The sequence below is a fragment of the Staurois parvus genome, unplaced genomic scaffold (assembly GCF_062004578.1).
Source record: "Staurois parvus isolate SC_StPar_1 unplaced genomic scaffold, SC_StPar_1.0 ptg000387l, whole genome shotgun sequence".
NCBI lineage: Eukaryota > Metazoa > Chordata > Amphibia > Anura > Ranidae > Staurois > Staurois parvus.
Window position 1 is genome coordinate 8554779 of NW_028318183.1, and position 144179 is coordinate 8698957.

At 41.3% G+C, this 144179-nt stretch overlaps 1 protein-coding gene across 1 annotated transcript; it reads right to left on the reverse strand.

Moving 5' to 3' along the window:
• Positions 1 to 8040: 8040 nt before the first annotated feature.
• Positions 8041 to 93513, reverse strand: FLT1 (fms related receptor tyrosine kinase 1). Its single transcript, XM_089685842.1, has 13 exons — positions 93160 to 93513; positions 55654 to 55747; positions 53718 to 53938; positions 46555 to 46679; positions 44309 to 44474; positions 44086 to 44222; positions 42590 to 42764; positions 42274 to 42391; positions 33176 to 33345; positions 32927 to 33083; positions 23555 to 23672; positions 18924 to 19032; positions 8041 to 8570 (listed from the first exon to the last, which is right to left on the reverse strand). The coding sequence occupies exons 1-13, from the start codon at positions 93218 to 93220 to the stop codon at positions 8173 to 8175; spliced, it is 2049 nt and encodes a 682-aa protein (XP_089541968.1). The 5' UTR covers positions 93221 to 93513; the 3' UTR covers positions 8041 to 8172.
• Positions 93514 to 144179: the final 50666 nt, after the last annotated feature.

Genomic DNA, 144179 nt, shown 5'->3' on the forward strand with positions numbered 1-144179 from the left:
AGGGAGCATGCAGGACTGCATGACAACAGTAAACCAGGCATTACGTTGAGGTTTTTGTTGTCATACCTGTACAGACAGAGCAGGCTTCTGGCACGATCAACAGGTATCTTAGTGTTGCTGTTGAAAATAAGAAATAAATAAAGGGCTTGTAGGGATAACTTATTAGTACGAGGGACCATCATAATACTATTAAATGTTTGGGTTTAGAAACACTTTAAGTTTCCTACCAGTGCCTTCAATGCTCAAACTGTTACCTTTCCTTGGAAGATTTGGGACATACCATACTTAGTCCATAGAAAAGACCTGTTTCTGATTAGCCCCAGCAGAAAGAAAAGAAGTCCACAAGAGGAACTTCACAATATTGGATGTTGCCAGTGTTTTTAAAAAATTAAGTAAAATCTTACAAAATGCCTGTCCATTTTACCCTTCAATGGAAGGAGAATTAGTAGTTTTGGGTTGAATTTTAATTGTTTGCGTAGGCCTATGTAAATATGACAAAAAAAAAAATCACAGCATTTTGTTTTTGAAATTACCCTTGTGAACAGTTTCTTTTCCAAAACATTTGCACCAGCATTTCAAAGTATTCTTAGTGTCAATGAAAAGTTTTAATTACCTAGGCATTATAACAGTAGAGGAAATTTATCAAACCTAGTGCAAAGAACAAAAAAAGGCCATTAAAAGCATACAAATAAAAAACTTTTCATGTTTATAATAAAATCAGTTTAAGACACACAAACATCAAATGGGTAGCTAAGAGCAACAATTTATTTTTCCCTTGCAGGGAACTGGAAGTGTTGCCCATATTGACCAATTAGATTCCAGTTTTCAGTAGTACAAATTAGAAAGGAAGGGAATGATCCTATTGGATGTTAATTGCAACTTCCCTGTTGTTCCTCTGCACTAGCTTTAGTAAGTAACCTTTGCTGCCTAACATTCTATAGCACCCATATCAGAAAGTCACCATGCCGAAATCCTTCACATTTCCCTAACTATTTTGGCAATAGGTAACACAGTATGTATGACTAGGCACTTCAAATCTTAACGAGACACATTCAACTAGCAGAATCCTTCCACGATTTCACATAGTATGTAATCACATAAGCTTTCTTTTAAGTTTTACAAGAGTAATAAAAAAAAAATCAGGTTTGCAATCACTTTCTTTTTGGACACAGCAAGCTATTGGTATAATATTCCAGTACCCACACATTGGTATGAAAGACTGATATAAATGAGTGCAATTGTTTGGATAACAGTGACAGTGCCTGTGTGTGCAACTGATTAACACACAATGGCCACTGAATGAACTGACTACTTTTAGAGGTTAATGCCTAGTACACATGATCAGAAAATCAGGAGAATAATCAGATCGTTAATACACAGCTTTCAAGAGCCAATCACGACAGTTCATGCAAAATTATCCGAAGGGATAAACACAAAAAAGTTTGTCATACGATACCAGAACAAACGATTTTCATTTATTCAGTACAGTATTTGTCTTTAAAGAATTCGGAAGACCAAAACTACACATGCTTAGAAACCAAAGAATTCATTACAATACAATGCAATACATTACATAACTGTATTCTGTCGTGCAAGAATTTTCGTAACTTTAGTAACCTCTTCATTTTCAATATAAGACTAGAATGCAAAAAAAACAAAACAAAAAAAAAAAACTGATATTCTTATCATGTGTACGAGGCTTAACTTGCTCATTGTCAGACTCAGTGTCCAAACATGCCTGTCAACAATGTCCAATTGTTCATGTTAAAAGTGAAGTTGGAAGAAGCATTATGATAATACCAGGCTGTTTTGTGTGTTTGCCTAATGATTAAAGTGGCCAGTTGTTGAGCTCCAGTATATGTGTCTGACATATTACTGTACATCTGTTAGCCTGGCTTTTAAAGAAACAATTTCCCTGTGCATGGATACTGTAGAGAAAATATATTTTACCATACAAAGAAAATACATACGTGCGCCAATTCATACTTTCACCCTTGCTACATATTTTGTTCATAAATTCTGGATGACAAACTAGTTTATTTTAATAAACTGGGAAAACATTAAGTCATGCCCCATGTCTGCAGTTTTCTGTAGAATTCCATCTTGTATGTCTATGCTGTTTCTGTTTTCTGTCAATCCTATTCTTCCTGTCCCCTTTCCACAAATATTCTATTTAAGGACTTGTTTATTTTGGATCACTGCCTTAACTAAATCAATCTAAAAACAAAGCTATATATGGGATATTTATAGATTCCCAAATGATTTAGACTGAAGAAGCCTAAATGTTGTAGTGCTACATCATTTTGACAATCAACTGCCTAGTTTTCTATCTCAGTAACACTATAGAGGAAAAGTCAGATAGAGGTATGGCTGTGGAGATATATATATATATATATATATATATATATATATATATATATATATATATATAGATAGATATACTGTATATATATATATATATATATGTATTTACACACATGAAAATTCCAGCTCTTTGATTAACTACAATGATGGTTTAGGAATGTAGATGCTTTAGAGCTCTGATTGGGTATCATATGCTTGGGTTAGAAATGTTTTGAATGCACTGATCAGCAGTCTATGTTTGCAGTGACTGTCAACATTTTGGATAAGACCTGTCATTGTTTGTGGAATAGCTTTTTAGATGGCCAAGCCATCTAATTAGCTAGTCTGATTTTTGATTGTCTACCTGCCAAACTATTAGTGACTTACTGCTGCCTGGCAACTGTTTTATCTCTGTAAACATTCTTACAGTATTGTTGAGTTGAACATTGAGAACAATGCCAACCAAAATCTTCACCACATGCTCTAGCCATATAAATGTCACTTTTGTTACTGCTTGTGTTTGTATGAGCAACCTATCCATGGTAAGACCCCATTCACACCAATGTGATCTGTCATGCAATTTGAAAGTTCAAAATTGCATGACCAGTCGCACCCTATTTGTGTTTTATGAATCGTTAAAAAGAAAAAGGATTGAAAAAGGTCCCTGCACTATTTTTGGCAATTTCATGTGTGACTTGCATTGACATCTTTGAAAGAAGTCACACAGATGTCAGCAAGCCACACATGGAATCACACTGCCCGGAGGCTTTGAAATTGCACTACTTCATCTGAAGTAGCACAATTTCAAAGCCACATTCAGTGTGAACCTGGGCTAATACTGTAATGTTCTGTACAGTAAAGGTAGGACAAATTTTTAAATATTCAGTTTGACTCCTCTCCCTATAGGCTGTGGAATCACAGTGTTCATTCCTACAATTTGATTTTCCAATCTGGATAACCAAGCTTGCTGAATCATTTGAATATTACAGGTCTCAAAGATGAATATTCCACTGAAACATGTCTAAAGCCTAATACAAGTTGTTTTTTTTTCCGTTCAACCCAACAGACTGAATGAAAAAAAAATGGAGAAATCACCATACTAACACAAGTGGTGTTAGTGCAGTGATATCCCCCGCTGTGCCTTTGTGTTCTGATAGGGGGACTGCCCCCCTCCCGCCAGATTACACTGTTCAGCACTGGCAGCGATTGGCTTCTCGGATGCTGGGTTTCCAGCATGCCTGTTCAACAGAAGCCAGGTTTAAGACTGGTTCTAAGACAACTTTATACATAGGCCGAAAATCCTGAAGAATTGACCGATGATTTTTGGCCCAAGTATCAAGCTGAAATGGCTGTTTGAAAGAAACAAACCCAAGACCATTAATTCTTGTCAGCCATTACTACTAGTATTGACTGACATCCCAAGCTAGTATGTACTAATTACCTCCACAGCCTACATATGCAAATAAAAATAGTAAAAATCAATGCACATAGCGTACAGTGATTGTGGCCTTACATGAAAGGATATTTGCAAATGGTCAAATTAATTTCAATATGCCCTATGGCAACTGTTAAGATGTATTTGTGCATAGTCTATTGATACTGGACAAATAATTTAAACATATCTCATGGAAAATGGGCAGATAGATTTCAGTACAGCTTTTAGAAAATGATGCCTGAGAAATAATGAATGAACATAGCATCTCTTGTGGAGAATCTCCAACTTGTTGCAAAATCTCTGCAAACGTTTAGTGGTAGAGGGAAAGAGTCCCTTTTCTGCTTGTAAGCTGCATCTGAACATTGGCCAAGCTGAATAATAACTCATGGTAAATCTTTGCAGTGAGGTAATCCAAATAAGTACAAGCAAATCCCTAACCGCCCAGTATTCTCAGTGAGAGATTGGCTTATGTATGCCTGGCCTTACCCATAGCAACCACAGCAATAATTTCCTATCACTGTAACAAGATGATTAAAGGGGAAATCTGGAATTACTACACTTTGCACATGAGAGTTGCCTTTTCAGTTCATTAAAGTGTGAAAAGTACGGAGGCTGCCATTGCTTCCCCTGAAAGTGCTAGTTACCTGTCTATGCCTGGCTTTAATACTTTTGAGTTACATATTCAGAACAAACATGCTTTAAAAGAGTGTTTGAAAAGTGCTGGAATTTCTAGTCTTTATACTAGTTCCAGGTCATAGACGCGGGAAAAATTAGAGCCTAAGCATCAGCAGGACAGCCAGCAAACTTTTCTCAAAGGAGAGGTCAGTAGTGGCAGCCGCCATACCTTTCTCATGAGAGAGTCACTTTAAAAAAAAAAAAAAAAAAAGCACAGAGGAAATACAGACAATATCTACAGAGGCAGTATCCAGTAATTACACTAATGTGACTAAATGAGACAGGAATGCCTCTAAAGCCCTCTTGGTGAACAATAAACAGCATGCATAGTTTTAAGCCTATACATCAGTGCATTCCTTACAATTATTTAATCTTTAATTAAACTTTATATTAACATATTAAAACAAAAACTATGTACAGTTTGTTCAACACATACAAAAGTATAGGTTATTATTTTATTAAATATCTGTTGTCTTTTTTACAGTACAATAATAATAATCATGCAGAGTCTAAATGAACGCTGCACAAAACCAGTTTATGTACATTATAGACAAACTTACCTACCTAGGTATAGCTATAGACACTAATCAAACGTTCTCAAATTCTCAATCTGCAGGTGTGTATGGGAAGAGCATGGTTACTGTTATCTGGCTACTGTGACAAGAGTTAGGGAGGTGATTATAAAACTCAAGCAAAAAAGCTTGGTGTTGCTCTTTGCAAACAATGCCATTCCACCTGTCAAGGCAGGTTAGGAACGTGCTAAAATATACTTTGTTGCTAAGGGCATCTTCTTATATTTTGCTTTGTGTTTTAATGATGAGCCTGTTTCAGCTTTGGCTATAGCTGTACAATGTTAGCACCACTGTTTCAAGGCTAGTTTAATCTGATAATTGGTATCCAGAGTCAGAAACCATTTATTGGCTTTGAAAACTGGAAAGAACTGCAAGAAGTTAGTAAAATGAAATACATATTCAGCTGTTTTTTTATAAGGAAAAACAATTATCCATTGCCTAGTTTTCAGTTGAAAGCTAAGCCTACACCAATGGTTTTCCAGGTTACAGAGGATGTCAGAGCAATATCTGACCCTCAAGCTTTGTATATGTCGCAGGAATTTCAGATGTGGAAAGTCTTCCCGAGTTTCTCTTTTTACTAGTCGACAAAGGACACTATGAAGGAAAGTTACCATTGCTATGAAATCCTACGTGTTTTTAGCTCCACTTATTTTAGAGAAACAATAAAAGGAGCACATCAGCCTTGTTTGGCCTCGATGGAGCATCAGAAGCCAAATGATGAAAAACTTGATAGGCAACAGATTCTGCCAGTGTACAATCAGAACGGAAATTCCATGTAGGGGTGGGCTTGCCCTGTATGTGTACCTGTAGACACCACAAAACTGAGGCACCCATATTGTGATATTTTAACTATTTGATAGCTTGAAGAGGTTTTCCAGTTTCACACCTGATTATGAGTGACACCATCTGTACTTTCAATGAAAGGACTGAAAGAAGCCAATCCCCCCCAGTTAACTACCTCTGTTTATTATTCAGGTCTACTTGTCAGTGGGAAGGTATCTATTTGAAAAACATTTTCCAAGTATTTTTAGGACTCTTGCTGTCTGAAATGTACAAAATATATTACAATTTTATATACATAGTGATATGGTATTATGGTAAGATTTGAAAGCATGACCACTGTATTACGATTGTTGCTTTACGATACGACTATTTAGATGGTCATGAGAGGATAAAATTGAAATCTACAACAAGGTTATTCAACTAGTGTATATTTTAAACAAATATGTAGAGAACATGTAGGGGTCAGGTTGGGTAAAGGGGGGATCTAACACACATACAGGACACAGCCGTGTTATAACCAGGGATGGTTATAGCAAACACCTCTGACATTGCAGATAAGGAGGAAGTTAATTTAAAGTATATTTATTCTAGGCATAGAATCACATCTATAAATAGTTATCTGAACCTGGAAAACCCCTTTAAATACTGATACAACTCTCTATATTGTTGCCTCCCCTGTGTCCAGATAGCAGGCACAACTCTGTAATGAATTTGATCAATCTTTTTAAAAGATATACTGAAGAACCTTCCAAATGATGTGCGTATACATAATTATTAAAATAAAAAAAGTTTTAAACACTTGCGATAAAAATATATAGGGTGAATAAGGCTTAAATAAAATGGAACTGCTACAGAAGATGATGACTGATATGGTAGCTACATAGTATTTCAGTGAGTAAGGCGGCAAGAAAAATGTGTTGCCTATGCATTTAAGAAGGTTCCCGTGCTCACACAACTAAAGGCCTCTGATAAATAGATATCCTACCCCAAACCACTAATAGATATATAACAAAAATTTATGTTTCATAGACTTGACAGTGCAACTACTTTTATGATACTTCAAGAGAAATTTTAAATTTTAGAAATAAAAGCAATACCCATTGTTATTAGAATTTTCTTTAAGCCATTTAACACATAGAAAATACTGCTTCTGCTAAGGATGGATGCAGATGTATTTTACTTTACTTGTATGTTAATGGTTTTCTGGGAACCTAATTGATAATTATTTTCTGGTGCAATTTCATAAACATTTAAACTAAAAAAACATCTTCTATGTCTTCGTCTTAATGAATTCTCTGGCAGATATTTGCCTGACACACTCACTTGCATGATATATATTTTTGCACTGACATATATATATATATATAGCAGCTCAGTCAATAAGGTGCATTATAGCTACCAAGCAAAATAGTGAATGTTAATTTTCTGGACACCAAAATGTTTCTTTTTAAAGAATAATATTTCATAAAAATTAAAGTGAACCTGTGCCTAGATTGTGCTCACTAAATTATTTACATATTCTGAATAAGCCATAAACTCATTCTCATCCAGCTCAAGCCCTCATCCATCTCTGTATCTATAAGTATTTTGGAGAAATTAATTTTCAAAGTTCACAACACAGGAACTGAAATATCTTCTTTTTTTCTATGAAAGCAGATTTTGGCAGCCTGTCTGTCCTCTAATGAAAACACACAGCAAGTGTTAAAAACAAACTAAAACAGGAATCTATTTTTGTTGTGTTCTTTGAGGGTATTTAAGAAGAAATGACTTCACTGTACAAGCAGCTAGAGAGGTCACTAAGGAATTGTATATATATGCAAATAATGTAATGTCCATAGCCTGGGCACAGGTGCACTTTCAGCTACGTTTGCTTCATTCATTTCGTGCTTTTGCACAATTTTGATCATTACTGAATTATATACTGTGTCTTACAGGTCTCCAAAGTTTTTAAATATGACTTAACCTTTCATTCATCCTTTTTTTTAGTATAGATTGTGTATGTCTGCAGCGTTGGCCATTTTTCTGTGTCCAGTGGACCTGGTTCCCTTAAATCTAGATGCACAGTATACAACTAGATTTAAAAAATAGCATCTTCCTTAGTAGTATACTCAGATACAATATATTCAGATATAGGCCAAAAATATTCGCAGAATCCTGAGTGCACTTATAGCTTGAAGAATTTGAAGATTAGTCTTTGGAGACATTATCCTTCAACTGTGTATCTCAGGAAGATTGATAGCTTCCTATACAATAGAGTTAGTATGAGAATGTAGATGAGCAAGACATCTGAAATCCTTTCTGGAAGCATATTCAGTACCTTCATTTTTAACATCACAATCTTTCATAATAATGATTAGAGTCATCTTAGTGGGCTGCTCTGCTTTCTGTTGCATAATGTTTTCTTCTTTGTTTTGAGGTCCGTGAAAAATGTGTTCTTCTAGCCAGATGCTCTCCTGTGATAAAAATCTCTTTGCTTTGTGAAACTGTGTCTCCACTGTATGTGTTTGTGGCTCTGCACTCATATACCCCTGAGTCAGCCTGGGTGGCATTATGGACAGTCACTGTTAGAATGGTTGAGTATTCTGTTGTGGTAGCACTTCTTTGTTTGCTGATGCTGTGGTCAATTGTACGATTCCCAACTCGCCTGCGCAGAACCCAGCTTATGTTGGTGTACAAGTATTTGTTAACTGAGCAAGTTAATGTCATGTTGTCGCCTTCTTTTGGTACCTTGTCCAGGGTTATGTGAAATCCATTTGCAACATCTGGAGAAATCATAAACAGCTTAATTTAGGTAAAAAAATAAGCTAAGATCATATTTATCACAAATGGTTTAGTGGAAAACTGCAACTTAGTAACTGCCTATTGATGTTGGCTTCTATTCCTGGCTTTTACTGGCAGCTCCAGATTCCACTGATGATTGGGAACTAATCACACCAACTCCTGATCATGTGATCACAATGTCAGCTGTGACAAAGTGATGGCATGCAAGCTGGAGGCTCCATACATAATAAGCCTTTAGACATCAAATGAACACTAACACCTTCAGACTGCCATGGCATCTACTATTGTAGGACTGTATGTGTCTGACACAATTAATTAAAAAAATACAAAGTTAATGAATTAAAATAGAATTTAGCACATTTGGATACCTTTGGCATGGCTTTTGCCAAAACAGTGTTCTAAATAAATCCATCCTCAGTGCCATACATTTAAGAATATCAGATACAATGACAGCTTTAAAACAGTACTAATAAATACATTTAAAAATGAGAGGAAAACATTTTTTTAAAACATATAAAAAAACAGTGTTTTTTTTTAAGTCTACCAAATAAAAACTTTCTAAAGAAAATACCATTTATTTAGGTATACAAATTAATCATAGACTCATTATCAAGTTTGCTAGGAATCAGGTTTATATTAATATATGAACAATTCAATGAAGTTACCCTCTTTTGATGATGAACAAAATGAACAAGAATTACAACTAAAATTTGTTTCCTAATTTTCTCTTTAGCAATAATGAATAAAGTATTCTTAGAAGAAAACAGACTGTATGTGACATACCACGATTTTAAATAATATAAATATAATAAATATATATATACTGAATAAATATATAAATATAATACTGAACAAAATGTTCTTTTATGTGGGATTTCAGGTTCTTACAACATTTCCTTGATGTCATAAGTAAGTCACACTTCGTTCTGAACAGTTGCTGAAACAGAGTGGGAACATTTTTGGATCGAAGAAGGTAAAAAAAAAAAAAAGGAAAGAAAGAACGCTCTGGCTTATTACACCTAAACCCGGAGATCAATGTGATGCTTAGCTGCACGGCTGCAATAATGTAAAATGGTTGTATTTACTTAAGTGATTTGAGACTTCCTGTGGAAATAGCTCCCAGGTTTCCTGATGGAAGATGCTGTTTATCTTTGCCAAGCACCACCAGGAATCTCAAAATAAAACGCTGTTTAGTGACATTGGGAAGCCAAGGAGATAAGCTTGTGCTGTTCCTGTTTCACCCTAGGCAATTGCAAACACACCCTCAGTCATGCTGTGTGCCAGCAAATGCACAAGAATGGACAGCTTACAGGTTATTCGGTCCCATGGACTTGACTGTCATCCTAGCTGAAATGTTTCTGAAGGTGAACAATTCAGGCATGTTTGGAATACCTATCCCATTGTGAATGTCCACTTCTACTACAGTTAGACAGCAACTATAAACAGGCAGTTGCATGGCCACCTACAAGGCTATGTCCTGGAGCACACACAGGGGTAAAGCAAGGCAGTCAAAACATCAATATCCAGCGGAAAGCAGCAATTTTGACTCAAAGGAGAGACCTTCAACTAGAAGTGTTCACTAGAAAAACATGACAATGTGAGAGACGTGACCCTTGCTTTATTCTATCACTTTTTTTTTTTTTAGAAAAAAATAAAAAAGCTTAGTACTTGAGTTGGGCAGAAACTGAAAATAGCCTGAACAACATGTTATCTACTATAGGCATACCTCTTAAAGAAATCCCTCCTTGTCATCTCAGAAATGTAACTAAAACATGTAGGCAAATGATGCACTCCTGCAACTCCCTCCATGATTATAAAGAATGAATACATAAAATTTTATCCAGAAATGCTTTTGTCACCACTATTTTCTTTACATTGGCTTCCCAGAACAACATATTCTATCATTTGGAGGTTGATAAAAGGTTTAGTGCTGTGTACCACTTTCAATTGTTAAATAGTGAAATTAGACATAGAAGTTTATTTATCAAACCAAAAAGAGGAACGATTGAGGAATTATAAATAGTGTAAACAAAAAACATTTTTGCAAAGAATACCCAATCATGTGTAAGAATAAAAAGCACCATTTTTACTTGCACATGATTGGATGATGGAAGTCAGCAGAGCTTCACCTTATTCACTAAGCTCTGGGGAAAATCCCTTGCAAAGTGAAAAGTCTAATCCCTTAAAACTATCAATTATTGCTTTGAAAAAAAACATCATTGTGAAAATGTGAACACAAATATATAAACACTGCAACTCAAAACATTTCAGAATGTCCATATAAAACTTTTGATTGCCCTTTCAAAATATTGGCAATCCAACCATGCACCCAAAACCTGTGTCCAATGCGATAATAAAATGAAATGGTAAAATGAAAGACTTACCAGATCCTATCACAATCCGCACTTATCATATGATCAGATCAAGTAATGAAGGATGCAGACATCACCAGAATCTCCAGATATAATTCATATCATGTAAATGTTATAAAGGAGGCAAATCTCACCAGGATCTCCTTCCCAGACTCATAGACTCAAGTGCCACTCCAGGCACTGGATATTCACAGCTTCCTGATGATGCGATTCTGCGAAATGCATTGAGGCCTGGCCGTTGTTGTCACTTCTGGACCCCACTGAGCATCACTTCCGGTGTTCTGGAGTCCGTTCGTGGAACGCAGGCCGGCCCTGTCAGTCAGAGTGTCAGTGCTGCGGTTCTTTGTATTGTGCCAATATCCAGTGCCTGGAGTGGCACTTGTTAAGCTATGAGTCTGAGAAGGATATCCTGGTGAGGTTTACCTCCTTTATAACATTGCCTGGTTTACATGATATGCCTGAATTGGAACTAGATCTGGAGATCCTGGTGATGTCTTCTTCCTTCATTACTTGCTCTGATCATATGACAAGCGCGGATTGTGATTGGATCTGGTAAGCCTTTCATTTTACAGCACGTTGCTGGTGAAAAATGATTCTTTATCGCATTGAACACAGGTTTTGGGTGCATGGTTGATTGCTGATATTTTGAAAGGACAATCAAAAGTTTTATATGGACATTCTGAAATGTTTTGAGTTGCAGCGTTTATATATTTGTGTTCACATTTCACAATGATGTTTTTTTTACAATGCACTCATTGATAGTTTTAAGGGATTAGACTTTTCACTTTGCAAGGGATTTTCCCCAGAGCTTAGTGAATAAGGTGAAGCTCTGCTGACTTCCATCATCCAATCATGTGCAAGTAAAAATGGTGCTTTTTATTCTTACATGATTGGGTATTCTGTGCAAAAATGTTTTTTTGTTTACACTATTTGTAATTCCTCAATCGTTCCTCTTTTTGGTTTGCTAAATAAACTTCTATGGCTTTTATTTAATTATTGATATGCAAAGAGTATTCATACTCTGTTAAGAGCTGCTTCCCTACTCTATATATTTTTTGCACATACATACATTTTATTCCCAAAAATTTTTTTCACATGACTTTGTAGGTGTAGATGGCGCCACCTGGTGTACTTATTAAAGTGAAAAGACTGTTTACCGTTAATAAATCATTTCCTATAGGTACACAAAAAAGGGAGATCTGCGAGCTGACCTCTTTTTTTTTTATACCCATAGCGGGACAACTGAGGAAAACAGTGAACAAAGACATTCAGTTCCAAAAGAGGAATGGTTGCTCTAAATGAAGGACATTTGGGAGCTATAAGCAAAGAAGGTCTGCTTGAAAGATCAGACCACGCAGAACTGATATTTCAGTTTCTGGTAGATGCTGGAACTGACCACATATCGCACGGGATGCTGAAAATGTGAATTCGTTATTGCTTGTATGCGGTATTTACCGCAAACAGCAAAAACGCTTGGTAAATACCACATAGAAAGTTGTTAAAGTCAATTCACAGACGGAGATACATAAATAAATAAATAAATAAATAAATAAATGCCTGTGGTAATTAAGTAGTGTTCCAGGCTTACAACAAGTATGTGATAAGTATGGGAACAGTCAGACCCGGTTTAGGGGGTCAGGGGTTGGTTTATAAAAAAAAAAGGGGGGGGAATGCAAGCTGGGTCAGGTGGCAGCTAGATTTCAGCATTGTCTCTGGAGGCTGGGAGACTACATATCACAGTCAATGGAGCCCTTTGAATCCAATCTTCTGGAATTTAAAGCAATGCAGAAAAGGAGGAGGAAAAGATCAAGAGTGGCCCTTTTAAAGCTGATCTCCACCTTTTGATATACTTTACACTAACCCTCACTAACCTGTGAGGCCGCTGGATGTGCGGTATAAACTGTATGTAAGCTGCGGCTACATACAGCATACTGCACTGTGTTCCAGGAGCGAGCTGAGACTTCCAGTCTCATATCTGGAACACAGTAGAGTCATCACAGTGGTGCTCAGCCATTTAGAGAAAGCAATGTAGTCTACCAATGTATACAAAGCTTCCTTTGAGTGCGAGGTTGTGACATCATCAGCCCACCTTTCTGACTCAGCCAATCAGAGCAAGCTTCATATTCATTGATAGAATACATTGATTACTCTGAATGGCTGAGCGCCACTGTGATAGACTCTTGTGTGTTCCGGGAATAAGACTGGAAGTCTTGGCTTGCTCCCGGTACACAGTGCGGTATGCTGTATGTAGCCACAGCTACATACCATTTATACAGCACATCCAGCGGCCTCACATGTTAGTGAGGGACATAGTTCGATTGGGCAAGCTGGCCCAAAATGAACTATTATTTTATCATATACTCGGATACGGTAAAATATTGCTTAGTCAATTGTCCCTGCTGTATGTAAACCCTAAAATCTATATATAATGTGTTTTACTGTATGCAGTTTTCCTAAACAATTTATTTTTGTGAATCTATTTAGATACCTGGAGATGTCAAGCACCACTGCTCTGCAATTAGCAGCAATTCTAGCCTGCCGTGCAACCTCCTTTGGTTGGCCATTGGGTTGCCTAACAAGTCTGTAAGAAACATATGCAAACCTGATAGGCAGCCCAGTGGCCAGATGAAGGAACATACATAGCAGGTTGACAACTCCGCTGCTAATTGCATGGCAATGCCTTAACCACTTCCCGACCGTCCGTTGCATATAAACGGCCGGACGGTGGCAGTGCAGGGTCAGGTTGCCGTTTATAAATGGCCTCCCCGCACCCTGTTTGTGCGCGCTCCCTGGGAGCGTGCAGCACCGCGATACGGTGCCCGCTGTGTCCTCCGGACACAGTGAAACACCGATCGTCGGACGGGACCTCTGTACGAGGTCCCGATCATGTGATCACTGATTGGCCAATCAGTGATCACATGCAAAGTAGTAAGCAAGATGTAACTTGTGACATCATTGCTTACTGCGTGTGAAATCTGTGAATGATCACAGAGGTCACATGGTACAAGCCTATTCACAACAGGCTTGTATCATGTGACAAGCTGTGACCAATCACAGCTCACTCAGTACTTCTCAATGAGTACAAGAATGCACACAGAGAGAAAGAGAAATGATTGCTTTTACATCCTATATGGGTGTAAAAGCAATGTGTAAAAAAAAAAAAAAAAATCTTCATCACCCCCCCCAAGTAGTACAGTGTCACCATGGTGACACTGTACTGCTAGGGTGACAGTATGTAAAAAAAATAAATAAATAAAAAATAATAATATAAAAAAATAAAATACAAATGTAAAAAAAAATGTTTAAAAATTATAATTTTTGGTTATAAATAGAGATGAGCGAATTATTCAAAAATTCGATTCGGCTGATTCGCCGAATTTGAGGAAGAAATTTGATTCGATGCGAATTAATTCGCTACGAATTTAACTTATTAAAAGGGTTTCTAGGCTTCAGAGAGCCTTTAAATTAGTGCAGAACACTGTACCTTTAATTTAAATGCCCTTGGAGATGAGGAAGGACAAGGAGAAGGAGAAGGATGAGAAGAAGGAGAAGGATGAGAAGAAGGAGAAGGAGAAGGATGAGAAGAAGGAGAAGGATGAGAAGAAGGAGAAGGAGAAGGATGAGAAGAAGGAGAAGGATGAGAAGAAGGAGAAGGAGAAGGATGAGAAGAAGGAGAAGGATGAGAAGATGGAGAAGGAGAAGGATGAGAAGAAGGAGAAGGATGAGAAGAAGGAGAAGGAGAAGGATGAGAAGAAGGAGAAGGATGAGAAGAAGGAGAAGGAGAAGGATGAGAAGAAGGAGAAGGATGAGAAGAAGGAGAAGGAGAAGGATGAGAAGAAGGAGAAGGAGAAGGATGAGAAGATGGAGAAGGAGAAGGATGAGAAGAAGGAGAAGGATGAGAAGAAGGAGAAGGATGAGAATAAGGAGAAGGATGAGAAGAAGGAGAAGGATGAGAAGAAGGATGAGAAGAAGGATGAGAAGAAGGAGAAGGATGAGAAGAAGGATGAGAAGAAGGAGAAGGATGAGAAGAAGGATGAGAAGAAGAAGAAGGATGAGAAGAAGGAGAAGAATAAGAAGAAGGAGAAGGATGAGAAGAAGGATGAGAAGGATGAGAAGAAGGATGAGAAGAAGGAGAAGGATGAGAAGAAGGAGAAGGAGAAGGAGAAGGAGAAGATAGGCTATTTCTGACAGTTCTGTGACATTCCCTCCATACAGCGGTTGAAACCGCTGTATGGAGTGAATGTCACAGAACTGTCAGAAATAGGCTATTTCTGACAGTTCTGTGACATTCCCTCCATACAGCGGTTGAAACATTGTATCTATTTGTTTCCATAAATGGAAACAAATAGATACAATGTTTCAACCGCTGTATGGAGGGAATGTCACAGAACTGTCAGAAATAGCGGAGCTCTGCAGATACACTTAGCGGAGCTCTGCAGATACACTTTTTGCCGGCTTGGAATTCTACTTATTTTCATCCTACTTCTTCTTCTTCTTCATCCTCATCCTTATCCTCTTCTTCTTCTTCTGAGGATGAGGATGAAGAAGAAGAAGAAGAAGTAGGATGAAAATAAGAAGAATTCCAAGCCGGCAAAAAGTGTATCTGCAGAGCTCCTCTAAGTGTATCTGCAGAATAGAGGAGCTCAGCAGATACACTTTTTGCCGGCTTGGAATTCTTCTTATTTTCATCCTACTTCTTCTTCTTCTTCATCCTCATCCTCAGAAGAAGAAGAAGAGGATGAGGATGAAGAGGAAGAAGAAGAAGAAGAAGAAGTAGGATGAAAATAAGAAGAATTCCAAGCCGGCAAAAAGTGTATCTGCAGAGCTCCTCTATTCTGCAGATACACTTAGAGGAGCTCTGCAGATACACTTTTTGCCGGCTTGGAATTCTTCTTATTTTCATCCTACTTCTTCTTCTTCTTCATCCTCATCCTCAGAAGAAGAAGAGGATGAGGATGAAGAGGAAGAAGAAGAAGTAGGATGAAAATAAGAAGAATTCCAAGCCGGCAAAAAGTGTATCTGCAGAGCTCCTCTAAGTGTATCTGCAGAATAGAGGAGCTCTGCAGATACACTTTTTGCCGGCTTGGAATTCTTCTTATTTTCATCCTACTTCTTCTTCTTCTTCTTCTTCATCCTCATCCTCAGAAGAAGAAGAAGAGGATGAGGATGAGGATGAAGAGGAAGAAGAAGAAGAAGTAGGATGAAAATAAGAAGAATTCCAAGCCGGCAAAAAGTGTATCTGCAGAGCTCCTCTATTCTGCAGATACACTTAGAGGAGCTCTGCAGATACACTTTTTGCCGGCTTGGAATTCTTCTTATTTTCATCCTACTTCTTCTTCTTCTTATTCATCCTCATCCTCTTCTTCTTCTTCTGAGTATGAGGATGAAGAAGAAGAAGTAGGATGAAAATAAGAATAATTCCAAACCGGCAAAAAGTGTATCTGCAGAGTTCCTCTATTTCTGACAGTTCTCTGACTTTCACATTTACAGCGGTTGAAACATTGTATCTGTTTCCGAATAAAAACATCTGTATCCTAAATGGAAACAAATAGATACAATGTTTCAACCGCTGTACATGTGAAGGAACTGTCAGAGAACTGTCAGAAATAGCGGAGCTCTCTGCAGGGACACTTTTGCCGGCTGATCGGGAAAAATCCGATTCGCGCACCCAAAGTAGGCTAATATTCGGATTCGACGCGAATCAAATTTTTCCTGAAATCGAATTCCACTTCGCCTGGTTCGATTCGCTCATCTCTAGTTATAAACTAATTTGGATTTTTTTTTTTTACTAAAAAGATAACGGAATAAATCTTGGCAAAGATTTATGATGAAATATTATTTATTTGCAAAATTTTATAAAAAAAACACTTTTCAAAATTTTTGGACTTTTTAATTTACACAGCAAATAATACCACCAAAATAAAGCTTTATCTGTCTCAAAAAATGGTAAAAAATTCATTTGGGTACAGTGTTGCATGACCGCGCAATTGTCATTCAAAGTGTGATAGCGCTGAAAGCTGAAAATTGCCCTGGTCAGGAAGGGGGTAAAAGTGTCCGGTCTGGAAGTGGTTAACGTTGCCAGCTTGCAAGAGGAAGTGCTGTTACTGGCAGAATCTCAAAGTAAGAAACTTTGCAGCAGATTCACAAAAAAGTATTTACATAGATTTGGAGTTTACCAACACTTTAACAACTTCCCGCCTGGCCTATAGCAGATTGACGGCTGGGCAGAACACTCGCTATTGTGACTGGACGTGATGTTCTGTCAAAATGAGCCGCTCAGGGCCGTGCAGCAGCGCGATCTATCACCGGCTGTGTCTACGGGACACAGCCGATCACATATCACTACACCGGCCCGTTGCAAGTGTCAGGTGACCGCTGTGACCAACCACAGCAGATCACATGTCAATTGTATACAATGGATGGCTTCCTGTCATGCCATCCATTGTATACAATTATGTTGTTAGCTGTGACTGGTCAAGGTAGTCACATGATACAGACAGGGCCAATCAAAGCCCATCTGTATCATGTGATCAGCTTTGCCCAATCACAGCTAATCACAACAAAAGACTGAATGAATCTGTTTCATTCAGTAACAATGATTGCAAATATCAATGAAATACATTGGTATTAGCAATCATAATGTGTTAAAAAAAAAAATCCTGATAACTTGCCCAGATTAGTTCAATGTTACTATGGTAACATTGTATTGCTTTGGTCACAGTGTGCTGAAAAATAAAAAAAAATAAAAAATGTAATAAAAAATAAAAAAAATAGAATCATTTGAAAAAAAAAATACAAATTCAATTATTATTATTATTTTCACCAAAAAACTTGCCCAGAGTAGTTCAATGTTACTATGGTAACATTGTATTGCTTTGGTCACAGTGTGCTGAAAAAACAAAATTTAATAAAAAATAAAAAAAATAGAATCATTTGAAAAAAAAAATACAAATTAAATTATTATTATTATTTTCACCAAAAAAATGTAGCAGAATATATTTTGACCTAAATTTATGATGAAATGTTATTTATTTGCAAAATTGTAGAACAGAAATGAAGAAAAGTGCGGTTTTTTCACAAGTTTCAGGTGTTTTTTGTTTTATTTAGCAAAAAAAAAAAAACCTCAACCTTACCAAAAGAAAGCTCTATTTGTGCGAAAAAAAAAATTATAAAAATGTCATATGGGTACAGTGTTGCATGATCGCGCAATTGTCATTCAAAATGCAACAGCGCTGAAAGCTGCAATTGGCCTGGGCAGGAAGGGGGTATAAGTGCCCGGTATTGAAGTGGTTAAACACCCTGGCCAACTTGTACATTTTTTGAAAGGTAAAACTGGTATTTTTAAAAAAGGATACAAAGGCGTCCCTACAAAGAAAACATTTCATAATTACCTTTCCTTTCTGCTCTCTCTGAACTGCGAATCGCTGAAAAGGAAAGTTTGCTGAAGAATGTTGAGGCTTTAAAACACTGTAAGTGTTGGACGCAGACATCTCCTACTATGCTCTGGAGTTTTAGGAATAAATATGTAGGGGCCAGTGGAAGGAACCACAGAGGGCAGTGGGGAAGTAGGGCGGGGGAGTGGGCAGGCATTTTACACACCTGGAAGTTATGGAACTTTTAGCAAACTTTCCTTCACAACACAGAGGGGGGGGGGGCACTGGAAGTAGGACAGGTAGGTATTAAAAGGCTTATTTGCAGAGATTACTTTGTTTCTCTTTAACTGTGTAGTTAGCTGTTTTATAGACTTCTGTTTTAACCCACTGATACGTTTCTGCTTTATTTTGCATATATAATGTCATCTATGTACAGCTATAGGAAGAAGAAGGGCAATGGAATTAACATTTTAATAAACAGGGAAGGTAAAAGAATAGTTTTGTTAAATATATTTAGTATGGTATGAAATCATGAATGAGAGTTGCCTGATTTTGTTTTTATCAGATCATTTTCAAGATCAGCACATACCTGAAACCAAAAAACTTATATCTCTTCTCTCTGTTCCTATTTTATTGGATGCAATGCAGCTGTAAACACCAGATGTTGTAGCATCTTCTATAATAAGAGTGCCTGCAGTCTGGAAAAAAAAGAAAAAGATACAATAAAGTATTTTAGCTATAAATAATAGGCTAATGAACTTAACTGTTCAATTTTGACTTTTTTTAAAGACATAAAGGCCATATTTATAAAGCAGTTAATTCGACATTAACAAATTATTCACTGTTTGTGTATCTTTCTGTTGCATGTGTTTTCAATTGCAGTGATTGATTCATTTGCAGTGAATGTTTAGTGAATGTCACTTTCACAGCTTTGTAAGAATGTAAGTATAAACGAGACCCTTCCTCTGGATTACCTGTAAGTATAGGATTGTGTATGTGGAGGTTTTCTATTGGCTTGTATTATTCTATTGGCTGAGCTAGATGGGCTTTTACTTTTTTGTCAGCATGATTAACTATTTAACTATATATGTTGTCATAATGATTTCTTTGTTGAATGTTACCAGTACTGAAGGCAACATATAGTATATGAACAACATTCAGTTCTAAGAGAAAATGTCTCAAGAACACTCAATCAGAAAAAAGTACCTTAGGAAAATTTGCCCCAAAAGCAACAGCTTTATACACAAAACACATGCATGAATGCTGACTTTTTAGTTATGCTATTTTTTTTATATCAAGTCCCTCAAAAATATATTTTTTCTATGTGTTTTAAAGGCAAAAAGAAGTAGGAACACATTTTATGCTTTTATGAAAAGTCACCACATTTTTATATCAGATAGTATTATATATATAAAATGTACATATTTTTTCGGATATGTGCTCAATTTTTTATGACCTTTAAAATGATGCTACAGTCAGTGACACAAGATATTACAGCAACCACTGAAGCAGAATCCTTTCGCAGAAGCACGTGCTTGCACATAAAAATTTCCTGAAGGATTTTGAGTATCCACAAGCAGTTGAATTACCTATATTTTTGTGATGCTGCTTCATCAGCACCATTCTGATTACTGAATAATTACTGACAGTGCCCTGAAATCTGAAAGGATTGGGTAGGGGGGTTGAGAATGAAATGGAATGAAGATATGTACAACAGTGTATACTGTCAGCTATTTGAAAGCACTGGTATAATTGTTAAAGACAGCACAGGTTTGTTTTAATTAAGTAAAAAAATTGATGGATATCTGGAAGCTACCACCTTCAGCATTGTACACATGGAGTATGCTGATGATGCCCATGGCTTCAGAAATTGTGCAGTGTATTCAGAACTGTACTTTGTAAAGTGCTGTGTAAATTGACAGTGCTATATAAGTACCTGTAATAATTAAATAAATATACTTTCTTTTATTTGATAATTTATTAGGTTTTTTTTTTTTACAAAATATTAAATTAAATAAATAAATATACTTAGGCAGTCCATACATAGATCATTTTTTTTTCATTTAATCAGCAGGTTGAATGAAAAAACAATGATGAGATTCACCCATCCACACAATCGATGTGGATTAGGGAATACTTCTGGCTGTTGTATTGTATTATGACGGCGGCGAGACTTCCCCTCTATCACAATACACTGATCAGTGTTGCATACTATAGCTGGCGGCACTGATTATTCGGAAAAAAAAACAAAAGGCTGGCTGTACACAAGGTGATCAATAGATAGCCTTGTGTACAACGAGCCTGCCCATACATGGATTGGGGCAGCACAGTGGCTAAATGGTTAGCACTTTCATCTGGCAGTACTAGGGTCGTTGGTCCGTATCCCAACCATGACACCACCTGCCTGGAGTTTGCATGTTCTCCCTGTGCCTGCGTGGGTTTCCTCCGGGTACTCTGGTTTCCTCCCACACTCCAAAGACATGCTGGTAGGTTAATTGGATCCTGTCTAAATTGGCCCTAGTATGTGTATGTATGAATGTAAGTTAGGGACCTTAGATTGTACACCACTTGAGGGTTAGGGACTGATGTGAATGTGCTATATACAGGGTGCAGCAACATAACTTCTTTTTTTCAAAACGCAATAAAACCCATTTTATGGATCAGAATTGTTTTTATTGTCTTTAATAATGTAGGTACATATCTAAAGTTCTGTTTTACACAGTTTTGAAAATCATATCAGGTAGGTGACGCCCCCCATTGTCCATACACTGAATAAGCCGATTTCTGGCGTTTTTCATGACCCTTACCAGCATAGCAGCGGGTATGTTGGCAATTTCTGCGCAGATGTTGGCCTTCAGGTCTTGTAGGGTCCTTGGACGGTTTACATAAACGCGGGATTTAAAAACACCCCCCAAAAAAAAGTCGCAAGGGGCCAAATCGGGGGAGCGGGCTGGCCACTCCAAATCGCCCCTTATTGAGATGAGGCGCTCCAGGAAGTGTTCCCTTAAAACAGCCATTGATGCTCTTGAAGTGTGAGCTGTTGCTCCGTCCTGTTGGAACCAAATGTCCCCTAAGTCCAATTCATCAAGTCGTGGAAAAACAAATTCCTCCAACATGTTCACATACTGGTCTGAATTCACTTATTCAGTGTATGGACAATGGGGGGCGTCACCTACCTGATATGATTTTCAAAACTGTTTAAAACAGAACTTTAGATATCTACCTACATTATTAAAGACAATAAAAACAATTCTGATTCATAAAATGGGTTTTATTGCATTTTGAAAAAAGAAAGTTATGTTGCTGCACCCTGTATATGTAAAGCCCTGCGTAAACTGACGGCACTGTAAAAGTACTGTAATAAATAAATACAATAATAATAAATAAATAAATTTGTCCGGTGCTTGCTGAAGAAGCCACATTTTGATCCATGTATGGCTAGCATTATAGTACCCACATGTGGGCATAAACGATTGTACAGAATGGGGATTCCAAACATTTAACATTATCTGACTGTCCTTATGTGTGCAAAAGGAAAAGGAAGAGCAGAGGCAGGTAATTAGTAAGTCATCCACATAGCTACAAAGTACAGTAGATCTATGTACAGTGTACATCCATTGATGGGCTATGATTACACTGTAACCCACAGGACCCTATAGTTTCCACAGATGCGGAAAAGAAAAAGGGAAATACATATGTCCATTCATTACAGACAATGCACTTCTCGTCACGTATTCACCGTATGCTATAATTAGCGGGGTTTAGAAGAGTGAGAAGATTAATCCTGATCTGCGACGTGAGAATAAAAATGTTTTAGGTATGGGAAATGAGTCATTAAAGAAAAGTGGAAGTTGATATTTTATTAGTGTGTATCAACACTTGACTCAATGATAGCACTTTGTTTCTCAATGTCCTTTTGCAAAGTGCTTGGAGGAAATATTGCTAGAACATTACAGCTGTCATAAACTGATTGACTTAGTCATAATAGGGCAAGCTTCCTGCACTCCGGCTTACACCAATACAAGGCTTTTTTTGATACTTACATGGTAAACACTAAAAAGGTCATGTATTCAAAGAGCATAACCATATCTAAAGTAGTTACGTCCAATATCCACATCAATAACACTTTACACCAGAGGATATTACAGTTGAATGATAATTGATGTGGACATAAGAACCTTCTTCAGTTTAGACTAAAGGCCAATTAAAGTGGACTTGTCACTTTGTTTTTTACATGTTCCCCATAACACAGCATAACTTACAAAATTTTTCTCACAGGTTGCAGGAAAGAAATTCACACAATTCCCCCTTCAACACAGACAATGCTGACAGAGGAATTCCTCCTGTCGATCAAATGTCTTCTCCTGGTGGGTAAAGCCGTCCCTGCCGGGAGAAGACAGTGATTATTGCTAGCAGCTATAGTAGCCGCTAGCGATAATCACAAGTTAATCTGGCAGGCTGGTTGTACCCAAGTTGATCAATTGATCAACTTGGTACATTCAGCCTTCCCACACATGGGTCGAATCTTGGTCGGTTCCTGCTGGCCGGCCTTAGTCTGTGTGGGGACAATGACACCGTGCAACTGTCCTGAAATTCTTTGAATCAGCCATGACACCTACTCCTTAGAAAAAGTTAAATGGTAATAAATATATATTTTTTAATTATTTAGTTATGCTATGTGAATGGGAACACATACCAAACATATAGTGGGGTTTTCTCAAATTTAACTGCAGAAGTGGAAATAAGCTTGAAGCATATCATACTACAATTTCAGTGCAGCAGGACTACTTCTGTGCTTATCTATTGACTATATTATTATTATTATCATTATTATACAGGATTTATATAGCGCCAACAGTTTGCGCAGTGCTTTACAAAATGAAGGTAGACATTACAGTTACAATACAATTTAGTACAAGAGAAAACAGAGGGCCCTGCTTGTTAGGAGTTTACTGTATGTAAGTTTGTTAGCAGATAAAGCAGAAGAAATTCAGTTATTCTCCTACACCAAGGGTTGTCATCACTACAACCTCCTTGGTTCTCATGGAATTTTGTGTCCAGCAACATACGTGTTTAATTTTTGTTGGTGAGCATGTTTTACTTCTTTACTATTGATTGGCCTAACAACATATATCTTACAGACATGGAATTAGGCCCCACTCTCAGTGGAAACCACTCTTTGCATGTTGACTGACAAAGCAATGAAATTTAAAATGTTACCTTGTTTATTCTTTGAATTGTATGGGTCCGTTCTGTGATACTGTAAACCTTATTGTCCGTACTACTGTTATATTTCCCTACAATTACAGGGACAGCATTTTCCGGTTGGAAATCACACCTGTACATGGGAAAACAATACACATATTTTCATTACACTGAAACAATTGTATAACAATGTAAGACATATATTATTCACTGTAGTCTCTTATCTAATACATTTCACATTTATAAAATGTATAACAAGAATTCATAATATTTTCTGTATTTTCTATATATTGTATGGTAATGTAGCATTGTCGGCTCATCATCTTCACTATTTATAGCTAGGTTTGCACTGCTGTTTTCTGTTAGAATCTTCTTGGCCTCATTTACCAAAATTTTAATGGAATAAGACTCACCTGTTATCTCTTAACATTAAAATAGTTCTAAAGGTACAAGTTTTTTTTAACCTAATGCATTCTATGCATTAAAGGTAAAAACCTTCCGCATGCAGCCCCAACCACCCTAAACACTTACCTGAGTCTGAACTCGATCCAGTGCTTTGCACAAGAGCAGACCCCAGAAGAAGAGGATTGGGACTGCTCTGTGCAAAACCAATAAATAATAAATAAAAATTTGCCTTTAGAATCACTTTAAGATTAAAATCAGCACTGCAATAAAAATACAGAAAGAAAGAAAAAACTCTGACTGGTGACAACGTAGTAACACAATACATAACAAAATCTGCTGCTCATATTACTACTGAATAATTAAAGTATGCTAACACTGAACAGATTGCACTAGGCACATGCAAACTATACTAAATAGCCAACACTAAACTTTATTAAATGTAAAGAAATTATATGCAGTCCAGAGTAGGACTATTGGTAGACTAGAAGCAATAATACACATTGGTATTTGGCAGCCTACTCTTTTACAAGGAGTCATATATAATAAAAGGAAAAGAACACTGTCTCTATAGATCCTAAATACACAAAAACCTCACAAGGAAGTAATGGACTTGGTGAAACCTATATGATAATTCCCTGAACGATCCCATGGGGAATCAGGTGGAAACACACTGACCAGGAAGGGCTGAATCGAGTCTGGATTTACGTATGCATGGAGCGGGCTGTCCTTTCCAGCACTGACACATCAAATCATTAGTCAGCATCTAAACACAGTCCATTTCAGAACACGTCAGAGAGTGTCAGACACTGCTAACAAGTTTTCAGCAGTAGGCATTTTTAGATTGGACTTCATACTTGAACTCAGGATTTTTGTCATCTACTTGAATATTTGTGCATTTATTTGTTTATTCATAAAATCTAGAGACTAAAAGGATATTTATGAAAGACTCATTGGAGTTGACCTTATAAAGGTTTATATGTTTATTTAGTTAATATATTACAGGTATTTATATAGCACTGACAATTTATGTAGCACTTAACATATATATTGTACATTCACATCAGTTCCCACCCTCAAAGAGCTTACATTCTAAGATCCCTAACTCACATTCATGCACATACTAGGGCAATTAACCTAACAGCGTGTCTTTAGAGCATAGGAAAATACTGGAGTACTCAGAGAAAACCCATGCAGGCACAAGGAGAACATGCAAACTCCATGCGGGTAGTACCATGGTTGAGATTCAAACTGACAACCCTAGTGCTGTTTGGTGGAAGTGTGGAATGAAAAATTCAGTACTTTATGCCAACCACAGCTTAAGCTATTTGATTTTTTTTAGTCCTCACCATATTAAAGAAAAAAATATATGTACAAAACTACTTCATATTCCCTTTAACATCATTACACTCAAATCTTTAAAAGATGAGTTACCAGTTACTACAAATCCCTATTACACTGCACCCTGGCATATTGCACTGAGCAGTCTAAGTTCTTGGATTCTATCCCTGTGGAAAGTTCTTTCTGGGTTAAGAGCACTTTGAAGGAGCAGGGGGGAGTAATGCGTCTTGGGATTATTTATTCTTGATTTTCCGACAGCCTGTCCTTGACCATACTTCTGTGTTTTTCTTTCTGTTTTGCTATGAATAAGGAGGAATAGACTTTAACAGAAGTCATCATTTCTATTTTAATATTATAAACCAAAAAGGAGGTGAGGAGGAGGAAGACAGCCATAAATCTGGCAGTGCACAGAAGCAGGAAGCTGAGAACCCCTGCAATTATGTTTTCAAAGATCTTAAAGCAATTCCACGCTTCCACCAGGAATTCCATTGTTAACCATTTGTGGCCAAAAACATCTTAAATGCCCCCTTCTAGTATATCTCCTATCCAGAATATTCCAACATGCTTACTTATTTAACTAATGGCACTTCACTGTATACTTCACACTATACACCACTGGCTGCATACAAAGGGGTCTTATTTATTTGCTGAGGGTGATCTGAATTAGAACACCCCCCCCCCCCACTCCAGAAACAGAAATATGTGTTTACTTGTTTACTTCAAAATTCCAAGAACAAAGAAAATGAGGTGCAGTATGATGTTAGCCTAAAAACCTAGTTCTCCATATTTTAGAATTTAAGGAGGAAATGAGAACCAGCACAGACAAACACAAGGTCTTTTGTCTAGTCTGTTCAAATTAGGTATATTTTGATTTTCCCACAACAACCACACATTGACCTTTAACTTCAAAGTGGAGACTTTCCTCTTTAAAACAGTAAAACATTTCCTGGCTACTTTAAGCCCTAGAGTCTTTTCAAGTCTTATTGATCCAGCTCAGTTGCTTGAACATCTACTTATGGGCCACCACCATGGTGGGCTTGGGGTAAATTACCCTTTTCCCACATTATTAAAGTCTTTCTGCCTGTTAAGGAACATATGAAGCTCTCAGCATGTGACTGCTGTAAAAGGTTGGACTACTGATTGAACAATTTGCACAAGGACACATGGGGGTCATCTGAAGCCTCCTGGTTCAGTAAAGGAAATTGTTTGGGCAGTCAAAGTAATGTTTTTCAGGTTTAGAAAAAAAGAAAATTTCCCAAGGGACTTTGCAAGACACACAAATTTGTAAAACAATTTGATGTAGACGGGAGCTTATGGGATACAAAATACTCTCTAGCTACATCTCTACACTTGGTTGATTTCTCTTAGGTTTCTGACACACCTGATCTACAGTATATACCTGTTCTGGGACAGTGACTCATAACCTATTGAATCCAGAATCATGTATCTCTCATTTTCAAAAGGAAAGATGTTTTAGTGCATTGAGCAACTTTTTCACAGAAGTCCCCTCCAGGTAATGAAAACATATACTTCCAAATTATTGCATGCAGCATTTGAATGTGTCGCATCGTCTCCATAGTGTATGGAGCCACATGTTCCATCTCCTACATGCTTGAAGGGGTTAATGCTGCATTGTAGGAGATGGGGGGTATAGCTGGACCCTTAAGAATACATAAAGCTTTTAAGGAAGTAAATTGTGCCATGATGCAAAGATAACAGCAGTGCTGGGAACAGTCTTGTATAGGGGAGGAAGCCAAACAAGAAGAGGAAAGCAGCGTACGCTCCTGATTTCGCACAGGAAACTCGGAACACCTCCTGCCAAAGGGAGATAAGACGGCTCCCATGGCCTATTCTGGACCAGGCCACTGTTATCAACCTTTTGCTGTTAGACTGTCCTCGATCTCCTTTCTCCGCTCACTCCCCGTGTTCTTAGCCATTTTTAAAAAGCTTCTGCTGCCATTGCTGAACGGTGTGCCAAACACAATAGAGCGGTATAATTATAACTGCTGAATGAAACAAAGTTTCCGGGGCAAGTGTGTACTTCATGTCACTCATATTCAGTACCCATGGGCTGTTATAAATGAGCCTTCTGCTGGAGCAGTGGTGAATAGTAAACAGCGGCACAGTACTGAACACACTCCATCATTTCCTTTCATAGAACAGCCTCAGTGATGAGCCAAAGATGTATTCATTTAAAGAGAACCTGACATGAATACTAATGCTTTCCATTTATTACTTTATAGGCAATGCACAAATATGCTAAGATATCCTATTTTGTGATAGTTTTATTGAGTTCCAGGATAATTGGTAGTCTACTGTATTGTGATATCACTTTAAAACAAACCCATGAAAAAAAAATGGGATCTGTGATTCCTGACTTATTTTATTATTTATGCTTCATTTACTACTTGGAAAGCTTTTAAAAAGTAGGGAATGCTAACTTTGCATTGTTCGCCACAATCACCAGTCAAGACATTTTTTTTGCACATAATTGGATATTCCAAGTGATTTAAGCATATTCACTAAGCTAGGTGGACATTCACATTGCAAAGTGAATGTTTTCTGTTCCTATAGTAAATTACGTCAGTGGTTTGGAACACACATGCAAGATACAAGTTCAGACGGTTCCTTCCTACTCCTTCCTTTGCAGAGGTTCCAACAAGACTTTAGTTTACTAAGGTCAGGATCACATAAATATAAATTAAAGCTATCTAAAAAGTGTTACTGCATTGCACAAGTTGTCATTCTAAATAAGCCACATAGTAGCAGTGCAAACTCATAGCAAGCAGCTATATTGTATAAAACGGTTATTTGGTTATTAAACAACCAGATTTTACCTTACTGCAGTTAGATCAGTTAAAAGTAAACTGGAGAATTACAACAACTGTAGTTCACTCTCCTCTGCAATTCACCATTATTTCTTTACAGTGAACTCCTTATGCAAAGTAACAGGGTCTCAAAAACTTCCGTCCTCAGCAGTTTTGCTTGGTCAGTAGGACCATAGAGAGCACAGTGAAAGCTCCAGACCGATTGTCAAAGCCCACACAGCACTATGGACTTCTATCCCGTCCTCTTATGACTGCACTGGGCCAATAATTAGGCATCAGTGCTGTCACATGGGAGAAGGGGAGTTAGTCACAAACTTCATTGCACTGTCACAGATAAATGGGGTGACAGTGGAGGAAATGAAAGATAATTAATTGCTGCCAGGAGGGGGGGAGGGGAATTAAAGTGTATGTGTAGCCTACACTTTTTTAAAGTATTGGATAGAGTACTGAAGGGTTAAAACCCCTGCCAGGGAATTTTTGTTGTCTATAAACCATTAGGATAAAATCTCTGCACTTTATGCCCCAGAGATGCAACAGGATGTTGGAAGAAGTGTTTCAGAGTGAGGGGACGATTCTAAAATGTTACATTTCCCCTCACTTTCTTTGTCATTGACAATGGTCACCAATAGAGATAGAGGGGTGAATAGCCCTAATGGAGACACAGACAGCAATAAGAACTTGACACAGGGTCTAACCCTCCCCTACTCTACCCAAAAGATTAAAAAAAAAAAAGGTTGTGCCTATAGATAAAGTTTAGTTTTCCTGACCTTTCAGAGGAAATGGTCACATTAAGCCATTTGTCAAGATTTCCACATTATATGTGTAATTTAGTACATTATACATTGAAATGTAAGATTTATTTTTTGTATTGTATATTTTTGCTTTATACAGGTTCTTTCCAGCCATTTTTTTATGTGATGATACATCACATGAGTGCATATTCAATGAACATAACAGGATAACTGAAGACTAATTAACCAAAGGCTAAAAAGGTTTTAAGCTCAGCTAAAAGTTCTCATATAAGAAATGCAATACCTTTTATGCTGACTCTTAAAGCATCCAATGTAACCAAACGCAATGGTCAAACTTCACTTGTTCTTATAAAGAATCATTATGCTTCACTCACATTAGTCTCCTCTGTAGTAATGACCTAAGGTTCCAGCTGAACTGGCAGGAAGCTGTCACATGAGAGCAGGCCCAATCAGTTGTGGCCAGGGAATTCCCCACTTCGCAATCTCATGTAAAAAAGGGATGGGATGCGGGTGATATCTTTGGCCTAATATGGCCACATGGTCATGTTTGGCTATTGGCACTGTCCAACTATCAAAGAACCAGCAAACACAAATGCTCCTGCGCTTGGGGATGGACTCGATGCAGGCTACAACCACATTAAGAATGTCCTGGAACATGCACACCTTGCTGCCCTCAAATGGACCGGGGAAATCCAAATATACTGAATGAGGAAAGATAAAACAGAGGGCGCACAGGCCTAGTGCATTACCATAAAAAATGTGGTAATATTAGGTCAACAAACTTTATTCTTTTTAGATCAAATTGTCATGTGTCTAAATGTTTACACACATTTATGGGCATTTATATGTGTTTAGAGGTATTCAGAGTATCTAATCTGCTCCTGTACGTACAGATTTCCATTTCAAAATGCAGCTAAACGGAATACACATAAACGCAAGTAAATGCACAATGTGAATTAAGCAATTTAAATCATTACAAGCATTTATATGCATTTAGAAACATCCTATGAATACATGTATGTCATTGTCAGGGTGAATGAGACCTTAGGCCAAACTAAAGCTGTACGCATGACCAGGGGCGGACTGACAACTCATGGGGCCCCCGGGCAATAGGGGATCATGGGGCCCCTGTGTCCTTGCCCAAACTCAAAAAAGCCTATGAAAAAGGTACCAGGGGCATCTCATGGGGCCCCCTACTGACCCCAGGCACTCGGCAGTGCCTGAGTTTCCAAATGGTCAGTCTGCCCCTGCACATGACAGCATTCCATAGACTTTTCTGCCATCTACCAGTGATTAGTTACTATAGGAAATACAGGCAGTTCTTACTTCAGGCCTTTCTTGGTGAGCAAATCAGTTTGCAAACCAGGCAGATAAGAAAGTTGCCAATTTTTTTGAAAGTTTGTTCACAGATTTATACATTCCACATAGAAAAATAGAATTCAAGAAACATAACTGCCTTGATTGTTGAATTGCTTGTTAGGATTTTTTGATCACCAGACATGAAAGACATAAAGTCCCTTTAAATAGTTCAAAAGTCTGCTCAGTCAATACAGAACAGAAGATGCTTAATGCAATGGAGTTCATTTACTAAAGAAGTAGAGGCTGCTCACTTAGCAAAGTTTATATTAAAACATTTTTAAGGAAAATGTTCTTTTTTTCCTTTTAATTTATTTTATTTAATTTATTTAATTTTATGAATGTACTAAACTTATTAGAGAATACTGATTTTGCAAATTAAACCTACACTTTACCGCATGAACATGCTCTATTCTTTTAGTAAATAAATCCCAACATTTTACGCCTCTGTCCTGCAATGCAAGTGCAGAGCATAATAACAATTTTGGAGTAGTGGTAAGCCAATCCAGCACGCAAACCGAGACGGATACGGCAGAAAATCATGGTCAAGTATCCATGCCATTTCCTGTTTGTTTTCTCCTTTTACTTTTCACTTATTTGTTTTTACAAATCTGCAAACTATCTGAAGATTTACTAATTAGGTAATTGGCAGAGTTTTTGGCAAATTATTTTCTCATCCGCATATAACACATTGAAACCAGATGGTTAAGTATGTATTTTGGGGACCAGTTCCTGCTTGGATTTAAGGGCTTAATATTCAATTATAAAGCTTTTTGCATGGTACAAAATAACAAATCTCCAACAGTTCACCATATGAGCTATTTTCAGCTTGGGACCTCAGAAAGTTATTCAAAATGAACTACAGGAAAATCAGACAGAACACTGTCACTCAGGATTGAGCTATTTTTTTTTTTTTAAGTGAAACGTTAATGAAAGTAATGTAAAGGCTGGCATTGCTTATGAAAATGCTAGTTGCCTGGCTGTCTTGTTGACCCCATGGCTTTAATATTCTGAGTCTCTGACCCTTGGGCAAATTCAGAGCCAATAGATATACAAATGCACATGCTTTACCTTGCACTATGATGCATGTAAGCGTGCTTTGCATTAGGACAGCCTTTGAAATCAATGGGCTGCATATGTATTAAAAAGTTCCAAAATTCAGATGGTCTGCGAACATTTTAAAACAAAATATAATGGTGTGCTGCTGTGTTTTGCAATGGAATGCAACACAAATGCATTGCGTTAGTGCTTTGGAGTGACATTTAGAATTAATTGAACACAGAAATGCATGTGACATGCATTGTTGTGCCTTGCAGAAGCGTGTATTTCTGCAACACATCTATAGGCTCAGTGAGTAATAGACACTTGGAGCAGTAATTAACTGGATACTATGGGGTTGATTTAAGGCGAATATATAGGTGCTTCAGAGCTTAGTAAATGAGGTAAAGCTTCACTTTGCAAAGAATATCCAATCACATGCAAGGAAAATAAAAAACAGCATTTTTGCTTGCACATGATTAGATGATAGAAATCAACAGAGCTTCCTCCCAGATCTAGAGCAACTGCACAGACTATTTGCCTTTAGTAAATCAACCCCATTATGAAATATGGTGGAAGGGAAAGTATTTGCACTCCACATATAGAAGGTCAATTTCACCATCATATGCAATTTTAGGTTTAGGTGGACACCTATGGTTTGAGTCACCTGCTGATTTCTTCGGAGACACTCCAAAAGTAAATAGAACATTATGATTGAATTTAAAGAAAGTTGATGCAAAATGTATGTGTGTGGCCAGCAGCAGTAGCTGCATCTTGACCAACATACCCCCAGCCATAAACTCAGCATGGTAGCATCTTTAGAAGGAGGTCAACAATTACAGCTTACATTTTTTAGCACAGAACAGTCCAATTGCAGTTTCAAAGATGTATATCTCTTTATAGTCCTGTACCCCATGAGTCATTATTTGTGACAGATTTTTTGCTAGTAAACGCTTTCAAATACTTAGAATTCCTACTTCAAGCTCTCACACTGTAGTGCTCTGTGCTGGCAGAGCTGAGAAGCAGTCACACCCCTCAGTAAAAGCTTCCTCACACAAACTTCTATTGCAGACAAGAATGGTGTCTGACCAGCTCTGTTATATTACAGAGTTACCGAGTCAAAGGCAGGCCATAGACGGGTTGCAGAAAACAAATTCACACAGTTCCCCCATCAACACAGACAGTGCTGACAGGAGAATCAAGAGCAATTATCTTCTGCAGGAAGGGGGGCTGGGGCAGGCAGGTGAAGCCGTCCTCTCTGGGAGAAGACAGTAAATATTGCTAGTGGCTATAGCAGCCGTTAGCGATAATCACAAGGTTGTTTGTACCCAAGTTGATCAATCAATCAACTTGGTACATTCAGCCTGCCTACACAGAGATTGAATTTTGTCTGGTTCCTGCTGAACCAGCTGAGATTTGAACTGTCTATGGCCAGTGGCTAACTCTGGTGGCTATTGAAATGCACAGTCATATGTAGACATGTTGCACAACTGCTGCAACAGGAAAGTGGAGATGGGATTAGGAAAATGCAGATTGTTAGTACAAAGTCTATCTGACGTTATATATATATATATATATATATATATTTTTTTTTTTTTTGTGACTTCAGCTTGGCTTTAAATAACAAATATGTACATTAACCATATAAATGTTGCTCCCATAATACTCACCTTGACCTGGAATAGTTTCTCGGACACGGATGCCAGGTCCAAGTTATGGTAGGTGGTGGAACACTATGCACTGTGCATTTCAGTGCTTGCCTGCTGCCTAGTGTACGTGGATCTGGTTCTTGAATTGATGTTGATTTTTCATAAATGTGAGGCTTCACTGTAAAAAGAAAAAATCAATATAAGTGACTTTCACTATAATATATAACACACGTTGAGAGAATGAGTAAAAAAAAAAGGTAACTAATTTACCATTCACTTTGAGGGTCATTGTTAAGTTTTTGACCAGATTCCATTGCTTTAGTCGCAGGACCACCGTGTAATCCCCTGCATCTTCTTCCGCTACATTTTTAATGATTAGGCTGTTGCCATGGATAATGTACCGTGCACATTTATCTGCTGCTAATAAATTGTTCTTCCACCTGTGTTGTAAAAAAATAGTAGGTACATATTTACATGTAGCCAGTGGAATATCCTGACTAGCTGGGTCCACAAAATCTGCAAGACAACTTAACTGAGCGAGTATCTAACTACGAGTTCAGAGACATTAAAATCCAAGATTAACCATGCATCCAGATTCTATTTGCATAATAAATATTAAGCCCAGATTAAAGAGGATCTGTGCATAACACTTGAAAAACATTGCGGTTGATTTACTAACTTACTGGAGAGTGCACAATCTGGTACAGCTGTGCATGGTAGCCAATCAGCTTCGAACTTCAGCTTGTTAAAATTAAGCTTTGACAAAAAAAAACTGGAAGCTGATTGGTTTTTATGCAGAGCTGCACCAGATTTTGCACTCCAGTTTTAGTAAATCAACCCCATTGCAAGTCAACTCTTGAAAGACCATTTTATTGTGACAAATAAAGATCATATTTGGACCTATCTCTATGACTTATAATTCCAGGGACCCTGTTGGGACTTCATCTGTTAAGATTGCTCTACCACATCAAAATAATCATTTAACCCATTCAAAACCACCAGCAAACCTGGGTGTCCAGAACTCCACCATGATAGGTCAGAGTTCACAAAGCAGGCAGTTGCTGGGTGTTGTAGTTTCTGGTTCCTTCTGCTCTTCAGTACTCTGAATGATATACTATTTATAACAGGGACCATGAAAGCCATTACATTCTGCTCACTGACATAACTATGTCTCTAAGTACACAAAAATAGCTTCAGATATTTTTAGAACATGGAATTCAGAACATTTGTGGAAAATGTGTTTTTTTCCACAAATTCCCTTCCTAACCCTTATTAATATGACCCCTACATTCATTGCATGGGAAACAACTTGTAGCTATAAATAGAGGAATCAAAGTTTACAAATCTATTTTTGTGGACTTTTGTTTATAAGATATAACATAATCTGTTCCTTTGAGAGCTCAAAAAAATTGTATCACTTACTAGTAACATTTTAAAGGTAAATGTTTTGTAGAAATATTCTCTATAATTTAGAACCCCTGCACTCACTGCTAAACTAGAAATCAATGTGCTATTTCTTTAAATGAAAAATAAGTCCTTATAGCTACCTCCTAAACTCAAAATGACAATGAGTGAAACATTAAAAATAAGTAAGTGAATTACAACATATAAATCATATCCATGAGAGAAAACAATGCATATAGTGCAAACAATTAGTCCCCCTTTAAGACATACAATAAATCTTGCAATAAACAGAACATCAAGTCTTCTGAAAGAAGCAATGTGCCCACAGCAACACAAATCAAACAAGTGTTCACTTCATAATGTCCCACCAGTGCTCAAAAACCGCTTACCAGATAGTTATGAACTCAAAAGAAGGAGATTAAATGCTCCTGCCAGCCACACAGCTATAATATCTTCAAGTTCCATGGTTATCGTGGGCTCCACATAAGGATCACACAGAGCATAGAAAGAACACAAAGGCAGAGTAGTGTTTAAAAACAAAATCATGTATATTTAAAAATACTCATATGGGAAATGACTGTTCGACAAGTAGAGAGAACTGCACTGCTGCAAGTCCACTAGCAGGCGTGATGACGTCACGAACCAAGGTTCCTTCCTCTGACAATGTCCATGTAAGGACGAAACGCATTGGAGCGGGACTTGGTTTGCAACGTAATAACACCTGCCAGTGGACTCGAGGCAGTGCTGTTGTCTTTACTTGTCGATCATTAATTTCCTTTCTGGAATTTTTAAATAAACATGATTGTGTTTTTAAATACTATATTATGGGATCTGTCCTTACGTTCTTTTATTGCTCTGTGTGACCATTATGTAGAGCCCAGGATCACCAGGAAACTTGATGATATTATAGTTGTGTGGAAGCCAGGTGCATTTGATCTCTCTTTCTTTTGAGATCAAAACTATCTGGTAAGCAGTTTGTGAGCACTGGTGGGACATCATGAAGTCAGCCCTTGTTTGATGTGTGTTGTTGTGGGAACTTCTTTCATAAGACTTGATGTTCTGTTTATTACAAGATTTATTTCACATCCTAAAGTGGGACTTGCATTATCATTTTCTTACTTAATGACAATGGTCACAAAGAATAGAGTGTAGAAATCTCCCCAAAGCCTCATAGACATCAATAAAACAAGACATGACATGACAGGCAGCTCTAACCAGCTAGAGACATACTTTAAATCAAACCATATACAATATGTAAAAGCATGCCTAAGGATATCAACTGTTATCCAGAATTACCTCCTCTTCAGAGCTAATTACCACCAACTGTCATACCCCTAATTCAAAAAGAATGTTTCATTACTTATTAAAGCTGACCATAGATGGATGAAATCTGGTTGTTTCAGCATAGACCGGCTGAACTTCGACCCATCTATGGCTATTCATTTGCGAGAAGAATTGATCAAATGATCGACTCCTCTCGAAAGGGACTGTTGATATTTTTTCATTTAATCAGTGCTTACAGCCAATCAGCTGCAGAACTGATCAGTGTATTCTGACAACTGAGAAGTTCCACTGTCAGAATATAATAGTACAGCATAGAGGATTCTCCATCCACCTCACTTGTGTGGATAGGGAAATTTGTTCAGTTTTTTTTTTTTTTAACAACCTGCTAACTGATCAAGATTCGAAGTAGCTCATGTTTAGAGGAAGAAAAAGAAAAACACTGCCAGTGCGTCCAGGAGCAGTGGCATTTTGGCATAAAAAATGCTTGACATGTGTAAATGTGTCTAAACACGTGTTAACACTAGCCGTGTTTAGTGTTTAAGCATTATTTCATTTCAATGGCCAGAATAAATTATTATTATGGCCAATGAAAAGAATTAATGCCCAAACGCATGACGTGGCAAAATGCGCCTCAGCACTTTAAACACGTTTACAAGCATCAATCATTTTTTCTTTCAAACAACCACTGCCAGGAAGAAAGAGGTCTAAGAGAGATAGAGAAACCTCCTGTGTGCATGAGACCTAAATATCCATTTATAAGGCATTGCATAGATTCTGGCAGCAAGCAACAATTATAGCAGACGCAGTGGTTTCCTTAAGGGCCAGCACAGACATATAAAAGTGAAAAAGGGAATAAATACTTATAGCAAAGTTAATTACTTAATTTCCCTACCGTACAATAATATATTTGCCAAAATCATGAAAAAATATAAAGCTACAATTTAAACATAATCTAATGGGTTTCTTAACCTTTTGCATTTTCAAAGGCTCATCGGTTCTATAGACACGGCCAGGGGCGGACTGACAACTCATGGGGCCCCCGGGCAATAGGGGATCATGGGGCCCCTGTGTCCTTGCCCAAACTCAAAAAAGCCTATGAAAAAGGTACCAGGGGCATCTCATGGGGCCCCCTACTGACCCCGGGCCCTCGGGCAGTGCCCGAGTTTCCAAATGGTCAGTCCCCCCTGGACACGGCTGTGGCCTGCAATCAATCAGATTATATTTGTAAGACATGTTACAGAAAAAGCTGATTATATTATCACCTTACTCTACAAGATCATATTTGTCAGAATTTGTGGAGATGAGGTGCACTAGTTATATACTGTAGTTAAGAGGCTGAGAGGCTTTGATAATAAGCCACAGTGGCCCTTGGATTTCAATTATGTAAAGTACAGGAAAAACACCATTAATTGTTTAGAACAAATAACATCATGTGAACTGGAATAGCTTCTCAGCTACAGAACCTTATGGGAAACTGAGTCCATGACCTTAGAGCCAAATTAACAATTAATTGTCTTTCCTTACTATTTCAGGAACCAAGTGTATGGAGGCTATTCCCATTTACTATATTTGTTTTCCTAATTATATTTCTCACGCAAACCTTTGTTTCAGGTATAAAACATTAGACCATTAATGACGGCTCTAAACAACCGATCAGCCTCACAGATAGCATTGTTTATCAAAAAATGTTTTGCGTCTTCTTTTTATAATTTTAGAATGTTGAGCCTCACTGCCAAGAATTGACTACAATGGGTGAGCTACACAGAGAATCATTGCACAGTAGAGACAAAGAATGGCGCAATATCAAACTATATCCTAATCAGCAAATTATTGACTGAATGGCAGTTTGATCTTCAAGAGAAATACTGTAGCAGCCTTTTTTTCAGTAAGGGACTATGTCACTTTCCCTGTTCAGGGAAAAGCAACAGGTTTTCTTGTGAGATCAACTCCTCTGCCACACTAATAGTCATAGTCAATAGTCTTTGGTGCTTCTCCATTCTACTATCAGATGGAAGTCCAAATGGTTTGGAAGCTCCATGTTAGACGTCAGAACTTACATAGGGTTAATGACTTCCTTGCCTCCCTCATGTGATGATGTTTGGACCTGAGGATTGGCTGCTCAGGCCCAAGTACTGCAGTCTAGCAGGAGATATTATAATTACCAATACCCAAAAGCACCAGGTGTTTACTGAAGGCTCTGGTAAAGCAATGAAGCATGGTGAAGATGAGTTTGGGCAATGGGTGGGAGTTTATTCTTCAGGGAAACTGTCACCTTGCCATTTCACAATTCTCTTTAAAGAGAAACTCCACTTAACTGAGAGGGAAAACTTTGTAAATAAATTGTTTTCCATTAATACTGTTCTTCAGTAAGCCAGCATACAGTCTTCCTATAATAGTGATGCTTGCAGGATGGTATGGTACAGGAACTGGTAGGTATTGTACATAAATCAGATTAAGGGTCTGGATTTTATTAGTAAGATTCCATTATTACTAAGGAGAAGGAGCTATTGGGGTAAATGAGAATAAAGAAGCCACACATTGAGAAACAGTGGAAGAGTGGAGTTCCATTGCAGACCAGAGCATTAAAGCGAGCCTTCTGTCAGATAATTGGAATTAAAGAAGCAATCTATCTGAAAATGATTTTTTCAGTATATGGTCAGTGCTCTACAGTAAAAACACAAAGCCTGGCTTCACACCTATACATGGTAATGCAGGACACTCTGTTTGGTACATTGCAGTACCATTAATTTAGAGTGGTATCCCAGCTCACAGTAGGTGCCAACAGATCTATATTTACAGCACCACAATGCATATGCCATTAAAAGTGCTGCCCTTGTTTTTGTTCCATTGCTGTGCATTGGCAGCCCATTCTAGACTAATGTAAAGTATTGCCACAGTATAAAGGGATCTTAACACGTTCTTCTGTCACTGAAGGACTCTGATGGTTGATTATCCATTCTTTTGTCCCCAGGTTTGTATGAATGTCATGGAATTTATGAGATACTCCCTTTTAGATTTTATAAAGTAAATTGTTCCATGAAAAAAAATACCAGGGCTACCATTGCAGATAGTCGTCCGAGTGTTATGTTGACACTCTGGCTGCAAAACTTTCTGACTCACAGACCCATAAATGTGTAGATCATGAAACTAGGAGTAAAGTCAGATGTTCTTACCATCACACAAGTCCTGTGTTAGTGACACAAAGTTTAGAGACCAGAGGGTCAGGGACCAGAGGGTCAGCATGACAACTAGAATCTGCAGAATTAGGAGTCTAAAATGGCAGCCTCTATGTTTTCATTCAGAAAAGGTTTTCCCTATATTATGTTCTAGAGAACAACAAGAGTGGGGACACCCATGAACATCCCTGTGCAGGAAGAGTGGAGTATGGAAACAAAGACAACAATTTCTGAAAAAAAGCCAGCAAATAACTCCGCCCATCTAACTTTTCAGGGATCTAATTCTTATCCAAAAGTGAAAAATATACATATCTGAAAATTCTAACTATATTGCACAATAAATTGACCAATTGTACACTGGCTTTATTTCTTTAATGTGATTCTGTTATTAATTTTATCAGCTTTTTTCATCTAAACTTCACTATTAAATGTATACAAATTATAGATAAAAAAGACGTAAAACGCTGTAAAGAACTCTTACATAAAATCAAATATGGTTATATACCAAAATTTTGGGCGTGCGTCTCCACTCTAAACATGTTAAACAGATAAAGACTGGAAATGTAGGTAACAAGGCACCACAAAGTTCCTCTTTAAACTTTACAAAATAGTTTATTAAAATATTGCCAAAAAAAGCAGAAAAGAAACATTAGAAGAAAAAGAGTCACATCCGAACCTTAGATGAGTTTGTAAAGCTTCTTTTATTTATCCAAAAATGTATCATTCAAGATAATACATACTTGGTAGACCGTGTGATTTCCTGTGTGTGAGCCCTAACCACTGTGGTAAGAGACACAGATTTTGAGAAGCTGAAAACTGTGCCTTGTTTGTGATCTGAATAGCGCTGTCTTGGCATAGTGACTGCAGAAAGGTTGAATCAGCGGGTTGTAGGGCAATAGAGAGAAAATACGCACTGTAAATAGAGTCTGGCCATGTGTGTGAAAGGACGTGACTCATTATTCATTGAAGGAAAGCCTGACGTGATGTCCATTCATAAACTACACAGATCACTTGCTAGATGTAGTAAGGAAGCATTAAGATAGTACACTGCAACCTTCTTGTATGAGATTTTTGTCTGTTTACTACAGAATCTGATTATCTCAGCAGAACCCCTATTAAAAGGGCCAAGACTATTATTTAAATATTTTTACACATTTGTAGCAAACCTTTACAATAATTAACTATTGTATTCTGGTTATAGTGAGCAATGGATCACTGTTGCTGCAGAAGTGCATGGGGGACTGAATATATAGCAATGGTTGTGATTGGCCTTACCTACACAGTACTGCAATATCAGAGGAAAGGATTGGGTCACATACACCCCATAGCTCTGTCAGGTTAGCTGTGTTACAGGGGAGCAAAAAACATGGGCAAAGCACAGACTCACTTTAATTAAATGGCCAAACATAAGTATTTTTAATTGAAAGATTCTGTAAAATGAATGCAGTATTAAACCTAAATACAAACATTTATTATATTGTAGTCAGGGGCAGACTGACCATTTGGAAACTCGGGCACTGCCCCCGGGCCTGAGGGTCAGTACGGGGCCCCATGAGATGCCCCTGGTACCTTTTTCATAGGTTTTTGTGAGTTTGGGCAAGGACACAGGGGCCCCATGATCCCCTATTGCGCGGGGGCCCCATGTGTTGTTATTCCGCCCCTGATTGTAGCTTACAAGTTCTTAGATGTGTTGGCTGCATTAGGCTTTTTTTTTTCATTTTTTTTTTTACCTGGTGATAGGACCATAAGTCTGTTGTTTTTTTTTCAAAAGAACAAGCTGTCCAGCAAATGTAGCAGTTAAAGGGTTGAGAAAAAGCATATAACACTGACAGGGGTGCTTTCAATGGTTAGCTTTATTTATTTATGTGAAACATAAATCCCAAAAGGAAAAAATGTTTGCTGTAACTGCTTAAAAAATGTTAGCTGGAGTCTGGCTTTACTTTGTTAGTGTATCTAAATCTGCTAGTACATCTAACACTGTTCTCTCTCTAGACTCATAGTGCTGCTGTCCAAAGGTGTCTAAGGTTTCCAAAGGTGTTACGCCTTCATCCAGAGGCAGGAGGTGTGTTACTGGCCAGATCACCAAGTGAAAATAAAGGAGTAAATACCTAAAAAAAGAAAAATAATGCAACCCCTGCATGCAGTATATTACATTTTACATTACTACTTTAAAAAGTAATAAAAAAAGCATTCCCATGCAACAATTAATGTTCTTCAGAGAACACACAGGGGTTGATTTTGTAAATCAATTTGTAAATCAACCCCTGTGTGTTCTCTGAAGAACATTAATTATGTGTTGAAAAACTGGAGAGTGCAAAATCTGGTGCAGCTGTGCAGGGTAGCCAATCAGCTTCTAACTTCAGCTTGTTCAATTAAGATTTAGAAAGAACCCTGGAAGCTGATTGGTTTCTATGCTGAGCTGCAGCAGTTTTTGCACTCTCCAAAAATCAACACCATAGTAACTGCAAAAATGTCAGAAAATTCACTCAACTTCCCTAAATCTTAACCTGGCCATACACCAGTAGAATTCAGTTTGAACTTTCATAAATTCAAGAGAAACGTTCATTGGAGCATTAATTTGTACCATTATGGAGACAACAAATTTCATTTGAAAACCCTGAAAAATGCAGTTTGATTCCATGCCAATGTTTTGAATTCTACATTTGATTCAGAATGCACATCCACATTACAACAAGTATAATTTTCCCCAAAGAAAAGCACATTACCAGTTAGAGTTTAATTCATTGAAAACAAAATCCATCCTTCCTCAATTTTAGGGCTCGTTCACACTTGACTTTTTTTCTAACTCTTGCCAAACGCCCCTATAGCATTTGACAGGCGTTAGACAGGCGTTTGTGAAGCATTTTTAACACTCCTCAAACGCTCCCCAAACGCTCCCAAAATGCCCTATGGGCAGTTTTGAGGTGGTTGATAGGCGTTTGCCAAGCGTTAAAACTGCACCACAAACTCCTATAATGAAGTTAAATGGTATTAACGCTCCAGAACCGACTCGCAACCGCACCTCAAATGCCTCCCAGCGTTTGCAGAGCAGCACCATAGACTTGAATGGGAGGCTTCAACTCCTCCTGACTTGATACGAGGCGTCAGTTTTGCCGCGACGCTAACGCTTCCGTGTGAACAGCACTGTGTGCTGCCATGTGCAGAATTTACATAGGCGTTTCAGAAATGTTAAAATAGCTTCCCAAATGCCTGTCTGACGCCTGCTGACAAAGCTAGTGTGAATATAGCCTTACTTTTCACTGCCATCAAAACCAATCATCAATTTGACTCCATTAACTATTAGAAAATTGAACAAACGTTCTGAAAAAACAAATTTCAAAGTACATTCTACTGCTATATAACTATCTTAATTTTTTTGTTCCTACAAAACCTCATGAGCTCATCCTCACAAGAAAAATAATTGGTCTGACATTTGATAAATGGCCTGATCATGCCATTCCCCCATCCCATTCCCTGGTCCACATAATGGCACATCGAACTTACCATTGTATTTCAGGAGGAGGAAAAGCTCGCACTTTGACTGGAATACGAAAAGACTTCTCTCCCACTACAGCTTCCAATAAACCTGTCTTTATGGGTTTCACATTAATAAATGCTTCAACTGAAAAGCAACAGATAAATAAAAATAATCATAAACTATTTGAATTCATTAAAATAAATGTGTACATGTTTGTGTGATAAATGATGGCAAAAAAACTGATTTTGAAAAGAGTTGTATTTTATACATTTATAAAATCCTGGGGAAACTGCAGCCGACAGTATGAAATGGTTATGTGTTGGAGAATGTTATACGACATACCATGAACACGAACTGTAGTGTTAACAGATTTGGTTGATGGTCCATTCTTTGCAGTACAGATGTATGTTCCCTGGTCAACTGTATGTACGTTGGGAATAATCAACATGCTGTGACTTATGGCTTTGGAATTGGAAAAGGAGAGCCTCCTCACAACAGGAGTAAGTTTTCCATATTTCTGCAATGAACATATTATAGATATTACCATGATGCAAACATCAGCATCTGCCATATCATATTCTGTATATAGCAACAATTGCAGGCTTTGACTGGTTGTAAACAGGGAACAATTGGGATCTGATTTGTTGTTAGGTAAACAACTCCACTTAACTTTACTAATATTTTATTGGATTACATACTGTCAAGTTTTTTTGGAAGGATCAAAGACACTGTGCAGGATGCAGTAACCCACAGCAACCAATTAGATTTTAAATTATTGCTGTTAACAATGATTTCTGACTACTTGCCATATATTTTTGCATGTTTTCCAATACTATGGCTCTTACATTGCCATATTTAACATGCTTATTCGGTAAGTCAAGATATAAGAGCTAGTTACCCATAACCACCAATTAGACTATGTTTGACTTTAGAAAGCTGAAATCTGACGGGTTGCATTTTGCACAAAAGCTTTGCTGCTTTATTGAACATGTCTGTGCATGCACTTAAGTGTTAGGCTTACAGACTGAAATTTATTTACAATTTGCTCTGACTTAATGGATAAGCATGTGTGAGTATCTTAACTACCATTTCCAGAATATTGCTCAGAAATTGAACTAGCAACTTGAACCGGACCATACTGCTCAGAAATCGCACAAGATTCTTTTTCAATCCTCACTGCCAGTGTACCAGACATATATGAACAGGCACCATAGGAAGCGATGTTATTCCACATGTCATGTGGACTGGATGCGATTTAAACCATATCCAATCCGCATATATGTGAATCGGCACTAAATGTTAGATATTTTGTGGACTATAGTGTACTGTTTTATAGCATTTTCAAGCTAACAGAAGACAGCTTTTTGTAAACACACATTACAAAATAATGAGGCAGAATTTTACTTTGTGAAGGAGAGTTAAACCTTCCAGTAAACGTTGAATACATCAGGTCACTGGTGCGACATTGGATTCACTGAGTAAGCTGCATGCACTGCTATGTGTGGTGTATTGTCCCTCTCAAAACTGAAAGAATAGTCTTGGGTGGGTACCAGTGGGATGAATTATCTGTGGGTTCTAAGGCTAACTATAGATGGGCAACAGTGGGCAAATAGTCTTCTTCAGCATCTATGCCCCCTGTGTGCCTATGACATCTGGTCTAGGTAGTTTGATATTAGGATTTGCCATTTGCCTAGGGTAGGCAGGGCGAGCAGAAGACAGGGAAATAAGAAGTACAAATCTTATTTAAAGTTTCATATAGCTGTTTGGAAAGGAAATCTGTCCTAGCTTTAGTGGTCCATTATAACCACTGAGTAGATAAGTAAGAAGTGAAACCTTACCAAACCGGGGTATGTCCATTGAATTTCAGCTCTAGAATTCAGGTCAGTAGTTGCAGTGCAGTTAATAGACAGAGACTTGCCACGAAGCACTTTGAGGGAACTTGGTACGCTAAGCTGAACACTGTGAATTGCACTGGCTACAAACAATCATCAACATGTTACTGGTGTAAAGGCACAGAAAACCAGGTAACAACACATCAGTAAAATTATATTAGTTACTCACATTGTCTGATTGTAAAATAAGCCCTAGTGTGGATGACTCCATTCACCTTAGTCTCACAGCTCAAGAGGCCAAAAAACATGTAGTCTGGTTTTCGGACGATGAAGCCTTTTTTACTATCCCAGACAACAGACCTGGCACCAGGTTTAGACAGTACACTCCCAAAGGTCTATAAATAAACAGTAGAATTATTTTTTTCTATTCATCATATTAACAATGTGTGTTACTAAAATTGGTCTGCTGAAAAAGATCCTCTATGATAACTTTGAAAATGACTAAAGATCAGATCAATTGTATTGTTTAAGGACGTGGTTTAAAAAATACAAACAACAAGTCTTTTGTAGTGGCTCGTAAAACAGAACAAACAACTCACAGTTTAAAAATACTTACAAACCCAACACAACTACCATCTTGTAATAAAATAGGATCAAATAGGGTAGATAGTAAATGTCATCCTCATTCTCGGAACCCCATAACAAAAAAAAGTTTAACGTGTCTTGCCCGTGTTATGAATAAGATACTTGGGCACCTGCTGTGATTCTCCCTAAAAGATAGGAAGTCGTGAAGAGTGACTTGCTTTTATTCTTAGCCTAGAACAGTTTCCCATGCAGCTCGGCAGTCCAGCAGACAGGCCACTCTAAAGATATTCCTAGGACTTCAGAAAACACTGAAAAGCCTAGACTTCCTATACCTATAAATATACACGTCATTAAGTGGGAACTAAAACTGGCCTGTGTCTAATCTTTACAGTCATTAGGTTTTCCACGCAATAAGGTCTTGTTTGTCACTACAGCAATAACAAATCCTATTTTTAGAAGTTTTATGTAGTTATAAATAGAATGCTCTTTTAGCACATGGAATGCAATGTTTTTTTAATTATTTCTACACAGGTGTGTCATATGGAGTCCATACAAATTAGTAATTGATTGTCTGTTTACCACTTTTATGGCAGTTGTAATTATAATGTTCATGGAAAGAATTCTAAAATATTGTGTTTTATAAACCCAGCTCAACTCTTAGGGGTATATTTATAAAGTAATGAATGTGGCTTTAACTGAACATCCACTGATGGTGAACCAATCATTATCATTAAAAACAAATGCAGATTTGTCTGCACTGAATGTCAGATTAACTGATTTATAAATATGCCAGTTAAATGTTTTATTAGCCCCGGTTCACATATATGCGGCCATGCGGGCCACGTTTTGCATGGGCACGAGAGCCCATTCATTTGAATGGACTCCCGTGCCCGTGACACGCAGGGAAGAAGTCCCTGCACTTCTTTGGAAAACGCAGCCTGGTTCCCAGTACGGTTGCGTTTTCCAGTGCGGACGGCATGCCATTAGAACATTTCTCTGTGCAGGTGGTGCGGCTGCACGGATTTTCATGCGGATCCGCAGCGGCACCATCCGCACAGATGTGAACCTAGCCTAAAAGCTAATCTCCAGGCACAATTAGGTGGAAATGTTGTCCAGGAGTCTCAGGAGCCAAATTTACTGGCTTATTAGTCTTTACACTCATGATTGCTAAATTCAGAAAGGGCATGCCTTCAGAGAAAAATGTCTGAGATGTATACAGACTGAGTCCTGTCAACAGTTATAATCACAATCAGCACATGAGATAGATATCCCCTTTTGTTGCTGAATGTTTTTTGAAGATTCCAAATACATGCCCAGTAATGTTTTTCAACCATACTTAGCCCTAATAATATCAATGTAGTGTTTCAAAATGAAGCATTCTGTTTTATATGTTAGGAAAACATTCATTCCCTGCTTCCATGGCATTTTTAGAACATCACTTTGAATACAACCAAGTATGGCTGAAATCCAAATGTTTATATATGTTTACATTTTACAATATATTTTTACAAAATACAATTTATTTTTAACAAATGTCAAATCAGCTTTTTGAACACCGAGTTTCCCCCTATACAGGGAGAGAACAATAGAGCCTATAAACCTAAGCTACTGAAGTGTGAAGAGCTGTTCATGTCAAACATATAATCAGGTGAAAGAGAAGCCTGATTTATTTTTCATTTGTCTGCACCTAATTGGATGTTGGAAGTGGACGCAGGCTCTCTTTATTTTACTTCAGCTCACTTCACACTTTAGTAAATCAAACCTCATGCATCCGAGGGAACAAAAAATAAATTTCAGCACCTTGAACAGTGAACAGAGCAATATTTCTATTTCTAAAGACCATTATAACAACATGTAAAAGATTCCAGAAGTTTGTATTTATTCTAGTACCTTTTTTAATGTGACTGTGATGTTGGGGGAAGTAACCCGACAAGGGATAACTAACTTCTCTCCATCGTTTATGGTAATTATTTGTGGTTGTTGGATTTGCATATCTACAAAAGCACTGTTTTCTTCTGCAAAAAATATGAAAAAAATTTAGAAGATAAAAAATATTCAAACATTAAAAAAAACAAGAATCAGTACAAAAAAAAAAGAAAAATTGAGAAGGAGGGACAGTTTAATTCTTAGGATGCCAACAAGCACTCATGTTGCTTCACCTCAGGCCTATTATTACATGTATTGTTGTTTTTTAAAATATCTAAAAATATAAAATTAACAATTAAACAATATAAAACCTCTGTTTTGTTGGACAAAAAATTGTTTAGTAAGCAAATATCAATCAAGTACGTGCACTGTGACAAGAAAAGAGGTGGGAAATTGAAGAACTGGCCTTGAGGTGGGATGACTTCACCAACTGTTGAAATTATACAGTAATATGCTAAAGTCAACCAGTTCATTCCACCGCATGTCCTAAGAGAAAGAATGTAACTACTCTCTGATTGGAGAATACAAGAGCGTGAGGCACACACACCCACACAAAACCAGAGCTGATTGGTGGAGGATATCGGCATATCTTATTCCTAGAACAAAGAAGGGAAATTATCCTGTAATAAGAAAGAGGAAACTCCAACATAAGCTATTCTATTTTAGTGACAAGTTAGATTTTTTTTATCAGTTAAAAAACCACATCAATTTCTTTAAGAACATCTTTCTAATGAGAGCATTGCTATAACTAATTACTGTACCTTTATAGCAAGTCTATCATGAGAAACATATGTAGGTTGCCATTGCTAACAAGCTTCTGAAAAGCCTAGCTGAGTGGCCAATATGCTGACCCATTGGCTTTAGTACTTTGAGTCTGGAACAAGCATTCAGATAAAGAACACTCCTAATCTATATACCTCCATTTCTTACAGAATGTTGGCTTCCCCTCTGTTGCCATAGCTAACAGGATGCTGCACAGCTGGAGCACAGAAAAATCTGAGGTCTGATATGATTTGTTATGATGAGGACTAGGATTTTTTTTTTTTCATTTAAAAAAGATCTCATCCCTAGTGATGACTTACATTTATGCATTGCAAGAACACACAATTTACCACAAGGTATGTTGGTATGTATTAGTGCATTGTGGTGCTATCCACAACACACTAAGTCAAAGCACATACATTGCAACACATGGAAATGAACCATAGCATGTTGCTACAAAAATGTTGATGTCCAATTTTTTGGAAGTTTTCGGGTATTAGAAGCCCACCAAATTCAATGGGCTGCCTTAATGCAATGTACGGTAACACGTGACATTATTATTATTATACAGTATTTATAAAGCGCCAACAGTTCACTCAGCGCTGTACATTACAATGGGAGCCAATACATGAGACAGTACAATAACCATACAATGTGATACACGAGGGGTTCAAGGGCCCTGCTCCTTAGAGCTTACAATCTAGGAGACATGACATGATGACAGGTGACATGATGCGCATTAATGTTAAGAGGCCCTTAAATTATATATTCACTTCAGAGCCTGTGTTAATTGTCCATCCAGTAGTGCCCGGGGTGGGATGAGGATCACATGCCTTTTCTCCGATTATTTTTATAAAAAGGGGGAATATTAAGATATAAATCATAGAAAATATTCCAACATGTTAGATAACCCTTTATGCCCATAACAATTGCTTCCAATTTTCCAATCCTTGAATAACCCACCTTCAGTTGATATATATGGTAGTCCAAAAAGTCACAGTAGGTGATTGAATATTCAACATGCAGCTATTCCAGTGGTTGATGAGTAATAGGTCACTTCATAAGTATCACAGACCTGACAGGTTCACAGCTTATGGCTTAATTTTCTGGCTCTGAATGTGTTCTTTAAAGGAAAATCCAGCTCAGAAATAAAGGGAAATATGTAGTATGAAATAGAACCATGGCAACCTTTTCATAATACTCTAATTCATCCTATTTTTGGGATGCTTAAGGACTTGTATAATGTAACAGGGAAACAGGGTTGTTGTTTTCCAGGACTGGTGGATGTGTGAAGAGGTCATTAGTTCTCTACTTTTAATCATCCTAGAGCTGATTACTGCCACTCCCCAAGGGACATATTCATTCATGTCAAGGGATTAACATAACAATTCCAAACTTTGCTAGTGCTGTACAGCAATTTCCTGTATTCTATCACAGATAACACTACAAGGTGCTCAACAAGCTGCCCCTCAGACATCATGTCACCATTCGCTGCAGCCAGTTCTTTTATGGACCTTAAACACGTAACTCAGTCAATGCTTTTCTCTGTTTACATCTTTAAGGGCAAGTTCTTCAAAGTCTAAATTAACTTTCAGTTTGAATAAGCTTAATACATTCCAGATACATCAAAACAAAAGTTATGAAAAGTTTTACAGCTTGTGTTCATTAGAAAGCTACTACAGCATGAGTATAAAGCCGGTTCCCTGCCAGCATTCTGTAGATAGGGGCCCTTGCTCCCTGTGTGGAAGCAGTGGTCTCTTTGCAGAGACCTAACATGTTTCCTGCTGAATTCGAACAAGAGCTCTCCAATCAGTGGGAGCATAAGATTTGTTCATTAGCCCTGGTTCACAAAGAATACGACTTTGAAATCATTTGACTTCCCTTCAAGTTGAACGATTTCAAAGTCACAGGTCAGTGTTATTTCAGGTGTGACTTGGCTAACATCTGTGCGACTTCATGCACAGATGTCTATGCACCTGAAATCGCAAAAAATAGTGCAGGAACCTTTTTCTCAAATCAGTGCTGCACCACAAAGACGGAGTTGCACCGATTTGAACGGTTCCATTGCTGACAATAGGGTGTGACTTGTCATGCAATTTGACAGTTCCATTCACACTGGTGTGAACCAGGGCTTAGACCTCTGCAGAAAGGCATAAAGAGAACTAATGTTCTTCTCTACAGCTACTTACAGGGGACAGGCTTTTCTCCTCAGGCTGTGGCTGCTTTAGAAAGAAAATGAACTGTAAGATATTGCACACCTTTTGTTTTGAGGCACTTGGAATGCATTTAGCTGATTTAAACTAAATTGATAATGAGGGGTTTTAAGAGATGTATAATGTATGTAATATATTCATTAAATGTGGCTACTGTAAATACCTATGTTTGCTTTAATATCAGTCTCTTGCAATTTCCTATACAGTAGCACCAGGTGTGATACAAGCATATGTGCCAGCAAGGAACATGCTGACAGGAGGAAAGAGCAGATCTGCTGCTCCTTCACTGCCCAATTACACTCTGGGGTTGAAGAGGTGACCTAGTTTATTGCTTAAAGTAGTGGAAGACCTATTTTGAATATGTGTATATCACCTACCCCAAAAACCCTCAAAAAGTCACGCTTTCTCCCCAGAAAGCAACACAGTATTATAACCTTTTTGAAAAATATATAAACAAATCCAAATAAATAAATATAAATAAAATCCAACCACTTAAATATAATAATAAAATTCAAAATAAAAAATAAAAAAATAATAAAAAAGTCCAATGCAAAGTGTCCCAAAATGTCCCAATATAACCAAAAATAGTGTCCAACAGAAATGGTGTCCAAAAATTGTCCAAATATCCAAATTTAATTCATCCAGTCAGAAGAAATTCCCTTCCATCCCGTAATACCTCGAAAAAAACAAATTCAAAAATCTAGTGCATTACCTTAATACATAATATATTCTCTCCATGCAAACACAAAAACACAAAAATGTGCAAACACTATATATGTGTATCTCTTCCGTGCACATGTGAATAAACTGTGACCACTCAGTGAAAACTGCAACACTGTGTTCCACCAGCACCAATAGTATTAGATACTATTACCCTCTGTATCCATATACCAGCATCCAAATGAGATCTTCCAAATGCTCCAATGAAAATATTCCAAGGTCCTCAAAAGACAAGAAGGGTCTCAAGGCTCATATTCAGGGTATAATAAAAAGATTTAATAAGAACTTACATTAAAATTTCATTATTTCGGCTTCCAACATGCTTCCTATGTGAGTCCTATCAAACAAATGCGATTTGCCATGTGTTGACAACCCACAAAATGGCCGCGGCGACACTTCCGGTCTGCGTGCGTGCGTCACTACGTCACACCCTTAACGCGTTTCGTCACTTCCGGACTTCGTCTGATTCGTTCGATTTATTTTGAATTTTATTATTATATTTAAGTGGTTGGATTTTATTTATATTTATTTATTTGGATTTGTTTATATATTTTTCAAAAAGGTTATAATATAGTGGAAGACCTAGTTTATTACTTAGAGTAGTGCTACGCTCATACATATATCCAATGAAGTGACTAACTTGAAACCAACCCTGCTACAAATGTTGTATCTGTTTATCTTCAGCCCTCTCTTCTATATAGCCTCCTAAAGCACACATTTTACACAGCATTTCTTAGCTCCAGAAGGCAAGGGGCAGACATCTGATGTCACTCATCACAGAACAGGGAGCTAATTGTGATCTGAGACCTGAGTGGAAGGAACAGATATAGCTCTCTACAAAGTCTCGTAGAAAAACAGGCACTGCTGAAATTGTCAATCACCTGCTGTGTGTCGGAGGGGAGCGGCATCTATTGAGATTGTCTGGTGTTGGCATAGAGGAGAGCAAGTGGGAGGAGAGAGCAAGCAGAAATCACACTTGATGCTTTAGCTCTATAGAACCTCTAGTAGGTAAAACAGCTTTCATATAGGTATTCCATCTGTTTATTTAGCAGTTTGTCTGCAGTTCAAATTTAAAGTAATTTTTATATGGCTTTACATTTTTACAAGCTTTTCTTCCATATAGTTGTTATTTTGTTTAAAATGAAGATGTAAAGATTTACCACAAGACATGGGGTAGATGAACAAATGACCAGTGATCGGTTTATCTCACTGCTGTTAAGAAATTATATAAGCCACACAGGGAGTGCATTATTTTCAATTTATTGGCCAAGTTATAGAGTTGAATCTTAGAAGAAACAGTAAAGTACAACCACTGTCCAGTGCTGCAAGGCAGAAAACAAACCAGCAAACATGGCTGCTTCTGACCTTCATATACTGTATAATACAAATTATACATACAAACATGGTAATAAAACAATACTACATTGATAAAATTATTTACATCAAGCTGATCTCTGATACTTTTGAATAAATAAAGCAGCTGAGCACACAATACATTCTCTTAAAGGGTCTCTCCTCTGTACCTATACTATTCCTTCTCTTTCTTATCTGTAAGTGTATGAGCTTTAGTAGCTATTGGTTATCTTTACCTACATTAAACAACAACTTTAGTCAAGACAAAATCTACAGTACGCATCAAAAATATAAAAGGTCAAAAATGATCAAAGTAATTCTAAGGTCACCTGTGTCGTGAAGAAAGTATATATCATACTAAACAACATTTCGTGTAATTAACACGTTAATAATTTCCTTTCCACACAAACACAGCCAAAAGACCTTGGGCTGCATCATTAATGCAGGAACCATTGGCGCCATCCAGCACAAAGTGAAGGAGAATCTGCATCCTTCCACTAAAACAGCCAAATTGTCAAAAGCCAATGTGTTTTTCCAGGAAAGTATTTTTATCTACTTATACCTTCCAGCCCATCACATTTTGAGCATGGAATTACAAGACATAAGCCATTGGGATATCATTTGACACACTTATCCTCCCCAGCTTACAGCTTCCTGATCCAAAGACACTATCGGTGGAGATGTCTGGCCCTCAGGAAGTTTGGAGTTCCAGAGGATGAAACAGGGAGGACAAAAGTTCAGCCAAGGACTGTAATTGAGCCACCAGTAGGCAAACAAGGAAACAATAGCTAGGGATTGAAGGAAACACACCTTAGAGTCCACAGTAAGGACTTTTTTTCAAGCAAAGGTCTTGGTTTACTAAAGTATGAAGTGAGGTGAGCAATACACATTGACCCGGGCTCACAATATTCTTTACCCTATGCCCAAGCAGCCGAAAACATTTTATTATCTTCCCAAATAACACACAAAATCTTAATAATACACAAAATCTTCTCACAAAAATAAATACTTAAATTTAATTAATTTGTTATAACCTGCAATGTGGAATATTTAATTAACACTCATAAATTAATCAATCTTATGCGCGAAATAAATTCAATCAACTCCCACACCTCAAATAGTGTGTATATTAACTCGTAACATAAAATCTTCCATATAACATATAATCCATAGTTCACTGTAAATAATCAGTAAAAGTCCTTAAGCCACTGTGAATCAAACATTCCTCCATCTTTCCAATTAATTCCACCTCCATGCTCAGTGCTTGAACAGCAAAAAGGATCACCAGATATATATGATCTCTTATTCCTAAGTAGGCCATAAATACCAGAAAATTAAAGTTCAGACACGTCTAACACATCTCCCCTAGCGTGCTCCACCTCTGTCTTGTAATTTGTTTTTCTGCCCATCCACATATCACATGCATTTAAAAACAAACAGCCTCCATAGCGTAATATTTTCAGAAAAAAAAACATTTAATAATTGCCAATAGCGTACTCACATAAAATCACTTGCATAATGCTCAAATTCCCAGTAATCATTCCCGGATCTGAAAGACCTGATACTTCTGGGTTCCTTTAGTGTCTGACCTCACATCTGCCTCAACGCATTTTGTCACAAGGACATCTTCAGGTTTGCTATTCCTGAGGAAGTCCTTGTGCCAAAACGCTTTGATTTGAGGCAGATGTGACATCAGATGGTAGGGAAACCCGGAAGTATCAGGTCTTTCAGAGGAAAAATTTACCAGGCATTTGAGCATACATTTACTATGCCCAAATCTATATAAAACTAATAAAATACATTTTGGCCTGAGTTTGACTTTAAGGAAGAGATTTACCAAAATTGGGGCACTCAAAATCTGGTGCAGCTTTGCTTCTAACTTCTAACTTTTAGCTTGTTCAATTAAACTTTGACAATAAAATCTGGAAGCGGATTAGATTCTATGCAGAGCTGCACCAGATTCTGCACTCTACAGCTTTAGTAAATCTCCCCCAGTGTGTTGACCTGAAATTACTTATTGCTGTTGATAACACCTGATATTTGCATTGACATAACACAACATAGTAAATTCAGCTTTACCTGTAACGTATATGTAGACATCAGATGTTCTCTTGGATAAGGTGAGGTGCTTGTATTGGCATCTATAGAATCCAGTGTCACTGATATGTGCTTTGTACAGAGTTAAATTCAATCGGCACAGGGAATTAGCACCTCCATGACACACGTTCTCCATCATATGGAACCTGTTACTTTCTTTCCTTGAGGCTGCTGGGAATTTCCAGGAAAGCATTTGATCACCACTGTGAAAAGCAAAGATAAGGATGTCACTGGGGTCTATCTGAACTGTACATTTATACCAATATTAATAACATCCAATTGTAAACTAAGATCAGTAGGAGCAGGTCAAACACATTTTTTGAACAAGCAGAGGAGGAGAATTAAAATTATATAGTCAGTAACTCCAGGTACAGTAATCTAAAACAACCAATCAGTATTTACCTTTCCATTATCAGATACACTTTATACATATTGGTTAATAGGGGCTACATTGTACATAGTTATTTATCCGAGCACAGAATTAAAAATAATCTGTAACTGTCTTCTGCTAACAGAGGGCAGAATGGATATGCAACCTATTAAAATTGGTGCCATAGCTTAGGCTCTTTAGGTATCAAACATTAAACGAGAATTAAAGTGAAGTGTCTTTAGATTGTGTCTTTAGTGCTAGTGCTGCTCCTTTACACACCACAATTCAAATATTGTCCTGTTGATTTGTCAATAATTTGGGTTTAGACGTGTCAGATGTCTGGTTTCCCTTTACATGTTGTGGTTCCATCTGCTAGCACACAGTGTTAACCTGGCGGCTGTTGCAAGGAACCACAATGCACAGACGGGGAACAGGCAACTGACACAAACTGTCAGATGTTGAAGATCCTTCAGCCAATTTATAGCTCTTAAGGAGAACAAAGATGGCAGGTGGTGAAACAGGTAAGAATTAACACCTTTCTTTTCAGGTAGCATTTTTTATATTTTAATGGTTTTTATTAATTTTAAGTTTAAACAGTATAAAACAGAGGCAACAAAACACGTCCACACAGGGGCTATCAATTGCATCAAAGCATAATAGAGAAAACAGTGCTCTAACTCCAACAAGGCAAAAGGTACGCCCACGCAGGGGCTAGCAATGGCACATAAGTTACAATAACATTAATGTAACTCTGACTGTAACACAGGTAGCATTTTTTAAATACATTTTAATATGGTATCAGAGTTGATTTAAATAGCAATAATTTTAATAAAGATATGTAAAGCTAAAGTTACAATGAGAAAATGTAACAAGTGTGATTTTCAGTTTCAAAACTGTAAATATAACCTTTTGTTATAATATATACATACATATATATATATATATATATATGTATGTATGTACACTCATTGGCCACTTTATTAGGTACACATCGCTATTACCGGGTTGGACCCCCTTTTGCCTTCAGAACTGCCTTAATTTTTCATGACATAGACTCAGCAAGGTATTGGAAACATTTTGGTCCATATTGACATGAGTTGCCTTTCTATAATCTCGAACCAGTCTGCCCATTCTCCTCTGACCTCAACAAGACATTTTCATCCACACAACTGCCTCTCACTGGATGTTTTCTCTTTTTTCAGACCATTCTCTGTAAACCCTAGAGATGGTTGTGTGCAAAAAGCCCAGTAGATCAGCAGTTTTTGAAATACTCAGACCAGCCCGTCTGGCACCAACAACCATGCCACATTCAAAGTCATGTAAATTTCCTTTCTTCCCCATTCTGATGCTCAGTTTGAACTTCAGCAAGTAATTTTCACCACGTCTAGATGCCTATGCATTGAGTTGCTGCCATTGGTTGGTGATTCATTGGATAGTAATTTGAGTTACCAAGCAACTGAACAGGTGTACCTAATAAAGTGGCCAGTGAGGGTATATTCACATTCAAGAAACATGTACATGTATGTGACCAAGCACAAGATTTCTTACCTGCATGAAAGGTGGATTGGCTGTCCTGCTTGTACAATCAGCTCTTTTGCTTTTACATTCAACACAGTTGCAATCTTGGAACCAGAGCTATGTCCTAGAGGATTAAAGAATAATTTATATGATTAAACTGAAGACTTGAGTGGCTCATAATTTATTGAAGGCTGACTATAATACTAAAAGTGGACTACTATGTGAATGTGACTTCATTAAAAGTGCAATAACATTTTAATTACTTTACAAACGCACGTTATAGATTTAAAGCCTAAGTGTGGTTAAAAGAAAAAAAATCAGCACTAGGGGCAGTACTTACATTCAATGAGAAGTGACCTTTGTGCTGGTCGCTTTTGCCTTAATTGAAATCTTCAGCCCTCTGCACCCCCCATACCCCCAAAGCAGTAATCCTCCAGTGATGCAGGGGTTAACAGAGCCAGTGGACCCGCCATAGACACTTGTCAAGAAGCTGAACTATAGCTTCCATCAATGAAAAGCACTCTATGAATGGAGGTGGCAGACCTTTCATTCATCCACCTGTCTTCCAGTCACAAAGCTCTTTTCATTTCAGGATCTTTAGCACAGTGTCTATGACCAGAGGAGGGAGGCAGAAAGGGAAGGCATAAGTGGATAAATACCTATGACAGGTCTATCAGATATATTAAAGCGGAGGTCCAACCAAAAGGGGAAGTTCTGGTTTAAAGACTGGTCCCCTGCTCCCCATTAAGGATTGGCACCTTTGGGGAGGTACCCACTCTCACTTCCGCTGCAATCGCCTAAGTGATCAGAAGCAGAAATTGTCCCTCCCCCCCTCTCTCCCTTTAGTCTTCTGGGACATGTGACAGGTCCTGGAAGACTACGGGACCATTCAGAAAGCGCAGCACTACTTCTGCATGCCCAGTGGGCACCTGGCTGTGGGGCCGCAAGCTATCATAACTGGGTGCCCACACACTGAAGATGCCAACGTCAGGAACACCGGTCAGCCGGTGAAGTGGGCTCGGGGGGAGGAAACCGTGGGATCGAGGGACAGGTAAGTGTCTGTTTTTTTAAAAGTCAGCAGCTACAGTTTTTGTAGCTGCTGACTTTTTTTTTTAGAGTGTGACTGGAACTCTGCTGTAACATATGGTATACGTTTTATGAGCAAAGTAATTACTTTTCCTTAACTACTGAATGTGCTTATACAGTATTAGGTACATAAACTGTACTGTTTTAATCTATATAACAAATACTACATAAAAACCTCAACATATTCCTCAAACTTCTCAGGATCCTAAGGCTATAATAAAGTTAATGTAATTTGTACTAAAGAAGCAAGCTGGCTGCTGTTGCTGAACTGCTGTCATGTTGCTCCAGTGGCTTCAGTACATTCAGAATAGTACAGAGCTTGGACATATTCAGTTGAGGATCCAAACCCACATGTGCGAGCCTGCCAGGAAGCTGTCACCTATACGGACCAACCATCTGCAACCAGGGAATTCCCACCCCACATATACAAGGGCATGAAAACATACTGTATAGCTGCAGGGTGGGGAAGGTCCCAGGTGCAGATGATGGGCCCATACAGGTGACAGCTTCTTGGCAGACTTGCATACGTGGGTTCAGATCTTAGTCTGAACATGGTTGTACTGTGATATATACATCAATCAGGGAGGTGATTCCTCCAATAATCTGCATGCATATTCCACCCCTATTATGTTTAGCTGATTAGCGGGCATGGAGGAGGAGGGAGGGAGTGGGCTGTCATTTACCACTGTGTACACCCTGTTCCAAATTATTATGCAAATGATATTTTTCTCATTTACCTAAATAATTGATGTAAATAACAGTCAGCATAATTCTCATGTTATCAACTATTAAGAGTACAATTCAAATTTTATTGAACAAACCTCCTAATGATAACAGGATTTTTGTTAAACATAAAAAACTTACAATGCACTGTTCCAAATTATTACGCACAGTAAGTTTCAAAACACTTTATAGGTTGTAAAGAACTGAAAATTGTCATTTGTTGTGTTTGCAGCATATTTACTGAAATCAAAAGCTATTTCAATCAAAATTTTAACAACATTTTAACTTTTTAAACATTTTAACAGGTCACGTTACATTTTAACATAGGACCGCTTATTTGATAGCAGCTTCACAACTCTTGCATCCATTGAACTTGTGAGTTTTTGGACAGTTTCTGCTTGAATTTGTTTGCAAGATGTCAGAATAGCCTCCCAGAGCTGCTGTTTGGATGTAAACTGCCTCCCACCCTCATAGATCTTTTGCTTGAGAATGCTCCAAAGGTTCTCAATAGGATTGAGGTCAGGGGAGGATGGAGGCCACACCATGACTTTCTCTCCTTTTATCCCCATATCAGTCATTGATGCAGAGGTATTCTTTGCAGCATGAGATGGTGCATTGTCATGCATGAAGATGATTTTATTACGGAATGCATAGTTCTTCCTTCTGTACCAGGGAAGAAAGTGGTCAGTCATAAACTCCACATACTTTGCAGAGGTCATCTTTACACCTTCGGGGACCCTAAAGGGGCCGACCAGCTCTGTTCCCATGATTCCGGCCCAAAACATGACTCCACCACCGCCTTGCTGACATCGCAGCCTTGTTGGAACAGGGTGGCCGTCCACCAACCATCCACTACTCTATCCATCTGGACCATCCAGGGTTGCACGGCACTCATCAGTGAACAGGACTGTTTGAAAATTAGTTTTCATGTATTTTTCTGCCCAATGCAGCCGTTTCTGCTTGTGAGCATTGGTTATTGGTGGCCGAATAGAAGGTTTATGCACAGTTGCAAGACTCTGGAGGACTCTACACCTTGACGTCCGTGGGACTCCAGAGGCACCAGCAGCTTCAAATATCTGTTTGCTGCTATGTAATGGTATTTTAGCAGCTGCTCTCTTGATCCGATGCATGGATCTGGCAGAAATCTTCCTCAATGTGCCTTTACCTGCACGAACCCATCTGTGCTCTGAATCAGCCACAAATCTCTTAATAGTGCGATGATCACGCTTAAGTTTTCGTGAAATATCTAATGTTTTCATACCTCGTCCAAGGCATTGAACTATTTCACTCTTTTTGGCAGCAGAGATCCTTTTTCTTCCCCATATTGCTTGAAAATGGTGCTCTGCTTAATAATGTGGAACACCCTCCTTTAGCAGTTTTTCCTTAAATTGGGCTCACCAGCCAATCTAATTATCACAGGTGTCCGAGATTGTTTTCAGTGATCAAAAGAGTCCTGACACACAATGCCATCCATGAGTTAAACTGAAAAACAAAATATTTCATCTTTGTGACGCTTAAATAGAATTTGCATAATAATTTGGAACATGGTGTATATGCACAAATGTCTCTTTAGCCACATGGGCTGCTCAGATGTGATAGGGAGAAAATGTTCAGCATGGAAACTCACTAAAAACTGAGCATGTGCAGTAGGAGATACCAACACTGCTCTGCAAAATCTCCAGCTGCACTGAGAACACGGACAGAAGTGGGAGATAGAGAACAGCAGGTTCAACCAGGTTTTTTGCAGAATACAGAAAATGAACCCGGTAGTGACTGAGGGAGCATGTTATACAGCATTTATTCATAGTTTTTTATGATGTGGGTTTAGTGGCACTTTAACTCCCCATTTCTTCCAGTTCACCCAATATGACTAAGGCCCATAGATGATTATTATTTTTTTTTTAAAGCCTTAATTCCCCCATCCACACACTCAATGTGGATGGGGGAATCCACCCACAGTGCCTTTGTATTCTGACAATGGGTAGACTTCCTCACTGTCAGAAATACACTGATCGGTGCTATAGCCAGCGGCGCTGATCGAGTGGCAAACATCTAACTGGGCAGTTGTACAGAAGCCATTCAGTAGATCAACTTCTGTACAACCACCCTGTCCATACATGGATATAAATTTCGATCCATCTATGGCTGGCTTTACAAACCCTCGAACTGACCCTTCCTGACTCCTGCTGCTTGCCTGTGTGTATGTAAGACTATGAAAACAGCCTTGTTCTGTATAGAGGACAACAAGACAAGAAGGATTACTGAAGTTATTAGTGAAAAGTGAGCATGGACAAATACCCAATGCCTTGCCTGTAACTTTGATTAATAAGGATGATGGGAATCCGCCTCCAACACCCTGTGACTTACTATGAGTGATGATGACACCATGCAGCAGTGAGCCCAAGTGTTCAACTACTGTGTTCCTGTCATCTGAAATATTCGAATAATAATGTAATATGCTGTACAATGACATTTAAAGGGTTAACTCACCTTTACCAAACAACTGCCTATGCTGGTAAGGGGCATCTATAGGTAAAAGACAGTTTGTCTAAAGTTGAATAGGTGTAGGCATTTACGTACCTCCCAAAGTATGGCAGAAAAACTCCCAGAGGTGCCCCCCCTTCCTGCCTTGTTCCCAGGTCATTGCTAAGAATCTCCCAGCCATTATGCAGGGGGGGGGGATGAGAGTGCTCATGCGCACTGGTTTGATTGGAGTAAAAGTTTGCTTCTGTGATGGTGGAGGTGACCAGTAAGTGCTGGAAGCTTCTCAGAAATGTCCAATGAACTAGGCAAGATGGAGTCACCATCTCATGGAGGTTTTTGCCCAGGTTTTGAGAGGTACGTAAATGGCTTACACCTGGAGGAAGAGAATTTTTCAACTTTAGTCCTACAGAGGCAGTTTTTTTGGTTACGGTAAAATAACCCTTTAAAGTGGCCTGCTCGCAGTCCTCTACTGAATGCACACGCACAGCTCATCATGCTTTACTGACACACTCCAGCTGTGCCAGAATGACTGAATCCTGTGTGCCTGTGCAGGATGACATCATTCCACCATCACCACCAAAAACCTAGCACCCATAAGTAGCTAGATGACAGCTTCCGGCAAGAGATGTGGCTGCTGTTTTGCTGGAAGGTGGAAGTGAGTATTTGTGAGTTTTTAGTTCCACTTTAAAAAATAAATATATTTCAGGACTATTCTCACTTTTTCATAATGGGACTGTACATTTATTACATTCAGCGAGCCTTAGTTTTAGTCTTCTGCAATTCAGACAACAAAAGATTTATGAGAATCTATCATCACGAAAAAAGCTGTCATGTAGCTTTTCAATATTTAAAGTAACATGTTTCTGTCAGTCCAGCAACTGAGTTAATATTACAATGAAATACGAAATTTACTTTTGGCTATGCAGAATCTGTATCTATAGTGTCTAGGTGCGGAACAGTCTCCAAAAAGTACATGCTGCTTGTTAAAAATAAAATAATAGGCACTACCAGGGATTATTTTGCTGATTACTTAGCAATGAGAATCTGAATTAAAAACATACAACACATTCTATTGTCTTGGTGTACCCTGCAACAGTGATCTTTCTTGAGATATGACCAGATCTGATCGGTTACTTCCCTTTTCTCACAATTATCTAATTGGTTGCCATGGGCAATAATCCTAATTTTGAGTTTTATAAGCAAGTGCGGTATAATACTCCACTGGATCCGTTCGGATGACTCATACAGCGTGTAGTGATGCAGCACAATACAAATGTATAATTGTTCATTAGAAAAGAGATTAGTAGGGAACTTTGTCCACCTGTTATGCAGCCTTGTCAAGATCAAAGTGCCCACAAAGCCTAATACTTGCTAAATGAAAACAACATGAGTGGATTTGCTGAGCGGCATGGAACAATGCTCACATGAATGCAATGTGCTCAGAACATCTGGAACACTGGAGTGTGCTGAGCTAGAAACACGTGCCACAACACACCGACAACACACCAGCAGTCACATGGTGCTGGCACATTGGATCATTTCTGCTTTCCAAAAAAAAAGGACCACCAGTGTGTTTACAAATGTTTCCCAAAAAACACAACTTTTATATTTTCTTATGAAACAAATTCAGATAACAAGTATAACCAGTGAGTGAATTGTAGTACAGTTTGGTATCCAGTGTTCCTGTTATTCCAGGTGTCTTTCATGCTGCACCCATATGGCCATTGAAATAACTAGGACAATGTATCCCGAATGATGCCTACATGGATGGGTCACCCAATGCAATGTAGTCCCTGACAAACACTAAGTACACCCATTTGGTTCAGTACACCCCTTCTAGACCAGTGGTTGGTGGGTATATGATAAGTGTTGAAAGCAAGCCAAGTGCTCCTTTTTGAAAACCAAGTGCTCCTATTTGAAGCCAAGTGTTCCTTTTTGAACCCCCTTCCTCCAACCAAGCTTTGTTTGATCCAAAATTTAGAAAGTTTCTTTAGTGAAAGTTGATATAATATCTTATAAACTTCATGCAAGGGTTCAAGACAGCATGGAATTTCCTGTTGCATGATTGTGCACTGTGCAGTCCCTCCCATGCCTGAAGATGTTGTATAAACCAGGAAACACATCAATTGCAGGTGTAGAATTATGCTGTCCAAACACGACTCAAATTTTGGCCAATCAAATTAAAAATTTGAGCTGTGGTTGGAACTGTCGGCATCACCTGGCTCCACAAACGTCATTCTGAAAATCAAAGTAGAGTGGCAGGAAATTCAAGGCCTGAGAGTGACCGCATCCAATTAGATGCAGTCATTGCTCAGGTATTTTGACTGCCACAGGAGCAGCAGCTGCCAGAATACAAGAGTCAATGGGAGTGTACAAGAGAAATCTTAACGCACATGGCAAGCCTTAGAAGGTACAGTAAGGACATACGAGCAGCCATAAGGATAAAGCTGCATGGTTAGGCAGGTGCAAAAGATAAATGCCAGGATGGAATATAAGATCACACAGTATGTAGGTTGACTTGTTCCCCTTAAGTGAATCTGAACTCAAGAATAAAAATGTAATATATCCCAGCCTTTTATTCCTTAGATGGGATGGCTGAATTAGATTCCTTTTTTGGGCTTTTTTGCTTTATTTTAACCTGGCAGTAACACAAATCTTGTCCTAGCGTGACAACGCTCACACACAATACAGTACCTAATTTCACTGTCAACAAGCTACAGACCCCCCTCTTTCTCTTCTTTTTCATAACATGGGGAGGTGTTGTGTAGTCATAGGCAGTGGGCACAGGAAGTTACAAGCTGACTAGATGTCTGGCAGGATCAACAGGTTTTTTTTAAACTTACTGAACAGATAGCACAAAAAGCTTTACAGTAGTTCTAAAGGCATGTTTTTTCTTACCTTAATGCATTCTCTGCATTAAGGTAAAAAACACCTTTCAATATCAGCCCCCCAAGACTGTGTGGGGTTTATTTACTAAAGCTGGAGAGTCCAAAATCAGACTCCCTTCTGCATAGAAACCAATCAGCTTCCAGGTTTCATTGCCAAAGCTTCATTGAACAAGCTGAGGTTAGAACAGGGGTGGGCAAACTTTTTGACTTGAGGGCCGCAATGGGTTCATATATTGGACCCAGGGGCCGGACCAAGAGTAGATGAATGATGTGTGTGTGAATTAATATAAATTAAATTAAAATTTGTAACATTTCATCCCCCATAGTACTATTCCCCCCAAGTAGTAAGCCAAGTCCCCCCTGTGTCAATTTACTTACCTTTGCTCCGCGCGTTCCTCTCGCCGTGTTCCCCCGCTGTTCCGGTCTTCAGGGCGGACTGTGAGAGGAGCCTAGCTCCCCTCACGTTCGTCACGCTGCCCCGCCTACACACATCCTGACAGCCAATCACTGGCTATCAGGATGTGAGTGGCAGCGACACTGGCCAATCATTGCATTTGAGCACGCTGAATGATGCAAATGTTTGCCTGCCCTGGCTGTGTTTTTTTGTATCACGCTCCGCGGGCCGGATTAAAAGGTCCGCCGGGCCGTATACGGCCCGCGGGCCGTAGTTTGCCCATTCCTGGGTTAGAAGCTGATTGGTTTCTATGCAGAAGGGAGTCTGATTTTGGACTCTCCAGCTGTAGTAAATAAACCCCTGTGTGTCTATGGACGTACAAAACCCAGCTCGGGAGCACACCCACATGATTGCCCCCATAGCACATGCTTGCTATGGGGGCACTCAGAAAAGAAGAGGAGCGGAAGCAACGGTGGGGACACCAGAAGAGGAGGTAAGGGACCACTCCACAGAGCAGGTAATGGTAACATGGTTATTATTGTAAAAAAACAAAAATGTGCCTTTACAGTTGCTTTAAATTGTGTATATAACAGACCCAAAGGGAGCAAATGAGTTCAGTGTTTGGTTTTTACATATTCTTGAATCACAATTCTTTTTTTACATATACTTGAAGCACAAAGCTAGTGAGGCAGCACTGGAGTCATTAGTTCAATCCTAAGCAGGACACTATGTGCATGGAGTTTGCATGTTCTTCCTGTGCTTGTGTAGGTTTCCTCCTACAATCCAAAACATATTGGTAGGCTAATTGACTCCTGTCTAAATTGGCCCTAGTATGTAAAATAGGGACCTTAGGTTGTAAGCTCCTTGAGGACAGGAACTGGTCTGAATATACTGTACTGTGCTATTTAACAAAACCAGAATAATAATAATAATAGCTTTCAAACTAAAAACATACTTATATACATTATGATGTTTTAGAAATATTACAAATTTATGGGATTAATATTCCCACGAATCTCAGTGAATTTGGTTAGTCCTTAATATTTTTCTAATCTGCATGGGGAGGTAAAGCAGAACAAAAGGCGCAGATACTCACCTCTTCTCTAATAGTCTGATGGCCACAAGGTTCCTTGATGGTGCCAGCATCTTCTCCATTGCTTCTTCCTGAAGTCTTTGGTCATCTTGGTTGGCCTGCATGCACAGGAGTTGGTCATCCCAGAACTCCCAGAAATGTAAACTGAGCTGCACATTCGCAGTTGGTGTACATTGTAGAGAGGACTGCAATCTCTCAAGTAGGTTTATTTTGTTTCAGAAGAGGCATTGCATGTCTCTTCTGCTATAATAGCCTGTCTGCTTGGAAGATTTTTAAATTGGACTTTAGTTTCCTCTTTAACTATACCAACCGATCAGTATTCAATTCCCTGAATCTTGGAAGATGACTTTTGATTGGTTGCCGAGGGTTACTGCACTTTGTGAATCATCAATGCTTTCTACGCTGCCTTACTGAAGAATCCCAAAAGCTGCACAAACATTGTAACACAGCACATTCCAGATTGTTGGAAACCTTCCCAAACTATTGTAAAAATATGTTGTCCGTAACAAGAGTATGAGAACGTTCCCAGGAATCTTTGTCAGTAAGAGAAAAAAAAAGCCACATAGCTGCTTACACACAAGCTTAACAATGAGAATTCCAAAAATAGCAGTGGAAGTCTAGAAAACTAGAAGACTAAAAACCTCGAGAGGGAGAAGGAGTGAATGGACAGCACCGACTATTGCTTTACAGCACATGCAAATGCTCCATTCCATTGTCTAATCTACTCTATGCTAGGAAGAGGGTCCTGACTGGTTGTAGCAATGCACAATGTTAGGGCTTGTTTACATAAGTATTTCCCTCTGAAGAGTGATCAGCAATCAATTGCTTTTCAGAGGGTATTTGACAGGTGGGTGGGAAGCAAAGCATTTGGTTGTTTCCTCACCACCTTATTTGACCCTCAAAAGCCCACACTCCTGTGCTTCAGGACGGTTGCAGCGCACCCCCTTTTCATTTGGATGAACTGTCCAGTGAACATGGCAGGGGTAACACTCTTGTCACAGTGCGAAGCAAAGCACTGCAGTGTAAGGGGGCAGTATTCAACCCTCTCTGGCTGCCTTTGCAGCTTAAGAGGGGGAAGTAAAAACACGACTCAACTGCCTGTTTTTAACCGCCCTCAACCGAAAATGTAAACTTATCCTTATTGTCTTGTATTTCTTTTTGCAGCATCTTACTAAAGGTTTTGCTAATAATAGCCAAACATAGCGCTTGCTTCTTTTCCCTGCAGAGACAAAGCTGTATCTTGGGTACTGTTAGCATCAGTGTCATATGTAGTCTAATTCCAATCAATGAATCCCAGGGTCACTCATTTCTTATTTATCACCATTATCACTGTCAATCATGATCATTATGGGAAAATACTAATACAGGGTGTGGGAGGGGGCAGAGGGGTAACTTGTAAATAAAATCCCCCTTAGACATATTCATTAAAAAGTTTCTGAACCTCCAATCTATCATCAGTGGAACATATACCTGTACTCCAGGAAAACAGCTAAATACAAAGGTAATATACAAAGTGTTTCCACCCTTCCAGTTTGGAGATTTACACAGCTCTGCAACAATGCAATGCTCTGTCTGGCAGGGCATGCGACCTGATTTTTCTCTGCAGTAGTTAAGTGACACTTAGAGGTCTCGTACTTTTCCAAGCCTGTGATTGGACAATGGATAGAGAAGCAGCACACTGATAAGCTCATCTCTCTCACTCTTTTCCTCATATCAGCCTGCTCATTGCACTGTAGCACAGCCGACTGGCTCCTTGTGCTTCTTCTTCCTCTCCTAGTCTGAGCTGTGCTGTACAGTGTACTGCAAAAGGCTGGTACCAAGTCAAATTCACATTGTTTGCACTTAAAGGATAAGTCCACCTTTTGGAACATGTTACATGTTCCGCCCCCCCCATTTTTAGGGTGGAACATGTAACAGGTTCCCATAGCCACAGCAGCCACCGCCCACCGCCCCCCGACAGATGGTACGGGGAGAAGTCTCCCTGTACTATCTTTCAAATTTGAAAACAGCGTGGCTGTGTGGGGCTCCCCCATACAGCCGCATAATTCATTCACAGAATGAATAAATGAACTGCAAGTCCTGACAGCCTTAGCGGCTGACATGTCTGTAGGAGACCTGCATGGCATCAGTGATCTACTGATCGCTGGTGAAATGCTTTACAGGCTCCTGCAGGCAAAAATAATAAATGCACATTTTTTACCTGCAAAAAAATGTGCATTTATTATTTTTGTCTAAAAGGTGAACTTATCCTTTAAGGATGTATCAATACAGAGCAGCATTAACATCTGCCTAGACTTCAGCTTTAACTGCAATGCTGGCCATATACCTGAAAATTTGCAGGCAACAGAGTAATGCAGGCCATAGACGGGTCGTTTATCGGCCAAATTTTCATCTGAACGAAAAATCAGCCAATATTCACACCGTTAGTGGGGCAATGCTGTTGGCCGTTTTTTGTGGATCTCCTCGTTTCTTTTTATTGGTCATGCTGGAAAATCCACGAAAAATGGCAGTTTTTCGTAAGCATTGGTGGCAGCATCCATGGCAGCAACGACCGATTTTTCGTTTATCGGCCGATAATTCGGCCGAGAAACGGCCCGTCTGTGGCCAGCCTAATTTAGTACTGGATGCGAACAGATAAAAAAGGTGTGTTAGACAAATAAGCTAACATACCCCATGTATTGCTTAGAACAGAACTTCACAAATACTCCTGCTCCAACAATCCAATGTCATTGAGGTCCCTTGTAATAACTAACAGTTTATCCCTGACTTCTTCTGGGCCGTCTGCTTTAATAATGTCTCTCATTTAAAGTGACTTACCATACAGCATGTGGACAGGTCTTTCTACTGCCTGTTTATGGAGCCAGAATTTGAGTTTTGCTTTGTTGCAATATTGCTGGCTCTGACACTTGCTGGAGCTTATTGTTGGGGTTATCATTGTTGGCCCTGACACCTGCTGGAAGTCATTTTTGGGGTTATCATTGCTGGCCTTGACACCTGCTGGAGGTTAATGTTGAGGGTTATTATTGCTGGCTCTGGCAATTGCTGGAGGTTATTGTTGGGGGTCATCATTGCTGGCCCTGACACCTGTTGGAGGTTATTGTTGGGGGTTACCATTGCTGGCCCTGACACCTGCTGGAGGTTATTGTTGGGGGTTACCATTGCTGGCCATGACACCTGCTGGAGGTTATTGTTGGGGGTTACCATTGCTGGCCCTGACACCTGCTGGAGGCTATTGTTGGGGGTTACCATTGCTGGCCATGACACCTGCTGGAGGTTATTGTTGGGGGTTACCATTGCTGGCCCTGACACCTGCTGGAGGTTATTGTTGGGGGTTATCAATGTTGGCCCTGACACCTGCTGGAGGTTATTGTTGTGGGTTATCATTGCTGGCCCTGACACCTGCTGGAGGTTATTGTTGGAGATTATTATTGCTGGCCCTGACACCTGCTGGAGGTTATTGTTGGGGGTTACCATTGCTGGCCCTGACACCTGCTGGAGGTTATTGTTGGGGGTTACCATTGCTGGCCATGACACCTGCTGGAGGTTATTGTTGGGGGTTACCATTGCTGGCCATGACACCTGCTGGAGGTTATTGTTGGGGGTTACCATTGCTGGCCCTGACACCTGCTGAAGGTTATTGTTGGGGGTTACCATTGCTGGCCATGACACCTGCTGGAGGTTATTGTTGGGGGTTACCATTGCTGGCCCTGACACCTGCTGAAGGTTATTGTTGGGGGTTACTATTGCTGGCCATGACACCTGCTGGAGGTTATTGTTGGGGGTTATCATTGCTGGCCCTGACACCTGCTGAAGGTTATTGTTGGGGGTTACCATTGCTGGCCCTGACACCTGCTGGAGGTTATTGTCGGGGGTTACCATTGCTGGCCCTGACACCTGCTGAAGGTTATTGTTGGGGGTTACCATTGCTGGCCCTGACACCTGCTGGAGGTTATTGTTGGGGGTTACCATTGTTGGCCCTGACACCTGCTGAAGGTTATTGTTGGTGGTTACCATTGCTGGCCCTGACACCTGCTGGAGGTTATTGTTGGGGGTCATCATTGCTGGTCCTGAAACCTGCTGGGGGTTATTATTGCTTGCCACAATGCAGCTCATTTTACTCCCACAATCTCTCCAGTGTCCTGTATTGCAAGTTGGAAAAGTGGCACATTACAAGCAATACACCGTTAGGCTACACTTACTTTTTTGTTGTATCCACCTTATGGCTACACCTACATTTTGGCCATATCCACAGGTGTGCAGATAGTGGGATGCTACACACGTGGCATTAACACCTCACACGTTTTCTCTAGGCACCACCACAGTACCCCCAAAAAAAAATTGTCTGGAGTTGCCGCTGTCTGCAGACCACTCTAACCACATGCTGACATAGATTAGCACCAGGAAAGGAAAATTACAGTATTAGTATTTGATACAATTTACTGTTTTCTAGCTCCTGTTGGTAGGATGACAGTATATTCATCTTATCCAATGAGATAACACCCCCATTCCATACCCTTTAAATTGCATACAACAATGGCTACTTCCTCATTCCAATTTTACTATGGTATTGCCAGGTAGGATGACATTAAAAAGTGTACATTATATTGCATGAAATCACAGTTTCTACAGGCCATTCATTGTCTTAACATTCCATGACAGGTTCACATGTCCTTCAGACATCCAATCAGATCAAGACAAAAGGTCTGCTTGAATCATATGCAGTAACTAAACCAGTGGATCACTGGCATATCATTGGATCACTTGTTATGCAGATACAATATCATTCCTGTATTTCTTACAACAAGAAAGCACGTAACTGAAAAACACATGGTCAAAGCTTGCAATATCCAAGATTATCAGATGTTGTTGAGAATTTATACCATATACTGTATGTCTATTAATTTGCTATGACATAGTCAGCCTAAACTATGCAGAATTCACCAAAGAACAAAGTGTAAGTTCTCCCAATATCAGTATTTTTATGTGAAATATAGTAAATGACAAGAACCATAAATATTATTCTAAACTATAAAAACAGTTATTTCCTGATTTTAGGACACATCATTTTTTTTTCAAATTCTACTTGTGTCCGATAGACTGCTGGCATAACAAACATGGTGAGGGAAATCGATAGTAGCTATGATACTCCAAACTTGTCACTTTCACTGTACCGTGAGCTCCTATCAGGTGCAAGCCAAGGAGGGCATCCCCTCTTGTCAAGTAGAAATGAACGGGCCACACACTAATGCTGCCACCAACGTAAAATCATCTTTAATATAATAAGTAGATGATTCACGGCATAAATGATAGTCTCACCTGTCCACCTCCAGCTCCAACACACTTTACCCCACTCATGTCTCTATGATTAAGCCTTAAGTGGGGTGAAATGTGTTGGAGTGGGAGGTGTACAAGTGAGACTATATGTTGTGAATACTCCTTTTATTATATTAAAGCATGTTTTACATCAGTGGCTGCATCAGGGTGACTCATTCATTTCTACTTGACAAGAAATATGGTGAGAGGAATTAAAAAAGACATTGAACAAGCACCAATTCTTGTTTTTTTTATATCTTTATGTGAAATCCATTATTGTGTATTTTCCCCCATTTTGTTTTTTTATTGAATGAAAAATAAAGGCAATTGAACAAAAAAAAAGAATAAATTTCTATATGGCTGCTTAATTATTGCTTCCAACAACAAATTAATAAAAGTGGTCCATGCCAATTTGTTAATTTGCAAGCACCACAATTTTGGTGCAGATCTGAAGTTATGTTCACTACAGTATTTATACTCTGGTAATGGTGCATATTTTAGAACTGCTTTTAATTTAGAACATAAGAACATGTGTCTTTTCATGCACATGATCAGACAGTTATAGAAGAAGTTGCAAAGCACTTTGACATGCTAGTTTAGCACTTACCAATGGTTTAATGTGCATTTTAATATTAATAAAATTTTAATATTTAATAAACAACACTATCACATTATAGTATAGAAGCTTGTTACAGAGATGGCAATTGAAACCAGTAATAAATACTGAATTTTTCCTATGAGGTGGTATTTATGATGGTATATACTGACCTGTTTTAATCTGAAGGTCAGTAAAATGTGGTAAGTGCTTCTGTCTTATGATGGAAGGTGTTGAGAAATGATTGAAGGTAGTTTGGATTAGTGTGGATTCACACATGTGCATTGCGAATTGAAGCTTCACTTTCACATCTAATTGACAAAGAAGTTGTTCAGTGGTTTCGGTCAGGTTTAGATCAGGATCAGGTCAGGTTTAGATCAGGATCAGGTCAGGGTTAGATCAGGATCAGGAGAGAAAACCATCCTGAAATCGTGTTCACAAACTCATGGCATATGTGATTCACAAGCGGTTCCCATAGAAATCAATGAGCCTGTAATCTGCACCTGAACTGGACCACACTGCTCAGAAATCGGACAGTACTCTTTTTCAAACTGCACTGCCATGCACCAGACGTATGTGACCAGGCACAAAATGAAGCAATGTTATTTCACACGTCATGCGGATTGGATGTTGTTCAAACTGCACTTCCAGTGCACCAGACAAATGTGAACAAGCACCAAATGAAGCAATGTTATTTCACACGTCATGCGGATTGGATGTGGTTCAAACCACATCCAATCTGCTTATATGTGAACCGCCTAAGAAAGATGTTTTGATTTTGAATCACATTATTTTTATATTAATTTTACTATTTAATATTATTTAAAATATTTATTTGGTAACTATCTTGGCATTTATTGTTGTAAGTGGTACTGTATATGTATTTAATTCAATTGCAATGTTTTTGCGTCAGACAGATTTAACTAGTCTTAGCTAGGCAGAGTGCAGCACTACCAAGCAGGAAGGAAAGGGTACAAATGTAATGGGAAAATATTGCTGCCTCCTTGTACACTTGTATTTATATACATACACTACATTTTTAATGTCTTAAACCAGAACTTTGCCTTTAACCCCTTCCTGCCAATACCTTCTGACCCTTGACGTTCTAAGCGCCGGGAGGCAGAGGCATGCTTTCTGATCATGTGACTGCCGTGATTGGCTTTCACACAATCAGAAAGCTCCTGATCACAAGAAAACAACGGGAGCTTTCCATTACCAGCCGGTAACTGCCTGCACACACTCTCAGCACAGCTTTGTTTACATTTTATGATGCATATATGTGGCCTCTCCGCATTAACACCCACCCTCTGTGAGGTCACATATATGCGTATGAACGGAGGGAAGAGGTTAAAACAGAAAATTGCAGGGTATTTTTTTCAACGTCCAGGTACAACGTATCTTCTGCAATAAAAGTGTATCATTTGCCTGTTTGTAAACTTTCTTTAGAGTGTTCACTAAACTGTGCACGGGCAGCTTGGTGTATATTCTTGGCAAGTCTTTGTGCCAAGGTGAATTAACTTCCATGTGCATGCGCATAAGTTACATCATCCTGGGCTGGCCAATCAAGATTTCTGAAGCAGAGGTCGGTATTGAGTAGTTTAGTTTCACTTTAACACACAAAGATAACATAATTCATATCAGGGCGATCACTTTCAAAACATAAAGAAATAGTATCTTCAGCTGATAAGAGCTTCCACATTCCATGCAGTACATACAAGCATGCTTGCTAATGAGCTGTAACTGTCCTCATCCCACTGACTGGGATCACACTAGCTGAGTGATGGAGGAAAACTTAGGGAGAAGAGAAACATTGGAATACTAGTCAGTACAGGGTGCAAAAGTGTATTTGCTTTGGAAGAATAAATCACCTCTAATGTTGGGTGTCCTACATGTGTGGATGTTGCTGCGTTATATAAAACTATTAAAATAGTTTTTCACATTTTAGAATGGGGTGCCCTTTTAAAATTATGGACAGTCTAGAGACACCCCATTGTAGAATGGGGTGCCTCAAGACTGTCCATATTTTTAAGGGGTGCCTCGGGACTGTCCATAATTTCAAAGGGTGCCTTGACTGAAAATAGGTTGAGAAACACTGATCTACACAAACATCTAAACAAACAAGTTGAAATAAATATAGGAATGGGATAGTATAATTCTGTTCAGCCAGTGTTTGTGAGTTACACACCTTTACCACGCTCTACAAACAGAAACATCACTGGGAAAGTTTCTTGTTCATTGGCCAAGGAGGCAATGAGCTGGTTGGAGGCAAAGTGTTGACTACATTCACACAGGTGGCCAGGGACAACAAGTTTACTGCATTCAGAGGCAGCAAAATGTCACCCCTGGCTACTACAACACTCTGTGATATGGCTGTATTAACTGGTTGACTAGCTGTGGCCAGTTTGTGTGCAGTCAGAACCAGGGGCGGACTGACAACTCATGGGGCCCTCGGGCAATAGGGAATCATGGGGCCCCTGTGTCCTTGCCCAAACTCAAAAAAGCCTATGAAAAAGGTACCAGGGGCATCTCATGGGGCCCCCTACTGACCCCGGGCCGTGTCCAAGTTTCCAAATGGTCAGTCCGTCCCTGGTCAGAACTGTATACAAATTCTGCCCTTGGATGCACACTGGCTGCTGCAAGGGTCGGTCAGAGGCTCTACTTGCTCAGATGAGTAGTTTCAAACAGCAGTGGTGTTGGTCATTGATTGACAGAGTAAAAATCTGTCAGCTGCTGCTGTTTACACACAGTGGGGTAGATTCTGGTGCAGTCGTGCATATTAACCAATCAGCTTCTAACATGAACTTGTCCAATTTAGCTTTGACAATAAAACCTAGAAGCTGATTGGTTACTATGCACAGCTGCACCAGATTCTGTGTGCTCCAGTTTTAGTAAATCCCCCCAGAGTGTGCAGGCAGTGTTTCCAACCGCTGGCAAAAATCTACTGATTCTCACTGTTGGCCGTGAATACAGCCATAGGAAGTCGTGACACTAAAGACAATAAGTCTGTCAGCTGCCAAGCAGTGCAGTGTGAGTTATGGGAATCACAAGCCTGGCTAAACAGAATTACAAATGTTCTGGCAGGTAAAACTGTAACCATATACATATCTCGGCTGTGGTTTTTGCTGTTTGCCTGAAGATTTAGTTTGTCTGCTAAGGCATACAATGGGTTAGTTTGGGTAAAATATAGTACAGTACACATTGAAATTCTGGGTAAAGTACCTAGTGTGACTGTTTGTCTTTTTTCTTAGAAAAGTTCAGCGATTACTGGAAACTATGTCAGTTATAGCAGTGACAGGGACATGGTGCCATTTGCTAGATGATGAATCTTTTTTTAGTATTCTGTGAGTGATACTAATAGTTCTAGTCGCTATGTCATGAATCACACAGTGCTTGAAAGTAAATTTCAGAAATAAATGAGGAATCAGTGTGTGGCAGCTAATACCATCATGCTTGTCACCCGTACCTTGCATCAGCTGATTTTTTTTCCTCTTTTTGTAATTTTGTTTTCTTTTATAACAAACTAAGTACCTAATATAATAATAATAATAGTACATACTTTAAATCTGGAGAAAAAGATTGACCATCAGTAATGATTTTGAAAACTTAAACAGTGCTTTGAGGTCAGCTATACAGCTACATAGTTAGTCTGGCTGAAAAAGACAAAAGTCCATCCAGTTCAATTATAAAAAAAGTTATAATCCTACACCCACAGTTGATCCAGAGGAAGGCAAAAAAAAAACAGCAAAGCATGATCCAATTTGCTCCTGCAGGGGAAAAAAATCCTTCCTGATCCCCCGAGAGGCTATCGGATATTCCCTGGATCAACTTTACCTATAAATGTTAGTATCCAGTTATATTCTGTGTGGCTAAGAAACAATCCAGGCCTTTTTTAAAGCAATCCACTGAGGTGGCCAGAACCAACTTTTGAGGGAGTCTCAACTTAAATAACTATCATAAGTCTATAAGGAAAAAATAAAAAAAAAAGCAGAAACGATAATAGAAGAAAAGTAGGAATAAAAATGGAAAACAATTGTGGTTTGAGAGCAAACAAAGGATGCAAGTAAATAAAACATGCAGGGTCAGATCCTATGTCCATCTAAAGAGGATACAAAGGGCAATAATAAAAACCACTTCTTTAGGTACTTCTCCATCGTTGTTTAATGTTTGTCTCTAGTCTTATAAAAGCAGAAACCCCCTAGTGAGGTACGGACTTCTTCAGCTACAGGATGATGCTCAGGGCCTCCTCCTGGCTATCAATAAAACCATGTCAGCTAACAGGGATCACACAACCGTTAAGTTTAAACCAGACAATTAGGAGTTAATCCCCAAACCAGCAAGGATAGACAATGCAGTTGGTTGACCTAGAGCTTGTTTTAAGAAACAGGAGATATCAGTCCAAAATTATTCCAAAGGTAATACTGACCAAAAAATATGCTGGAGTTTTATATGATATAGATTGTAGTTAGACCAAAATTTCTCCAGCTCCCCCAGCAAGTTTAATGAAACAAATATAAGTACCGTATTTTTCGCTCCATAAGACACACTTTTTTCCCCCCAAAAAAGGGGGGAAAATGTCAGTGCGTCTTATGGAGCGAATATAAAGCGGCCAGTCCGGTATTTCTGCCGCCACCATGTCAGAATACCGGGCCGGCCGCTCAGCTGTTCTCTCCTGCAGGGCCTTACCTGTTCCTCGCTCCAGCGCTGCACAGTCTTCCCGCGCTGGCTTCTGTGACAGCCGGGTGCCCACTGCGCATGTGCTGCGCTTTGTGAATGATCCGGTGTCTTCTGGGACACATGACAGGTCCCAGAAGGCGCCGGGCCATTCACAAAGCGCAGCGCTTCTCGCGCATGCGCAGTGGGCACCCGGCTGTCACAGAAGCCGGCCCGGGAAGAAGGAAGGAAGGACAACTCCGCGGAAGTGGGAGCGGGTACCTGTCAAATTCAGGTACCCGCTCCCCCTCCCTCCCCAAAGGTCAGCAGTCTCTGGTCATTCCCTGCACTGTCTGCAGTCTCTGGTCATCCCCTGCACCGTGTCCGCAGTCTCTGGTCATCCCCTGCACCGTGTCCGCAGTCTCTGGTCATCCCCTGCACCGTATCCGCAGTCTCTGGTCATCCCCTGCACCGTGTCCGCAGTCTCTGGTCATCCCCTGCACCGTGTCCGCAGTCTCTGGTCATCCCCTGCACCGTGTCCGCAGTCTCTGGTCACCCCCTGCACCGTGTCCGCAGTCTCTGGTCACCCCCTGCACCGTGTCCGCAGTCTCTGGTCATCCCCTGCACCGTGTCCGCAGTCTCTGGTCATCCCCTGCACCGTGTCCGCAGTCTCTGGTCATCCCCTGCACCGTGTCCGCAGTCTCTGGTCATCCCCTGCACCGTGTCCGCAGTCTCTGGTCATCCCCTGCACCGTGTCCGCAATCTCTGGTCATCCCCTGCACCGTGTCCGCAGTCTCTGGTCATCCCCTGCATCGTGTCCGCAGTCTCTGGTCATCTCCTGCACCGTGTCCGCAGTCTCTGGTCATCTCCTGCACCGTGTCCGCAGTCTCTGGTCATCTCCTGTACTGTGTCCGCAGTCTCTGGTCATCTCCTGTACTGTGTCCGCAGTCTCTGGTCATCCCCTGCACCGTGTCCGCAATCTCTGGTCATCCCCTGCACCGTGTCCGCAGTCTCTGGTCATCCCCTGCATCGTGTCCGCAGTCTCTGGTCATCTCCTGCACCGTGTCCGCAGTCTCTGGTCATCTCCTGCACCGTGTCCGCAGTCTCTGGTCATCTCCTGTACTGTGTCCGCAGTCTCTGGTCATCTCCTGTACTGTGTCCGCAGTCTCTGGTCATCCCCTGTACTGTGTCTGCAGTCCATTGGTTCAGAATATTTTTTTTTCTTGTTTTTCCCCTCTAAAACCTAGGTGCGTCTTATGGTCAGGTGCGTCTTATGGAGCGAAAAATACGGTATACTGTGTGATAATGAGGAACTGTTGCCATAAATAAAGAACATACAGAGTAGAATCTCATCAATGCAGATAAGAGAAACTCTACTTAGGGCCCACCACATATTAAAAGACACTGCCTGATTGGGTACAAACAGGGGCGGACTGACAACTCATGGGGCCCCCGGGCAATAGGGAATCATGGGGCCCCTGTGTCCTTGCCCAAACTCAAAAAAGCCTATGAAAAAGGTAACAGGGGCATCTCATGGGGCCCCCTACTGACCCCGGGCCCTCAGGCACTGCCCGAGTTTCCAAATGGTCAGTCCGCCCCTGGGTACAAATCAATTGAATAACTTACCTAGGTTCTCGTATTACATAGTTTTGGTAAATCTAAAATTGATTGTGCAAAGATTGTACAGTCAGATTGTAACATGTATGGTGACCTCAAGGGCCTGTGTAGACAGGTTTTTGTTTGAATCAAAACTACTTCTCTCCCTGTATAAGTCAATGAAAACCTAAAATCAGAGTAAAGTACCTTAATTCTGATTACAAGGGGGTTGAAGTGGAACTAAACTTCAGAAAATACTCACCTCCACTTTCTAGCGAGTCGGCCAATACATTCCTTATTGGCCACTGTCATCGTCTCTCCTGGCTCCCCGATGCTGGATTTTCAGCCTTTTGATTGGCTATGGGGGGATGAAGTTGCAGGTCAAATAAACCTATTAATGTACTCTGAATGATCTCAATCTGATCTCAAATGCAAGCTGAACGCACCTGAAAGAACACTACATTTGCCCGTCAACGCGAGCCCTTAAATTGGTCAACAAGCCTCAGTTCACCATTTAGCCATTTTCTGCCATGTATTTTATCTAAACCATCAAACACATAATGTTTGAGATAATAATACTGTTTTAAAAAAATGACAGTTGCAGGTTTGAATCCCAATAACAGCACCTGCCTGGAGTTTGCATGTTCTCCCTGTGCTTGCATGGGTTTCCTCTGGGTACTCTGGTTTCCTCATACACTCCAAAGATATGCTGGTAGGCTAATTGGCTCCTGAATAAATTGGCCCTAGTATGTGTATGTATGAATGCATACTGCATTTATGTATACATGTAAAGAGTTGTATAGATTATCTGTGCTATATAAGTACCTGTATTATATAAATAAATAAATACATTTAACAAAGCACATAAACATTGGACATTACTAAAGGGTAAAAAGGGGGACAGAAGAAAGTATTCAAGTTCTGCCTATTGTTTGGTTGTTCAGTAAGCACTTGTACTTTGGGTGCTGTATAGATTGCAGCAGAGTTGAGTTGTCCACAAAGCAAACTAAGGCAGGCATCTAGGGCCCAGAGCATGTTACATCTTTCATGCATAAAACCATGGAATCGACTGGTCAAAGTTGTACACCTGCCTATCAATGTACTTGTAGGCAGTAGGTATCTAATGGGACCATGCCAATACAGACAACGTAAATGGGGTGGCTTCTTTGTGCCATTGCAGTGCTTATCAATGTCAATATTGCGTGGGGGTCAAAGCTGCTATCTTGCCTGTAGCCCCTTTCTGCCCTAATCTGAATCTGGGCTACAGACCTTTTTAAAAGCTTTACTGTTTGTTTTCACACTACAGGTTGTTTGATTAATTGAAAACAATGCACTACCTATTCTATTGCCTGTTCATATTCTAACAGGTATTGTAGTATATCTAAAGCCCAAACATTTTGGCTTTTATCAGTTGCTTATAGAATAGGGATTCACCCTCACTATTTTTTCTGGTGCTCTGTGAGACACTGTGGTGAGTCAATGAGACGGAGTGTGACAAAGAGTGACAATAGAATGTACAAATATTCCAATGGGGACAACTGCTTCCTTGAAAACGGTCTATAAGGGCAGTTCCCCCCACTTTTTAGAGATTTCCTGTTGCATCTTCTGGACAGGAGGTACAAGGAAATCTCAACGGACACAGAAACAAAAAAAAAAAAACAACTGATAAGGGTTTTAAGCCTTACTTAATATATCCAAAAATGAAAACATAGTTAGGCTATATATCCACTTTAAGCAAAGAGGTTGAATTAGTCCAAATACAGAGCTCCCTCCAGGGGAAACAGGTCAAATAAGTTGCATATCTCTACATTTACTACAACATAAAAAAGGAAATTTGTGTACAAATGTAAAAGCTATATAAAAAAATGACTTCAACTTAAACACCATAATAGTAACTGAAAATATGTGCTCCCATGAATACAATATACTTTCTCTTTAATGGCAGCTGACAAAGTGCATCTTGTTTCATTACCTAAATACATAAGCATGCAGTCACACAAGGAAATAAAGGTTTCCATTTAGTTACATGCAACATAAAAGATAAGACCCTATAAAGAAGATAGCTATCCTAGTAGCAGTAGGGAATAGAACACTCCTTAAAAACAAAAAAATTATTTTGCAATGATATTCATAAAATAATGATACATCTGTAACCAGCTATGAGAATCACACTCTCCCAGACCCTGATGAGACTGTATATGTCAAATCATTTTTCATGTCACTGGACTCTTGTTTCATGCAGATTGATTTTTTTTATAAAAGCCATTTGGTAATATAGAGATAAAAAGCTGTGGGGGGGGGGGAGTGTTCATAGAAATCGCATTGCATCCTGGGCAGTGGTGTATTTAAGTTTTGCGCTGCCCTAGGCAACACAACCCCCATGGAGAGGCCCTGACACCAGCCAGTACCCCCCTTCCCCACGAAGAGAGCCTGACATTGACCAACAACACCCCAGGCCCCCGCCCACCTCCACCTGAGAGAGCCTTCCACTACCACCGCCACCCATACACTGGCAACCCCCCCCCCCCACCCTGGCAAGAGATAAGACACCCACCTTCACAGCTCCCTGGGAACAAGAGTCATGCTCTGCATACACCATCAAGCAGCCCGCAGCCTCTCTCAGATCCCACCTGGTCCTCGTGCTGTGCGTGTCCCTTCTTCCTTTCCTTCTTTTAGGGGATAGCACTGCCCAGGGGCGGACTGACCATTTGAAAACCTGGGCACTGCCTGAGGGCCCGGGGTCAGTAGGGGGCCCCATGAGACGCCCCTGGTACCTTTTTCATAGGCTTTTTTGAGCTTGGGCAAGGACACAGGCCCCATGATCCCCTATTGCCCGGGGGACCCCTTAAGTTGTCAGTCCGCCCCTGGCACTGCCCCCCTGAAAAATGCTGCTGCCCCCCTGAAAAATGCTGCCCTAGGCAACTGCCTTGTTTGCCTTGTGGTAAATACACCCCTGATCCTGGGTGCACCTAACAGGCCTTATAGCCTATACAGTACAGCCAATCATAGATGACAGTTTTCATGTATACTTTTATAGATTTACATGTTTATTTTCTAGATTATAGTTATTATTGTAACCTAATTTTTTGTTTCTTTGATCACATACGGCATGCTGGCGTTGATAAATCTTAAAGCACTGCAGGACCTTCTCATTGCATTGAAACTAATATTTGTGTCTTTCATGAGACTGAACAAATCTTTTTTTTTTCACATGTGCTGCAGTTTATTTTTCCAGAATAAAACACATTCAGAATGATCACCTTATCTGTTCTAAGTATGTCCAGTTTTGTGTTACCAAAAAAATTACACAGTTGATTCCTACAGCACTCAACGAGAAAAAGAAGCAGCAAATACAATATGACTATTGTAGCTTAGTGTAAAGGTGTCAGATCCTCACTGTACTTACTAAAAACCAACACAGTCATGCCATGATATCAGCTAAGCAGTTACAGTGGGAGTCCATGTAAAAAGAAAGGTAAGAGCTGCAATCCTTTTAAAGGGAACCTGTCAGTAAAAAATAGTGCTGGATATGCAGTGGTTCAAACACTGGTTAGATGAGGAAAAAAGTTTCCCCCAAGACAAAGTGTTGAGTCAAATAAAAGGTATTTAAATACAAATCTCTACTGCTGGATAATATGCAATGGCAGGCTAAATAGTAAAAGAAAAAGCACATTTTGAAGTGTCTCAGCCGGCTGTTACACAGAACAAGTTGCCACACACATGGGAACCTTGGGCAATTTCTGCTACTCTCATCCAGCTTTTTGCTGCAAAAACAACAAAACACTGTGAAAAGATCTAAAATGTTTGTAGTAGGTCACCTTGATCTATTCAGTTGTTTTTGAGATTGAAAGTTGATGGAAAGTGGAAAAAATTGCCTTGTGTGTGGTCAATATAAGCTTTATAAAGATTGATCAGAGACAATTTCAAAGGATTTTCAACATTCAGTAAACATTTCTGTAGTCTAAATTATGCTGCAATATTTGGTTTTTTTTTAAAAAGAAAAAAAACCCAGAAAGAAAACGCATCTATAGGATATCTATTTTGAAGTAATTACTGGAAGACTTCAGTGTTTCTAATCCAAAGAGCAAAAAATGTAGCCACAAGAATCTGAATTTCAACAGAGTTTGCTTCAGCCAAGAATTCAAGTCCTATGTTCAGTCATCCTAGGTCCTGAATCATGTAACTAATTGCTGAGAGAAACAAACAGAAACAGTAGAAAACTGGTATCCCATGTTGTTGATAGCACCTGATCAGGTCATTGCTCTAAAATGCATTCACTTGAGATAGCCAACAAGAACAGCAGCAATATTCCAGATGGAAAACATTTTAGATAAGCCTCACGTGGCACATTTATGGAAGTTCACACAAAGGACTTCCATACTCCAACATTCTGCCACGAAAAAGGTTTTTCAGAAGATCATCTAGCCCAAAAGAGGGTCCAGTGCTTAGGAAAGCACAATTATCCTACCATTACGGTGTTGTAACAAGAAGAAAAAATTGCAACAGCACATTCCTTTATCGGAACTTGCTTGACCAGTGGCGTCACAAAGTAGATTGTCCAATTAGAATCTGTTTTGTATTCTTCTATTCCACTATACAAGTCCTCCTTGGCAACTGGTCCCCACTCACAAGCCTTACCAGCAGCTCTGATCCTGGCTGCTGAGTGAAAATGCCAGATAAGAGCTCATCCAAGCTCAGCAAAGTAAAGTCCACAAGATGAACAGCATTGATTAATCTTCTGGATACATTAACAATGAAATCTTACCTGGAACCTCCATCACTACAATTACACCTATCCTTGAGTTAAATGTGTCAATGAGGGAGATCCCATGCTAGGCTACCTTCTTAATGTTTCTAGAATAATAATGTTTTGTTGATTGCTTGAATATTTGGTGGGGTAAAATACAGTGGTAATGACACTAAATGCCGAGTGAGAAATTATTTTCCACCTCAAGCATATGACCACACGTACTGAGGTTCTCCAGGTAGCATCTTAGCTGAATCTGAGTTTAACATTGGAGCCCAATCTCCATATATGCCTTGTTAGGAAAATGCAACATTTAATACCATCAGTGTGAGACCAGTCTGGATTTGGGGATTTCATGTAATTTGTCCATAGAACTAATCTAGGACATGTAGCATAATAAATACTCTTTATGTGTTTCAACATGTAATGACTCCATTGTGATGTGGTTTTACTATTAATACTTTGTTCTGCTTCTGGTTTTGTTTTTAGACCACATTTCTTGGTATTGTGGTGTAATAAACTGTAATCAGCAAGGGATTGTACACTTGCATAAGCTGTAATCACTCCTACACCTTATGAAGAATTTATAGCAACGTGCTAATTTCAACTTCAGCCATACCCAGTATTCCAAGAAGCTGAAATTGTGAACACTGCCCACATTAGGACAACTGCTGCTCATATTCCCAAGTGGAATCCATAACCTGTCAATCTATTTTAGGAAAAGTAAAATATGTTTGAAAAAAAAAGTGCCCTTATAGGGCATAGGCCAGAAGGTCTCAAGTGTCTAATTTGGAACTCCAGGTATTGGGGTACCATTGCTTTGTACTTCCAGGCAATACTCAAAATATGTATTAATAAAACTTGCGATGAATCAGCAAGAATTGGGTCATGTATGGCTTGCACAGGGGTTGCTAATAATGCACTGGATCACTACAAGTGTTCAATACTGCACAGAAGGACTTTTTATGTAACACTATTATTTGTGAGCATTGTTATATATTCCCTGGAGGGTAAAATGTGTTTGAGTACAAGCAAACATTTCACCACTCATTGTTCTCTATAAGACATCTGTCAAGAAATGGCCAGGCCTTTTGCTGAAAACAAAGGGTTCTTAATAAGTAGTAGATATACAACTTTATGCAAATAGCAATCAGACGTGGTATTTTTTAGAATGTTAGGAGAAAACTGGAACACGTAGAGGAAATCTACAAAAACCTGGGAGAACATACAAACTCTATGCATAGAAAGACCATTTGTGGAAGAAAGGATGCTGCCCACCCAGAACAATTAAGCAGACACAGAATGGTGCACGTTAAGAAAGCATCAATTCATCAGCAAGAAGTAGAAAATAGTCAATGGTGCACAAGTCTAACTGCTCTTAGCTTCAAAACAGCTAGCATAGCTACTACAACTACTTTAGATGGTTTGTCTCCAAATGGACATCAATTCTAAAGATAGTGAGGGTCAGCAATGTTAAAAATCTAACTAAAAATTTCTTGAGTCTTGAGAACGCCCGATGGGAGGGGCGAAATGCGTTGACGCATTTCCGGTCTTTACCTCGTACGTCTGACATCACTTCCGGTGAGTGGAACGCACGCTGAGCGGTGCGTTCCAGCGGCCATTTTTGGGATCTGTGCATGGTTTTCTCTGTGGAGCTTTTGCTGTACCCTGGAGCTGTGATGTGAGATTCCTGAGGAGGCTGTATATTATTCATTTTCCATCTGGAAGAGGTTGTTTCAATAAATGTGCCTTTTTAAAGTGGTTGAAATGTGAGTGGCCTTAATCTTTGATTTTATTGAAAATAGCAATTAGCAATATCACACTATCTGAGATTTTTTTCTCCCTGGTTGAATGGTGGAGCCTATTCTGATGGTGAGGAATCCTATAGAGTGGATACGAAAGAGGGTTTAGGATCCCATTAAATTCCTAAAAGGCGTTTCATTCACCAAAATCTAGTGAGTGTAATTGATGTTGGTTTGCACGGGTGGAAGTTTTTACTTTGCATCTGAAGAATTTCTGGATTTCTTATCTCTACACGAATTTTTTGTGATTCACGAACTTTTGGTGTCTATTATTATGATGGACTTTCACTACTAATATTATTTATGATATATTGAGTATTATTATGCACTTTATAGATTGATTATATTTAAAGATCTATGTTTGCGCTGTTTATTTATAATTGTCACAATGTTAAAAATTCATTATACTTTTTATACCTTAGAAAGAGTCCTTGTTAGGATTGAATAAAGAACTTCAAAGCCCTGAGATGATAGTGCAGGGGTCTCCAAACTGTGGTCCAAGAGCCATATTTGGCCCTTTGCTACCCTTTATCCCGGCCCTTGGGGAACTATTCCTCCCACTGAGACCAACAACGGGGCAGTACTTCTTCCACTGAAACCAATGTTAGGGCACTATTCTTCCCATTAATACCACTGATGGGGCACTACTCCTATTGACCATCAACTCTGAGGCCATGTTTATTCTCACTAATGCTGGGGCCAGGACATTTTCTGTCCTCGCTGGCCCTAATCTGGCCCTCCTAAAGTCTGAAGGACAGTATACTGGCCCTTTGTTTGAAAAGTTTGGAGACCTCTGTGATAGTGGTTGCTCAGTGAGCCACAGTGGTGCCAATTACATTGGCCAGTTGCCATGTCTTAAGCCCATAAACACTTTAGGGGAGATTTACTAAAACTGGAGCACTCAGAATCTGGTGCAGCTGTGCATGGTAGCCAATCAGCTTCTAACTTCAGCTTGTTGAATTAAGCTTTAACAATAAAACCTGGAAGCTGATTTGTTTCTATGCAGAGCTGTACCAGATTTTGCAAGATGCAGTTTGAGTAAATAACCACCTTTGTATAAATTGTAATTCCAAATTATGTTTAGATAGCTAACTCAGCATATTCACCCAGAACGTAGTTAAAGAACTTTAGTTTTTCCAGCAATGCAAGCAACTTTGCAACTTTGCCTGGAAAGATGACCAAACCACTGTGGAATGCAGTAAAATACAACTGGTAATGAGGTTTGTGGGCACAATTTGGGCTTCAGTAGGCTCCTTTGTATCATGAGCGATTGTAACAATTATTAATACTGAATGTAACCCCACATGTTTTATTGGGCACAACACTCACTGTTTATTTTATTTCATCATAAGAAAAACAATATGATAAAAAATGGCCTCCAATACTGAACACATGAGTAGTTGTAAATCTACAAGATAAGTGAGCTAAGTTCTTTGCTCAAACAGCCTCCTGGTGCTTTCAAGATGGTCAGTAGTCAAATACATAGGCACCGCCATATGTCGAATTTAAATAGCTAAATCTGACTGAAGACCATAACATCATCTAAGCATTGTATTAAAATTTACAATGGCCATCACAAACTTAATTTAACTTACAAACTCCTCCACCTAACCTCCTCCTTCACACTCACACAATACACTCAATCCTCCACCCACATCAATGGGAACACCCTGGACCTCATTTTCTCCCACCTCTGTACCCTCAACCACTTCACTAACACCCCCTTCCCTCTCTCCGACCACCACCTCCTCACGTTCTCCACCTCCCCTTCCCCTAACTCCCCCCCCCCAGTGCGCCAAACCATCACCAGCCGCAACCTCCGCAACCTGCACCCGGCCCCCCTCCACTCGGCTGCCGACCGCTTACACGACAGCATCCTTCCACTGTCATGTCCTGACCTAGCCACCTCCACGTACAACGACTCACTATCAGCTACCCTAGACTCTCTGGCACCCCTAACCACACGCAACATCAAACCCAGACCGCTCCAACCATGGCAGAACGACCACACTAAATGCCTCAAACGTCGCAGTCGTGCGCTGGAGAGACTATGGCGCAAAACCAGGTCCCCTCATGCATTCTCCCTCTACAAATCTGCCTTCCTCACCTACACCTCCTCCCTCCACGCCGCCAAGCAGGCCTACTTTGTTAACCTGATTAACACCCTCTCCACCTGCCCTCGCCGACTCTTCTCCACCTTCAACTCCCTGCTCTCTCCCCCCCCTCCTCCACTCAGTACCTCACTTACCGCCCACGAGATTGCCACTCATCTCCATAACAAGATTGACGCAATCCGCAAGGACATAGTCAACTTGCAATCTACCTCCCCATGTAGCCTCCCCCCTTCCATCACCCCCTCATCTCTCCCCTCTTCTGACCTCGCAACGGCACTGCCCCCCACCACACCCAAGGCCCTGCCTACCGTAACCCCCCCATCACTGCACTCCTTCAGCCCTACTACCACTGAGGAAGTCAGCAGAGTCTTCTCAAAAGCCCGCCTCACTACCTGCCCCCTGGACCCTATCCCCTCTCAACTCCTCCGGTCACCCCCCTCTTCCCTCATCCGCTCCCTTACCCACATCTTTAATCTCTCCCTCTCTACTGGCGTCTTCCCCTCCCCCCTAAAACATGCGCACATCACCCCCATACTCAAAAAGCCCTCCCTGGACCCCACTGACCTCAACAACCTCAGACCAATTTCCCTGCTGCCACTCACTTCCAAGCTCCTTGAGCGCTTGGTCTTCGATCGCCTAAGTGCCCACCTGACTGACAGCAACCTCCTTGACCCACTACAGTCCGGCTTCCGTCCCCTTCACTCCACCGAAACTGCCCTCCTCAAAATCACCAACGATCTACTAACCGCCAAAGCCAAAGGCGACTACTCTGTCCTCCTCCTCCTAGACCTCTCCACGGCCTTTGACACAGTCGACCACCCCCTCCTCCTTAATAAACTACTCTCCCTTGGCATCAGAGACACCGCTCTCTCCTGGTTCTCGTCCTATCTATCCCAACGCTCCTTCAGCGTTTCCTACAACGGTGCCACCTCCTCCTCACTCCCCCTCTCTGTTGGGGTCCCCCAGGGCTCTGTCCTTGGACCCCTTCTCTTCTCCATCTACACCTCCTCCCTTGGCAAACTCATACACTCCCACGGCTTCAATTACCACCTCTATGCTGATGATACTCAAATCTACCTATCCACCCCTCACCTCACCCCCACATTCTCCGCCCGCATCACTCACCTCCTAAACGACATCTCTGACTAGATGTCGCTCCATTTCCTCAAACTCAACCTCTCCAAAACCGAGCTTCTCATCTTCCCCCCAGCCCGCGCCCCCCCTTCCCATCCTTTCCATCACTACCAACAACACCACCATCAATCCCGCCCAGCAAGCCAAGGTCCTTGGCGTCATTCTGGACTCAAACCTTTCCTTTCAACCTCATATCAAATCTCTCACAAACACATGCAGGCTCCACCTCCGGAACATCTCCAAGATACGCTCCTTCCTTACCCCAGACACCACTAAACTACTAGTACACTCCCTGATTATCTCACGCCTGGACTACTGCAACTCCCTCCTCACCGGCCTACCCCAGTGCAGGCTCTCCCCGCTTCAGACCATCCTGAACTCAGCGGCCAGACTCATCCACCTCACCAGCCGCTCCACCTCTGCCACCCCCCTCTGCCTCTCCCTCCACTGGCTCCCCAATGCCCAACGCATTAAATTCAAATTGCTCACCCTGACCTATAAGGCCATTCACAACACTGCCCCTAACTACCTCACCGACCTGATTCCCAGGTACCACCCTACCCGTACCCTTCGCTCTTCACAGGACCTCCTTCTATCTTGCTCCCTGGTCTCCTCCTCCCACGCACGACTGCAAGACTTCTCCAGGTCCTCCCCCATCCTCTGGAACTCACTACCCCAATCCATCAGACTGTCACCTTCCCTCCTCACCTTCAGGCGCTCCCTGAAAACCCACCTCTTCAGGGAAGCCTACCCCACCCTCACCTAACAGCCGCTGCCCTTCCCTCCTCCTACCACTCCATCCCCCACAGCCGTTTCCTCCTGTGCCTCTACCCCCTCCCTCCTAGATTGTAAGCTCGAAAGAGTAGGGCCCTCTTACCCCTTGTGTACTGTTTGATGCTACTGTTCTGTTTCATGTATTGTCCCCCCTCTATTGTACAGCGCTGAGCAAACCCTTTGGCGCTATATAAACTCGATAAATAAATAAATAAATGTACTTTTGCATCAGTACACAGTATTGCAATGAATGTCATAATGTCCTAATACTGTTTGCAATTAAAGATTATTGAGAACCCCTACATTTCTGCAGTTTGTGTGGGTAAATCTTGGTAACATATCTGTTTCAGGTCTCTGATTTCAAATCATCAGGAGTTTAAATGACTGGAAACTGACCTGTCCCAAACATCACAATCTATGACTCATTTGTATAATGACTTTATAACAAAACAGAGAATATTTCTTTAGTTTAAAAATGAAAAGTCAAACATTCATTTACATGAAGTAGAGTTCTCTTACACTAATGAAGTGTTGGTTTGATAAAGACTTGGGAAGTTTGACTTCCTGGCTGACACTCTTAGGAAGGTGAGTCTTAGTCACCTAGATAAAAGAAGGCAAGACTGAGTATGATGGAGTGTGTTACAGGAAATTAAAGTGGAAACAGAGGGGAACAAGGAGACATGCACTCAGGTAAAAGGAAGTAAATTGGTCTATTTATAGGTGAAAGCTGGGAACTGGGAAGAACACAGCCTAGGATATGGGAAGGTCATTTCCTTTGATATCAGGAAAAAGTCTATTTAAGGTAATTAGGAAAAACAGGGATGTCCACTTGCGTAGAAGAGACAGGAACAGAGAAATAGCTGGGACAGACTGTGACATGAGAGGGCTATAAAGACAAGAATCAGAGATGGGGATGGGAAACTTAAAAGTTTACTGTGAGTCATTGAATGAGTGAGAAATGAATGTAAAGATGGACCAGATCAAGTGTAAAATTGAATACATCTTACATGTCTACAAATGCCAATCTAGAGTCAGAGGAAAGTTAGAAGTCCTTATCTGCTTACTTGTTCTGGGTCACAGACTCAAAGTATTGATAGGGGTCAGCACGATAGCCATGCAACAAATATTTTTATAGGATGAGTTTGGCAAAGATAGTCACCATGTCCTGATAACAAGTTTTTTTTTTTATAGTGGGGAAGCTAATGTTTTTCAAATGCCAATGATTTGTTGCAAGATGGTTCAGGTCAATCATGTGATCAGTAAAGGATTTCCCTATGCAGAAGTACCCAAATAAGATAGGTTTGTATATATCTTACACACAATATTTTTTTACAATCAATGCTTTCAGGAATTTGGGAATAATTCCATAGGCATTCAAATAATTTCAAATTTTTAAAATAATAAACTGAAGTTAAAAAGTGCTATTTATGTCTTTGTTTTTTTTTTTAACTTTATGGTTTGATGTTGATTAAAAAGCTATCAGGCTGAACATGTTCAAGTTTCAATTGAAACAATACCAGATCACTCTCACATGCTTGCTTGGGACTGGTGTGCTTTTTCACTGTAGGAAACAAACTACTAGCGCAGGGTGATCTAATGGGCTAGACAAAAAGACATCTTACAGCTCATTGAACTGTATGAACTAATGCAATGGAATGAGCCACAATGTTCCCTCTGACTGAGCAGACTAACACATCTATGGCTATGGGACTGCCTCTAGCATCTCCAACAAAAAAACACCAGCCGGGAGCTTTGGGCAGTCTGTGTACCCAGAGAGTTCAATTTCTGCAGGTTTCTGTACAAACACATAGATACCACAGAATGCCAGAAACACTAATTAGATTCTGTTCAGAAGATCGCCCTGCAACAGAGTTATGACTAGAAACATACACCTTATTAAAGTTCCATAGGGTGGGATGTTGAGGTGGAAAGCATTGAGGTAAGAGCATGCTACTAAGCAGATGTTTATAAATCAACTTCTTTGTAGAATCCATACAACTATCCACCTGGCAAAGTTGAAGTACAGTAGATGTAAAGTAAGACATATTGCTGGTCCTGAACTTCGGATAAGATAAGGATTCATACAGCTAATGGAATTAAGTACCTGAGAGCCTCCCATGTAAAATGTCATTCACCCAAATATCCTTTTATCTATTTGGAGTGGCTTCTTGGTACCATTTCACCATGGCACAGTAAAATCTACCTCAGTGCTGTGACATTAGAAAGAACTTTACCGTAAGGGGTTTAATATTGTGGCTTCCCAGCAATGAAGATTCATTTTAAAACAATTCAACACACAAAAATTACCACTGTATACCCAATATACAGACACTCCCCAGTGGATGCTGAACCATATTGCGTAGGCTATAAAGTGCAAAGGCAGCTGATACTACAACATTCCCAATAGAGAACAATGAGAAAGTGGCTAAAAATTCTCTATTCATCCATCTACTTTATTTTTCCTGGTATCTAAAAGTTGTCAGTATGAATTTTGTAAACTACCTATTTGCCATTCCAGTGTGCCAAAGAGCTCACTCATGCTGCTTAGTTACCTTTAGTGTATGTCGTAGTTTCACCACCTGACCAGGTGTATAGAAATGAAAAGATGAGAGCATTTTTACCAACATTTCTGGTATTTTAAATCACACAAGGTCCTCTGTGCTGGTGTAAAAGATAGAATTTTTGTAATGACCTCCTTCTAGATAATGGTTCCACACTGAAAATCAACCATGTGTTAGCACAAAACAAAAGCCATGACCTTCATTTAAAACGTTCTTTAGGCATGCCTATTATACTAATACATACCTGCAGTGAATGATATGCCATACAGTTCCAACAATTAATGGATTGTACTACTATAAGTAAAGTCCAATTTATCATGCAGCACTGATAAATATCTGAATGTGATTTGATATATAAAAAATGATAGTATGTAAAAAAGCACTCATCGCCTATGGACATTGCATCATTAGTAATACATGAATATTTAGTTATTGATGATTATGGTAATGTATATTGCCACAAATCTTTTCAATATAACTTAGCTACTGATATACATTGTAAAACTTAGTGAGATAATAATTACTAACTGTAGAGTAAACTATTTATGGTTCTTTCAACCTGTGATGGTTTGAACTGAATTTTAGAATAAGGAGCTTTCCAGTCACCAAACGATGCAAGGGGTCAATGATCAAAGAGTCTCCTGTATGTTTTCATATCATTCCAGAAACGGTGTAGGCCAACAAAATCAAAAGTAATGAGCTTGAATGACTGGCTGAGGTTTTCTGCAAATCCTTTTGGAAGTATCTGCTGCAGGACCTCAACATTTCAAACTCATTATTACTATGTAAAATAATGAATGATAGAGTGATCTAGTATTGCATTTTACTACAAATAGTGCCATTGTTAGTTTTACACTGTCTAATATCTTTTCCATGATGAACAGCTTACCGAAAATGCAAATAATGCCCAGGGATCTTTTTGCCAGATCATCCATTGGCATTTAGTTTCATCTGCGCAGTAAACTCTATTTACGAGCCACTTCAATGCTTACAGTCATTGCAGACTATATACCATTTAGCTGGTCAAACAACACTTACATAACTGTTCCCATTCAAACACCATTGACTGGCCATACAAATGTCTAATTTGTATTGCATGCAATACAAATGCTTCAAACTTATATAAACCCTAGCTGTACTATCAATTACAATGATATTTCTTGCTATACAACCACAAAATGCCAAACTCTCATACACGTGCTGGTATGTGTCCAACCAAAAAAAACAAAATCTGCAATTCTATAGTGCAATAAAATTCCTTCAATCTCACAGATTTTTGACATTCAAACTGTGATTATTGGAGTAGTTTTGTGGCCAATTGAACATCTACTGTCTCTTCTATACACTTTAACTGAAGTAAAGAAATAGGGTATATGCATCTCTGTTTAGAACTGTTGGAAACCTCTACTATCTTCAAAATCTATCATCCCCTGTCTCTCAGCCTCTTCTATTCTACCCGTAATCGTGACCAGCCCACCCAAATCAGATGTTTTAATCGTGCATGTTTGTGGGCCTATCACTTACAGATATCTTATACCTCTTGGGGATTCCAGGGCTGGGAATTCCCAGCTGTTGGTGTGATATCCTCCCTCTCATCCTGCTGCAGCAGGGTGAGTCTCCCACTGTCTGCCGCTGTCTCTTTACTGAAAAATAAATGAAACTTCCAGAGGGACACCTATATTAGATATTGGAGAGTGGACTGCCTAGGCAAAGTCAGACATTTCATCAATGGAATACCTAAGATATAATAAGCTGGAAAAAAATGTTATTTGAATGATCTTAAAACTAAAATGATTAGTCCAGTCTTTTCATTGAATATGTTTACATGTCATAGTAACAAAATCAATTTAGATCACACACCATTATCCAGTCAGAGAATGTCAGTGATAATGAACCTCATCTCCAGCTTCCAGGTGTCAGCTGCCTGGTAGGAATTCCCTTCTTTCCAGCTTATGTTCACAAAGGCATATTAAGGGGAATTTAACAAATAGCATTATCCTCTGCAACTGTTTAAGCATTTGAAGTGAACAAAGTTACAGAGTAAAAAGTACTCCTTGAGTAAATCACCTCCATAAAATTTGAATCTTGATAATAGTAAAGAGTTATTTGTTAGAGTGCAATTCATTTGCCCAATGATCACACGTTGGGGGAGAGTTACTAAAATTGGATACACAGATTCTAGTGCATCTGTGCATAGTAACCAATCAACTTCTAACTTCAGCTTGTTCAATTAAGCTTTGACAATAAAACCTGGAAGCCGATTGGTTACTATGCACAGCTGCACCAGATTCTGTGTGCACCAGTTTTAGTAAATTTCCCCCATTATGACAATCAATAATAACAAAAAATAATATCCCATTCAGATTCCTATACACACAAATAATAACTGATGTAAACTCCAGTTCCAACTATGCTTCCAAGAGGTAACATCAGCATCCATAAAGCACCAACACAACTCCAGAAAAGTCATCATTTTAACAACATAAAAGAACTATTTCACCAACCACTTGGAGCTAATACATACTATAAAGCCATAAAGTAACTCTAATATTGACACTTTTAAACAGCTCCTAGACTCCTATTCAGACCTTGATCACAAATTAATGCCCTGATGGTTGCCCCAATTTTTACACAAATATGCAGAAAATATTACATACAAATACTATGATATGTTCCACATTTGCGACTGTAATCAAATACAATCTTGTGATAAAAATAATATGATAAGCTTAAATGGCATTATATGGAAACATCACATGCTGCTTTAGAGCATCACCATGCCAACTTGAGAATACTTTAGGTTTTAAAGCAAACGTAGTCAACCTGTAAGTTCCTAAGTTGCTAGTTCTTGGACTGTCTGAAGGCCAGAGTAGAGTTAACTTGAAACCTGGATATAGGTAGTTTTTCAAGGATTAACAAGCCTTTTAAACTAAAAAGCTTACTTATTTATAGTTATTGTTTGTTGTTTTTGGTAAACTGGGATTTGTAGTTTTGGCTTGTGGTCCTACTGTGCACAACATACGCCTACTATCTCAAACCCTTTCTTTTCTACATCACCCAGTTTTTAGGGTCTCAGAACAATTGATCTGCCTATTTGGCACTTGCTTTTAATACGATATGTATAAATGTCCGCACTTTTGATACTTATGGTAATAACAGAAAGCAATCCGACGGGTCTGTGCATCACTTCTGATGATTGGGCCATGCAAGCATTATGAGTCTCCTATTGTGACCTCCGGATCTCTTGGTCAGCTGGATGGGAGCAGGTCCTTGGTAGGTCCCTTTGGTTCAAAAATTCAAGTGAGGGCAGCCATAACTTTCCAAAGCCATCGTTCTTGGTGGTGCATTTACACCCTCCTTGGCCAACTTTAGACAACAAAGGAAGGCAAGTTATGATGAATTAGAGTCTGCTCCAGGTCAACCAAATTTACACACTGGTTCTACTGTTGAAGTGTAATTCTGAAAGTTCACTTGTGCCTATTTGTTTCATATAATTCTAAAACAGCCATTCACCAAGTAGAGGCAATGGAGTTAAAATCTAGAAAAAGGTGACAGGTGAGATGGAAAGAGCATTGCACCTACCTGTTAACATCAGGCATCCAAACAGCAGACAGAGCATGGCCACCGTGACACAGCTTAACATGTCTGAGCAATCCTAGTTCTGCCCCAGATCCCACAACGGTCAGGTAAGTAGCTGCTAAAGCACCAGCAACAATAAATAAAGTGTTGTGAGTTTCCAGCAGTTAATGCAGCACCTCCTCTGTGGTCCTCAGACTGATGTAAGCGTATCCTGTACTAGAGCAACTTTCCAGCAGCAGCACTATGTACGGTCCTGTCTCTTCACCAGATTCCTGCTGAATGCCTACAGCACAGCAGTGTGTCCTTAGCTGCAGAGTGGGACGGAATATACTGAAGGATAGGGATACAGTGCTGAAACCTCTGGGACATATCCATTCATTGTGAAAAGGCAAATTCTCACACCCCTGATATAACCACATGTAACTGATGGCATGTGTGGCCACCTCCCTGGCTGTGACATCACCAGTATAAAAGGACAGTTCGCCCTCTGTGTCACCCAGCACATACAGACCTGAACTGGTCACAGCTGCTAGTCTAGCATCAGTCATCCCTACAGATGTGGTTTAGATATACCGGTCCTGTGTATCCCAATACTGGGCAAAACTGAACAGAACTTTCCTGATTTCATCTATGAAGTGTCCCTGAAGGCGCACATTTCTCAGTGTTTACATACAACTGCATTGTACCTATGTATTATTGTCCTACTGGGCCGAACTGAACAGAACTTTCCTGATTTCATCTATGAAGTGTCCCTGAAGGCACACATTTCTCAGTGTTTACATACAACTGCATTGTACCTATGTATTATTGTCCTACTGGGCCGAACTGAACAGAACTTTCCTGATTTCATCTATGAAGTGTCCCTGAAGGCACACATTTCTCTGTGTTTACATACAACTGCATTGTACCTATGTATTATTGTCCTACTGGGCAGAACTGAACAGAACTTTCCTGATTTCATCTATGAAGTGTCCCTGAAGGCACACATTTCTCAGTGTTTACATACAACTGCATTGTACCTATGTATTATTGTCCTACTGGGCAGAACTGAACAGAACTTTCCTGATTTCATCTATGAAATGTCCCTGAAGGCACACATTTCTCAGTGTTTACATACAACTGCATTGTACCTATGTATTATTGTCCTACTGGGCCGAACTGAACAGAACTTTCCTGATTTCATCTATGAAGTGTCCCAGATGGCGCACATTTCTCAGTGTTTACATACAACTGCATTGTACCTATGTATTATTGTCCTACTGGGCAGAACTGAACAGAACTTTCCTGATTTCATCTATGAAGTGTCCCTGAGGGGCGCACATTTCTCAGTGTTTACATACAACTGCATTGTACCTATGTATTATTGTCCTACTGGGCAGAACTGAACAGAACTTTCCTGATTTCATCTATGAAGTGTCCCTGATGGCGCACATTTCTCAGTGTTTACATACAACTGCATTGTACCTATGTATTATTGTCCTACTGGGCAGAACTGAACAGAACTTTCCTGATTTCATCTATGAAGTGTCCCTGAAGGCACACATTTCTCAGTGTTTACATTCAACTGCATTGTACCTATGTATTTTTGTCCTACTATTACAATTGCTTGTGATGGGCAATATAACACATATGTTGGTTTTGGCAGTAACAATGTAAACTTTGCTATTTAAAGAAAAGATGGTAAATATAGAAACAAATTAAAATGTTTAGGAGTGCTATGCACAAATAAGAACACATTTGTACAAAAATAACATATATGGCTATTTTCTGCATGGAGCACAGTTTCTTGCTTGCATAGCTAGCAGAAGATCCTGCGTAAAATACACACCTAATGTCCTTGCATTTACAATTTTTACGCATGTATGTGTATATGTGTTCATTATTATTATTATAGTATTTAGAGATGAGCGAATCGAAGCATCCGAAGTGGAATTCGAGTCGAATATCGGAAAAATTTCGATTCGTGCCGAATCCGAAAAACAGCCTAATTCGGACGCGCGAATCGAAATTTTTCCGAAAATGGCGGCTGACATGTGCGGCGACGGAGCGGGGATGTCGGGGAAGGCGCGCAGACAAGGCGCGCTGCCCCATAATGCATTCCTCAACGACATGTGATCGCATCAGCCAATCAGCAGCCAGCCAGCCAGCACTGTGTAATGGTCGAGGTATATATAGCGGCCATTTTGGAAATCTTCATTTGCCTGCAGTCATTGAACAGAGGCAGACCGCTCTGTACTAGGGACAGGGACAGAGTTAGGGCCACAGAAACGAGAATTGGGGACAGAGAGAAGTTACTTAGGGACAGAGAACCATTACTCAGGGACACAGACTTGTTAATGAGGGCCACAGAATCGTTATTTAGGGACAAAGAAACGCTAGTTAGGGCCACAGAATTCATACTCAGGGACAGACAGAATTGTTACTCAGTGCCAGAGAATTGTTACTTAGGGCCACAGAAACGTTATTAGGGCCACAGAATTTTTACTCAGGGACAGACAGAATTGTTACTGAGTGCCAGAGAATTGTTACTCAGGGACAGACAGAATTGTTACTGAGTGCCAGAGAATTCTTAGGGCCACAGAATTCATTCTCAGGGACAGACAGAATTGTTACTCAGGGACAGACAGAATTGTTACTGAGTGCCAGAGAATTGTTACTCAGGGACAGACAGAATTGTTACTGAGTGCCAGAGAATTGTTACTCAGGGACAGACAGAATTGTTACTGAGTGCCAGAGAATTGTTACTCAGGGACAGACAGAATTGTTACTGAGTGCCAGAGAATTGTTACTCAGGGACAGACAGAATTGTTACTGAGTGCCAGAGAATTGTTACTCGCACAGACACAAAATTGTTACTTGCACAGACACAGAATTGTTACTCGCACAGACACAGAATTGTTACTCAGGGCCACAGAATTCATACTCAGGGATAGACAGAATTGTTACTGAGTGCCAGAGAATTGTTACTCAGGGACAGACAGAATTGTTACTGAGTGCCAGAGAATTGTTACTCAGGGACAGACAGAATTGTTACTGAGTGCCAGAGAATTGTTACTCGCACAGACACAAAATTGTTACTTGCACAGACACAGAATTGTTACTCGCACAGACACAGAATTGTTACTCAGGGCCACAGAATTCATACTCAGGGACAGACAGAATTGTTACTGAGTGCCAGAGAATTGTTACTCAGGGACAGACAGAATTGTTACTGAGTGCCAGAGAATTGTTACTCAGGGACAGACAGAATTGTTACTGAGTGCCAGAGAATTGTTACTCGCACAGACACAAAATTGTTACTTGCACAGACACAGAATTGTTACTCGCACAGACACAGAATTGTTACTCAGGGCCACAGAATTCATACTCAGGGACAGACAGAATTGTTACTGAGTGCCAGAGAATTGTTACTCAGGGACAGACAGAATTGTTACTGAGTGCCAGAGAATTGTTACTCAGGGACAGACAGAATTGTTACTGAGTGCCAGAGAATTGTTACTCAGGGACAGACAGAATTGTTACTGAGTGCCAGAGAATTGTTACTCAGGGACAGACAGAATTGTTACTGAGTGCCAGAGAATTGTTACTCGCACAGACACAAAATTGTTACTTGCACAGACACAGAATTGTTACTCGCACAGACACAGAATTGTTACTCAGGGCCACAGAATTCATACTCAGGGATAGACAGAATTGTTACTGAGTGCCAGAGAATTGTTACTCAGGGACAGACAGAATTGTTACTGAGTGCCAGAGAATTGTTACTCAGGGACAGACAGAATTGTTACTGAGTGCCAGAGAATTGTTACTCGCACAGACACAAAATTGTTACTTGCACAGACACAGAATTGTTACTCGCACAGACACAGAATTGTTACTCAGGGCCACAGAATTCATACTCAGGGACAGACAGAATTGTTACTGAGTGCCAGAGAATTGTTACTCAGGGACAGACAGAATTGTTACTGAGTGCCAGAGAATTGTTACTCAGGGACAGACAGAATTGTTACTGAGTGCCAGAGATTTGTTACTCGCACAGACACAAAATTGTTACTTGCACAGACACAGAATTGTTACTCGCACAGACACAGAATTGTTACTCAGGGCCACAGAATTCATACTCAGGGACAGACAGAATTGTTACTGAGTGCCAGAGAATTGTTACTCAGGGACAGACAGAATTGTTACTGAGTGCCAGAGAATTGTTACTCAGGGACAGACAGAATTGTTACTGAGTGCCAGAGAATTGTTACTCAGGGACAGACAGAATTGTTACTGAGTGCCAGAGAATTGTTACTCAGGGACAGACAGAATTGTTACTGAGTGCCAGAGAATTGTTACTCGCACAGACACAAAATTGTTACTTGCACAGACACAGAATTGTTACTCGCACAGACACAGAATTGTTACTCAGGGCCACAGAATTCATACTCAGGGATAGACAGAATTGTTACTGAGTGCCAGAGAATTGTTACTCAGGGACAGACAGAATTGTTACTGAGTGCCAGAGAATTGTTACTCAGGGACAGACAGAATTGTTACTGAGTGCCAGAGAATTGTTACTCGCACAGACACAAAATTGTTACTTGCACAGACACAGAATTGTTACTCGCACAGACACAGAATTGTTACTCAGGGCCACAGAATTCATACTCAGGGATAGACAGAATTGTTACTGAGTGCCAGAGAATTGTTACTCAGGGACAGACAGAATTGTTACTGAGTGCCAGAGAATTGTTACTCAGGGACAGACAGAATTGTTACTGAGTGCCAGAGAATTGTTACTCGCACAGACACAAAATTGTTACTTGCACAGACACAGAATTGTTACTCGCACAGACACAGAATTGTTACTCAGGGCCACAGAATTCATACTCAGGGACAGACAGAATTGTTACTGAGTGCCAGAGAATTGTTACTCAGGGACAGACAGAATTGTTACTGAGTGCCAGAGAATTGTTACTCGCACAGACACAAAATTGTTACTTGCACAGACACAGAATTGTTACTCGCACAGACACAGAATTGTTACTCAGGGCCACAGAATTCATACTCAGGGACAGACAGAATTGTTACTGAGTGCCAGAGAATTGTTACTCAGGGACAGACAGAATTGTTACTGAGTGCCAGAGAATTGTTACTCAGGGACAGACAGAATTGTTACTGAGTGCAAGAGATTTGTTACTCGCACAGACACAAAATTGTTACTTGCACAGACACAGAATTGTTACTCGCACAGACACAGAATTGTTACTCAGGGCCACAGAATTCATACTCAGGGACAGACAGAATTGTTACTGAGTGCCAGAGAATTGTTACTCAGGGACAGACAGAATTGTTACTGAGTGCCAGAGAATTGTTACTCAGGGACAGACAGAATTGTTACTGAGTGCCAGAGATTTGTTACTCGCACAGACACAAAATTGTTACTTGCACAGACACAGAATTGTTACTCGCACAGACACAGAATTGTTACTCAGGGCCACAGAATTCATACTCAGGGACAGACAGAATTGTTACTGAGTGCCAGAGAATTGTTACTCAGGGACAGACAGAATTGTTACTGAGTGCCAGAGAATTGTTACTCGCACAGACACAAAATTGTTACTTGCACAGACACAGAATTGTTACTCGCACAGACACAGAATTGTTACTCAGGGCCACAGAATTCATACTCAGGGACAGACAGAATTGTTACTGAGTGCCAGAGAATTGTTACTCAGGGACAGACAGAATTGTTACTGAGTGCCAGAGAATTGTTACTCAGGGACAGACAGAATTGTTACTGAGTGCCAGAGATTTGTTACTCGCACAGACACAAAATTGTTACTTGCACAGACACAGAATTGTTACTCGCACAGACACAGAATTGTTACTCAGGGCCACAGAATTCATACTCAGGGACAGACAGAATTGTTACTGAGTGCCAGAGAATTGTTACTCAGGGACACCTAATCGTTGAATTAAATAGTATGTCAGACAACATGCAGAGGAGTGGCAGAGGAGGCAATGTTTTAGGAGCGAGCAGACGTGGCAGCAGAGGAAGGGGTCGAGGCAGCAGTATTCGCAGCCAGAGGCCAGTGCTCCCGGTGTCATCCAGCGGTCGTGTCTCCACCGACAACCCTGCCGTCATTGATTGGTTGGCTCGGTCGTCTTCCTCTTCCCAGGTCACCTCTGACACCTACAGCCAACGGTCGGTGGGTACGTCAGACACAACCGTTAGTTGGCATGGCCCGGGACCAAGCCCACTGAAATCACGTGTCCTCTACCTGCCCCTGTCCTTTGCTGTTCCCTCACCAAGCGAAGTATCGCATGCTGTGGGCTCAGCCCCACTGTACAGTGAGGAAGAGCTAACAGAGGGCGGTCAGGAACGGGGGGAGACATCGGCCTTTTCAGCAGCCAAGCGAACAAGTACTGGCGAGGAGAGTGGCTCGGTAGCCGGTCTAGAGACAGGTCTGTCTCCTGACCCAGACGCAGCCGAGGGGGCTAGTAGTGAGGCGGAGACCCTACTTGATGATGAGGAGGTTGATCGCACTTGGCAGCCTCGTCGTCATCAGGCAATTTCTTCCGCATCATCAGGAGAAGAGGGTGGCAGCTTGGCAGCGAGCAAAACAGTCGGTGGGTTGCCCAGGAGACAGCAGCAGGGTCGCATCAGTGTCAGTGGAGCCAAACGTCCACGGAGTAGAGCACCAGCTCCACTGCAGCCTACCACCACGGCCAGTAGTGGTGCCGTTGCGCACGGAGGAAGTAGCAGTCAGCCAGTGAAGAGTAGCGGGGGCAAAGTTTCCTACTCGGTGGTGTGGCAATTTTTCCTCAAGCCGCCCGAGGAAGTAAACGTAGCCGTATGTCGACTATGTGGCCAGAAATGCAAGCGTGGCCAGGGGGCCCATGTTGGGACTACAGCGTTGCGTCAGCATATGCAGCGTCACCATTCGGTGGCCTGGGAAAACCGTGATAAACATACGGCGGTTCTGCCTGCCCCAGCCCCCGCTCCATCACCCGCTCCGTTACTTGCTCCGTCACCCGACGTCGTCAATCGCCCTCTATCAGCCAGTCAAGGCTCCAACACCTCTGCTGAGGGGAGTTGTCGCTCATTGGCATCTTCCGCTCGTTCAGATGCTCCTTCTCCTGCTACTCCTCTTCTCGGATTCCGTCAACAGTCTTTCTTGGAATCCGTATCCAAGAGACAACAGTTTGCGAGCACGCACCCGACGGTGCAAAAGCTGAACGTCCTCCTGTCCAAGTTGCTGGTGCTGCAGTCCCTCCCTTTCCAACTGGTGGACTCAGCACCTTTCCGAGAAATGATGGCTTGTGCCGCGCCGCGGTGGAGAGTGCCAAGCCGTCATTTCTTTGCCCAAAAGGCAGTGCCAGCCCTGCATTCACATGTAGAAGAGATGGTGGGCCAGTCTTTGAGCATGTCGGTCTCTGCCAAAGTGCACGGCAGCGCCGACGTGTGGAGCTGTAACTACGGTCAGGGACAGTACATGTCATTTACGGCCCACTGGGTGAACGTGGTGCCGGCACAGCCGCACCAGCAACTTGGACAGGTCACGACGCTTTTGCCTCCACGTTTGCACGTCCTTGGTCCAGCAAGCATGTCCGCCTCTACCACCTCTTTTTCCGCCGTGTCCTCAGCCGCCACCCCCGTGCCAAGTCCCATTACCCGACCGGCATATCACATGTGCAGGGCGCAACGGTGTCACGCTGTGCTGCACCTGGTATGCCTTGGCGAACGTAGTCACACAGGGGAGGAACTGCTGAGTGTAATGAACAGAGAAATCGACAGATGGCTGTCTCCGCGCAAACTAAAAATCGGAACCATGTTGACTGACAACGGAAAGAACATGGTGTCTGCTCTGCGTCAAGGAAGGTTGTGCCATGCGCCATGCATGGCTCACGTGTTCAATCTGGTTGTCAAGCGGTTCCTAAAATCCACCATCCCACTGCAAGACATCCTTAAAATGTCACGTAAACTGTGCATGCATTTCAGCCATTCCTACACCGCAAAGAACACCCTCATTGAGCTGCAGCGGCAGAACGGAATTCCACAGCATCGCCTGATCTGCGACGTTGCAACAAGGTGGAATTCAACCCTACACATGTTAGACCGCCTTTACGAGCAGCGAAAGGCCATCACCGATTTCCTGATGTTACAAGCGGATAAAGGTACTCCCCTGTGTAACTTAGATGTCAGCCATTGGCAGCTCATGCGTGACACCTGCCGCTTGCTCAGGCCCTTTGAGGAGGCCACGCTATTCGTGAGTCGGCAGGACTATGGGATGAACGACGTCATTCCTCTGTTGCACGTCCTGGAACAAATGCTGTTAACAATGGCTGGTCAGGGTGCGGTAGACGTGGCGCACAGATCTCAACGCCACATGACCCCTGTGGGGGCAGGACAGGAAGAAGAGGAGGAGGTAGAGGAGGACATTTGTGCTCAGGAATTATTGAGTGAAATGGGTGGTTTTTCCACTCAGCGGACAGGAGTGGAGGAGCAGGAGCATCTGGTAGAGGAGGAGGAGGAGACAGAGGACCCAGACGCACCGTGGCAGTATGCTGTGGAGATGGAGGCAGGGAGTCCCTCGCATTCCTTGGCACAAATGGCCCATAGCATGCTCGGTTGCTTGCGTAGCGACAGCCGAATAATAACCATCAGACAGAGGGATGACTTTTGGCTGTCCACCTTGTTGGACCCTCGCTACCGGTCCAAAATGGTGGCCTTTTTCACACCTGCTGAGAGGGAGGCCAAAATTACGTACTATAAAAACCACCTATGTAGTCAGTTGGTCTCTGCCTTTGTGCGCCAACGTCCATCCTCAGACACTGTGGGCCCTGTGCGCTCGCGTTCCGCTGGCATGGCAGCAGGGGAGGGGTGGGGTGGTAGGAGCAGTGGCAGCTCCACCAGCAGCGGCTGCCTCAGTCTGCAGTCGATGATGAGTAGCTTTCTTCACCAGCGCAGTGAGGAAACTACTAACCAGCCGCAGCAGCAGCAGCAGCATCAGGTGGACCTGGAGCAGGAGCTCAAACAACAGGCTTGGGCCTACTTGGACAGCACCCTGCCAACCGAGGTAGACAATCCCCTTGACTACTGGGCAACGAAACTTGACCTTTGGCCCCAACTAGCTGAATTTGCCCTTGAAAGGCTGTCATGCCCGGCCAGTAGCGTGGCATCGGAGCGCGTGTTTAGTGCGGCAGGAGGTATTGTAACTCCGCGGAGGACACGACTGTCCACCCAAAGTGTGGAGAGACTCACGTTTGTGAAAATGAATCAGGCGTGGATTAGTCTGGATTTCAAACCACCAGTTCCTGACACAACTGACTAAATCCGCCATGAATCATGCCTCAAACATGTGCCACTTTCAGGTCTCCTCACACTGCTGGTGTGTTTAATTTTTTGACATAGGGTGCTGGCAGATTACGGGCCTCCTATAGCTGCTGCCAGGCCCCTAATCTGCCATAGGCCCCTATATACCGCCTCCTCATGCTGCTGCCAAGTCCAGAGTCTGTCATGGGTCCCTGTATGGCCTCCCATTGCTGCTGTCTCCATCGCCACACTCTGCTGCCATGTGCCACTTTCAGGTCTCTTCACACTGCTGGTGTGTTAAATTTTTTGACATAGGGTGCAGGCAGATTACGGGCCTCACATAGCTGCTGCCAGGCCCCTAATCTGCCATGGGCCCCTATATACCGCCTCCTCATGCTGCTGCCAAGTCTAGAGTCTGTCATGGGTCCCTGTACGGCCTCCCATTGCTGCTGTCTCCATCGCCACACTCTGCTGCCATGTGCCACTTTCAGGTCTCCTCACACTGCTGGTGTGTAGAATTTTTTGACATAGGGTGCTGGCAGATTATGGGCCTCCTATAGCTGCTGCCAGGCCCCTAATCTGCCATAGGCCCCTATATACCGCCTCCTCATGCTGCTGCCAGGTCCAGAGTCTCTCATGGGTCCCTGTACGGCCTCCCATTGCTGCTGTCTCCATCGCCACACTCTGCCATGTGCCACTTTCAGGTCTCCTCACACACTGCTGGTGTGTAGAATTTTTTGACATAGGGTGCTGGCAGATTATGGGCCTCACATAGCTGCTGCCAGGCCCCTAATCTGCCATGGGCCCCTATATACCGCCTCCTCATGCTGCTGCCAAGTCCAGAGTCTGTCATGGGTCCCTGTATGGCCTCCCATTGCTGCTGTCTCCATCGCCACACTCTGCTGCCATGTGCCACTTTCAGGTCTCTTCACACTGCTGGTGTGTTAAATTTTTTGACATAGGGTGCAGGCAGATTACGGGCCTCACATAGCTGCTGCCAGGCCCCTAATCTGCCATGGGCCCCTATATACCGCCTCCTCATGCTGCTGCCAAGTCCAGAGTCTCTCATGGGTCCCTGTACGGCCTCCCATTGCTGCTGTCTCCATCGCCACACTCTGCTGCCATGTGCCACTTTCAGGTCTCTTCACACTGCTGGTGTGTTAAATTTTTTGACATAGGGTGCAGGCAGATTACGGGCCTCACATAGCTGCTGCCAGGCCCCTAATCTGCCATGGGCCCCTATATACCGCCTCCTCATGCTGCTGCCAAGTCCAGAGTCTGTCATGGGTCCCTGTATGGCCTCCCATTGCTGCTGTCTCCATCGCCACACTCTGCTGCCATGTGCCACTTTCAGGTCTCTTCACACTGCTGGTGTGTTAAATTTTTTGACATAGGGTGCAGGCAGATTACGGGCCTCACATAGCTGCTGCCAGGCCCCTAATCTGCCATGGGCCCCTATATACCGCCTCCTCATGCTGCTGCCAAGTCCAGAGTCTCTCATGGGTCCCTGTACGGCCTCCCATTGCTGCTGTCTCCATCGCCACACTCTGCTGCCATGTGCCACTTTCAGGTCTCTTCACACTGCTGGTGTGTTAAATTTTTTGACATAGGGTGCAGGCAGATTACGGGCCTCACATAGCTGCTGCCAGGCCCCTAATCTGCCATGGGCCCCTATATACCGCCTCCTCATGCTGCTGCCAAGTCCAGAGTCTCTCATGGGTCCCTGTACGGCCTCCCATTGCTGCTGTCTCCATCGCCACACTCTGCTGCCATGTGCCACTTTCAGGTCTCTTCACACTGCTGGTGTGTTAAATTTTTTGACATAGGGTGCAGGCAGATTACGGGCCTCACATAGCTGCTGCCAGGCCCCTAATCTGCCATGGGCCCCTATATACCGCCTCCTCATGCTGCTGCCAAGTCCAGAGTCTCTCATGGGTCCCTGTACGGCCTCCCATTGCTGCTGTCTCCATCGCCACACTCTGCTGCCATGTGCCACTTTCAGGTCTCTTCACACTGCTGGTGTGTTTAATTTTTTGACATAGGGTGCAGGCAGATTACGGGCCTCACATAGCTGCTGCCAGGCCCCTAATCTGCCATGGGCCCCTATATACCGCCTCCTCATGCTGCTGCCAAGTCCAGAGTCTGTCATGGGTCCCTGTATGGCCTCCCATTGCTGCTGTCTCCATCGCCACACTCTGCTGCCATGTGCCACTTTCAGGTCTCTTCACACTGCTGGTGTGTTAAATTTTTTGACATAGGGTGCTGGCAGATTATGGGCCTCCTATAGCTGCTGCCAGGCCCCTAATCTGCCATAGGCCCCTATATACCGCCTCCTCATGCTGCTGCCAGGTCCAGAGTCTCTCATGGGTCCCTGTACGGCCTCCCATTGCTGCTGTCTCCATCGCCACACTCTGCCATGTGCCACTTTCAGGTCTCCTCACACACTGCTGGTGTGTAGAATTTTTTGACATAGGGTGCTGGCAGATTATGGGCCTCCTATAGCTGCTGCCAGGCCCCTAATCTGCCATAGGCCCCTATATACCGCTTCCTCATGCTGCTGCCAGGTCCAGAGTCTCTCATGGGTCCCTGTACGGCCTCCCATTGCTGCTGTCTCCATCGCCACACTCTGCCATGTGCCACTTTCAGGTCTCCTCACACACTGCTGGTGTGTTACATTTTTTGACATAGGGTGCAGGCAGATTACGGGCCTCACATAGCTGCTGCCAGGCCCCTAATCTGCCATGGGCCCCTATATACCGCCTCCTCATGCTGCTGCCAAGTCCAGAGTCTGTCATGGGTCCCTGTATGGCCTCCCATTGCTGCTGTCTCCATCGCCACACTCTGCTGCCATGTGCCACTTTCAGGTCTCTTCACACTGCTGGTGTGTTAAATTTTTTGACATAGGGTGCAGGCAGATTACGGGCCTCACATAGCTGCTGCCAGGCCCCTAATCTGCCATGGGCCCCTATATACCGCCTCCTCATGCTGCTGCCAAGTCCAGAGTCTCTCATGGGTCCCTGTACGGCCTCCCATTGCTGCTGTCTCCATCGCCACACTCTGCTGCCATGTGCCACTTTCAGGTCTCTTCACACTGCTGGTGTGTTAAATTTTTTGACATAGGGTGCAGGCAGATTACGGGCCTCACATAGCTGCTGCCAGGCCCCTAATCTGCCATGGGCCCCTATATACCGCCTCCTCATGCTGCTGCCAAGTCCAGAGTCTGTCATGGGTCCCTGTATGGCCTCCCATTGCTGCTGTCTCCATCGCCACACTCTGCTGCCATGTGCCACTTTCAGGTCTCTTCACACTGCTGGTGTGTTAAATTTTTTGACATAGGGTGCAGGCAGATTACGGGCCTCACATAGCTGCTGCCAGGCCCCTAATCTGCCATGGGCCCCTATATACCGCCTCCTCATGCTGCTGCCAAGTCTAGAGTCTGTCATGGGTCCCTGTACGGCCTCCCATTGCTGCTGTCTCCATCGCCACACTCTGCTGCCATGTGCCACTTTCAGGTCTCCTCACACTGCTGGTGTGTAGAATTTTTTGACATAGGGTGCTGGCAGATTATGGGCCTCCTATAGCTGCTGCCAGGCCCCTAATCTGCCATAGGCCCCTATATACCGCCTCCTCATGCTGCTGCCAGGTCCAGAGTCTCTCATGGGTCCCTGTACGGCCTCCCATTGCTGCTGTCTCCATCGCCACACTCTGCCATGTGCCACTTTCAGGTCTCCTCACACACTGCTGGTGTGTAGAATTTTTTGACATAGGGTGCTGGCAGATTATGGGCCTCCTATAGCTGCTGCCAGGCCCCTAATCTGCCATAGGCCCCTATATACCGCTTCCTCATGCTGCTGCCAGGTCCAGAGTCTCTCATGGGTCCCTGTACGGCCTCCCATTGCTGCTGTCTCCATCGCCACACTCTGCCATGTGCCACTTTCAGGTCTCCTCACACACTGCTGGTGTGTTACATTTTTTGACATAGGGTGCAGGCAGATTACGGGCCTCACATAGCTGCTGCCAGGCCCCTAATCTGCCATGGGCCCCTATATACCGCCTCCTCATGCTGCTGCCAAGTCCAGAGTCTGTCATGGGTCCCTGTATGGCCTCCCATTGCTGCTGTCTCCATCGCCACACTCTGCTGCCATGTGCCACTTTCAGGTCTCTTCACACTGCTGGTGTGTTAAATTTTTTGACATAGGGTGCAGGCAGATTACGGGCCTCACATAGCTGCTGCCAGGCCCCTAATCTGCCATGGGCCCCTATATACCGCCTCCTCATGCTGCTGCCAAGTCCAGAGTCTCTCATGGGTCCCTGTACGGCCTCCCATTGCTGCTGTCTCCATCGCCACACTCTGCTGCCATGTGCCACTTTCAGGTCTCTTCACACTGCTGGTGTGTTAAATTTTTTGACATAGGGTGCAGGCAGATTACGGGCCTCACATAGCTGCTGCCAGGCCCCTAATCTGCCATGGGCCCCTATATACCGCCTCCTCATGCTGCTGCCAAGTCTAGAGTCTCTCATGGGTCCCTGTACGGCCTCCCATTGCTGCTGTCTCCATCGCCACACTCTGCTGCCATGTGCCACTTTCAGGTCTCTTCACACTGCTGGTGTGTTAAATTTTTTGACATAGGGTGCAGGCAGATTACGGGCCTCACATAGCTGCTGCCAGGCCCCTAATCTGCCATGGGCCCCTATATACCGCCTCCTCATGCTGCTGCCAAGTCCAGAGTCTGTCATGGGTCCCTGTATGGCCTCCCATTGCTGCTGTCTCCATCGCCACACTCTGCTGCCATGTGCCACTTTCAGGTCTCTTCACACTGCTGGTGTGTTAAATTTTTTGACATAGGGTGCAGGCAGATTACGGGCCTCACATAGCTGCTGCCAGGCCCCTAATCTGCCATGGGCCCCTATATACCGCCTCCTCATGCTGCTGCCAAGTCCAGAGTCTGTCATGGGTCCCTGTATGGCCTCCCATTGCTGCTGTCTCCATCGCCACACTCTGCTGCCATGTGCCACTTTCAGGTCTCTTCACACTGCTGGTGTGTTAAATTTTTTGACATAGGGTGCAGGCAGATTACGGGCCTCACATAGCTGCTGCCAGGCCCCTAATCTGCCATGGGCCCCTATATACCGCCTCCTCATGCTGCTGCCAAGTCCAGAGTCTCTCATGGGTCCCTGTATGGCCTCCCATTGCTGCTGTCTCCATCGCCACACTCTGCTGCCATGTGCCACTTTCAGGTCTCTTCACACTGCTGGTGTGTTAAATTTTTTGACATAGGGTGCAGGCAGATTACGGGCCTCACATAGCTGCTGCCAGGCCCCTAATCTGCCATGGGCCCCTATATACCGCCTCCTCATGCTGCTGCCAAGTCTAGAGTCTGTCATGGGTCCCTGTACGGCCTCCCATTGCTGCTGTCTCCATCGCCACACTCTGCTGCCATGTGCCACTTTCAGGTCTCCTCACACTGCTGGTGTGTAGAATTTTTTGACATAGGGTGCTGGCAGATTATGGGCCTCCTATAGCTGCTGCCAGGCCCCTAATCTGCCATAGGCCCCTATATACCGCTTCCTCATGCTGCTGCCAGGTCCAGAGTCTCTCATGGGTCCCTGTACGGCCTCCCATTGCTGCTGTCTCCATCGCCACACTCTGCCATGTGCCACTTTCAGGTCTCCTCACACACTGCTGGTGTGTTACATTTTTTGACATAGGGTGCAGGCAGATTACGGGCCTCACATAGCTGCTGCCAGGCCCCTAATCTGCCATGGGCCCCTATATACCGCCTCCTCATGCTGCTGCCAAGTCCAGAGTCTGTCATGGGTCCCTGTATGGCCTCCCATTGCTGCTGTCTCCATCGCCACACTCTGCTGCCATGTGCCACTTTCAGGTCTCTTCACACTGCTGGTGTGTTAAATTTTTTGACATAGGGTGCAGGCAGATTACGGGCCTCACATAGCTGCTGCCAGGCCCCTAATCTGCCATGGGCCCCTATATACCGCCTCCTCATGCTGCTGCCAAGTCCAGAGTCTCTCATGGGTCCCTGTACGGCCTCCCATTGCTGCTGTCTCCATCGCCACACTCTGCTGCCATGTGCCACTTTCAGGTCTCTTCACACTGCTGGTGTGTTAAATTTTTTGACATAGGGTGCAGGCAGATTACGGGCCTCACATAGCTGCTGCCAGACATGTAATCTGCCATGGGCCCCCGTACCGACTCCTCATGCTGTGACGTTGCAACAAGGTGGAATTCAACCCTACATATGTTAGACCGCCTTTACGAACAGCTAAAGGCCATCACAGATTTCCTGATGTTAAAAGCGGATAAAGGTACTCCCTGTGTAACTTAGATGTCAGCCATTGGCAGCTCATGTGTGACACCTGCGCTTGCTCAGGCCCTTTGAGGAGGCCACGCTATTCGTGAGTCGGCAGGACTATGGGATGAATGAGGTCAAATCGGCCATGGGCCCCCGTACCGCCTGTTCACGCTGATGCTGGTCCCACAGTGTGACCTGGGTCCCTGTACGGCCTTCCATTGCTTCCACTCTGCCATGTGCCACTTTGAAATCTCCTCACACTCCTGCGGTTGTCCATTTTGTCATAGGTTGCTGGCAGATTACAGGCCTTCCATAGGTGCCACCAAGCCCCATATCGGCCATGGGCCCCCGTACCGCCTGGTCACGCTGCTGCTGGGCCCATAGTGTGACCTGGGTCCCTGTACCGCCTCCCATTGCTCCCACTCTGCCATGTGCCACTTTCAGGTCTCCTCACGCTCCTGCTGGTTTCCATTTTGTCATAGGTTGCTGTATGGCCTCCCATTGCTGCTGCCTCCACCGCCACACTGTGGCTCCAAACACTGGTTTTGGCCCCGTGACTGGCCAAAGGAGTGAAGTGTGCAGTGATTCTAAGATCGACGGCACTCATCTGCATGTCATACTGACAGACAGTATTATTTCTCTTCCCCAGCAGACTCCAAGGGCATTTAAATTAAAGGTACAGTGTTCTGCACTAATATTAAGTCTCTCTGAAGCCTAGAAACACCCTTTTTTAAGTTAAATTCACAGCGAATTTATTCGACTCGAATCGAATATTGTCCACGAATTCGCCGAATCAGTCGAATCGAATTTTTCATTTCTTCGCTCATCTCTAATAGTATTATATAGCGCTAAAAGGTTTGCTCAGCGCTGTACATTATAGTGAGGGACAGAACATGAGACAATACAGTAACAAAACAAAACACGAGGGGGTCAAGGGCCACATGCAATCTGAAGATATGTTTGGCCCCAGATGCAGATGGTTCTTACTTTTTTTTTTAGGCTCCATGCATACTAGTGGGGGTTTTTTTAAGCTCAAAAAACACTGAGAAAAATGCTGGATAAAAAACACTGGTAATAGCTTTTTTGTGTAGCGCTTTGGAGAGTTAGCCTTTTATTAGCGTTTTTACAGTATGTGTAGAGAAAAAAAAACTAGAAAAAAAGCTGTTATGAGTGTTTTAGTAGCATTTAGCAGTGTTTACCATTTTTTTCTGCTGGAAATACACTCCAAAAAACTCTACAAAAAAATTTTTTTTCTGCTCCTAGATGCTGAAGCTCAAAGAATGCTAATAGCCTAAAGGAGTGTACATGGACACAGAGGATAACACTATTTAGTGTCTAGGAGCACAAAAAAATATGCTGATAACAGCTTCTAGGAGCTTAAAAACTGCTAGTGTGCATGGAGCCTTATGTTGCTAAATGCAGTGCAAATCTTCATTTGTAGATGTGGTCTCACTGATTCCTATAGTGCTGCATTTAGATAGGTAGAAAACTACATACACTGTATACATCTAAGCACAGCATATTAGATGCCCGTATGAATGAGCCCATACAAGTTTGTACAGGGCAACGTGCTATTAAATTTAATAATACAGTTGCAAGAAAAAGTATGTGAACCCCTTGGGATTACGTGGAGTTTTGCATGAATTGGGCATAAAATGTGCTCTGAACGTCATCTAAGTCACAACAATAGAAGAACACAGTCTGCTGAACATAATACTACACAAACATTAGATGTTGCCATGGTTTAATTGCACATAACATGTAAACATTCGCAGTGCAGGGAGGAAAAAGTATGTGAGGCCCTAGCTTAATGACTTCTCCCAGAGCTAATTGGAGCCAAGAGTGAGCCAACCTTGACTCCAATCAGTGTGATGATATTGGATGTGTTGCTGACAGCTGTCCTGCCCTTAAAAAACACACACCTGTTTTGGGTTTACTGGTTTCAAGAAGCACTGTCTGATGTGAACCATGCCTCGCAGAAAAGAGCTCTCAGAAGACCTACGATCATGAATTGTTGACTTGCATGAAGCTGGAAAGGGTTACAAAAGTATCTCCAAAAGCCTTGATGTTCATGTGTCCACGGTAAGACAGACTGTCTACAAATGGAGAAAGTTTAGCACTGTTGCTACTCTCCCTAGGCGTGGTCGTCCTGTAAAAATGACTGCAAGAGCACAGCGCAGAATGCTGCATGAGGTAAAGAAGAATCCCAGAGTGTCAGCTAAACACCTACAGAAATCTCTGGCACATGCTAACATTTGTGTTGACACATCTACAATAAGGAAAACATTAAACAAGAATGGAGTACATGGGAGGACACCAAGGAGGAAGCCATTTCTGTCCAAAAAGAATATTGTAGCACGTTTGAAGTTTGCAAAAGAGCACCTGGATGTTCCACAGCACTACTGGCAAAATATACTGTGGGCAGATGAAACCAAGATTGAGTTGTTTGGGAAGAACACACAACACTATGTGTGGAGAAAAAAAGGCACAGCACACCAACATCAAAACCTCATCCCCACTGTAAAACATGGCGGAGGGAGCATCATGGTTTGGGGCTGCTTTGCTGCCTCAGGGCCTGGACGGATTGTTGTCATTGATGGGAAAATGAATTCCAGAGTTTATCAAGACATTTTGCAGGAAAACGTACGACCATCTGTCCGCCAACTGAAGCTCCGCAGAGGATGGGTGATGCAACAGGACAATGACCCAAAGCATACAAGTCATTCAACAAAACAATGGCTGCAACAGCACAGAATACGCCTTCTGGAGTGGCCTAGTCAGAGTCCTGACCTCAACCCGATTGAAATGCTGTGGCATGACCTTAAGAGAGCGATTCACACCAGACATCCCAAGAATATTGCTACACTGAAACAGTTTTGTGAAGAGGAGTGGTCCAAAATTACTTCAGATCATTCTGCAGGTCTGATCTGCAACTACAGGAAACGTTTGGTTGAGGTTATTGCTGCCAAAGGAGGGTCAACTAGTTATTAAGTCCAAAGGTTTGGGATTCCCCACGAATCATTATCACTCAATTCTGCAAGTGGTTCTAATTTACTATGGCTGTTCTCTAGCTGATCTAAACCCGCTTTTGACCAAAAGGGACGCTTTTTGGACGCCATGGACTTTTCTAAGTTTCCAGGCAGAAAGAACATTCAAAATGCAGACAGGGGACAGGACAGAGCACTAGGGACAAAATGTATGTGAAATGGGTTGAAACAGCAATGTTTTACTATGTAAAATCGTTTTAAATGACATTTTTTTTAAATTTTCAAATTTCCCGCCACCGCCAGCGCCCGTATGTCCCGACGTCACAGGGACCGGAACACAGGAGCCGGATGCCGGCATCGGCCGGAGGAGATGGCCGGGGACGCTGCAGGGGACACATCGTGGGAGCGAAGGACAAGGTAAGTGCTGCAGGGACTCCCTATGCAGCGCCGCATGGTAAGCCCGAGTGTAGCTCGGGGTTACCGCTTTTGGTACTGACATTTTACCCCGAGCTACACTTGGGAATACCGTTAGGGAGGTTAAAGAGTGACTCAACTTTTGTTGAGAAACAATACACATTCTCTTCTGGGTGATCTATGTACATTGCTGCAATTTTAACACATTTTGTTGCAGATTCCTACCTCTTGTTATGTGTCCATGTCCATGTGCAGAGTGAATCTGAATGGGAACGTTTTTATAATTACCAACTAGCTGCTGAACTTGCAGGGTTCTAATGAGGAAAGTGGCAGGGTCTGCATCCCTTTAGACATGATTATCTATTAGGAGTATCTCACCAAAAATAACATTTTTGTTGCAGGGGAAAATCTGATTTGCATCATAGTGCAGACTTCTGGGAAAATCAGTGAACCAATCACACAAGCAGAAAATTACATTTCTGGGGGGCGTTCTGTACACCATATTGCATTGCCTTTTTCAGAAAATTACAGCGCTGCAGATTGAAAAATGAAAGGTCGTTTTTTAATAACATCCAATTACAATATGGCTTGTGCCGCATTTGTATATTATTTTTTTTTATTGTTTTTGTTTTTTCACAGAAGTGGAGTTACCCTTTAAACTCACAAATTGATGTAATACTGCATTGTGCTGAGATCTGCTTGTATTATGTATCTATTATTATGATACTAATAAAACAGGTCAATTTATGTATGTGTGTCTGGAAAGGTATTTTCATTGGATCTGCACACACAAAAAGAGTAGGAATCCTCCAAAGTCAAAAATACTTTTTAGATATATTGACATATGAAGGCCGCTGAAGTTACTGTATATGCAAATCTCAGATTCTCATGTATGGTTGAGCTTGGACCTACCTCTCTTGCCACCCTAGTGAAATTTTATTGTGATTGGTCCTTAGAGGGCGGGAAAAGCTTGACTTTTTATTAAAGGTCAGGATTTACTCATGAGTCGGATCTTCGTTCAATGTGCAGTCTACATTGTCCAGGTTTGTGACAAGTTTAACCTCCCTGGCGGTATTCCCGAGTGTAGCTCGGGGTAAAGTTTCACTACCACAAGTGGTAACTCCGAGCTACACTCGGGAATACCATGCGGCACTGCTCCGCGATCCCTCGATCACTTACCTTGTCCTGCGCTCCCGCGATGTTCCTCCTGCAGTGTCCCCGGCAATGTAATCCGGTGGATGCCGGCATCTGTCATCTGGGTTCCGTCCCCTGCGAGCGTCGGGACGTACGGGGACGGAGCGGCGGGAAATTTGAAAATGACAAGAAGTAACATTCACTAAAATCACATAGTAAAACATTACTGTATCAAACCATTTCACATACATTTTGTCCCTAGTGCTTTGTCCTGTGCCCTGGCTGCATTATTACTGTTCTTTCTGCTTGGAAACTGAGAAAAGTCCATGGTGTCCAAAAAGCGTCCGTTTAGGTCAAAAGCGGTTTTAGACCAGCTAGAGAACAGCGATAGTAAATCAGAACCACTTGCAGAATTGAGTGATAATGATTCGTGGGGAAATTCGTCATCAGACACTGAAAACGATTTTGCGACTTTGCTCAGCGATGTGCGAACTTGGCGCTATATTTCAAATTTCAGTGTTTTTGGTTTGATTATATTATTGAATTAAATTTATTATTATATTATTATTTTTTATGATTATTTATTAAATTATAATTTATGATTTCGTGTTTCAAGTTTTATCCTACCCGGGATGTTTATTAGACTCTTGTTCAGACAGATTTCAGTGAGTTATTCCTAAAAATTAAAGGCCTACAATAAAAAAAATACATATTTCCATGCAAAAAAATGTACCGCTTTGATCACAGAAATATGGACATAATCAGACCGCTATGGAGGTTAATTTAAAGTGCAGTACTACATTTTTGAGTTTATTTAACTGTTACAATGTGAAACATTTCCCCACAGGGTCAGATTTTTTAAATAACTAACACAAGATGTCTGCTGCAACGTCTATGCATCCTGCTGCAAAGCTATTCGAGATGAAAAAAAGTCCCAGATTTTCCACTGCCAATTACTTGCTAAATTAAACAGTAAAAGCAATTCCATGCCTCAGTGACAAAATAGCTTTAAGGATAGAAATTACAAAAAAATCTGAAAACATAGTATTTATATGTACATCATATAATCATATACATATATCATTTGTATTTTTGTATTAAGAGGAACTTTACCAACAATATCTTATTTCACGTTAAGGAGGAACTGAACTCTGGAAGTTGTTCCCAAAAGAAAGGCAGGCAAAGGGCAAAGGAATAGTCACAGGTATTGCCAGTGGTCTCCCTGCAGCTGATCTTTACTTATTATTGCCTTACCATGTGCTGTGGGGGAGATTTACTAAAACTGGAGAACTCAGAATCTGGAGCACTGTAGGCAATTAGCTTCTAACTTCAGCTTGTTCAATTAAGCTTTGCCAATAAAGCCTGGAAGCTAATTCTTCGTAGCAGTGCACCTAATTGTTCACTCTTCAGCTTAAGTAAATAAACTCCATTGTGTCTCTGTGCGGCCATCTTGGTAGAGGCAGGGCTTTGCTTCCTCATGTCAGGGTCTCCAGCAAGGAGAACAGTAATTACAACAAATTACCAACAAATCTCACTTGAAATCTGCAACGGCTATCAGATAGTCACAGGTGCCTTAGATAGCATACTGCAGCTATCCAGCTATGAGGCAGTAGGCATAGAAGTGCCTAGACACACTCCCATGGAGTGCACTGCTGTCATGCTGTCATTTAAAAGGATTTACTGATAAAATGTGTACTTTTCTGATTACTGCTTAGGCACAATTTATATTTCCACCCCCCTGTTCGGTTCATGGTCGAACATTCGAATCTAACGAAAGTACAACTGCAAACTTCCAACTTAATGCAAGTCTATGGGACTCAAACTTGTAAATTGAAAAGTACCCATTTTGAAGGGTTATATTATTATTGGCCATAAAATGGGTATGGGAACTCGGGAACTGCTCCGAGGGACATGAATCAGTGAAAAAGAAATTTAAAAAATACAGTTTTTAAAGGGGCAGTCATTTTCCATTGCTTAAAATAAAAAAATGAAAAATTCCTTTAAATATTTTTTAAATGACAATTAAAAAAAAAAAACAACAATGAGTGGTCTCCCCCCCAATCCCTACCAGATCTAAAGCTAGGGACTCCACAGTAATCTTTTTTTTTAAATGCGTGGGGTTCCCCTTAAAAGCTATGAGGCCCTTTAGGCTAGGTTCACATCTGTGCGGGTGGTGCAGCTGAGGATCCGCACGAAAATCTGTGCAACCGCACCACCTGCACAAAGAAATGCGGTCCCGTGCGGGCTGCGTTTTCGGAAGAAGTGCAGGGACTTCTTCTCTGCGTGTCATGGGGCACGGGATTCCATTCCCATAAGGCCGCATATATGTGAACCAGGGCTTAGGCCTGGTAGGCCCTCCAACCCGTCCACACCAGCCAAGACATTTGCCGGTCAGAAGTAAACAATTGTAAACAACATTGCTAGCTCAACCCAATTGTGCTGTGATTGACCAAAGCATTGCACCTGACCTGTGCATTCATCTTTTCACCAAACACACGAACGGCCAATGTTCAAGTCGAACTTATATTTGACTTGAACATCAAAGACATCACTAATGTACATAGAAACTTTTCACTTTTTGAGTTCAGGTCCACTTTATTATGAAATTGGCTGCCAGCACAAGACAAGGCACGTTTTAATGGACCTTCAGAGTTTTTTTATTAACACAGCACACCATAAAGTACAGATGACTGACATATTTGTGTTGCTTTTTGGTAGCATTTAAAGTGTATGTATAGCCCAAACCTTTTGTTTGCTAGTTTTGGATAAAGTAGAGTATGCTTTAAACCCCTGTCATTATTTTTTTGCTGCCTGTGTCCACTTAAGAAGATTTCCCTTCACTTCCTGTCCAGGAGACCCAAGAGGAAGTGAGAGAAAATTGTCCCCAGTGGACACCTCACCTCTGGTGAAAACTTTAAAAATTTGGATTTCCCATCAATTTCAGTCTCAGTAACAATAGTCACCAGGACAAATGGAGTGGGTGAATCTCCCTAATTATAGACATACACTTTCAACAAAGGTTTGGTTTAAAGAATCAACCTTTCATGTAATTTATTATGAATGTGAACCTTATGGTTTCTAAAAAGTGATAGTTTCCCAAATTACAGTTTGCCATCAGGATCACGTAACAAAAAGACTTCTCTTGTCAACATATCACAGATTTAGGGTATTAATCCAAGAGAGGATCTTTACCTGAACCATTCAATTGCATCAATTTAATCTAAACAGGGGGAAGACTTGTGTCTATAAGTAGCAGAAGCACAACCAACCAATTGTTCCTGTGAAGTGAATTACTGCTGTTTTCACCAAAGATATGTTCAGTGTCCATCTTTGTAGCTTGAAGAAATAATTGAAAAAAAAATGTGTGTGTACATATATATATATATATATATATATATATATATATATATATATAGTGATGCCCAGGTGTGCAAGGACCTCAGCCTTCAGTTTCTCATAATCCTGGGCAGCATCTGGTTCCAGGTCATAATAAGCCTTTTGGGGTTCACCTGTCAGAAATGGTGCAAGCAGTCCCACCCATTGCTCTTTTAACCATCCTTCCCGAACAATAACTCTCTCAAAAGTTGTGAGGTAGGCTTCAACATTATCTTCAGGCGTCATCTATTCCAGGTAATAGCTGGCCCACTCTTGTCACCTCCTCCATATTCCCACTTCCTCAGGAAGTCACCCGCCAAATCCACCATATGTGGAGGTTAGCTCAGGTGGGGGGATCACCTTCCCTGGGAAAAAGGTAGTCCAGATGGCAGGTCTTTCTTAAAAATCTGACTTGTAGCCAGTTTTATTTAAAAGGTTGCATGCATCATAAACAAAACAGAAATAAATCCTTGCCATCCAGGCACTAACTAAACAGAAGAGATTCCTATCTCACAGGTGGAGGGCTTCTCCCTGTCACCAACAGAACAAAACGGTAGGCAAACCTTTTCCTTTCTTGTACAAAGCAAACTCTTTTATCCACAGCTCTCTTGGGTATGGTCCCTGAGTCCCAGGCCAAGAGCATCTTCCACAAAATCCGGTCTGGAACCAACTCTACCAAAGTGGCCTGGAAAACCCGGACTGGACTCCACCTTAGTCTCCTAGGTATGAACGCATGCAAGGTGACACATAGGGGTTTATTTACTAAGGCTGGAGAGTCCAAAATCAGACTCCCTTCTGCATAGAAACCAATCAGCTTCTAACCTCAGCTTGTTCAATGAAGCTTTGGCAATGAAACCTGGAAGCTGATTGGTTTCTATGCAGAAGTGAGTCTGATTTTGCACTCTCCAGCTTTAGTAAATAAACCCCATAGAGTCCATCAATCACCTCACCTTTCATAATGTCACAAAGCAAGGCCCATAAAGACATGGATAAGCGAGTCTGGGGTGAAGGAACTTGACTGGCCTGCACAGAGTCCTGACCTCAACCCGAAAGAACACCTTTGGGATGAATTAGAGTGGAGACTGCGAGCCAGGCCTTCTCGTCCAACATCAGTGCCTGACCTCATAAATGCACTTCTGGAAGAATGGTCAAACATTCCCAGACACATTCCTAAACCTTGTGGACAGCCTTCCCAGAAGCGTGGAAGCTGTTGTAGCTGCAAAGGGTGGGCCAACTCAATATTGAACCCTGGACTAAGACTAGGATACCATTAAAGTTCATGTGCATTTAAATGCAGGTATGCCAAATACTTTTGGCAATACAGTGTATATATATATACAGTTGTGTTCAAAATATTAGCAGTCAAACATCACTAACCTGATCAATCACTGTTTTTGGTAGAAAGGATATTTCTACACGGCAAATAATTTACTAGCAGGTGTGGTAGAGTAATAGAAATCCAACAGACCCAACAGTCATGACATGCATGCTGCTGATTCTGTGTAATTGAATCACTAATTGAAAGGGGCATGTTCAAAATAATAGCAGTGTGGAGTTCTATTCGTGAGGTTATTCATTCTTTGAAAAACAGGTGGCAATTATCACCCTTATTTAAGGAAGGAAGGCAGCAAATGTTGTACATGCTGGTTACAGTGCATTTCTCTCTGAAATTCTGAGGAAAATGGGTCGTTCCAGACGTTGTTCAGAAGAACAGCGTACCTTGATTAAAAAGTTGATTGGAGAGGGGAAAACATATAAAGAAGTGCAGAAAATGATAGGCTGCTCAGCTAAAATGATCGCAAATGCTTTAAAATGGCAACCAAAACCTGAAAGACGTGGAAGAAAGTGAAAAACTACCATTCGAATGGATAGAAGAATAGCCAAAATGGCAAGGACTCAGCCAACAATCAGCTCCAGGAAGATCAACGAAGGTCTAAAGTTACCTGTGAGTACTGTTTAGGGGCGGACTGACCATTTGGAAACTCGGGCACTGCCCGAGGGCCCAGGGTCAGTAGGGGGCCCCATGAGATGCCCCTGGTACCTTTTTCATAGGCTTTTTTGAGTTTGGGCAAGGACACAGGGGCCCCATGATCCCCTATTGCCCGGGGGCCCCATGAGTTGTCAGTCCGCCCCTGGTACTGTTACAATTAGAAGACGCCTATGTGAAGCCAAGCTATCTGCAAGAAGCCCCCGTAAAGTCCCACTGTTGAAAAAAAGACGTCCTGAAGAGGTTACAATTTGCCAAAGAGCACATTGACTGGCCTAAAGAGAAATGGCGCAACATTTTGTGGACTGGTTAAAATTAAGATTGTTCTTTTTGGGTCTAGTGGCCGGAGACAGAGTTTGTCAGACGACCCCCAAACACTGAATTCAAGCCACAGTACACTGTGCAGACAGTGAAGCATGGTTGCGCAAGTATCATGATATGGGGATGTTTCTCATACTACAGTGTTGGGCCTATTTATCGCATACCAGAGATCATGGATCAGTTTGAACACATCAGAATACTTGAAGAGGTCATGCTGCCTTATGCTGAAGAGGAAATGCCCTTGAAATGGGTGTTCCAACAAGACAACGACCCCAAACACACCAGTAAACATGCAACATCTTGGTTCCAGACCAACAAGATTGACGTTATGGAGTGGCCAGCCCAATCCCCGGATCTTAATCCAATAGAAAACTTGTGGGGTGACACCAAAAATGCAGTTTCTGAGGCAAAACCAAGAAATAGAGAAGAACTGTGGAATGTAGTCCAATCATCCTGGGCTGGAATACCTGTTCACAGGTGCCAGAAGTTGGTTGACTCCATGCAACACAGATGTACAGCAGTTCTCAGAAACAGTGCTTATACAACTAAATATTAATTAAGTGATTCAAAGGAAAGCAAAATCTTTAAACATTTTTCAGTTTATATAGTGAATGTTTGAGTTTGTAAAGAAGAATACAAATACTGCTATTTTTTTGAACAGTCTAATATTCACTTTTCTTCAATTTATTTTAGAGGAACAACACAAATTTGATATATTTTTCTTCATGTTTTGATTTGGAATAGAATGTGTAGTGTTCCCAATGCATTTGTGTGTATGGAAATAAAAGCTATTAGAAGGATTTTGAGCTTTATTCACTTTTTTCAGCACACTGCTATTATTTTGAACACAACTGTATATATATAGATATATATATATCTATATATATATATATATATATATAGATAGATATATATATATATATACACATACCGCTCAAACAAATGAAAGGAACACTTATTAATCAGAGTATAGCATCAAGTAAAATAAACTCCTGGGCTATTGATCTGATCAGTTAAGTAGCAGAGGGGGTTGTTAATCAGTTTCAGCTGCTTTGGTGTTAATGAAATTAACAACAGGTGCACTAGATAGGCAACAATGAGATGACCCCCAAAACAGGAATGGTTTTACAGGTGGAAGCCACTGACATTTTTTTCCCTACTCATCTTTTCTGACTATTTTTCCATAGTTTTGCATTTGGCTAGGGTCAGTGTTACTACTGGTAGCATGAGGCAATACCTGAACCCTTCAGAGGTTGCACGGGCAGTCCAACTCCTCCAGGATGGCACATCAATACGTGCCATTGCCAGAAGGTTTTCTGTGTCTCCCAGCAGAGCCTTAAGAACATGGAGGAGATTCTAGGAGACAGGCAGTTACTGTCAGGGCAGGGGCCGAGGAACGGACAGGCAGGCCTAACAATGTAACGCACTGGCTGACGACAACCACCACCCACAGACCGAAGTCCCTCAGGGCGCGGAGTCTAAGTTCCAGGCTGCCCTTCACCAGGGCCCCTGATGGTGGGGATGGACTTGACGCAGCCAGGAACCAGGTCGCGGCCCCCGAGACACCTCAGCTGCGGTAATGGCCGCCGCCAATGGCGTGTAGCTGGTGGAAGAGACAAAAGCGTAGTCAGACAAGCCGGGTCAACAACAACAGGACAAAACAGTACAGGACAGCAGACGAGAATCACAGGTCACGAGCCGGGTTCAGCAACAGAGGGTCAGATCAAAGGAGAATACAAAGAATAGTCGAGTCACAAGCCGAATCAGATACCAGGAGAGTCACGAGAGTCAGAACAGAGTAATAGCAACACAAAGACACAAGACACAAGTGCAAAGAGCATGTGCGGACCACAGGCTTATATGTCATCAGCCACACCCCTCTGGGGGATGGACCACAGAGACCTGAAGGCATAAAAGGATTCCCACCATGCACAGCAGAATCCAAGATGGATGCCAGCACATGGAGTAACATAACCTCAGGGAAAAGGTAGGACCTTGACAATTACTCTAGGAAAGCTGGACAGGGCCATAGAATGTCTTTAACCCATCCGCAGGACTGGTATCTGCTCTTTTGTGCAAGGAAGAAGAGGATAAGCACTTCCAGAGCCCTACAAAATGACCTCCAGCAGGCCACTGGTGCGAATGTCTCTGACCAAACAATCAGAAACAGACTTCAATAGGGTGGCCTGAGGGCCTGACGTCCTCTAGTGGGCCCTGTGCTCACTGTCTGGCACCCTAGAGATCGATTGGCATTTGTCATTGAACAGCAGAATTGGCAGGTCCGCCACTGGCACAATGCACTTTTCACAGATTATTATTATTATTATAATACAGGATTCATATAGCGCCAACAGTTTGGAGACAATACAGCAACAATACAGTTGAATACAAGAGGGTTAGGAGGGCCCTGCTCCTTGGAGCTTACAATCTAAGAGGGAGGGGCTAGACAGATGACAGCAGGTTCACTGTGAGCACATAAGACAGGCATGAAAGGGTCTGGAGAAGCCATGGAGAACGTTATGCTGTCTGTAACATCATTCAGCATGACTGTTTTGCTGGTGGGTCTGGGGAGGCATATCCATGGAGGGACGCACAGACCTCTACAGCCTAGACAATGGCACCCTGACTGCCATTAGGTACCGGGATGAAATCCTTGGACCCATTGTCAGACCCTCCGCTGGTGCAGTGGGTCCTGGGGTTCTCTTGGTGCACGACAATGCTCGGCTTCATGTGGCAAAAGTATGCAGGCAGTTCCTGGAGGATGAAGGAATTGATACCACTGAATGGCCCCCACACTCTCCTGACCTAAATCCAATAGAACACCTCTGGGATATCATGTTTCGTTCCATCTGACGCCGCCAGGTTGCACCTCAGACTGCACCATCCGTCATCTCATTAGGAGCATGCCCTGGCGTTGTCAGGCTTGCATACAAGCACTTGGGGACCATACAAATTACTGACTACCATTCTGAGTTGCTGCAATGAAATTTCAGCAAAATAGACTAGCCTGCTGCATAATTTTTCCACTGTGATCTTTGGGGTGTCTTTGAATTCAGTCCTTTGTAGGTTGATAATTTTTATTTCCTTACATTCCTAGCACATTACCCAGTCCATATCAATATAGATGCCCAGCATGATATTTTTCCCCATTAAGATCTGATGTGTTTTCAAAGTGTTTCTTTAATTTTTTTGAGTAGTGTGTGTATATATATATATATATATATATATATATATATATATATATATATAGATAGTGGGGCAAAACAATATTTAGTCAGCCACCAATTGTGCAAGTTCTCCCACTTAAAAAGATGAGAGAGGCCTGTAATTGACATCATCGGTAGACCTCAACTATGAGAGACAAAATGAGAAAAAAAAACCCAGACAATCACATTGGCTGATTTGGAAAGAATTTAATTGCAAATTATGGTAGAAAATAAGTATTTGGTCACCTACAAACAAGCAAGATTTCTGGCTTTCACAGACCTGTACCTTCTTCTTTAAGAGGCTCCTCTGTCCTGCACTCATTACCTGTATTAATGGCACCTGTTTCAACTTGTTATCAGTATAAAAGACACCTGTCCACAACCTCAAACAGTCAAACTCCAAACTCCACTATGGGGAAGACCAAAGAGCTGTCGAAGGACACCAAAAACAAAATTGTAGACCTGCACCAGGCTGGGAAGACTGAATCTGCAATAGGCAAGCAGCTTGGTGTGAACAAATCAACTGTGGGAGCAATAATTCGAAAATGGAAGACATACAAGACCACTGATAATCTCCCTCGATCTGGGGCTCCACACAAGATCTCACCCCGTGGGGTCAAAATGATCACAAGAACGATGAGCAAAAATCCCAGGACCACACGGGGAGGACCTAGTGAATGACCTGCAGAGAGCTGGGACCAACGTAACAAAGGCTACCATCAGTAACACACTATGCCGCCAGGGACTCAGATCCTGCAGTGCCAGACGTTGTCCTCTGCTTAAGCCAGTACATGGCCCGTCTGAAGTTTGCTAGAGAGCATTTGGATAATCCAGAAGAGGATTGGGAGAATGTCATATGGTCAGATGAAACCAAAATAGAACTGTTTGGTAGAAAAACAACTCATCGTGTTTGGAGGAGAGAATGCTGAGTTGCATCCAAAGAACACCAGACCTACTGTGAAGCATGGGGGTGGCAACATCATGCTTTGGGGCTGTTTCTCTGCAAAGGGACCAGGATGACTGATCCATCTACAGGACAGAATGAATGGGGCCATGTATCGTGAGATTTTGAGTGCAAACCTCCTTCCATCAGCAAGGGCATTGAAGATGAAATGTGGCTGGGTCTTCCAACATGACAATGATCCCAAACATACCGCCCGGGCAACGAAGGAGTGGCTTCGTAAGAAGCATTTCAAGGTCCTGGAGTGGCCTAGCCAGTCTCAACCCCTTAGAAAACCTTTGGATGGAGTTGAAAGTCTGTGTTGCCCAGCGACAGCCCCAAAACATCACTGCTCTAGAGGAGATCTGCATGGAGGAATGGGCCAACATACCAGCAACAGTATGTGCCAACCTTGTGAAGACTTACAGGAAACGTTTGACCTCTGTCATTGCCAACAAAGGATATATAACAAAGTATTGAGATGAACTTTTGATATTGACCAAATACTTCTTTTCCACCATAATTTGCAAATAAATTCTTTCCAAATCAGCCAATGTGATTGTCTGGATTTTTTTTTTCTCACTCTGTCTCTCATAGTTGAGGTCTACCTATGATGCCAATTACAGGCCTCTCTCATCTTTTTAAGTGGGAGACCTTGCACAATTGGTGGCTGACTAAATACTTTTTTGCCCCACTGTATACACACATACATTTCATCTAGGAAAATTGGTCATTTCCACCATATATTTCTATACCACTTATAACCATTAATTTCTTTCATTTAATTAGCAATAATAGTGATAATAATTTTTAAAAACACCGAGCACAGCATTTGTCTGTAAAAAAATCAAGTGACCAAGACCGTGCATGCTCGGAAATTAAAGAATACATTACAATACATTACATCATCACGGGAAGTTGTATTCTGTCATATAAGAATTTTTCATTTTTTATATGAGACGAGCAAAAAAAATTACGCTCATTCGTCCGATATTCTCATTATGTTTACCAGGTTTTACAACCTGGTTAGGGTAATTCCCGCATTCATTTTGTCAATGAACACAGGAGCTTGATGCGTTCACAAATCACCCAGGGCTGTAAGTAAAATTTTAATAATTGGGCAATGCCACATGAACAATTGTGGGAAGGGAGGAATGAAAGGTTAATAAGTGCGATGGTGATACTGCAGAATACACAGCCATCTAATGTCTTTGGCTAACGTTAGAATTAGGATGCACATTAGCACCTATTAGTCAGTAAGTATCATACAGAAGCAATGAGGCATGAATGACCTGGGTGACCTCGCCTTGCAGTGCCCCGCTCCTACTCATGTGCCTGCCAGGACACTTATCAGGAAAAGGGTTAATGACATAGGAACTGAGAGTCAGCATCCAATTTCCATTCATTGCTTGGTCACCATAGGAGTAGGACAATAGCTAATAAATGTACATATATAGCCCAGAGCCCCACCAAACTCTCTGCAGCCATTTATTTTTAGAGCCTGCTGATGGCTGCTTTTACTACCCCACAGGGCCCCAGGCAATAGTCACTTCTGAAGGTCTTTAAGTCTCGGTTTCCCGGTGTGTATTAGTAATAAAACGGGAAGAGCACGATCCAAGTTAATTTCTAGCTAAGAAAGGAAATGCTGTTTCCTGTATTGTACAAATCTGGTGCCAACAAGACGGACACAGAGCTCCATTGTCCTGCTAACAATTCCATGGTGGGGAGAGAGCCTTGAGAAAATCCACCTTCCTTCAGCTCAGTCTTTTGATGTCCAGATAGAGGGTGACATGTATGATACCTTCTGTATGACACGAAATATGCCAGCACTAGCAATAGGAGGAGGAGAGACCCCCAGGGCTCAGCTAAGTCTTATCGGCTTAACATATGAGACTATTCATACACAATGCAGGGGGTAAGAGGATAACCCTTCCTGTGCCGAGTTCATTCATCTAAAATTCCACCCCTCTAGTTGTCTCTGGTTCATCTCTATTCAGTTCAGGTCTTTGGCAGGGAAGTCATGTGACCACCAACTTTTTTGCAGCAAGCGCATAATTATGAAAATAACGCAATGAAAAGTGGAAGTGCTGTCAATAGCAACCAATCAGATTCCATCTGTGATTTGTCCTCTACGAGGGATAGCCAGCCTTCACTAGTGAACATTATGCAACAAAGGGTTTAAACATGAAGAATAACTCCTCTGTCGAGGGGAAACAAATTGCAAATTAAAAAAAAAAAAAGGCGTATATAATTGCTACACACATCATTTTGTACTTGAAAGTTATTAAAAATTATCTGCAGCGCTGTAATTTTCTGTAAAATGCAATGCAATATGGCTGCCTGGAGACATTCTGTGTACAGAACGCCCCTCATAAACATTATTTTCTGCTTGCGTGATTGGCTTACTGCTTTTCCCAGATGTCTGCACAAGTCACATTTTGGGCATCCCCTGCAACAAAAATGTCAGTTTAGGTGATGCACTCCCACAGGGAAATCATGTCTAAAGAGATGCAGAACCCTGCAAGTGCAGCAGCTGATTGATAATTATAAAATCACTCTTATTCACATTCACTTTGCACATGGACACAGACAAACACATAGCTGTTTCTTCAGAATGACAACAGGTAGGAATCTGTGACAAAGTTTGTTAACATCCTTGCATTGAAAATTGATCACCCAGAGGGGAATGTTTTTTTCTCAACAAAAGTGGAGTTACTCTTTAAACCCAATCACATAAATCTCACATTAGCTTTTTTTCAATCTTCCTTTCAGCACAAAACCCCCGTGTGATCCTGCCATTTGATTTCTTGTTCAGGCTCCTCCTGGTATGAGCTAACAATGCTCTGTCCCTGTATTCCAATTGCCTTCCTGTGTTGTCACCCCGTCACATACATGACTATAAGCAGCTGTGCTGAGACGGGAATAGGTTCCAAAAAGGCTGCAGGAGATCAGCTGAGATCATACTGAGATGCCATAAGGAAAAAAGGTAAAAGTGGTATTTTGTAAAAGAAAAACATGACAATTGTTTATCATATATAGTGCTTTACAAAACTAAGCGTCATCCAGTTAGAGTTTACATCTACTTGAAAGTGACACTAAACGTTTTTTAAAAAACCTATTCAGGTATATATTCTTAAAGAGGAGTTACAGCTGAAAAAAAAAAAAGTCAGCGGCTACAAAAACTGTAGCTGCTGAATTTTAAAATACAGGCACTTACCTTTCACTCGGTCCAGTGGTGTCCTCACCACCGCTGGTTGCACCAGCCGTCTTCTCTCCCTGGCGCCGGCATCTTTAGTGTGGGCACTTGGCTGTGACAGCTTGCGGCTTCACAGCCGGGTGCCCACTGCACATGCGCTAGAAGCACTGCGCTTTATGAATGGCCCCGTAGTCTTCTGGGACCTGTAACGTGTCCCAGAAGACTACGGGGAGGGAGGAAAACGTCCGCTTCCGATCGCCTAGGCGATTGCAGTGGAAGTGGGAACAGGTACCTGTGAAATTCGGGTACCCGCTCCCCAAAGGTGCCAATCTGTAATGGGGAGCAGGGGACAGAGCATTAAAGCGGAACTTCCCCTTTTGGGTGGAACTCTACTTTAACTCAAAAAGTACCTTCTATTGCTATCAGCCTTCTTACAATCTCCAAATTCCTAGTTAAAGAGTGTCTATGTTCTTTCTATGTTGGTTCCACTCTATGCAGGAATGTAGTCAATAGCTTTGTGCACTCCTGAGTTGGTCTACAGACTAAGGACTATAGGATTTGTAGTGTGCATAGAGCAGTACATATGACCGCAACTAACCTGCACTGCTCATTCCAAATGAAAGTAAAGGGGGAATAGTCGAAGTTCGGGAGTTCACAGAGAACATTACAAGGAGGCAGAAATGTGTGACCAATCAGAATAGCACACATCCACCCTGGAAGCTCTACAGAAAGAAGAAGGAGAAGAGCAAGGATTTCAAATCCCTGGACCGCTACACAGGCAGCGTGAGCTAGGAGAGTTCATCATTTGCAGAGGTAAGTACATTGAAGACTGGGGGTGGGGTTGTGTACAGTGTTAGTTCACCTTTTAATTTTTTCTGAAAAGTGAATTAACCCCAGTAGAGGATGTGTATGGATTATTTTTAAATAATACAGAAATGTTTTAGTGTTGCTTTAAAGTTAGGGTTAGTTTTTTGGGGGGGAAGTGTTAAGTGTTGGAGGGGTGGATTTTTTAAACCATTTTTTCAAATATAAACAGGTGTAGGAGTTTGGCTAAACCACATCAGAGATGCTGTGTGACTATTCACAAATGTCTAAAGAGAAGGAATGATTTCTTATCAGTTACAGAACTGCTAAAAAAGTTCCTTAACCTCCCTGGAGGTATTCCTGAGTGTAGCTCGGGGTAAAGTTTCAGCACCACAAGCGGTAACCCCGAGCTACACTCGGAAATACCTTGCAGCGTTGCTCTGGGAACCCTTCTGCCCTTACCTTGTCCTTCGCTCCCGTGATGTCCCTCCTGCAGTGTCCCCTGCAGTGTCCTCCGGCCGATGCCGGCATCTGTCTTCCGGGTTCCGTTCCCTGCGACGTCGGGACGTACGGGGGACCGGACTGGTGAAAAATTTAAAAATGTCAAAAAGTGACATTCACTAAATACACTAAGATCACATAGTAAAACATTACTGTATCAAACCATTTCACATACATGTTGTCCCGAGTGCTTTGCCTGTGCCCTGCCTGCATTTTTAAGGTTCTTTCTGCCTGGAAACTGAGAAATGTCCAAAAAGCGTCCCTTTAGGTCAAAAGCAGTTTTAGACCAGCTGGAAAACAGTGATAGTAAATCAGAACCACTTGCAGAATTGAGTGATAATGATTCGTGGGGAAATTCGTCATCAGACACTGAAAACGATTTTGTGACTTTGCTCAGCGATGTGCGAACTTGGCGCTATATTTCAAATTTCAGTGTTTTTGGTTTGATTATATTATTGAATTAAATTTATTATTATATAATTATTTTTATGATTATTTATTAAATTATAATTTATGATTTTATGTTTCACATTTTAACATACCCGGGATGTTTACTAGACTCTTGTTCAGACAGATTTCAGTGAGTTATTCCTAAAAATTACAGGTCTACAATAAAAAAATATTTCCATGCAAAAAAATGTACCGCTTTGAGCACAGAAATACTGACATAATCAGACCGCTAGGGAGGTTAAATACCTTGGCTTTGGCACATTGCTTGCTGTTATCGAGCCATGTACTGTCAACCTTAACCCAGAGGGTCTGACGTTGAATGATGTCCAGTATGGCCACATTACTGCATTGCATTATTGCAAATCATAAAGCGATTGGAATTGGTTTTGTACAGTGCAGGAACGATCCTCCTCATCTTGAGTCCCCTGCTGCTGCTCCTGGCACCCCCCCCCCACCTGCCAAGCACCCCCATAGCAAGCTGCTTGCTATTGAGCACTCATGTGGGACTGCTCCCAAGCCAGCTCCGTGTGTCCTTTGACACACAGAGCCGTGCTTGACCCCAACTCCTCCCACCTCACTGGCTGTAATTGACAGCAGCAGGTGCCAAAGGCTCTGAGCCAATGAAGAGAGAGAGAGCCAAGAGATCCACTGCTCTCATACACATCACTTGATTGAGATCGGGCTCAGTAAATTATAATGGGGCTGGAGGAGAGCTCCATGTAGAAAGTTTTTTATGTTAATGTATAGAATGCATAAAGGTAAAAACCTTCTGCCTTTCAAAACCACTTTAGGTCATGTACAGCTGGTTTTAGAACTGCTATAGACCAATGACACATTAATTGGGATGGATTAATAAACCATGAACCTTGCTCTTTACCTCATTAAGTCAAACAGTCTTGGATTGGGGAAGGCTCAGAACCTCTGTCTAATTATCCCCACTCTATCCAAAAGCTAACAAAAGGACTTGGCTAGAGTTCTACTTTAAACATACGTATATGTGACACCAAATACAGAGCTGGTGTTATATAACAGTATGTGGAATGGATATTCCTCCTGCCCCCCCCCCCCGTCTGCTATTTCCCACCTATCCTCCATCCTTCCCTTTCCCATAAAGTCATGCAAACATAAAAACAAACAAGAACAAGCAGCAAACTTCAAAGTGTTCTCCCAGCATAATACACAGGTCTTGTGACCCGCACGATACAGGAAGAATCCTTGATTAAAACCCACAAATTGAGCGTCACACCCCTAGACCTTGCATCAGGACCACAAGGATATCAAATTTAAATATTAACAGGAAAAACAAGTGTGATTGTGATTCACCTTAACCACTTGCCTACTGGGCACTTCTACCCCCTTCCTGCCCAGGACAATTTTCAGCTTTCAGCGCTGTCGCATTTTGAATGACAATTGCGCGGCCATGCAACATTGTACCCATATGAAATTTTTATAATTTTTTTTCACACAAATAGAGATTTCTTTTGGTGGTATTTATTCACCACTGTGTGTTTTATCTTTTACGCTATAAACAAAAAAACAGCAAAAATGTGAAAAAAGTTTTTCTTTGTTTCTATTATAAAATTTAGCAAACAGGTAATTTTTCTCCTTCACTGATGTGCGTTGATGAGGCTTCACTGATAGGCAGCACTGATGGGTACTGATGAGGTGGCACGGATAGGGGGCACTGATAGGCGGTGTTGATAGGCAGCACTGATGAGCTGGCACTGATGATGTTGCACTGATAGGCGGCACTTCTGGGCACTGATGAGTGGCACTGATGGGTGGCACTGCTAGGCAGCACTGATGGGTGGCACTGATGGGCACAGGTGGGTGGCACTGAAGGGCACAGGTGGGTAGTACTGATGGGCACAGGTGGATGTCACTGCTAGGCACAGGTGGGTGGCACTGATGGGTACAGGTGGGCAGCACTGATGGGCACAGGTGGGTGGCACTGCTGGGCACTGATCGTATAACAGACATAAATAATGAACCTCGGTAATCATTATTACATGAATAAATGTATTTGTAACTAGTGTAAATACCTGAATTTGACCTGATATCAGCCTCTAGCAGTCCATGTATAGAAGAGCTGTAATAAAGAGAAGTAGCAGCACAGGGAGCCAATTAGTTAATGTGGTGGCAAGAAGCAACCATGTGGGGTAGGTACAACGTAGTGAAGCAGGAGTGATCACACTGAGGCTTGAAGTGCAGAAAGCAATGTATTAACCTCTTTGCCACATCCTCATAGCAGATATAGTGCTACAGGGCAGCAGCTGTGCGCAAAATCATTTATACATATGTGATTTAGCATTTCCGGGTAGGGGTTTGCGACCGCAGCTGTCAATCACCGGGTCCCGGGCGGTGATTACTCGTCGGTGCCTGGTGATTGCCAAGGATCTCCGATGGGCGGAAAAACTGTTAGTAAACAAAACAGTTCTCTCCCCTGTCAGCTCCTGCACGCTACTTTGCATGGCTGTGCACACACAGCCATGCAAAGCATTGTGCTTACACACACACATACAGCACACACTAGAACAGCACAATGTTAACCCTTTGATTGCCCCACATGTTAACCCCTTCCTGCCCAGTGCCGTTAGTACAGTGTCAGTGCTTTTTATTAGCACTGATCACTGTATTGGTGTCACTATGGATGTCAGTGACACCAAGTCAGTTCCCCGCCACAGTCCCACAGTCCTGCTATAAGTCGCTGATTGCCACTGTTACTAGTAAAAACAAATAAAAAGCCCAGTATATATACCGCCATTTGTAAATGCTATAACGTTCACATAAACCAATTAATTTACAGGTATTGGGAGGTTTTTTTAGCAAAGACATGTAGCAGAATACATTTTGGCCTAAATTTATGACGAAATGATTTTTTTACTGGACATGTTTAATATCAAAAAGTCAGAAATGCTGTTTCTTTTGTCAAAAATGTCAGTTTTGTTTTTTTAATAGCGCAAATCAGGCAATCAAATACCACTGAAAGAAAGCTCTATTTGTGGAAAAAAAAGGACGTAAATTAAATTTAGGTGCAGCACCATAATGCAAAAAATGGCCTGGTCAGGAAGGGGGTTAAATCCTCTGGAGATTAAAGACGTCACAGAACACTACAACAGCTCGGCGGGGTGAAACTCCCGACTGGGAACTCAGTCAGTACAGCAGATTCGGTGGTGGTATGCTTGAGTTGAAGAGAGCTCTTGCCAAGAGAGTGCAACATGGCCAGTCCAACCCAGGAGGGAGCTTGAGGAAATATAGGCGTAGGCCCTGCTCTTTCTCTGCTCCTCTGGAACCTTTCCCTACCGCAAGTGCTGTACCGACAGATGTGTAAGCTCTCCTTACACTAGCCACTTCACAGATGCACACCAAAACCTGGAGGCAGGGACTTAAAATGACTCTATTTGGCCCAAGAAGGCCACTAGAGTCACCTGGACGCAGTGTAACCAACTGGAACACTGCTCCAAGGGGCAGAGGAAACCATAAAGAAACCATAAAGAAGGTTACTCCTGAATTCCTCTCCAACTGCTGTACCGCTCCAGTTGAGCACCACCTACAGTGTAGAAAGCAGACTGCACCTGCCTACATGCTGGTAGGAGGTGTGAGCAGAGTGAAAGAGAAATGAGCTCATCACTACTGTTCCATTTACTGTCCAGTCACAGGCTGATGTGATCCAGGATATCCTGGGTTCACAGAAAGTGGGTTGAATGATGCTGGCTATCAGACAGAGGACATTTAGTGGCAGAAAAAATACCCTGCATCCTAAGCGTCACAATCTGGGTTTCTCCATAAGTTGCTAGAGGTTCTTTAAAGCAGCTGTAAACACAGCTTGATAGCTAGTACCTACAGGTGATCTTATAATAAAGCTCACCTGTAGGTACAAAGAATATCTTCTAAACGTGCATCCTTTAGGAGATATTGTAGCAGCCAGTGATGTCACTGGCACATGAGCACTGCAATCTAAATGGATGGGCGCCATTCCTTTCAGAGTGCCATTTGTGGCTCCCGTGTGCATGTGCAGGAGTGATGGCATAGTGACTTGGCCATTCAGACTGCAGGAGCCCTCAAACCCGGAAGGAAGACCGAGTGAAGATGGAAGCCATGTCAGAGATGACAGTGTATCTCTTGAGGGCTTCGTTTTAGGGTAAGTCTTTCATAATGTGCTATTATTCGGGGCATTATGATATTAACTTGCAGGGGGAATTCTTTTTCATGTCTTTACTAACACTTTAAGCAATGAGCAATTTCTGCCTCTAAGATAAGTAATCACTGGAAACAATCTATCTTTTTAGCTATTTGCAAGGAGGGATTCTTCCCACTGACCATCATGTTACTGTATTGTGAGATGTAGATATAGTAATTATTATCAGAGGTTCCACAAGACGAAAAAGTATTTCAAGGGTTTCTCCCTGTTAAAAAGATCGAGAAAGGCTGCCCTGGATTACAGGTGACAAAAACTAGTTTTGTTATTTTAACTTTTATTAGGCTATTAATTTCTGTCTTGTTATTTTTGACTGGAGTTCTGCTTTAAGTTTTAACTTTTTCTTTCATTGTTGCTAGGTAGCTGAAACATTAACAAAACTGTACAGAAGTTAGGAATTGTAAAAATTGCACCATGAGATCAAAGATCAGGGAGGACTTTGGTCTATTTTAAAGACAACTTAGCCAAAAGCAAAATAATTCCAATGCTGAGTGTACTGAGTGTGATGTGTTTTAAGTCCATAGAATAAAAAAAATTGCATACTCACGGTGCATGAGCTGTTCCTGGAAGTTTACAAATTTGTATGGTGAGATCAGAATGTTTGAGAGCTCAGAATTCATACCATCTTAAACCCCAATGCCTTATTCAGCAGACTATGAACTTCCTTCATTCAGAAGAGGTGAATCACTGTGGAATGAAGCAAATGTGTCTTTTTTCCTAACAAAGATCCTTCTACATGAATCCAGCTGTGTGCAGCAACCAATATTCACCCTTAGGGCTCGTTCACATGGGAAGCAGTAAAAGCAGGTGATTGGGCTGATAGGATACAGTTGCTGGCTGGCAGCTAGTTTTCCCCTGGTTGAATAGAGATTCAGGGCTCTTGCACATGGATGTCAAAAACACCATGTTTTTAGGCATTCAGGTGTTTTTTTTTCAAATGCAGCCTTTTAAACTACATTCACATGGCCGTAATATAGCCCTAAAAATTTTACTCAACGCTAAACAAGGAATAAAAGTTTATTTTAAAATAAATAAGTTTTTAATGTGTAAAAATTACCCTGCTCTTTTTTTGTTTCAGTGGTGTACCTGTAGACGCATGCCACAGATGCAGTTTTTGGATTTTGTGTTACGGATCTGAACACTGTGCATGTTTACACACCTGTGTGAAAGTCTCCAGTGAAATTAATGAAACTGCATTCAGATCTGTAAACAATTTAAACACGTGTGAAAGCATTGTTTTTACTGCTGTGTGAATGTACAAACAGGCGTGTAAACTAATATATATTTAACTGCATATAGATTTTTTTAAAAATACAAAAACCTGCATTGCTGGTCAGTATTATAAGAACGGATACATACATACATCGCACCCCTTGGCAAAAAACAGCTAGAAGAATTTTTTCGCATGTATTCTGTATGCGCAAATAAGTGCATTTACGCATGTGAATACGTGCATATACACATGTACTGTATACAGCCCATCCCTCTGTTTCTAAGCAGGAACTTTCTGCCAGGAATATTTGTTCTTTGTACATCAGTACCATGTGCAAGAACCCTTAAACTGACTTTTGTTGAGTCAAGCGGTGCTTGCAGGGTCACCTATGGCTTGAATTTATATCTATGAGGGGCAGAACTATTGCCCTTTCTTAAACAGTTACTTATTTTAACCCTTAAAGTGAAACCCTAAGGACAGGTTCACATTGTTGCACTGAGCAAACCATAATGCTGTATCTTAACTTGCTTTGCATAAAGGTAGCCTATTACACCGTGTTCCAAATCATTTTGCAAATTATATTTTTCTCATTTACCTAAATAATTGATGTAAATAACAGTCAGCATAATTCTCATGTTATCAACTATTAAGAGTACAATTCAAATTTTATTGAACAAACCTCCTATTGATAACAGTATTTTTGTTAAACATAAAAAGCTTACAATGCACTGTTCCAAATTATTACGCACAGTAAGTTTCAAAACACTTTATAGGTTGTAAAGAACTGAGAATTGTCATTTGTTGTGTTTGCAGCATATTTACTGAAATCAAAAGCTATTTCAATCAAACTTTTAACAGCAGTTTAACTTTTTAAACATTTTAACAGGTCACGTTACATTTTAACATAGGACCCCTTATTTCAGTGGTTCTCAACCTGTGGGTCGCGACCCCTTTGGGGGTCGAACGACCCTTTCACAGGGGTCCCCTAAGACCATCAGAAAACACATATTTCCGATGTGTAAAGAGCAGCTACTGTGTAGAAAGTAGCTGCTGTGTTGAAAGCAGCTACTCTGGTAAAAGCAGCAACTGTGTTGAAAGCAGCAGTATTGGAGGTAAAACGACACTCATGAATTATAATTACTGGGTAAATAATTTTATGGTTGGGGGTCACCACAACATGAGGAACTGTATTAAACGGTCACAGAATTAGGAAGGTTGAGAACCACTGCCATATTTGATAGCAGCTTCACACGTCTTGCATCCATTGAACTTGTGAGTTTTTGGACAGTTTCTGCTTGAATTTGTTTGCAAGATGTCAGAATAGCCTCCCAGAGCTGCTGTTTGGATGTAAACTGCCTCCCACCCTCATAGATCTTTTGCTTGAGGATGCTCCAAAGGTACTCAATAGGACTGAGGTCAGGGGAGGATGGAGGCCACACCATGACTTTCTCTCCTTTTATCCCCATATCAGCCATTGATGCAGAGGTATTCTTTGCAGCATGAGATGGTGCATTGTCCTGCATGAAGATGATTTTATTATGGAAAGCATAGTTCTTCCTTCTGTACCAGAGAAGAAAGTGGTCAGTCATAAACTCCACATACTTTGCAAAGGTCATCTTTACACCTTTGGGGCCCCTAAAGGGGCTGACCAGTTCTGTTCCCATGATTCCGGCCCAAAATATGACTCCACCACCGCCTTGCTGACGTCACAGCCTTGTTGGAACAGGGTGGCCGTCCACCAACCATCCACTACTCTATCCATCTGGACCATCCAGGGTTACACTCATCAGTGAACAGGACTGTTTGAAAATTAGTCTTCATGTATTTTTCTGCCCAATGCAGCCGTTTCTGCTTGTGAGCATTGGTTATTGGTGGCTGAATAGAAGGTTTATGCACAGTTGCAAGACTCTGGAGGACTCTACACCTTGATGTCCGTGGGACTCCAGAGGCACCAGCAGCTTCAAATATCTGTTTGCTGCTATGTAATGGTATTTTAGCAGCTGCTCTCTTGATCCGATGCGTGGATCTGGCAGAAAACTTCCTCAATGTGCCTTTATCTACACGAACCCGTCTGTGCTCTGAATCAGCCACAAATCTCTTAATAGTGCAATGATCACGCTTACATTTTCGTGAAATATCTAATGTTTTCATACCTCGTCCAAGGCATTGAACTATTTCACTCTTTTCGGCAGCAGAGAGATCCTTTTTCTTCCCAATATTGCTTGAAAATGGTGCTCTGCTTAATGATGTGGAACACCCTCCTTTAGTAGTGTTTCCTTAAATTGGGCTCACCGGCCAATCTAATTATCACAGGTGCCCGAGAGTGTTTTCAGTGATCAAAAGAGCCCTGACACACAATGCCATCCATGAGTTACACTGCAAAACAAAATATTTAATCTTTGCGACACTTAAATAGAATTTGCATAATAATTTGGAAAACGGTGTAGTTTGAATAGGGCTGATTATCCACTTCAATATCGGGCACTTTTACCCCCTTTCTGCCCAGGCCAATTTTCAGGTTTCAGCGCTCTCACACTTTGAATGACAACTGCACAGTCATGCAACATGTACCCAAACTAAAATTTTATTTTGTTCACATAATTAGAGATTTCTTTTGGTGGTATTTAATCAACGACGGGGTTTTTATTTTTTGCTAAATTAACAAAAAAAGAACGAAAATTTTGCAAAAAACCCACGTGTTTCTTTGTTTCTGTTATAAAAGTTTTCAATTACAAATAAATAATTGTTCTTCATAAATTTAGGCCAAGATGTATTCTGCTACATTTCTTTGGTGAAAATAACCCAAATCAGTGTTTATTATTTAGTCTGTAGGAAAGTTATAGAGTTCACAAACTATGGGATATATCTGAAAATTGATCATTCCTGAAGTACTGACAGCCAATCTAATTTCTTGAGGCCCAAAGATGTCAGAACAGTACAGATATCCCCCAAAGGACCCCTTTTTGCAAAGTAGACAGTCCAACATATTTCATAAGAGGCATGGCGAGTTTTTTGAAGTTGTAATTTTTTGTCATAGTTTTTCATAAAATGAAGAAATGATAAAAAAGAAATCACAATTTTTTTTTTACATACTGTCACCAGTGCAGTACAGCGTCATCATATAACTGGTGTGGCGGTGATCAGGGACACTGACAGGTGACAGTACGGAAAAAAAGATAATTTTTTTTCAATTTCTATTTATTTTTTTATAATTTTTTTTATTTTGTATTACATTTTTTCTCTTTTTTTTTTAAGATTTTGTTTTTCATATTGCATTATGACCAAAGTAGTATAATGTTACCATAGTACAATGTGCATGTACACGTCTTTTACAAATGCATAAAATGAACACATTTCTTGCAAACAGCTACCTACAAACCACATTAAAGATGTAGTAAATCTCCAAAAAACAAGAAAATTTCCCCTGCAAAATAATGGCATAATGTGCTAGTATGAATTGCATACTAGCATATTATGAAAGACTTACCTTAGAACGAAGCCCTCCAGCTGCGCTCTATCACTGCTGACAAGGCTTTCATCTTCACCTGGTCATTTGATTGGCTGAGCTACGATGACGTCACTCCCACATATGCATGCAGGAGTCTCAGGGCTCTGAAGGAACGGCACGGGTATGCCGTTTCATAAGAGCGCATACGCCAGTGACGTCATTGGCTGCAGAGATGCAATATCTCCTAAAGGTGCATGTTTAGGAGATATTCCTTGTACCTACAAGTAAGCTTTTTTGTAAGCTTACCTGTAGGTACACGTGTTCAGTGGGAGTTTACTTCCACTTTAAATACATAACAGTACAATCTAGATATATCATAGCTTTTAGAAACAATGAATGAACTTACAAGCATATGTGTATCAAGGGGAGAAAGGAGGCCTTCACTGGTGTGTTTTTCTGGAAGCTAAATGGAACTGCAGTGGTGGATGGAAAATCTTTATTTTAACAAACATAAGACACTTCTTGTTCTTTATGGATAAAAATACAAAAAGGTTACAAGTCCAGTGAATGCCGAATAGATGGCTCCCAATTCAACACAATGATGTGATATACAGAACAAATGTGAATAATGGTCTCAGCAAAATGAATGTCATTAAGTTAGGCCTAGTTCACAAAGCAGGCATTTGAGGGGCATTTATAACACTCCTCAAACGCCTATGCAAATGATACTATGGGCAGCACACATACTAAAGCTCATCAATGCTGGTCTAAAGCCTATACTAAAGCTATAGGAGAGTTTGGTAAGACTTAAAAATTTAGTCAAGTGTGAACAAGCCATTAGGGTTTGCATTTACTCTAAATCCTAATGTAAATTTTGGCAGGCTTGCTTGTTTTGTCTTGGGGAGAGGATAAACAGTTTTACTTACCTGATCCTCTGCTCCCAAGACAGACGGTGCTCCCCCACACTGGAGGTGGACCGTCCCTCTGTGTCATTACGTCCAGTGCAGAGCTATGGACCATGCTTTGGTCATGATGATCTCAGGATTCTAGTCTGCTAGTGCATAGGGGAGAAGAGGCTGTGGGCACTGGTCTAACTGCGGGAAGGTGTAGAGGATCAGGTAAGCTTCCCCTAGTCTCTCAACAAGTGATCCATGGAAACTCAGGGTTCTTCCTGAGCTTGCTATCGCTCCAGAGGATTTACCCCACTTCCTGACCAGGCAATTTTTTGCAATACGGTGCTGCATTACTTTAACTGACAATTGCGCGGTCATGCAACGCTGCATCCAAATTAAATTTAGGTCCTTTTTTCCCCACGAATAGAGCTTTCTTTCGGTGGTATTTGATTGCCTGTGCATTTTTTATTTTTAAGATCAAATTTGGTCATAAATTTAGGCCAAAATGTATTCTGCTACATGTCTTTGCTGGGCAGGAAGGGGTTAACATCTGGGGCGATCAAAGGGTTAACTGTGTGCTGTTTCACATTATGTGCTGTGTGTGTGCTTCACTGTATGCACACTGCTTTGTATGGCTCTGTTATGCACCCTGTACGGACAAGCAGATATACTTACAGGTCTGCAGGAGACCTACATGGCATCAGTGACCTGCTGATCACTGGTGCAATGGTTTATAGGCTCCTGCAGCACAAAAACATAATAAATGCACATTTTCCACCAGCAAAAAAATGTGCAATTATTATTTTTTAGCAAAAGGTAAACTTATCCTTTAGGCAGTGAGCAATTGTGGATTGATCTCCCAACTACACAGATTACCTGGTACAATTTTCCAAATACCACCAAGGTAAAAGGAAACAGTTCTACACTTTTGTTCAGTCTTCTCAGAAATAAATTATACTAACAATAATAGGTTGGGAAATCATATTGGTCCTAGTAATGATGGATAATGTTTAGGATTTCCGGAGACAGAGGTAGTAGAGAAACTGGCTCAGTTAAAGATTAATAAAGCAATGGGCCCTGATGGTATGCATCCCAGAGTTCTAAGAGAACTTTGAGATATAGTTGTTGGACCATTAACGGATCTTTTTAATAATTCTCTTCTAACAGGAGATGTTCCCCATGACTGTTGGACAGCTAATATTGTACCTATTCACAAGAAGGGCAGCAAGGTAGAAGCTGGCAATTACAGGCTAGTCAGTTTAACATCGGTTGTAGTCAAGTTAATGGAATCACTCCTGAAAAGAAGGATCATTGATCACTTAAAAACACAGAACTTGCTGGATCCAAAGCAGCATGGCTATACTGAGGGCAGATCATGTCAGACTAATCTGATTGGAGTTTTTGACTATATTACCAATGTTTTGGACCAGGGTGGTGCATAGCATATCTTGATTTCAGGAAGGCATTTGATACAGTTCCACATAAGGAGTTAATACAAATGTTGTACAAGCTAGGACTTAGCCCCTGGGTGGTTCGGTGGATATGCAGCTAGATAGATACCAGAATGTGGTTGTAAATGGGGTTCACTAGAAAAAGAGTCACTAGTGGTGTACCACAAGGTTCTGTACTAGGTCCTGTTCTATTTATTCTATATGTAAGTGATATAACTAAAGGTTTGTTGGGTAAGGTATGTCTTTTTGCTGATGACACAAAGGTGGGTAATAGGGTTGATATCCCTGGAGGTGTATGTAACATGGAACATGATTTGGCATTGCTGGATGATTTGTCAAAAAAGTGGAAATTAATGTTCAATGATTCCAAATGCAAAATAATGCACCTAGAGAAAAATAATCCATTGAGAGAGTATAGCATTGGGGGTACATTGTTGACCAGCACTTCAGCAGAAAATAACTTGGGGGTACTTATGTCAGATGATTGCGAAATGAGCAGTGTGGCCAAGTAGTGGGGAAAGGGAATATAAATCTAGGATGCATCACTAGAGGTGTCACCAGCAGGAGGAAGGAGGTCCTGATTCCTCTATATAGATCTTTAGTTAGACCTCATTTAGAATACTGTGTCCAGTTTTGGAGACCTCACTTACAAAAAAATATTGATAAGAAAAAGTCCAGAGACGGGTAACAAATTTGGTGAAAGGTCTGGGGGATAAAACAGCAAGAGCAACTTCAGAAACCTAACATGTACAGTCTGGAGGAAAGAAAGGAATGGGGAGACATGACTGAAACTTTAAAATACATCAAGGGGGTAAAATAAGGTTCAGGAGGGCAGTATTTTCAACACAAAACCAAAATCAAGAACACGGAGACATGACCTTAAACTAACTGGGGGAAAGTTCAAAACTAATCTCAGAAAGTACTATTTTACTGAAAGAGTAGTTGATGCTTGGAATAAACTTCCAGCAGAAGTAGTGAGCCAGTCAACAGTAAATAGCTTCAAATATGTGTGGGACAAGCACAGATCTATACTCAGACAAAAAAGTTAACCAAAAAAACATAAAAAGAAAAAAAAACAAACAAAAAAAACTGGGCAGACTCGATGGACCACTCAGTCTTTTTCTGCCATCACTTTTCTATGTTTCTATAAACACTAATGTTAGAGGACACCACAGTTTTTACTTTCCGCCTTTTTTTTCTGCTGACATAAAATTTATAGCTGGTTGGTAAAGCTGCATTAAGAGTTCAGATACCAAAACTCACAGGTATATATGAAAAAAAGAAAGTTTGCAGCGCTATAAAATCTCAAACCATTATATAAATGCTGAATGTAGATGTAAAGAAGTAAATAATCTTCACAATTTAATGCAGGAAACACCCAAATGTTTGGAAAGGAATCCGTGACAACAAGACTTGTGAGTCGTGCGTCCCATGCAGATAATTCACACTGCAGCTTCTTACTAGATCCAACTGACCCCTGTGTTATAGATGGTCAAACAGCGTTTAAGGGGTTAAGGTCTCCCATCAATCTTCATGTTTCCTCCGCTGAGCCAGTAAGGGGTGTAAATCTGCAATTTCTCAAAGGTAAGACATGAGAAGCAATCTCCTAGTGTAAAAACCATAAGACCAATTTTATTAAAATATCATAAAGTGCACATCCACAGCAAAAACATAGCCGCCAGGCTTCAAAGGCATATATTGTAATGTGGGGTTCCTATAGGCTAGCAGTTTGGAACGAAGTTTGTCATCATTTTGCGGGCGCACACAAATTTAAGGCTTGACATGCTGGGTATCTATTTACTTAGTCCAAATTAATCTTTTATAGCAGTCTTTTTCAACCGGGGTGCCTTTAGGTTTCTTCAGCCGTGCCTTGCTAAAATGCCGAAAATTTTTCAAAAAACAGCATACAAGCCCACGGGTGGATCAAGCCTGCCTTTTAGTTAAACAAAGCCCCAGGTTTTCACAAGAGCACCAGTACAACATTTCAGCCATAGGCGTCCTAACAACCAGGGACATCATTGGTTGATAAGGAGGACGTCAAGCTCCTGCATAGCATCCTTGTTTGCCCCTTCTCTACCCCTCTCCGTCAGCACTGGAGTCACACTAGCAGAGTTAGGGAGAGAAACCGAGGGAGAGGAGAAACACTGGAATACCAGTCAGTACCAGTGTACAAGGGTGTATTTGCTTTGGAAGAAAGTGTGTAGAAGCTGCTGTATTATGTAAAACTGTTTTGCTTTTGTTTTTTACATTTTAGAATGGGGTGTCTCGAGAATATTAAGGGATTTTAAAGGGAGCCTTGATTGAAAAAATATTGAGAAACACTGTTAAATATTTTACCAAAAATTGGTAATTCATTGCATTTATGTGCCTTAAAATAACTTAAAGTTTATTTGTACTGAAATGTTGTGCTTGATAAACTGTTGCCCAAATATCGTGTGACATAAAAAATTGGAACTACCATTGTTTTATTCTACAGGTTGTCTGCATTCATAAAATATATAATATTTGGGGGTTTTACCTAATCTTAAGGCCTACAAATGATTTTAGAAACTTGTGTGCAAGAACAAAAATGTAAAAACGGTTCTGGCAGTAAAAGGGATAATCCCAGTTTTGAAAATGACAAAAGTCCTCCCATTACACTTACAGACGAGTCTGTTCTAAATGATCACCCTGATCCATATTACTGGAGAAGAAAGAATGTATAAAGCCCCAAAGTTAAAGCTTTTGTGTGAGTCCCATAGACCAGCCCATTCTCAGCAAATTAATTTTTATTATAGTGTGGAGGAGTGGAGGGTGTGGGAAGTCACCACATTGCAGAATGTGTGATGTTAGAGTCATATGGATGTGACTATTCTCTGCAATATCAGAGTGTGTGGGGGAGCAGCTTGTGGCTATAGGAAGAGTCTTCCCTGAAACGTCACATACCGGGAGGAAGTTGGTGTTAAAAACATCTCTCTGTGGGAATGAGAAAGAAAGGAGAAGGAAATGAGAGGAAGGTGACAGTGGACACAGGGAAGGATGAAGGTGAAGAAAAGATAACAACAAGAAACGTGGGAAAGGATGGCATTTTGTTGACAGAACGTGCTTTTGGACACTTACCACTTAGCCACATTTTTTTGCTGCACACTGGCTATAGAACACCTCTTATGAAATATTGTACAGAAAACTGAATTGTTATATTGTAGTACTGTATGCCCAATTCACTGCCCAGCACTGCTGAAAATAGCTTTATAGCTGGGTATGTCCACCGAAAATTGGTAATAAGGGGCTGCTTAGAGGAGAGAAATCACCTGCTAGATCAGTGGTTCTCAACCTTCCTAATGCCGTGACCCTTTAATACAGTTCCTCATGTTGTGGTGACCCTCAACCATAAAATTATTTACCCAGTAATTATAATTCACGAGTGTCGTTTTACCTCCAATACTGCTGCTTTCAACACAGTAGCTGCTTTTACCAGAGTAGCTGTTTCAACACAGCAGCTGCTTTCTACACAGTAGCTGCTCTTTACACATCGGAAATATGTGTTTTCTGATGGTCTTAGTGGACCCCTGTGAAAGGGTCGTTCGACCCCCAAAGGGGTTGCGACCCACAGGTTGAGAACCACTGTGCTAGATCATTAGTGGAGCTCCAATAATAAGCTGTGAAGGACTGGTGCAAAATCTGAACTGGATGAGTTTTTTCAAATGCTCCATTCAGACCTTTACAGGGGTGCTCTGCATGAAGAACATCCTTTTCATAAGTTTATTAACATTCTATTAAACCCACAACAGTAAAATCTGTATATGCAGTAAAGAATGCTGGTTATACTCATTGTGGAACCTAAGAGGTTAATCATCTGCATTGTGTAAAAATGCTGTTTGATCCTGACTTCTCTGATCCTCCCCTTCTTCCAGTGCTCCCCTCTTATCTCCTGATAAGACATATAGTGTGGAGTCACTCTGCACATGCTCAGTTTGGTGTGTACTGCTATAGAGTTTTTTTCTTGGGAGAGTGTATGTGATCAGCACAGGGCTAATCAGCACTGTCCAGACAGCAGAATGAAAACTCCTCCTACAAGCTTTAACCAGTGCTCTGGTGGACACTGACAGAGGTCACAAGACTGCTCTAACTTTTGATGAGAAACGGTATTTAGCAATTTATATTTACTAAAATAATTGCACTTCCATGTTTTGTGTACTGTGGGAGACCAGATATAGTGCATGCAGGGTCCTGGGTTTAGTAACACTTTAAGCACATAGGATGGGCAATTTATTGCACATGTGGGTGGTGCGTATCTTTGCTGGCAACTCCAGGTTATAAGCCAACAGGGTTCTTGGTATACGCCAGGCAGTTGGCGGGATCACTGGCCCTGCACATGGTGTACCTTTCTGTGTGTGCACACAGCCGCCAATGCCCGGACTGGGCGTAGGATGTGTTCAGGTGAAATCAACTTTAAGGTGGCCCCCGACTGCATGAGCCATGCACTTTGTGAAGTAATTAAATGTACAGGGTTCCTCTGTGAAGTGCTATGTCCCATGTCACTACACACCTCGCTGTACTGTTGCATTTAGCAGGGACACGCTGAGCCACACCATCTCCACCTATCCAGCATACCTCTGTCACCTCACTCCCAGTAACAGAATGGGGTCCCGTCGACCACTAGTGGGGACCTCATGCATGCTCTCACTTAACTCCTTGATTTCCCTCCCGTACTGTGTGACTAGGCTGCAGGTCTTTATGACGTGGGTTCGGTTCCATTTGCTATGGGAAACCAACCGCTGGGGAGGGAGTCCGATCACTGACCCCCTCGCTACCGGAGGACACCTCACCCTACCCAAGCACCACACTCCACAACAGGCTGCTAAAACACTTTACACCACTCCTCAGTTACCCGCAACAACTGCTTACTTA

Coding starts and splice junctions, on each gene's coding strand:
- FLT1 (XM_089685842.1), bottom strand. CDS start 93,220: ATGTTAAGCTGTGTCACGGTGGCCATGCTCTGTCTGCTGTTTGGATGC. Junction 42,765..44,085: donor AATGGACATACCCCGGTTTG/GTAAGGTTTCAC, acceptor TGTTCATTGCAG/AAATATGGAAAACTTACTCC. Junction 33,346..42,273: donor CCTCCTCCTGAAATACAATG/GTAAGTTCGATG, acceptor TTTACAACACAG/GTGGAAGAACAATTTATTAG.